Genomic DNA, 144,179 nt, shown 5'->3' with positions numbered 1-144,179 from the left:
GAGAAAAAAAAAAGAAACAAAAAAGAAAATTAAAATCAAAAATAAAAAATTAAAAAAAAATTAGAATTACGTGCCCGTCTGGGCGCATGTGAGGCGCAACTCTCACTCTTCACTATGGGTCCCACCCTTTTGCAAAATCCTCATTTTTGGAGGACAACTCCATCCCCTTTCTCTCCTCTCTCCTCTCTCCTCTCTCCTCCACTTCGCTATTTTTCCCTCAAAATCTGTGCACAATCCCCCTATTGGGGTTGCCCTAATGGCGAGTCGATTATCAATGAGCACGTAGATTTAATACATTATATATTAATTAGTATATACTGGATCAGGTGCGAAGATAACTTCCCATGCGGATACGGTTAACACAAAATGACGCACCTTAAGTGTAGAATTGACGCACCTAACCTTAAATATTAAAATGGCTCACTTAAGTACACACAAATCACGCACCTTAAACAAACAAACAAAGCACCTGAAGTTTTAAAATGGCGCACCTTAAGTTTCAACAACTTACGCACCTTAAGCATACAAATCACGCACTTTAAGAAGGAAAACAACGCACCTAAAGAAGTAAAACTACACACCTAAAGCTTTAGGTCGACGCACCTTAAGTTTCAACAACTGACGCACCTTAAGCACACAAATCATGCACCTAAAGCTTTAGACCAACGAACTTAAGTTTCAATTACTGACACACCTTAAACACACAAAACAAAAACCGCGCACCTTAAGCACAAACACCATGCACCTTCAGAAGAAAAACCACGCACATTAATTTTGACCTAGATGCAAAAAGACTAAATTATCACGCATTTTTTTTTTAAATCTTGTTAATCCTGGACATTGATCTTGACCAGATCAATGACTCTCATCTCACCCCACAACTACACCCGACACACCTAATCGCACGGGAACCCATTTCTTAATTAGTAATTAGTTAATAAATTTTTGTTGATGTAATCTTATTCTTGTAGTTTACGGGTGTTCTTGTTTGTTTGTATAGTAGTGTTGACCAACGAATTGTGTTCTATTGACTATTTGTATATATTTTTTTTTTATTGTTTCATTGCTTATTTGCTTGAATTTGTCGTTTCTTAAAATAAGAAATTATAAATATGTTCTTGTTGGTATAGACATAGTGGATTAGTGGTACTCTTAAATATGGAGCTAATTGTGACAATTTTTTATTTAAAAGATTTATTTATTTTTTAATGTAATTGCTTTGATATTATATTAGTTTGTCAATTATATATTTTTTAAATTTAATTTTTTATTTTTAGAAATTTAAAATTAGACTGGCTAACAACCTATTTCGACAAATCTAGTTTTTGTATCCAAGATGTTTTTTTTTTATTTTTTTTTTATTTTACATTATTCACCCATATATATGTAGCATCTACCTCACTAGTGGACATATATGTATCGTTTTTTTCTTTTTTTTTTTTAAACGATATTGAATATTTGACTTTATAAAATATTTTATGAGAACTTATAATAATAGTCTAAAGTGTAGAATATATTTCCCTAAAAAAAGTCATTTAAGATTGATAATACATAAAATGTATACAGTAGTTGGACACATGCTTATTGTTTTTTTTTTAAAAAAAAAAAAAAAAGTAAACAACAAGATAACAATAATCATAATTCAAAATGTCACAAATAAAAGGAGAGGAATATGATTCCCAACCCTCTAACCTGATTGTAAACCAATAGTTCTAGCAAGGGAATGAGTCGTACGATTAGTTGATCGTCTAACAAAACTAATACTAATGTTGACAAACTTAAGCATAGGACAAATGCAATCCTTAACTACAAAGCCCTTATGTCAAGTCTTTTCCATATAACAAGTGAAATACGACTAATTCTGTGAACCAAAATTTAAGTCCTGTGTCACACACAGTTTTCTTAAAATTTTATTTGTTATATCCCTTAATTGTTAGGAGTATTGTAGTTTAGATTTTTCAAGATAAAATAAATTACGATAGATTAGTCGAACATTCAAACTAAAATGTCACTGCAAATATGAACAAGGAAAAAATAGAATTTTAATTTAAGCAGAAGAGCACAAGTTTTTTAGAGAAATAGAGTTTCTGGATGAAAAGCATAATTTCGTGAATTGTGTATAAAACATTAAAACATATGTTCAACCACGGTATTTAGTGGAGATGAGGTTAAACTAGCAATCTAGAAATTCATCAAATATATAATCAGTGTAAACCTCCCAATAACAATCGGTTAATCAATTAAATATGAAAATAATAGTATACGTTACAATGATTACAACCATTATTAATAAATAAATTATGACGAGAATTTTATTATCCTGAGTTAATTTCAACTAAAAAGGTTATACTCCAGTAGAGGTACTATTTCAGAAGACCACAGCTTCGAAAGACAAATCTAAATCAATAGATTAAAAACCAATTTCGACAGGTGACACAAAGAAGTTGACGACACACTAAACTTTTTAAACAAATTTTTTGTGCATGTGCTTATATATAATGTATCTTTAGATAATTAGATTTTAATTTGTAATTTGTACTATAATTATAATGTATATAACTCATATTTAACACTAATATAATTTATATGTAATATTTTTATTTTATAACTATATATTATTGAGTTATAAAGTATAGTCTATGTAATAAATAAATTTTATATTAACTATATAATATAATTATATTAATATTTATATAAAGTTATAATTAATCGTATTAATTAATACTTGTGTGTGTATATAATCGTATTATATATATATATATATATATATATATATATATATATATATATATATATATATATATATATATATATATATATTGGATCCGATGAGGTCACTATTGGCAGGTGAGATCGTGAGACTCGATCTTGTTCGTTTATTTGTATTTTTTAATGCTCCAGATTTAGTGTATTATTAAGCAACGTGCGTTGGGTTTTTTTGAGTTAGGGGCATTGCTGTTTTTTTTTTTTTTTTTTTTTTTTTTTTTTTTTTTTAAATAAAAAATAATGCATAGATGTCAAAAAAGTCAACAAGTCATACATAGATGGCCCCAAAGTGACCACCCACATCAAAGATACTTCCTAACTCTACTTTATTTAACCTAGCTAAATATGTACAAGGATAAGCCTTCACGTAAAGGCCAAGGAGGCTCAAACCTATCAAGAACATGTTCACCAAGTAGATTCAACCTCAATCATTCCATCTACTCACCAAGCTTTCAAAAACCATAGTCAGTGTTAAGCTCCCTGTCCCACACAAAGGATGGGACAGATGCCCATTCAAGGGGATCCCTTATACCCTGCCACCCTTAGGCTAAAGTCCCATCCCCACCGACATAGCGTACTATGTTTTATCCCCGAGGACTTTAAGGGACCCAACCTAAGCAATGGTACTCACCCTCCTTCCACCCTCACACCCAAGGCCCACCCCCCTCGGCATAGCGTACTATGTTTTAGCCCGGGGGAGCTTAAAGGGCCCCGATGAGAGTAATGGCACCCTCTCCCACCATCCTTAGTCCAAGAGTACACCCCCTTGGCACAACGTACTGTGTTTGAACCCGGGGGGAGGGGGGGCTTTGGAGACTCTGGCCTAAGCAATGGTTTCCACCAACACACTCTCAACCCCAAGCTACCTTTTCTCTCTTTTCTTTTTCTCTTCTTTCATTTATCTCATTCTTCTTGTTTTTTTTTTTTTAACAGTTTTCATCATTTCCATCTCCAAACTACTTTTATCTCCTTCTTTTCAACAACTTTCCTCTCTTTTTCTCTTCTTTTTTCATTATCCTAAGGATCCACACCTTTGCCGGACACTCCCAACTCAAGGTGTATGCTATACTTGGAGCTCAACCTAACCCCATCAATCTAACACAAGCTAGACTAAGTGATTGAGTTAAGCATCTACTTAGTGAGCTTATCCTTTGATAGACAAGCCCCCCTAAGATAGAAACCTTAAGACTAGAGTTAGGGGTATCTTCATAAACTTCTTTTCCAGCTTCAAAACATCTTCAAACCGGCAATCTTCCTGACCTGCAAAATATAAGAGGGTGGCTTCATCTCTGCAGTAGCTACTGTAGATCTGCCCACAGAAATCTGCACAGCAGATCAGCCGTAGCCTCATCTCTGCTGCCAGTACCAACCAATTCTGTAACCCTCAGAAACTGCCCAGAAAAGCAATCCATCATTGGGTTGCCAATATCTAGCCACAACAAATTGTAATCTGCAGAATCTGCAGATCAACTTTGGAATTGAAGGCAGCTCAGATCTGCATTTCTGCAGATTTCCTAAGTCTGCAGATGATGGGATTCAGCTCCCATCCATAAAACACCTGCACATGAAGAAGAAAAAAGCTTCATTTCTGCAATAAGGCTGTAGATCTGCCCTTCATTAGGATACCCCTTCCTTATGCTCCCTCATGTCTCCAACTCTTTCTTTTCTGTGTCCTTATTCCTTCCTTATAACCCCCTACCTCCCTCAACATATTCCAAGGGCCAAAGAGACCAACCCACCCTCAGGTTCCTTCATTGGGTGGGTTATACTCATCTGGTCTTTCTCACCACCAGTCCTATTCAATAACCAGAGCCCAGGCTTCCACCCTCAGCTATTCTCAGCAGCCTCATCAGGTGGAGCCTGAGACCTTAATTAATCCCAGGATCCCAAATGTAATCAGCACCAGTGGAAAGCACAAAGTGGGGCAACCCCTCCAAGGCCAAGAGGTTAAGCAGAGCCCTAGGAAGACCCCCACTTTTCTGAACACAATATCTTGACCTTCACAACATTTCACCAAGCCCCTAGCCACTGAATTTATCCTCTTATCACACTCTAACTGATTCAGCTTCAGACCTCTAACATTTCCGCCACCTTAAAGCATTCCTTTTCATCATATTCAAGGATAACCTGCTTCAGTTTCCTCCCGCTGCACTAATCCCACCCATCATTCAACATTTGCTTGACATTTCTACTCAAGTCTGAGCCTGTCTCCCAAGAGTAAACCCCAGCTAAGCAAAATTGGCCAGCAGAATTCCTGATAAAATAACAACAAGAAGTTTTTTTCCACATTAATAGCACAATTCACTTTAATCCATCCTTTTGCAGGTCTACACCAGCTCATTTTGCTCACAATCTTTTGACATTTAAACCCCTCAGCTCTTTTTGCAATAAATCTCCAATTTTGGGGGAGGGGGGGGGGGGGGGGGGGGAGAGGGGTCCCAAGATGGCCATTGTTTGTGAATACAGTCAACTATATCCCTTGCCACTCTAAAAATTACCTTATTGGCCATAACTGTTTCCCCTCCATACTTGCATGGTGTGTACTGAACCCATAGTTCCCATATGATGACCATAGGAAGTCTGTCAGCAATAAATTTAAACATTCTATTCCTAAGATTTGCATTCCACCATTGCTGACATACATACCTTAAACCTCCTCTATTAATTTTTAGACCCAAAGATCCTGCAAAGAAACCCCACACCTTTTCAGCAAGTTCCCCTTCCATAAAGACATGTTGCAAATTGCAGTACCCAGGGCTAGCACAGCAAAAACACCTCGAAACATTTTGAAATCCCATTCTTCTCAAAATATCATCAGTAGGGACCTTCCATTTGAACACTCTCCAAGTTAAAAAGGACATCTTCCACATTGTTCCCTTAGCCCAGATTTTCTTATGCCACATAGGGTTGTTAGTGATTACCCCATCCCTATCCTGCTTTCTTAACCAGACTTTTGTAGATTTTAATGTAAACTCCCCTTTATTAGGCTTCTAGACAGCTCTATCCAGGGCTCCCTCCCTAATAACAACATTATAGTCCCTTTTTTGCAACTGAACACCAAATTTATCTCTGTCCCACTTTCCATTGGACCAAAAGTCTGAAAAAAGGTCCTTAGATTGTCTTCTTTCCACATTTAGCTCCCTGGCCAGTGCCCCCCTTCCCGTCCAATTATCCCACCAAGCATTAATATGCCTTTTACCAACTTTCCATTCTATTGCCGGCTCCACCTTATCTCTGATTTCCAGCATCCTTCTCCAAGTGTGAGAGTCTTTATATTGCCAAACTTTTGTCACAGGGTGTGTCCTTTTATAGTATTTGGCCACCAAAAACCTGCTCCATAGAGTTCCCCCTTTCCTGAAGTTCCACCAAAGCTTTGCCCCTGCAGCCTCTAACATGTCACTCACACTTGTAAAACCAACTCCCCCCTCCTTTACTGGCTTTGCCATATTCTTCCAAGAGCTCCAGTGGTATTTGTGCCTTCCCTCTAGAGATCCCCAAAAGAAATCAGCAAAAATTTTCTCTAATTGCTTTATTACAGTTTTAGGAGGGTTTATTGCAAAAAAAAAGATGTAAGCTGGTATAGCCTGCAACACTGTTTTAATCAACACTGCCTTCCCCCCGTGACAAAAGCCTTGTTTCCCATCCTTTGCATCTTGAAGCTAGCTTGGCCACCAAACCTGCAAACAAATCAACCCTCTCTCTCCCCCTATAGATAGGGCAACCTAAGTAAGTGAAAGGGAATTCTTTCTGTTGACACTTTGTTATCATTATGATGTTTTCCACTACCTCTCTAGAAACTTTTGAGTGCATATAAAACCCACTCTTCCACCTATTGATGAGCTGACCAAACTGACTCTCATACTTTTCCAAAATTTTCATTGTTTCCCTTACAGCCCCATCTTTGCCAGAGGTGAACACAATCATATCATCAGCAAATGCTAAATGAGTTATCATTGGTCCTCCTGCTGGCTGGGAGAGTGTAACTCTCCCCTTAGCAATTAAACTAGACAAAAGTTCAGCAGCCAGTATAAACAAACTAGGAGAAAGAGGGTCACCTTGCCTAAGACCTCTAGTAGAATGAAAGAAACCTTTTTGAGACCCATTAATAACTACAGAATACCAGACATTATTTATTGTTTTGCTCATCAACTCTACCCACTTTTCACAGAAACCCAGCTTTTTCAGAACCATGGAGATGCACCTCCAATCCATCCTATCATTGGCTTTAGTCATGTCCAATTTCAGCACAACATCTTCATTGGAAAATGTCATGCCATCACACATTTCCTGAGCTAGTAGGATGTTATCAGTGATGCTTCTCCCTTTAACAAATCCAGCCTGACAAGGGGAGATGATCCTTGCAAGGATATCTGCCAGTCTTAAGACCATCATCTTTGTTATCACCTTACTACAAAAGTTGCTTAGGCTTATAGGCCTGAAATCAGAAAAGGATGAGGGATTTACCATCTTGGGGACCAGCGCAATTGAGGTACTGGTAATTGCCTTTGTGAGAGCTTTGTCAGCAAAAAAGCTTTGGACCATTTTCAAGAGGTCCTCTTTTATTATCTCCCAGCAGATTTGATAGAACCCCCCACCAAAGCCATCAGGGTCTGATGCACTGTTGGGGTTCATCCTAAAAACACTAGCTTTAAGTTCTTCCATTGTTGGTTCAGCACACAGCTTCTCATTTTCCTCTTGCGTCACCATTGCCTGCAAACAATTAAAAATAGAATCATCATAGTTAAGAGACTCAGCAGTGTACAACTTCTCAAAGAAGTCCACTGCCAAGTCAGCAATTTGCTCCTAGTTTTCCACCCACTCTCCCCTCTCATTTTTGATCTTGTGTATAAACTGTTTTCTCCTTCTCTCCCTCACCATCCCATGGAAATACTTTGAGTTCCTTTCACCTTCAACCACCCATTGAGAATGAGCCTTCTGCTGCCAGTACTTTTCTTCAATGGCAATTTGTTTCTCCAGCAAAGCTTGAGCCAATTTATACTGTATTAGGTTGGTATCATTGGGTTCCCTCTGAATCTCCTCTTCCCATTTTCCCACTTCTTCCTCACACTCTTTCAACTTTTTGAAAATATCCCCAAAGGTTTCCCAGTTCCAGTCTTTCAGAACATATTTCAGCCTCTTCAACTTAGTCATGAAGACATACATTGCATTGCCTTCAACTCTCTCCTCCCAAGCCTTCTGAACCAAAATTAATAGCTGATCATGCTCACCCCAGGCATTTAAAAAAGAGAAAAGGCTTTTTTTTTTTTTTTTTCTTTTCTAACTGGATTTGTTCAGAAATGTCAATTAAAAGAAGAGAGTAATCAGATGATGCCTTAGCAAGATGCTGTGTATATGTTTTCAAAACAGCTTCCCATGCCTCATTGACAATGCATCTCTCAAGCCTCTCCCAAACTGCCTGGAGTCCCCTTCTTCCATTCCACCAAGTGAAGGTATTTCCATAGTAGGTGACCTCTCTCAGATCAGCCCCATCCACATAATCCTGAAATTCTTTACTTTTTGCTATGTTATAATGAGTGACTCCCCTTTTCTCTTTAGCTCTTAAGATATAATTAAAGTCTTCCATAACTGCCAACTTTTCCCTGCCTACAAAGCTTTCAGCTATGTCGCTTAAGTTATTCCACAGCTCCAATCTGATTCCTCAATTACAACTAGCATAGACCAAGGAAAGGAATACATGATTTCCTCCTTCCAGTTCAGCTTTGATAGTCACCACTTGATCTTTTATTTCATAAACCTGGACATTTGTATCTGCAGTCCAAAAAATCCAAATTTTCTCATTCCCAAAGCAATTATTTCTACTTAAACCTACAGAGCCTGCAAAGTTATTAATCTGAGCAGTGTCTCTGAAAGGCTCAAGCAAACAAACTATTTTTGGTTTGTACAATCTCACCAAGTTCCTGAGTCTGTGAGGGGAGCCTTGGGAGCCCACTCCCCTCACATTCCAACAAAGGACTTTCATCTTTTTTTTCTTAGGAGAGGCCTTGTTACCTCTCTTGCAAGATTTCAGGTTCTGGTTCTGCTCTTGTTCAACATTCTGATTTTGGCTTGGTTGGGCTCTAGTTCTAGTTCCCACTGGAGGAGAAACATGCAGCCTTTGATATTCCTTTTCATTATCAATCTCAATCTCAACAATCTTCTGGATTGTGTCTTGTTCTTCTCCTCCACTTGATCCCCTAGAGTCAGAAATATCTCTTTCCTCTGAAAATTCTCTCTCTTGACAACCAGCTTCTACATCCCTCCACCTTCATCAGGTCCTGGATCAATCTCGTTGATCCCTGATTCCCTTATTCATCAATGTGGCCTAGAGTTTGGAAAGAGCCACCCTCTACCACATTTAAGTCCTCCATCTCCTTTTCTCTACTTAGCTCATACTCAGCTGGTTCTCTAATAACAATACCTTTATTTTTCTGTTTTAAGTATCCTCTTCCTCCCCCCACACCAAGTCCTCATCTCCCACCCCTTCCTCTAAAATTGTTACCTCTTCCTCTACCCATTTCTGCCCTCATGGTGTCAAAAATATTTTCCTGATCTTCCATCTGATGGTCCCCACTTCTACGCTCATTATTCTTAACTCCTGAAATACTAGCCTTACCCTCATTTTGTTTTGCCACATTCTCAAATTATTGAGCCTCAACCTCCAGAATTCATTTTTCCTTTTTGTTATCATTGCTTGATCTCACACCTTTCTCCCTCTCCCTCACTGGCTGGGGTTGAACACCCTCTTTTCCCCTATTTTTACTTGCACATCTGGTTCTCCCTCTAGATCATTCTCCTCTCACTTCCTTCCTTCCTCTATCACAGTTTGCATTGTCAAAAGTGTTGTTATTGCTTGATACCACTCCCCACCTACAGAAATCAATAGAATGACCTTGCTTATAACAATTAGTGCAGTAATGAGGAACCCTTTCATATTCCACTTTCTGAAAGTAACCTAGGTCTTCTTGTCCAGGATCCTCAGAGAAAACTATAAATATTTCTTCGATTCTTGGTGCAGCAAATCTATTTCAACTCTAGCCCTTGCATAGCTAGGCCTAGTAAAGTTCAGAGTAGCATGATCTGGAGCTAAGAATTTCACAATTGGCTTGCAGACTTGTTTTAAAGCATTAGTATTGAAAAAGGCTCATACATAGCTAAAGGAATCTAATCCAGACTAAAGCCAAGCTTGTGCTCTCTTTCAGTATTGAACCTTGCAGACCATCTAAACACTCTCATAGGATATTTATCTTTTACCATAACCTGATCTTTCATTAGGAACCTCAAGCAATATGCCTCTTGTGCAAAAGCCATAGTTATATGCCTTTGATCCATCCATTCTATTACCAGACTGCCTTTTAGAACAAATTTTGCAGTAAAATACTTCCTTATATCATCTAAAGAAGGTCTCCCCCAAGAAAATTTTCCAACCAACAAATAATCCTCAATTTGATATTCAGCTGCTTAAATTCCTCATTGCCAAACCTAATTGCTGGCTTTCCTCTATGTGATTTAGTGATTTTTTTTTCAGAGATTGAGGGCTGTGGTAGCCCTCCAAACACATTTCCATCTCCTTTGCTAATGTCATCTGTAAATAAGCCTGCAAAGCTTCTGGGTGGCATTCTCTGATTCCAAGTTTGGTTTCCAAAGAAGTCTCCCTTTAACAAATTTGTGTTTCTAGTGTTCCCTCCCAAACGAGCTTTCTAAGGTTTCTTTGGGACATTTTCCCAAACAGGTGGTGGGGGTGCTGTGTTTGGAATCACATCTGATTGAGCCGCAAAGGACACTCCCTTCATCTCAGTATTCAAAGTTCTATTCTGATCTTTCGAAAAATTCTGCAATTCTGGATTTGGATCTACAATCGAGTTAGGGATCTTCTCCATAGCTTTCCCAGGAGCTGTAGTTGATTGATGATGAGCTCTCGGAGCTCCCATATCTCTTGCTATGTCTCTATTAACCTGCGATTCCGTGCGGTCTGGAAAATTCTCCTCAATGTCATACAAACTTTCGATTTGAACCTTCTCTCCCATTTTTGGACCATCAACCTCCAGATTAGAGGTCGCTAGAGCCTCCTTCTTGCCTCTAATCTTCAGCTCCCCAACTGTAACATCTTCCAGTCTTCGCGATTAAAGAATCGCCTCCAGATCTCCTTGCGGCTTCGCAGATTCGCACTCAGGTTCCGATGGCTTTGAGGCCATCGGACCACCCTCCGGTGGTCTAGACAGGGGCGGAGGCCCCTTAGGACCTTCGCCTACTTCCAGGCTTCACGTCGCCGGTGATAAATGGATGATCGACCGGTAGGATCCGAATCGGTGGCGGGTTTTCTATCCGGGTCGGTCCAAAAGTAGATTATCCGGGTTTGAATAACAGCGTAAGGAAATGTTCAAAAAATTGTTGCTGTCTTTTGTTGATATCTTTATTAGGCTATATTAATTTTTTAGCCGTTTTTATGGGCTTGGGCAGAGATAATTATGGTCTGAAATCACATGTCAAGATTTGAAGCAGTCTTTTTGCTGTCTCTTCGCTTCCTCTTCGGTTGCGTGTGTTGATTTCTTCTCCGTTAGGCTCGCTAGGTTCCATTCGTGCTGATCTGTTGTTCCTTTTTTCTCCGTCCAGTCACGCTAGGGAAGCCGTCCCGGCTCTGCCCATGCCGTTCAAGCAGTCATCATGGCGGGTTCTACCAATAAGCGTTCCAAGCATCAAATGGGTGGTTTTTCTGGTTCCCATCCAGGTATTCCAATTCATCGTTATGTTTTGCTTGGTTTGCTTCGTTTATCTGTTGTTTTGTACTTATTTTGCATTTTCCGGCGAGGAGAGCAATGCCCGACGTGTTTTTTTAGTGTGTTAGTTTCCAGTTTGGGGGGGTTTTAGCCTGGTCCTAGGGTTTTTTTTCGTCGCTTATTTGCAGTTTCTTTCGTCTGGTGTACTGCCGTGGTTTTTTTTTTTTTTTTTTTTTTTTTTTTTTTTTTTTCTATGTGTGTTTCCCGGTCTGGGGGTTCTCTGCATGGCTGTGTTTGGCGGTTTTTGTGTGGGGGGTAGGGTCTGGTGGTGATTCGCGGTCGGGTGGGTAGGGTTCCAGCCGAAAGTTTTTTTGTTTTTGTTTTTGTTTTTTTTTTTTTGTTTATGTTGTAATTTTTTTATTCTTTTCGGAGTGGGGTAATGCGGGGTTTTTTTTTTCCTGCGTTTGGTGTTTCCGGGTTCGATGTTGCCAGCCTGCCGAGGTTTTGTGGGGTTGGGGTGGTGCTATTGTTGTGTGGTGTTCCGGGCTGGCAGTGATGGGGCGAGGGGATGGATACGGTGAAGTTCCCACCAATCATTCCCCAGCTCAAAAGCCAGAAAACTCGATTTTTTCGCAATCACAGTTTCAGAATCTTGGCGGCTCGGACCACCGGATTTTCCCTCACAATCGCCTCCTGGCTGGCCACCTTGTAATCAAACAAACAGTTGTGGCGATCGGAGTATCTATGCTTCAGTGCTTGGAGCAGAACACCTCCCCGCACCGGCACCGGAATCCCACTAGACCAAATTTTCGCCGTCATCCCGCTCCCGAGCATCGGCAAACCGCAAACGTCCCTGGGCATCTTCAAGGATCGAATCTCCGACGCCTTGCTCGTTTTTTTTGTCTCCGATCTTTGCGGCGACCACGCCGGGTTAGATCTCAGGTCACAACCACTCCTCATTATTCGAATCTGAGCTCTTAGGTGATATGGCAGAAGCAGAAGACAGAACGCTGAATGTTCTTAGAGATAGATGCCTCAACGTTATTGTCTGCCTTCTGTTATCATACAAAACGTTGGCTGTGGAACCAATATGAAATATACACTCAGAACCTAAAAAGACACTTTTACCCCTCAAATAAACGTCTACTTAACCAAGATATAACGGAAGGACCTCAATTGGAAAGATTTTAATAATCGGATGGTTAAATTGTCCAAATTAAAAGTCCATGTCCAATTGTGGAAGATCATCATACTCGGGGGACCATTGCTGGAATTATCTTTATCTCTCTCTCTCTCTCTCTCTCTCTCTCTATATATATATATATATATATATATATATATATATATATATATATATATATATATATATATATATATATATATATATATATATATATATGTATGTATGTATGTATGTATGTATGTATATATGTATGTATGTATGTATGTATGTATGTATGTATGTATGTATGTATGTATGTATGTATGTATGTATGTATGTATACTCTTTTTTTTTCAAAGTTAATATTTTTGTTTAAGATAAAATTTAAACCATTAATTTTAAAATTAAAATTAAAAATACTTTCTACTAAATTAAAAATTTTAATCGAATTGTAATATTAATTTTTTTTAAATACTTGTAATGTTTATAATATCATTTGAACATAATTTTTTAATGTATGTATGTATGGTAGATTAATAAATTTATTAATGCATTATAAAAATTAACAACTTATTAATATTACAAAATGCATTATAAAGTTTTTTTGGGTTTTAGTCAGTTGGATTGATGAATTAAATACATTTATAAAAGATTTTTAATTTGAATTTGCTCTTAATATTTAGTAACATTAAGATGCGTGCAGTAATATGCAATAATTGACAATTAACATTTAAATATAATGTTTCAAGTAAATAATCTATAAATATAGTGTTGGAAGAAGCATTATCTAAGTAAATTGGAAACACTTTATTTATTAATTTAAACTCATCCAAGCCTAAGTAAGTCGTGCCTAGACCGGTTATTAGGTTGTTGGAGATAATGAACCAAAATCGATTTAATATTGCAAAATAGTATTTATATATATATACACACGCAAATATATAAAATACTATTCGATATATGTCCGAGATATATATATATACACACAAATATATATAAAACGGACCCAAAGGTTATATATATATATATATATATATATATATATCTACGAAAACGATATACCAATATATATCAACCAAAAATTGGAACTAATAATCCTCAAATTATAAATCCAATCCAACCACAAAAACAAATATAGAGAGAGGATTTTAGCTTAGAAGCATAATCCAAACCGAAAAAAAGAATGAATGATGGCTCGTGTTTGGGTATAGGGTTCTAAGCGCGAGTCATGAGACCACTCTTTCCTTAAAACCTTATTTGCCACCTCCAAAAAGTGCTAGGAGCGTTGTGGCCTAGGTTTCTTAGGATAAAATGTGCTACGGTTCGACGTTTGAGCACCCAAACGAGCGAACCCGGCAAACTAGAGCAAAAGCCTTGAACACAGTTAGGCAAAGAAAGGAGTAGAAGCAGAGATTTTGGAGCTGGAAAAACGTGCAAGTGTGTATCTCTCTTGTTCCACTGTGTCAACAAAATCTGCTATCCTACTACATTCATTCTTATATAGGAGGTGGAGTACTCAATAGCATTCATGATAGCATTCAACACTTGTTCTGTAACTCCTGTAACAGCAGCCATAAGTTGAGTTTTAATTTATAATTCCGTAACAATTGAATTAAAACCCAACGGTCGCAACAGGACACGAGAAGACGGAGGCCGACAGGTGCCGGTGCATACGAGCTCGGGTTTGAATCAAGAAATAAGGTTTTAAGAATGTAGGAACCGTTGGTAGGAAAACAATAATAATCAAATAAAATTGACTATTATTTTCTAGAAAGAAGGGAAGAAAAGATGAAGAAATTTGGCTAGTGTTTGGTGTTGGTTTTTGCAAGAGTCAAGTGAGCACTCTTTCCTTAAAACCTTATTTGCCACCTCCCAAAGATGCTAGGAGCGTTGTGGCCTAGGCTTCCCAGGATAAAACTTGCTAGTGATTCAATGTTTGAGCATTCAAACAAGGAATCCGGCGAGCAAGACACGGCTATGAACACAGGAGGCTAAAGAATGAGTAGAAGCAGAGAGGTTTTGAGGCTAAAAAGAAGAACTTTCATGTTCTATTTCTGTGTGTAAACTCTACTGCCTCTACCCTCTCTTATATAGGGTTGAAGGATTAAATAGCTTTTAATAGGGCACTTTAAAACGCTCCCCACTACTCCTGGTAACAGCAACCATTAACCTGAGCCTTAATTCAAAATTAAAATTAGAATTAATTCAAAAAATTAACTCCATAGCAGCTGAATTAAGACCCCAACGGTCACACCAGGAGCTTTAGTTCGGCCATGCCAAAGGCCGAACTTTCAACTAGCAGGCCGAAACTTGCAAGTTTCGGCCAAGCCCTCAGGTGGCCGAAACTTGCAAGTTTCGGCCACTAGGTGCATGTTTCGGCCAATAGGCCGAAACCTGGCTCGCATGTCTCGGCTTGGTGGCCGAGACTTCTCAAGTTTCGGCTAGTAGGCCGAAACCTCAGTGGCTCTCTGTGTTGGAAAAATAGTACCGAAGTTTGACATAACTTAGCCCGCAAGGCCAGCCAATTTCCGGACGACATTCGTGCCCGCAGGTGCTGGCGCACATGAGCTCGGGCTTGAATCAAACCTTTTTCAATCTCGTCTAGTTGGAATTTGATTTGCACACCCCCCTTCCCGCGCGAGAGAGCCTCTATGCTATACAATTCTACAAGCTTCAAAAGAGCTCTTGTATATAAGGGGGGAAAATCGTCATTCCAAAGCAATGTGGGACAAAAGCTCACTTTTTCCCTTCATTTTCGAACTCAAATGGGTCTACTTTGAGAATCAATATCTCATTCACCCATTATCCATTTTGAGCGTACAATATATCGATCTCTTCGTCTCACTACGAAGAATCCAAATCCACTTTGACCTGACCCAAATTGGAAGTGGACCCCACTGATAATTGTACCACAAAATAGCCACTTAACATGCCATTTTATGCCATTTTAAGCTATTTTTTCCAACAATCCCCCACATGAATGAAAAATTGATTTTCGGGGTATTTTGAAACTGGAAACAACTGTGTTCAAACGGTCAATCCCTGCATAGGATAGGTAGGGAGTCACTATACCCTTTGAACCTTCCCTCGTGAAGACATGTTTACTCTACTGGCTGTAAGGTAGAACGCGATGTCTTTGAACCGACTGCCATTTGTGTAGACGATGACATATCTCACACAGGAATCTCCCAACCATGCTCTTGCTCTCATTTGTGTGCCCGTTTTGGTCGTGGGTCACCGTTCCTGGTTCTGCGAGAGTTTCTAAAGAATTGTGCCCAAACAATTCTCCTTTGAAGCGACCCTCACTTCTCTCTAACATAGGTGATTCTTTCTCGAGTATCCCGCATACTCAAGAATCATTAAAGCATTAACATGCTAGCCTCTTGCGGGAGTCACTGTTTTAACGAGGAGTGGTAGGGGGTCCGAGACCACCACAGTGACGCGCTCCGTTCCATAATTTAGTTGTCCCATTGAACCTAGGTGCCAGCTAGGTTGGGTATCCACTATAGAACTTTTTAGTCCAAGGGCATTAGACTCATTCCTCATGTCAACTTCTCCACAACTTCTTTGCCTAACCCTTTGGTCAGCGGATCCTGTCTTTTGGCTTTACGTAGTCAATCGAGACAACACCAGTTGTGAGTAGTTGTCTAATGGTATTATGTCTACGACGCACGTGTCTAGACTTACCATTATACATATAACTCTGTACTCTCCCAATTGTGGCTTGACTACCGCAATGCACACATATTGGAGGTACCGGTCTTTCCCAATTAGGAATATCCTCTATAAAATGGCGTAGCCATTCAGCCTCTTCACAACCTTTGTCCAAGGCTATCAGCTCAGATTCCATCGTGGATCTAGCTATCACAGTTTGCTTAGAGGATTTCCATGCAACGGCTGCACCAGCTAGTGTAAACACGTAGCCACTCGTGGACTTAGAGTCCTTAATATCAGATATTCAATTCGCGTCGCTATACCCTTCAAGTACAGCGGGATATCTCCCGTAGTGCAGTCCAAGATCACGAGTATACCTCAAGTATCTCATAACCTTTACTATTGCCTTCCAGTGCATAGCACCGGGGTTACTCGTATATTTACTAAGTTTAATAATCGCATAGGCAATATCCGGCCTAGTACAGCTCATAAGATACATCAAACTACCAATAACCCGAGCATATTCCACTTGTGAAATACCTTCTCCGTGGTTCTTGGTCAGATGAATGTTTGTATCAAATGGTGTCCTAGCCACTTGACTATCATCCTTGTTAAATTTCTCAAGGATTTTGTCAATATAATGTGATTGGCTCAACACGAGACCATCAGGTATTCTAATGATTCTATTCCCGTGGATTAAATCAGCCAAACCCATATCCTTCATGTCAAATCTCGCATTTAACATGTTCTTGGTAGACTTGATCATCCTATCATTACTACCAACGATGAGAATATCATCGACATATAAACAAAGAATGACGTAGTCGTCTATCGTTTCCTTAACGTAGACACATTTGTCACTTTCGTTTATTTTAAACCCGTTAGTTAACATCGCATGGTCAAACTTCTCGTGCCACTGCTTAGGCGCTTGTTTCAAACCATAAAGCGATTTAACCAACTTACACACTTTCCTTTCTTGGCCCGGAACCACAAACCCTTCGGGTTGTTCCATATAGATTTCCTCATCTAATTCACCATTTAGGAAAGCGGTTTTCACATCCATTTGATGAACTTCCAAGTTCCGCAACGCGGCTATGGTAAGTATCATCCTAATGGAGTTTATTCTCGTCACGGGAGAATACGTGTCGAAGTAATCGAGGCCCTCGCGTTGCCTGTAACCCTTGATTACAAGCCTAGCCTTATACTTCTCGATGGAACCGTCCGGTTTCATCTTCCTTTTAAAGACCCACTTGGATCCTAAGGGTTTACTACCCGGAGGAAGATCAACAAGTTCCCAAGTGTGATTCTGTAGAATAGAATCCACTTCACTTTTTATAGCCTCTTTCCACATTAGTCCTTCTGTAGAAGTCACGGCTTCTACATACGTTCGAGGCTCGTTCTCTATCAAACAAGATAGAAAATCGGGTTCATTTTCTAATAAACAAGTTAGAGTACCCGAATCATACTTTAACAAGTAAGTTAGAAAATCAGGACCGAATGATTTTCCAACTCTCGCTCGCTTACTGCGTCTCGGCTCGAGCTCGGGTTCTCTCTCGGATTCCCCACTATCATTATCCATAGTTTCGTCAAACGTTCATTTTGACGTACTTGGTCCCTCATTGGATCTACAAGGAAATATATTTTCGAAGAAATATGCATTCCTTGATTCTATTATCGTGTTCTCGTGTACGTTCGGATTATGGGACTCGTGTACTAAGAACCGATAAGCACTACTATTATGTGCATAGCTAATAAAGATACAATCCACCGTTTTAGGACCTATCTTTACTTTCTTAGGTGTTGGCACCAATACTTTGGCAAGACACCCCCACACTTTCAAGTACTGGTAGGAAGGTTTCCTACCGTTCCACAGCTCATAAGGAGTCTTATTGAGCTTCTTGCGGGGTACCTTATTCAAAAGGTAATTACTTGTCAAAATCGCCTCACCCCACGCATCTTGAGGTAGGCCCGAACTTATAAGCATCGCATTCATCATATCTTTCAATGTACGATTCTTTCGTTCGGCAACACCATTCGATTGAGGTGAGTAAGGTGTCGTACGCTCGTGTATGATACCTACACTTGCACAGAATTCACCAATCGGTGCTTCGTACTCACCACCTCGATCGCTTCTAACCTTCTTAATTCTCCGATTAAGTTGGTTTTCCACTTCATTCTTATAAAGAACGAATTTATCAGCGGCTTCATCTTTGCTTTTAAGCAAATACACATAGCAGTATCGTGTGCTATCGTCGATAAATGTGATAAAATACTTATTACCACCTCTTGTTTGTATCGATCTAAAATCGCACAAATCACTATGGATTAATTCTAGTGGTTCAGTTTCCCTTTCAACCGATTCGAAAGGTACTTTCGTTAGTTTTGCCTCAACACAAATTTCACACTTGTTATTTGTGTCAATTTGAAAGTTAGGAATATGGTCCATGATAATTAATCTACGCATAGAATTAAAATTAACATGACCTAGTCTACCATGCCACAAATTGGAAGACTCAAGCAAGTAAACAGAATTAACTTTGCTTTTATTGATAACAGGAATTACATTGAGCTTAAACAGCCCATCAGTTACATATCCTTTACCAACAAACATCCCTAACTTGGACAAAACTACTTTGTCTGACTCGAACACCATGCGAAAGCCATGCTTGTTCAACAGAGAACCATACACCAGATTCTTCCTCAGCTCAGGAACATATAGCACGTTGTTCAACGTCAGTTCCTTCCCGGAAGTCATCTTCAGAACCACCTTGCTCATGCCTTCCACAACAGACTGAGCAGAGTTTCCCATCCACACCTTTTCACCCTCAACAGTCTCAAAGGTGTTGAACATCTCTCGGTTGCAACACAAGTGCCTGGTTGCACCGGTATCAATGAACCATTCACTAGGGTTTGAGCCCACGAGGTTCACTTCGGTCACCATAGCCGAAAGGCTAATCTCGACCTCCTTCTGATTGCTATCTCCAACAACGTTGGCTTCAGAACTCTTGTTCTTCTTCCTTGGAGCCTTGCATTCAGATGCTCTGTGGCCATGCTTGCCACAATTGTAGCATTCACCAGGAAACTTGTTCTTGGTAACGCCACCTTTCGGACCTAGCTTTCGCTTGTCCTTCTGGTTCCTCTTGGAGCTCTTACCGTGCTCCACAACGTTGGCCTTAGCGCCAACAACGATAGGAACTTTCCTATCAATCGTCCTGTTCCCTTCCTCAATCCTGAGTCGTTGGATCAGGTCCTCCAGATTCATCTCCTTTCGCTTATGCTTAAGGTAGTTCTTGAAGTCCTTCCAACCTGGAGGCAACAAATGGATCACAGATCCCACTTGGAAGGCTTCACTTAGCACCATGCCCTCGTCACGGATCTCATCAAAGATTAATTGTAAATCTTCTACCTGACTTAGCACGGTCTTTGAATCAACCATTTTGAAGTCGATGAATCGGCCAACCACAAATTTCTTTGAGCCGGCATCCTCACTTCGGTATTTAAGATCCAAAGCTTCCCACAATGCTTTTGATGTGCTTATCTTTCGATATACATCGTATAGCGTGTCACACAATCCATTCAGGATGTAGTTTCAGCAAAGGAAGTCCGAATCCTTCCAATAGCCAACTGCTATCACAGATTGTGCATCTTGTTCCTTCAACTCGGGAACCTTCTCGGACAAGAACCTCGCCAAGCCGAGAGTTACTAGGTAGAACAACATTTTCTGTTGCCATCTCTTGAAGTTCGAACCAACACCGGTGAACTTCTCCGGCTTTTCTGCCGAACCACTCGGTACCGAAGGTACCCGAGACATGGGAATATATCCCTCAGTGCTCCCACCATCCTGTGAACCAACGTTCATTGGTGTAGCTTGGGAATTAGCAACATTGTTGCCATTTCCTTCATTGTTGTTCTCAACAAAATTTTCTTCCCCATTGTTAACGATTGGCAACTCCGGGTTCTCCATTTCTTCAAGGAGATTCGAGAAAACAACCAACGGGAAAACAAGAAATAAGGTTTTAAGACTGTAGGAACCGTTGGTAGGAAAACAAATAATAATCAAATAAAATTGACTATTATTTTCTGGAAAGAAGGGAAGAAAAGATGAAGAAATTTGGCTAGTGTTTGGTGTTGGGTTTTTGCAAGAGTCAAGTGAGCACTCTTTCCTTAAAACCTTATTTGCCACCTCCCAAAGATGCTAGGAGCGTTGTGGCCTAGGCTTCCCAGGATAAAACTTGCTAGTGATTCAATGTTTGAGCACTCAAACAAGGAATCTGGCGAGCAAGATACGGCTATGAACACAGGAGGCTAAAGAATGAGTAGAAGCAGAGAGGTTTTGAGGCTAAAAAGAAGAACTTTCGTGTTCTATTTCTGTGTGTAAACTCTACTGCCTCTACCCTCTCTTATATAGGGTTGAAGGATTAAATAGCTTTTAATAGGGCACTTTAAAAGGCTCCCCACTACTCCTGGTAACAGCAACCATTAACCTGAGCCTTAATTCAAAATTAAAATTGGAATTAATTCAAAAAATTAACTCCATAACAGCTGAATTAAGACCCCAACGGTCACACCAGGAGCTTTAGTTCGGCCATGGCAAAGGCCGAACTTTCGACCAGCCGCAAGTTTCGGCCTGGTGGCCGAGACTTCTCAAGTTTCGGCTAGTAGGCCGAAACCTCAGTGGCTCTCTGTGTTGGAAAAATGGATGGTACCGAAGTTTGACATAACTTATGCCCGCCAGTACCGAAGTTTGACATAACTTATGCCCGCCAATTTTCGGCGCACACGAGCTCGAGCTTGAATCAAGCCTTTTTCAATCCCGTCTAGTTGGAATTTGATTTGCACCCCCCCCCCCCCCCCCCGCGCGCGGCGCGCGCGCGCGCGCACGAGAGAGAGCCTCTATGCTATACAATTCTACAAGCTTCAAAAGAGCTCTTGTATATAAGGGGGGGGAAATCTTCATTCCAAAGCAATGTGGGACAAAAGCTCACTTTTTTTCCCTTCATTTTCCAACTCAAATGGGTCTACTTTGAGAATCAATATCTCATTCACCCATTATCCGTTTTGAGTGTACAATATATCGATCTCTTCGTCTCACTACGAAGAATCCAAATCCACTTTGACCCGACCCAAATTGGAAGTGGACCCCACTGATAATTGTACCACAAAATAGCCACTTAACATGCCATTTTATGCCATTTTAAGCTATTTTTTTCCAACACATATATACTACTTATATTAACATTATACGGAGTATGTCATTTTTAAATTTATAATTTAATGATATTTATGATCATCAACTTATTTTAGATTATGTATTTAATTTTAAAAATTATAAACATAAAAGTTTCTCAATTATCAACTCTATAATACAACTAAGAAATTAACATAAAAGCTAGGGGATTTTTAACACAAAATATAAAAAGTCCTCATTCTTTTTTGAAAGGAAAGTCCTCATTCTTTACTCTAATTAAATACTTTTAAAACTTCACTAATTTGCAAAGTTGTTGTTAATGGAGCTCAAAATCCCTAACTAGCTAGGATTAAGAATATCTCACCTCATTGACATGTAATCTAAAAACATAATAAGTGTGAATGAAGGTTATATCTTTCATTTATGTCCATTTTCTGTTATGTTTTTTTTTTTTTAATACATTATGTTATAAAGGTTATACTTTACAATATTTTGGACAAACATACCCTTACCATTATAAATTCCGTTATCTTTTTCACTATTGTAACTATACATATGCATCCGCCATATTTTTTTTTATATATATAGTCTTCAATAATAATAATAATAATATATACACATTAAATATTGGAGCTATATGTTAGCTATTTCATAAATATAAATATTAAATTTACTAAAATATTTTACATTATTATTATTATTATTATTTAAATAATTTAAATATCTAAAATCTAAATAAAATTTAAAATTTTAATATAAAATACTAATATTGAACACCTATTATTTTTTCGCATCACGCATAGAAAATACTAGTGGGTCAATATGTGGCATTCTTGAGTTTAAAAAAAAAAAAAAAAACATGGAGTTTAAATTAATAAAATTAAGTAATTGAGAATAAATATCTAAAATTATTGTAATCTTGAGATAATTTATCAACCAAACATAACTTTTGAGTTTTGAGCCAAAATTAATATTATTTGTCTTCTATTTTTTGTTGCAAAGTTCTTCATTGAAATGTAAAATTTTATTTTCTATAAAAACTCTTTCTTGTAAGTTACATTAAAAACATATCATCTATTTTATAGGATTGTGGCGATTTTGGTGATCAAACAAATAGAAATGTTATATGACACGTTAAAGTTTAAATACTTCGACTACGTGTTTTAACAAAACTATTGTAATTTTGAAAAGTCAAAGATATGTTTTGTAATTTTTTACACTAAAAATATTAAACGATTAATTCCAATTCAAATTTGTAAGGAATTTTATTTTCTTGAAACAATGTGTCAATTCTTAATATTCTTTTTTAGGAGATAAGAAAACTTGTAGTCACTATTTAAGAGTGTGCATCACTTTGCTCTTGTATAATAAACTACAAGCTACAAAAGAGAGATAAAGCAATATACTAAAAAGATGGTGGCCTTGTTTGGCAAATAGCGGTTAGCAAATAGCATATTGTGTTTGCGCGTTTGACTAGCGGATTGCGTTAACAGTTTGTAAAAAGATATTTGGTAAAATTAGCTGTTTAAATTAACAATTAACATTTAAAATGACCTAAAGGGTATACATATATTTAATATTTAATAATAATGATAATAACATAATAATAATAATAATAATAATAATAATAATAATAATAATAATAATAATAATAATGTTTAAAAAAATAAAAATAAAAAATAAAAAATAAAGGAGAGCCATTGTGCGACTTCCGTTTTGTAATTTGCTTCCCCACTTATCCCATATTGGTGGATAAGTGGGGGATGGAGCCTTGAGGCTCCATTTTTTGGAATAACTATGCCCATGCATGGGGTCCAGCGGATAGACAGGCTCCTTAGTTAAATCAATGAGTATTTTAAGCATTCACGGGTTAATTTTTTTTTTTTTTTAAACTATGTTAAGGGCGTTTGGGGGAAAAACTTTCTTTTTCTAAAATGTCATTTGCAAACACTGCTATATGTAGCGTTTGCAAACTCGATGGTTTTGAGTAATTCGTTGCTCCAAACTACCATTTAACCAAACAACTTTTTTGGCATTTTAATCTTGGTCAAAATATTGAAATGGCGGATTCACCATTAACTAAACATATCCGGTGTGTGACAAGTTCAAGTGAGAGAATTTTGGTAAAAATTAATAATGATTTAGATACAAAAATTCATACTTTACCTACTCAATCACTTAGAGGGTTTATTCAATCATAATTTTCATAAATTTTTAAAAAATTTTATAAACTTTAAAAGTTTGAAGATATTTAATTCACATTTTTTAGATTCTTTAAAAGTGACGATATTCATTTTTAGCAATCTTAATTTTGGTGGTGCTGTGAGAGTTACCTAATACTACCTACCAACCACCAATGCCTAGCATGGGTGTTGTAAAGTAAGAATTGAAAGAACTTAACACTGCAGAAAGTGCAGAGATTTGACAGACACGCCTGACCTGAGGACTGAGGTGGTGGACTTTTCACTTTGCAAGTACTTTGTGGGTCCCGGTGGAAACTCTCTCTCTCTCTCTCTCTACATCCCTCACCTGATGGATGCATTGTCTCATTCTCCATTTTATTGTGTTTTATGACTATCTCATCTCGTGGATATTCATTTCTCGTTTCGCTGATAGCCTAATATTGTTAGTAATATTATTACTAACAGATCCCCAATTTAGCAACGAGCAATTGTTTTTTTTTTTTTTTTTTTTTTTTTTAATATAACAAAATAAATTTGTTCAAACAAAAAAAAAAAAAAGAACATTCGTTAATGAGATTCCCTAATGAACATTTGGTTCAGGTAATCTTAAATCTTAAATTACCTAAATAAATTGAGTTTGATAATATTATATTACTTCAAAAACTGATGTGACAATAATGTTTCAAGGTAATGTTATTATCTTTCACTTTTTAAAGGTAATTTTAGATTATTTAAAATTATTTCAATTTTGTCCTTATTAACTACTACTACTACTACTACTAATAATAATAATAATAATAATAATAATAATAATAATAATAATGTATTTAACCATATTGTCGGTGTTTCTTATTTTGTCATAAACATTTTTGAATTAAATTGAATTCTTGCCCCGACTTAGAAAAATTTGTGCATCCACCTCTGTAGTAATGGAATAAACTCTCATGTTTCTTTAAAGAAATGGAAAATTAGGAAAAAAAAAAAAAGGCATGTCTTAATATAGCTTTTTGTTTTATTATTAAATTTGAAAATAGACAATTTTTCATGTTAAAACTAATTATAATATAAATAATGTTTAATATTTTAACTGGGTTAAAACTCAAGCATCGTTTGCTACTTAATGTAGCTCACGTTTTGAAGAAGCACCATGCATGAAGCCATAAACATGTACAACTTGGATCCTAACAAGGTCCACCTAACTTATTTAGGCCTGCCAACCATGGTAGGCTCTCGACAAATTTAAAAAATTATACTCCGTAATATAATTTAAATAAAAGATATAATATAAAAAGTTAATAAATATTATATTAAAATAATTTAAACATTTCGAATATATATCAATGCATAAAATTAAATTAAACACAATAATAACTAATCTAAAAACATAATAAGTTCCAATCCAGGTTATATCCCTGATTTTTGTCCCTTTTTTCAGTTAAAATTTTTTGTACCTTATGCTATAAAAGTTGTACTACATAATTTTTTGGACAAAAATATCCCTGCCGTTAAAACTTCTGTTATCTTTCCATACTATTATTACTATGTACATGCATACACAATAATTTTTTCTTACATCCTTCAATTGTAAGTTTTGATTCATTTAGGTTTTAATTAAAACGTTACCATAGTTATATATAGTAATTTATCATTCTATAATTTTTATCTCAAAAATATTAATATGAATTATACAATTATATATATATATATATATATATATATATATATATATATATATATATACACACACACACACACACACACATACACACACTATTATTTAAAATAAAATAATATAACTAAGATTTTAATATTGGGCATATATTTTTTGGGCATCGCGCATATAAAATACTAGTAATAATGTAATATAATAAATCCTAATACATAGTCAAATAGGTAATGAATTATTAATCTTGGCAAAGAAATCAAGGAGAATTATTTCATCTGGCATAGCGGCATATAGTCCTCAAGAAGATCGAGCAAATAAGCACCATCATCTTTATTGTAGCTCAGGTCCTTAAGCTTAGGTAATGAATTACTAATCTTGGCAAAGAAATCAATGACAATTATTTCATCTATAGACCTCAAGAAGATCGAGCAAATAAGCACCATCATCTTTATTGTAGCTCAGGTCCTTAATCTGTTGATAGCATCTCTTCCCCAACTCCCCTTCAAGCCTAACATTATGACAGTGGTCTAAGTTGAGAGATTGAAGGCGAGGACAACCATCAAGGATAGCCTCCACGCCTTTATCTGTCATTCGATTTCCATAAAGTGTAAGGTGTTTCAATCCATGCATATTTTCTGCAATGGCAAAAGCCTCCTCATCATCACATGATTCGTTTAGAATCCAACTTTTCTTGATCAAGGAAAATGAGTTGAGGAAATGGCAAGACTGTCCAGCAGCTTTAATTCCTTGTTTAGAAATTAAAGTGTATTCAAGTTGTAACTCCTCCAACAGTGGAAACTCATTAACAGCTTTACTAAAACCTTCATCAGAAATAATGCTGGACCAAATACCAAGATGTCTCAGCTGTTTTGCTCTGTATAACAACAAAATTAGAGTACATACTTACTTACTAAGATTAAGGAACGCGTACAGCAAGGGATTAAAAGAAAACAATAAACATATAATTGGAGGGCACACAAATTATAGAGATCATCCAACATTCATACACGCATATGATCAAACAGATTGTGTGCACTCATGCTATTCTCACCAAAGAAAATGCTCCCATATGATCAAACAACAAAAAAGAAGCACGTACAGCATTAAACTGGAAAATATAAAACGCATATATACCTCTGAGCAATGTAGAAGAGCAGATCATCAGTAGGAAAGTCCCATAGTTTGATAGAAATAAGTTGCCCCTCACTGCGATTCACTACTTCTCTGCAAATTTTATCCCAGTCCCGTGCTTTACCAATACCTGATATATAGCCTTTATAGCGTATACTCCACAAGTCCACATAGCGCCACATGGAGGGGTCTTGCCATAGCCTCCACCAAGCAGTACACACCTGCGCGCTCCGGAAAACATCGTCCACCCTCAGCCTTTGAAGAATGTTTGCCGTTAACTCCCGCGGAAGATCCACCCACGGCGCCGCTGTATTTGCCATTGTCTGTACTGCTCACTGCTGTACTGTGGTGTTAATGGAGGATCGATTATCTATAAATTAAAGTTTATAGAGCTGAGGAATCGTGCGTGGCCTCCAAGAATTTCCGTTTATCGTAGTATCATAATGACGAGTTTTTACCTTTTTTTGAGGAAAACATAACTTCATTAATTCAAAACAAAGTACAGATCATTGACAATAAAAGATGGAGGGGCCGTAACCCACTCCTGACACACAGACATAGAACAAGCTTCCCTAGCTAGGCTATGGGCAACCCTATTCGCAGTGCGGTAAACATGAGAGATATCTACTTGAGTGAGTGAGAGTAGAATATCTTTAACATCAAGGAGGACAAGATCATAAGAAGAGTCATCAATGGTACGGTTTAGGCTTTGGACAATCTGTAATGCATCAGATTCCACTTGGATGTTCCTAAGTCCATGACTCTTGATCCATGAAAGGGCTTCTCGTAATGCAATGGCTTCTGCCTCTTTAGGTGTGAAAACTCCTTTCCCTGGTATGCTGGCAGCTGCAATAAACTGACCATGCTCGTTTCTAAGAACCCAACCAAATCCCATGAGATTTCTAGACTGATCTACCGCTGCGTCCGTGTTTAACTTAAGATGGCCTGGTTTCGGCTTCTCCCACTTCTGCTCCTGCCTTCTAACACCGGCAGAGTTGGTTTCGGCACCCCCCACAATGTTTCTCCAGTCAGCCAAATAGATTTTTGTGCCTTCAACCAAGCTCCCTGGATTTGGCATCCTTCCATTCCAAACTCTATCATTCCGGGCTAACCAGATTTTCCAACAGACCATCAGCAACAAACAGCACTTATCTTTGTCCAAGATCTGCAAGTGGAAATCTACCCATTGCGCGAAAGTGTTGAAGCCGTTCCAAGACAGATGCAGACCACTCAAATTCCACACGTTTCTAGCAAAAGCACACTCCGTGAGCAGGTGAAGAGTGGATTCATCTCTGGATTGACACAGTTGACATTGAACCAGACATTGAACCTGTTTTTTCCTCAAGCAGTCAGCAGTAGGGAGACACCCCGAACAGGCTTGCCATACAAAAGCCTTGATCTTACGAGGTATGTTGAGTTTCCACATCGCTGTCCAAGTCAGACGTTGGGACTCATCAAACTGAGTGGAGATATCTCTGTAACAAGCTTTGACGGTGAATGATCCATTCCGGTTATCATTCCAGATTAACTTGTCGTTTCTCTTCAGTGCGGGTAGAGGTATGCTTAGGATTAGATTCACATCCCTTTCCACAAAAATGTCCCGAATAACCCCTTCGTCCCAAGCAGATTGATCTTCCTTAATGAGTGATGAAACCGGCGCATCATGAAGAAGGGGGAATGGAGGGGTGATAATCTTCGCATTGTCGCTATTAGGTAGCCAATCGTCCCCCCAAATTCTGACTGAGTTGCCATCTCCGATTCTCCATCTACAATGTCTTCTGATCATCCCAAGTGTCTCGAACATGCTACTCCAAATGAAAGAGGGATTACCACCTTTGCTCGCAGACAGGATAGAGCAATCAGGAAAATATTTCGCTTTGTAGACCTTTGCAACTAGGGAGTCCGGATTTTGTAAGATCCTCCAGGTTTGCTTTGAGATCATTGCCAGGTTGAAATTTCTCAAGTTCCTAAAATTAAGCCCTCCAAAAGATTTTGGTTTAGCCATAGAGTTCCATTCCTTCCAGTTAATCCCACCTCTGCTTGCACACTTTCCTCTCCACCAAAACGAATTCATGGCTCTTTCAAGCTGGGTGATCAAAGTCTTGGGCAGCAGAAATAAGCTCATCGCATGAAGGGGGATAGCTTGGATTATGTTTTTTAGCAGAACCTCCCTCCCGGCCCTCGAGAGAAACCTGTTCGTCCAGCTGTTCATTCTGTCCATTATCCGATCCTTGATAAATCCCAAAATTCTTCTCTTATTTCTGCCAATAATAGCCGGTAAACCCAAATAGTTTCCTTCAGCTCCCTCTGTATTGATGTTGAGGATACCCATAAGTTGCTCTCGTGTTGCCCTGTTCACATTAGAACTGAAAGAAACTGCCGATTTATTATAATTTATGATCTGACCAGAAGCTCTACCATAAACCTCTAGAGTATCTTTGAGGGTTGCGCTCTCGAGTTGATTAGCCTTGATGAATATGAGACTATCGTCTGCGAAGAACAAGTGTGAGATCTGCGGAGCCCCCCTAGCAATAGCAATTCCATGAAGAGCACCCCTTGCTTCCAATTTGCTTAACATGGCACTTAGTCCTTCAGCGAGCAATATGAAGAGGTAGGGCGATAGAGGATCACCTTGCCTTAAGCCTCTCGAAGGATAGATAGGACCAACTTCTTCATTTTCCTGTAAAACAGAGTAAGAGACCGTCGAAATACAATGATATATAAGATTGATCCAGTGAGCTTCGAAACCCATCTTATGCAAAAGAGCCCGCACAAGATTCCACTCTACTCTGTCGTAAGCCTTGCTAATATCCAGCTTAATGGCCGCGAAACCCTCCTTTCCTTGTGATTTCCTCTTCAAAAAGTGTTGAGCTTCAAAAGCCAACATAATATTGTCTGTAATCAACCTTCGGGGAACAAAAGCACATTGGTTTTCAAATATTAAGTCATCGAGGAGAGGTTTGAGCCTGTTTGCGATGACCTTAGAGACAATTTTGTAAAGCACATTGCACAGCGCGATTGGTCTAAGGTCACCCAAATCAGTTGGATCCTTCTTCTTTGGTATCAAAACAAGGTGAGTATAATTAATGCCTCCCGGAAGCTGCCCAGCCATGATAATAGAATTACAGAAGAGGACAAGATCAGAACCAAGAATGTCCCAATATGCTTGGAAGAATCCTAGATTTAATCCGTCTGGCCCCGGGGATTTGTCCTGTTGCATACTGAAAACCGCATTCTTGACCTCCTGAAAAGATACCCTGCGAGTCAACATGACATTCTGAGGACGGGTAACCTTGGTACTTATACAGTCCAGAATGGGATCCATATCCCCTGGTTGACTCTCAAATAAATGCTGGAAATAATCACAGATTAATTCATTCATCTCAGGCCCCTTAGATCTCCAGACTCCATTGCTATCCTTTAAATTATCCACTCTATTAACTTGCCTTCTCCCCTTTACAACATTATGGAAAAACTTCGTGTTGGCATCCCCCTGCTTGTACCAAGAGACCTTTGCCCGCTGTCTCCAGTACTCACTCTGTTGGTTCAGGATACTGAGGTATTGTCTTTGAGCATTCCCAAAGGCTGCAATGCTATCATGGTCTGATTTATTCTTCAAAGCCTCCATTCTTCTTCGCCACATATCAATATTTTTAGTGAAATCCCTTGTTAGGCCTTTACCCCATTCCCAAAGCATGGAACTGCATCTTTCTAACCGCTTTGTGATATTGTCTCCCCGAGAATAGTCCCAAGCGGTCCAGACAAGCTCTCGGCACTTATCCTCTTTGATCCAAATATTTTCGAATTTGAATCTCTTAATTCTCTGGACTCTGGCAGTGGGAATCGGTATGATAACCAAGGGGAGATGATCACTAGAAGGGGCTATAACTGACCAAGCCCTAGCTATCTCAAATCTTTCCAACCACGCAGCAGTGACTAAAATTCTGTCAAGCTTCTCTTCGACCCAATTGGACGTCCCTCTCCATTTCTCCCAAGTGTATTGATGGCCATGGAAGGGAAAATTACTCAAGCCACTGCTCTCAACGGCTCGTTTAAAACCTCTAATCAAATAGTCAGGATGAGAGTTCGTACCTCGCTTTTCCTCACGGCTAAGTAGATCATTGAAGTCGCCCATAAGAAGCCATGGTAACTCACTGCGCATTGCCAACTCATTAATAAGTCTCCAAGATTCAGCTCGCCGCGACCTTTCCGGCATGCCATAAAATCCGGTGAAGCGCCAGGGTAAATCGCTACCATCCGAAATAATGTGGGAGTCGATATGGTTTTGGGAATAAGAAGAGATTGTGACTTGAAGATTATCTTTCCATAAGAGGGCCAGCCCCCCTCCACGGTCCACGGGATCCACTGTGAAACATCCCTGCCAACCCAACTTCCTTCTGATATCTTGCAATTTATTATCATTGACCAAAGTTTCCATAAGAAAAATAACCACGGGCTTTCTCTGGTGGACCAGGTCCACTAACACTTGAACTGTCGTTTGGTTGCCCACACCCCGACAGTTCCAAGATAAGAAACTCATTGATGTAGGCGGGCCTGAGATCCAGGTCCCGCCTCTGGTAAGTTTTTTGACTCAATGGGCTGAATAGATAAATCCAAAGCCATGTGAAAATCATTACTAGGTTCAGCTTGTGTTCGGCCCAACTTTCTCTTCCTTTGATCCACCAAAGACGACCCATAAAGAGTGTGAGACTGATGTTGTGCAACTCCTGGGTCTGTGAGAATTAATTGGTTGACCAACTCCCTCTTTTCCCCATTTAATGAAGATACCCCCTGCTCGTTGATAGCTTGAGGGTTAAAAGCTTGAAGCGTGGTGGGATAGAGCGGTTGCATGGTACGTATGGGCAAATCCGGATATATTAAATGCCCACGATTCTCTGCAAACTTTATCTGATGTGGTCCTTTATCCAGAAAAGAGGCCTGAAGCCCCACTGCCTCCCCCGTATAGCCATAATTGCTCTTGTTAAAGCCGTATAAGCCAGCGTTGTTCTGCCCTTTCCCAGTGTGGTTATTATCCGCTGGGCAAACGGTGGGATCAGAGGTTTTTTGTCCCTTCTGAACCTCGTACCTCGGACTGTGCTCCATCACCGTCTCCGGATTCCGATCATCCGTATCATCTCCGGCCACCTGTGAAGACTTGGAAGGGAACTGGTCAAGCACCCATTTGTTTCCGCTGTGTTGATTTCTACGGCCGGCCGCTCTCAACTCCGGTCCATAGGCCATCGTGGGTTCATTACTATCAACAGGGCAAAAGCTTTCGGCATGTCCTAACCTTCCACATACAAAGCAGAACGTCGGAAGCCGTTCATACTTACAATCAAGAGTCATGGCTGCTCCTCCGGGTGGCTTGATCTTAACTTTTCTTCTCAATGGTTTGGTGATATCAATGTGGACTCGTATTCTCACGAAAGCCTTCAGAGTTCCATCAAAGTTTGTAAGGTCCGCTTTAATAAACTGGCCAAAAGTAGCCCCTAAAGCTTCAATCATCTGCATGGTGGAGAGTTTCTGGGGAAGTTTGTGAATCTGAACCCAGAATTCAGCCTTGGTCAGGTCTACGTTGTATGGAGATTCTGCTTTTTCCAACTTCTGAAGAACTAGGAAACTTTGCTCGAACGACCATGGACCATTTTCCAACACTCTGCGCCTGTCCTTCTCGAGGAAGAAGTAGAAAACAAAGAGATTCGTAGATATCTCTTCTGCTACCAGCCCCTTCATAGGTCTCCAAACTGCTGCAAGAGTTTCTTTCAAGAAGTTGAACTTCACAGCCTTTTCCGTGATAAGAGTGCCTACCACCATGAAAGACTCAACCTCTTCCGCATTAGCGACGCCGTATGGGAGATCAACTTCCTCCTCATCGTCGTTGGGGATGTTTAGATTGGCATACTGCTCTTCCAAGGTTCTTTTGCCTTTGCTACTGGATGCCATGGTGGGTGGTGGGAAATGTTTTGTGGTAATGGATGGTGAACAATGTTTTGTTGTACTAGTACACAAGGAAGCAGTATAGGGTGGGAAAGCATTCTGTTGGCCAACCATCTTATACACTGGTTTGATCATAAATGCTCACCAACCTTTCCTTTCATCATAAAGGCCGGCCATTAATGCACAACAGCAAAGAGAGAGACAAAGAGATAAAACCGACCAGAAGGAAGGAGGGAACAAAAACAACAAAAATGACAGCTTGTTAACTAGAACAAGAGGGAAAGGCTTGTTAACAAGAACAAGAGGGAAAAAGCTTCTGTAATTCTTTGTGCTGTTCCTTTTTTAAAAAAATTAAAAATTGGTTAATCTTGACCGTCCAAGTGGGCTCATGACGAGTTTTTACCTATTTTGGTCATTTGACTATGGCTCATTCTCAATTTTGCATTCCGATTTTTAATTGCACTCAATGTGGTCCCTTGATTTTAAAAGATTATCCCAATTTGGTCCTCTGTTACCTTTTCCATCAATTAGGCGTTAAGTTGGGGGATATTTTGGTTCATTCAAAAGAATATGATGTTGTTGGTGATGGCGGTGTGCAGAACTCATCTTCTTCCTCGATCAACTACGTTGTCGCCTCCATGGCGATGGCTGTGTAGAACGGCGGCAACGGAGTGCATCCGTTTTCTTTCGGCGATCTCCTCCATAAACTCCATCTCCCTTTTCCCTCGGTTTTCTCTCCCTCTCCCGCTAGGCAGCAGACGAAGATGTACAGTAGAACAGAGCAGATCGACGACAGCAGGAGGTGTGGGTGGTTGGCGGTGAGCTCGGCTGGTTCACGTCCGGCAATAGCATAACTCTAGTTAAACTGGTCACAACGTTGATGAACAAAATAGTCAAATTGGGTGGAATTGACTAAAATACCCCCAACTTAACGGTTGTTTGACGCAAAATGTAACGGAAAACTAAATTGGGATAATTTTTTAAAGTCAAGGGACCACATTGGGTGCAATTAAAAGTGAAAATGCAAAATTGAGAATGAGCTATAGTCAAGGGACCAAAATGGGTAAAAACTCTATAATGACCAATGAAATGAAATGTATATACGCCGGTACAGTTCTCGATGAGTAACCCCAACTTCCCAAGTTTTTGGGAAGGGAAAAAGAAGGAAATAAATTTACTGATGTCCAATGTAAATGAGAAAAAATAGGATTATAAGTATAAATAAGTCGTGAAGTATTTGAACCATTTAAAACATTACAAAATAGGGGTGTAATCAAATCAAGTCAACAATCCAAGCTCGAAGAAATCAAAGTTCGAACTCGACTAAGCTCTAATTTTATGAACGTGGCTTGAGTTCAAGAAAATGTAGTGGCTGTATGAGAAAAAAAAGTTAGATCTATCTTCACTATGAGCTATATTAATGTATTAATTAAATTTTTTATATTATATAAAATATTAATAAGATAACGGGAAAATGTTCAGCAGAAAATTCACATGCAACCTCGACATTTGAGTTCATCTAATCATCATTTTTATTTCCATTGTCATCATGAAGTTCGATTGCATTTTCGTCCTAAACAGACAAACAAATAACAACTCCTAGTAATGATATTTGATAGTATATATAGAGATCAGATTATCCACCATGGCGTTCTGGATTCAGGTCCATGGGCTACCCACCATGTACGCCTCTGCGGAGTTCTTGGAGCGCATCGGGAATTATGTTGGTTCGTTTGTTGCCGCTGACCCGCTTAATTTTGGGGGTTCATGGCGCAGCTATATGCGCATCAGGGTGTCACTGGACATCGCTTCGCCCCTAAAAAGACGAATGAAGATCCTGCGGAAGGATGGTACTGTGCAATGGATCAATTTCAAATATGAGAGGCTCAGCACATTCTGCTTTTGCTGTGGCGTTCTTGGCCACTCCGACAAATTCTGTAAGCGGGTGTATGAAGAGGGGATCGAGCCAGATGCGTTTCCTTTCGGGCCATGGATGCGCGCAGGTAATCGACGCCAAGCGAAGTCGGTTGGCGCTAAATGGCTTCTTTCTTCGCAGTCTGCACTGGTGTCTAATTTGCCGGCTGCCGGGCCGTCCCCAGATGTTGTTTTGGCTATGGAGGACAACGGCGGTCTTCAGGGCGATCTCAAGCGTCGCCGAGAGGAGACAGAGATTCCCTCGACTATGCAGGAGGGAGATGTATTGATGGGAGACAATGCAGGAATTATGATATCGGCGAGTCTGGTGGACCAGGCTCGCCAAGACCAATGAGTGTCTTGAGCTGGAACTGCCGGGGATTGGGCGGCACCCGGTCAGTTCGAGAACTCTTGGGCGTTATGTCCAAGCAGCGGCCCTCGTTCGTTTTCTTAATGGAAACGAAGGCAACTGAGACGAAGGTGGAACAGGTACGAATAAAGCTTGGTTTTGATAGTGTTTTCCGTGTGGATCGAGTGGGTTACGGCGGTGGGCTAGCCTTGTTTTGGAGAGACGCAGACACAGTGAATTTATTGGGATATTCCAACCATTACATCGACGTGGAAATTTCGGCACCAGGCCGGTCGAATTGGAGGCTAACGGGCTTTTACGGCCATCCGGACAGAGCTAATCGGCAGTTTACTTGGGATCTCCTCAGACAACTCCGGGGAAAATCAGCACTACCCTGGCTGGTGGTTGGGGATTTCAACGACATCGGGAGCCTATCAGAAAAGAGAGGTGCCCACTCCCACCCAAGTTCGCTTATTGAAGGTTTCAATGACACTCTCAGTGACTGCATGTTGAACGACCTGGGCATGATCGGTGGTAGATTCACGTGGGAACGCGGCCACAGCACTGAGGACTGGGTCGAAGAGAGATTAGATAGGGCTGTTGCTACGGTCGAGTGGACTGAAATTTATGATGAAGTGATTGTTCGGCTCATTGATATGCAGTCATCTGATCACAATGCCATTCTGGTCGATCTGGATTCAAGATCACATCGAGCAGCTAAGCGTGCCTTCCGTTTTGAATCTGCCTGGTTACTAGAGGAAGGTTGTTTGAGAGTGGTGGATGAGGCGTGGCGACAATCTGTGGGGCAAGATTTTCAGTACCGCATTCAGAGTTGTGGACAGCGCCTAGACAGATGATTGCTGTAATTTGGGGCAAACAAATAATACCCGGAGTATTCGGGTTGTCGAACCACAGGGAGATGGTGTACTAAATACTAATTACTTGCTTACTTATAAGAGCTAGTCTGATCGAAACTTGATGGTTGATTGGTTGCATAAAATAGCGAGCAAGAAATTAAACAAATAATAAGGTTTCGTAAACAATAGAGCAAAATGGGATTCTTGGGATCACAATGTTTAATCACCTAGTGCCAATTAACGTTTGTAATGTCTGGTTCGGAATTAAGATCTGTGTGGGAATGCAAAGTGGAATCGAATTACTCCCGTAATCTCTATTCCTAGTGAATTTCCACTCCCATGGCTTGAACACCCAATAAGATCAAAGATCAGCATTCAATTATTCCTAATTACTACCATCTCCCGATTGGCAACAATCTGGAATTAACTTCCCCTAATAAGTTCCCCTTTCCCAAGGTCTAACTATTAGGTGCAATCGTGTGTGCCCTAATTTATGCCCCAATTCCCATTGGTGACACAAATTTGACTATGAAGCTAGTAATTTAGGCCTTTAATTACCAACAACAACAGGTTAAGACAAGACTGCAACACAAATCATAAAACTAAACATAAACATATTAAGAAATTGACGAACAAGGCACATAGGTTCATAAACAAATTCACCCAAAAATCCCTAAGGAATCTAGCCACTCATGGCCATAATAACAGTAAATTCAATGCTCAAAGATAAACAAATACCAACGAGGATAAGAGTAAGAGTGAAAGAGTTCTCCCGAATCTTTCTAGCTAGTTCTCTATTCCAAAGCTAGTTGTAAATCTTCAAGTTGGTCCTCTTTGTGCTTTGCTCTTGATTGCCTTCACAACACCCAAATCGCAGAAGAAGAGAGAAACTAGGGTTGATAGAAGATGGTCTCTTTATAGTAGAACCCTGATGGCTTCAATTTAGGAGTCCTTTAAGTCAATAGCTGCCCGCGATCTCGACGCGTCGAAAATCTGCTCGACGCGTCGAGCCTCCAACCCGTGTGATGTTTGAGGCTACTGGAAATTTTCAACGCGTCGAGGCATGGGCTCGACGCGTCGAATTGCTGATGCTTCGACTTCTTCCTCTTTTGATCATTTCGTGCTTGAAATTCTCCCCTTGCTCTCACGCTCACCCTGTAATGGTGAAGAAAAACACTACCGAACACCGTAAGACATTCAAAACAAGTGTAAAAACATAATCTAACGAGAAAGCAAGGAAAACAAGCAATAAATGGACATGATTCAATAACTTTGTTTCTAAAATGAATCAGAAAAGCTATAAAAACATGCACAGATGTGATAACATCAACAGATGGGGACGCGAACCTTTCCGGTATTTTGGCAATCGTATCACATCTCTACGACAGAAACTTGCTAAGTTAAGGGAGGATCGTGGGCACCAGGCAGTTGAGGATTTCCTAACTGCCGAACAGGAACTGGGGGTCCTCCTGGAGCAAGAAGAACAGTTTTGGCGTCAAAGGTCCAAGCAATTATGGTTAAAACATGGCGATGCCAACACCAAGTTTTTCCATAAATCAGCCACATCCCGCCGAGCACGTAATAATCTGCATCGCCTACAGGACCAAGATGGGAATTGGCGTGAGGGGGAGGCTATGTCTACAGAGATCATGAGGTATTTCGAAGCCATCTTTCTTTCCAGTAATAGTTCGAGTGATCTATTTCATCGGGTCCAAGCGCGAGTGACAGACGAGATGAATATCTCTCTGTTGAGACCTTTCACTATGAAAGATGTGAAATTAGCTCTTTTTGATATGGCCCCGGAAAAGGCTCCCGGACCTGATGGTATGTCCACGGCCTTCTACCAACATTTTTGGCCAGTCCTGGGACATGACTTGACGGTTTTTATTTTAAAATGTGTGTCACAGAGATTTCTACCTTCGGGACTTAACATAGCTAATATTGTGCTAATCCCGAAGAAAAAGACCCCTGTGTTGGTGTCTGATTTGAGGCCAATAGCGTTATGCAACGTTGTATATAAGGTGCTAGCCAAGATGGTGTCTAATAGGTTCAAGGAGTCTCTTGAGCTAGTTGTGTCGCACTCCCAGAGTGCTTTTGTTCCTAACAGGCTCTTAACGGACAATGTGATTATAGCCGGGGAAATCGGACATTTCCTTCGGCGGAAAACCGCCGGGAACACAGGTTGGACAGCCCTTAAACTGGACATGGCTAAAGCCTATGACAGAATGGAATGGGGCTTCCTTAAGGGTATGTTAATAGCTCTTGGGTATGCCCACGATTGGGTGGAGCTGATTATGTTATGTGTTACAACGGTTAGTTATACTATCATGGTTAATGGCACGGAAGCAGGCACAGTTGTGCCTACTAGGGGTATCCGTCAGGGGGATCCATTATCCCCGTATTTGTTCATTTTATGTGCTGAAGGCTTGTCAGTGTTGTTACAACAGGCAGAGGCTAGAGGTGACATTCATGGGGTGCGTATAGCCCGGGGAGCCCCGGCTATTACGCATTTGCTATTTGCTGATGATAGCCTTTTCTTTTTCAGAGCAAATCAGAGTGAAGCTTTAAAGATCAGAGAGTGCCTTGACTTGTACTGTGGGGCATCCGGCCAGCTGGTAAATTATGAGAAATACAACGCAATTTTCAGTTTGAATACTACCGTGCCTTTGAAGGAAGTGATTGCCGATTGTGTAGGGGTCCGGATAGCCAATGATCTCGGGCGGTATCTTGGGCTCCCTTCTGTGCTTGGCCGAAACAAGACTGCCACTTTCAAATATGTCGAGGAAAAAGTTAGGGACCGCATTGGCATGTGGCAGCACAAGCTCCTCTCTAAAGCGGGTAAGGAAATACTTCTTAAGAGTGTGGCTCAGTCCCTCCTTATTTTTACCATGTCTATGTTTCTTCTTCCACTCCGCACTTGTGACTCTATTGAAAAATGTTTCAACCGGTATTGGTGGGGTGGTGGAGGTACGGAGCGTAGAGGTATTCATTGGCTTAGTTGGAAAAGAATGTGTACTCCAAAGGAAGAGGGAGGTTTGGGGTTCAAAAGTTTACATGAATTTAATATAGCTTTGCTAGCCAAACAAGGGTGGCGGTTGCTAACTCAACCGAATTCCCTCGTATCCCGTCTTCTCAAGGCTAGATATTTCCCTCGCGGGGAGTTCATGGACGCTTCGGTAGGGAACAACCCGGGCTTCCTTTGGCGTAGCATTGTGGCTGGACAGGAAGTGCTCCGACGGGGCTTGGCTCGACGTATTGGTGATGGTTTGGACTCGAAAATTTGGGGGTGGGGCTGGCTGTCTGATAATTCCAATCCTAACCTCCTAACCCCATGTGTAGAAGAATTAAGGGATTCCCGTGTGAGCAGCCTGATGTCGGCATCCGGGGACTGGGATATGCAAATCCTCCAGGATCTCTTCGTGTCAGAGGATATTCACAGAATTTTAGCAACTCCGGCGAACAAGCTTTTCAAAGACTCTTGGCGATGGCCAAGTGATATACGCGGCACCTACTCGGTGAAACAGGGATATCAATTGCTAACAAGTAGCGAGGCGAGCCTGACTAACACTGGCCCTTTTTCTGCATGGCGTAAGTTGTGGTCTCTCCCGGTACCTCCTCGCACCAAACACTTGCTTTGGCGGTGCGCGCGTGACATCCTTCCGGTCCGCGAAAATCTGAAATTAAAGCAAGTATGGATTGGAGGTGGTTGCTCTTTATGCTCAGCCCCTTATGAATCTACTAACCATCTCTTTGGTGAATGCTGGTATGCTAAAGATCTTTGGCGTCAAACTGATATCTTACAGGGGTTCTCCATACAACATGTTATGCACTCTATTCTGAGCTTGTCGAGTGTGGTGAAAGCCATTGAAATGGCGGCTGTTTTTTATGTCATTTGGACAACACGAAATAATCTGGTGTGGCAGAATACAGCACCATCCATCTTGCATATGCGTAATCGTGTGTCTCACTTGCAGACTCTCTGGGCGGAAGCGTACAACAAACATCCGAGGAGACTGACACAAGCCCAGACAGAAGTGGTCTGGGAACCTCCGAGCGATGGCAAGCTGAAGTGCAACGTCGATGTAACACCCCAGATTTTCAAGACATTTAAAACTTATAAAATAAAGGTACTATCTCATTAAATCCCAAAACATAATACAAGTGTACGGGGTGCTATGCCACACCTGAGCTAGAGAACCCAGGTGTACAGGCTAACTAACTAATATCCTCAATAATGTAAATGCATAATATGGCACGCAGGCCGAAAAGGGAACTATCTACTTCTACGTTCCGAGTTCTAGCGCGCTCCAGTGACTTATTCTTCTGTGCCTGAAAGCCAAATATATCTGTTCAGCGAGAGATGCTGGTAACCCACTCCAACGCGTTGAAATACAATACATATATATATATATATATATATATATATATATATATATATATATATATACGAAAACCATTATGAGCATGAAGATATATCCTACGAACTCTAGCTTTTAAAATCGGGAATGACTCGACAGATAAGGCCAGACACGAGCAACAGTTGTAACGAGCATATGCAGTTCACAATAGGTAAGGCAGATAAGGCAAGCATAAACAATAATCATAACCCATCATAAATAATCCCCAATATGAGACCCATAGTCACGTCCCAAGGCACTCATAGTCACAACTCGTCCATATCACACACATAACGCACATTGTTGGCGCCACGGGACCGATCGCATGCCCATACATGAGGGTCAGCGCATATAGCTCTGACACAGCCCCGCAGCACCATGCCCCGTATCGCAACACGGGGAGGTCGATCGCAACCGACCGATGAACCGCAGCTCATCATAATGTTTGATCGCAACCAAACAGTGGACCGCAGCCCAAGAGAATGTCATCTGACCGCAGCCAGGAAAGAGGACGAACCGCAGCTCGTATAGAAACGTCTGATCGCAACCAAACGGTGGACCGCAGCCCAAGAGAGTGTCATCTGACCGCAGCCAGGAATACCAATCTGACCGCAGCCAGCTTCTGAACCGCAGCTCAGGATAACCAATCCGATCGCAACCGAATTGGGGTAGCACACACACATAACACATAGCAAGCACATGCAACCCACGTTACACATTGGGAAGGAGGGGTAAAGCGTATAACAAACCTATGCGTGATCCATCACATACTAAGAATAGTCCTAAGGGGTTCATACTTCCTTCACCTAGGTCAATAGGATACCACTTCATCTAGCATGCGATATAACAGACTCATAAACCTACGAACGGTACCCGAAACATCAAACTAGACATAGGCACGACAAACGGGGTCCATTGGGACACCACGGGGATCGGGGAAACATCAAACGGGGAAGCCGAGGTCCCGGATGGGGTGAGATTCCAGCGGGTAGCCGGTGGGTGGGGGTCCACCCGCCGGCTGCCACTGTTCCGGGCAGCGGGTGCCCGGCGGGCAGCTGCCCGCTGCCGGAGCTACCCGAGATTGCCGCGGGTAGGTGGCGGGTCCCCTACCCCCACCTACCCCCCACTGACTCTTTTCATCACTTTTCGCCCCGGGAACCGTTGTGGAACCCGAAACCATGCTTAGACACTTTTCAACGTAATTAACGACAACACATAGACAATTAACGGATCAAATACGATAGACGAACGGCACATAACCTAACATGCTTTTCTAATCATACTCAACACCCAAACATGCGATTTCCCACCCGATAATCCAAGAATAAGATCATACGATACAACCTAGGGTTCTAATCACTTTTATATCAACAAGAATACGGTTTGTCTTCTAATTGCAAGATTCGGTAAGAATAACACATAAACATCAAGAGCATCACCCAATTATCAAGAACAACACATAATCATCAAGAACTCCATATAATCATCAAGAATATCATAATTATCAAGAATCTCCCAATATCAAGATTATCAAGATCCCTCATGGGATCATCACATCAAACATCAATAATATTTCACCAATACACAATAATATGGGGGAAACCCTAAGGGGAAATCATAGCTATGAAATTAGGTTTTGTTGAGACATGGTTACCTCTTAGCCTTAATTAATTCCTTGGCTATGAAGGATCTTTCTTTAAGCTTTCTTGCTTTCTTGATTTCTTCTAAGGGAATTCTTGGAGCTCTCCTGGGGTGGTGGGGCGTCTAGGCGTGTGGGGGTTCTAGGTGCTCCCTAAGTTCCCTATTTATAGATCCAAGGGTTTATTTAGAGTTTAATCCTATTGGGGTTAGGGGTTGGGTTTATATATTTGGGCCCATGGGCTATGGTGGCCTTTTTCCCTAATTAATCATTATAATTTATTCTTTCTCCTGGGTTATTAATTAATTAATTAATCAGTTGGTTTTAGGATTCGTAACACGGGGTGTTACAGTCGATGCGGCTCTTTTCACGTCCGGGGCAGGCTTTGGAGCGGTGGTTCGCGATCACATGGGTGGTTTCGTGGCAGCTCGAGGAGGTCGTTTTGATTGCATTCAAGATCCGTTCATGGCTGGAACCATTGCAGTACGGGAAGCTTTATCTTGGTTAAAGACCCTTCATCACCAGAGTTTTCTTATCGAGTCTGATTGTCTTCAATTTTGTAACGCTTTTAATTCATGTTTTTCTGAATTTTCGTATGTTGGTACCATTGTTTCGCAATGCCGTGCGCTTGCTAGTGATATTGGAGACGTTACCGTCTGTCATGTAAGGAGATCAGCGAACCATGTAGCTCATGCATTAGCTCGGACGACTGGCTCTATGTCTGGCTCTCAAGTGTGGGAAAATGTCCCACCTGATTGTATTTCTGAACTTATTCGTCATTAATAGATTCCGTTTTGTTCAAAAAAATAACAATTCATTAACAATTCAAATAACAACTTAAAAAATCACATAATGTCGTTGACTTTGATTTTGATCATTATTGTAAGTAAGAAACTGACTATGATTTTGATCATTGTAACTAAAAAAAATTGCTTTGATTTTGATCATTGTAACTTAAAAAATCTTCTATTCAACCATCCATGACTTATAGATTGTGTTATACATATACATAACACACATATATATAGAGTCATATGAGTCTAGTTAGTATTCTCTAGTGTCCAAATTCCCAATAGTTTAATCTCACAAATATCAATGTTGACTAAGAAATTTAATTACACAAAAAAGGTATTAAAATTAGAAATATTATTTTAATAAATTTAAATTAAATAATTATTTTAAATTTAAAAATCAAAACATTAAAAAAAAAAAAAAAAAGAAGCAATCTATCACCTTGATAGTAACAAAAATAGTAGTCCGAATATTGATATTGCAACGTGTTTAGTTTCATTAATAATTTTCACATCCATTTACACATGTTCATTTTCAAGTTTATATTTTTTTAATTAATAAGAATGCATGTAATACTTGATTTTGTGTGTGTGTATATGTGTTTTTTTTTTAAATTTGTTTTATTGAATTGATATTAACCTTCAAGTTAAATAGTTTTTCACGTGCTTTGTGCATAAACTTTTTTTAAATAGTGACTACATCCTATATACCAAGTATTTTCGTTGTGAAATTTGGTGTTGATTTTGCTTGTAATCTAAGCAGTGTTGAGCCTAAAAGGTGAAATGAATCTACAGTACAGAAATTACGAATCCACAGTATAGAAATTATGGATCTATCCCGTTAACAACAAATGAAAAACACAATTATGAATCTACGTTTTCAATAGTGGGGATTTTGATGTAATTTTTGTAGGTGTGATTAGGAAAGATAAAATGGGGAAGAGAGATAAAAAAAATAAAAGGAAAAGCAAAAAAAAAAAACTGATAAAAGTAAAAAAAAAAAAAAAAAAAAAAAAAAAAAAAAAAAAAAAAAAAAAAAGAAGAAAGATAAATTTGTTCAGGGTGGTTATCAGGCGGCCACCTTGAAGCGCCCCAGGGGGCGCGAGGTGCACTCCAAACGCTTCATTTGCATTTTTATTTTATTTTATTTTTTTAATCTCTTGCAAGACCTTGGAATCTTGCAGGAGAAAAAGCTCATGAAAAGCTTTGGCTCCCATTTATCAAAAAACTTGAACTTTGGTTTTTACTATTTCAAAACCTTGTAAAAAATCCACAAATGAGGATGCCCTTAGGAGCTGCATGAACATGTACACTGTTGCCCGGAGCATATTTGTCACATTATAGCCTCAGTTCAACCATGTTGTCATTAGTTATTCCGATGAGAATATAGATTGTGTTGTATTCAATTATAATGTCTGAGAGTACAGAGAGCGACTATATAGATACTAGATAGAATCCTAGTCTAACACGAATAGTATAGTTCTAGTTTAATATGGATAACATAGTCCTAATACTCCCCCTCAAGCACAAGGTTGGCTAGCCAAAACATTGAGTTTGTCACGGAGAGAATTAAAACGAATAGATGAAAGAGACTTGGTGAAGATATCTGCTAGTTGATCTTTGGTTGAAATAAAGTGCACCTCTAACTCCTTTTTGGCTACTTTATCGCGAACAAAATGATAATCAATCTCAATGTGCTTCGTGCGGGCATGAAACACTGGATTGGCACATAAGTAAGTAGCTCCCAAGTTATCACACCATAGTCGAGGAGGAAACGCAAGTGGGATGCCGATCTCGTGTAGCAGAGAAACAAGCCATGTAACCTCAGCAGATACATCAGCCAGACCCTTGTATTATGCTTCAGTTGAAGAACGTGCCACTGTCCGTTGCTTTTGACAAACACAAGATATAAGATTACTCCCCAAGAACACAGCAAAACCACTAGTAAACTTGCGATCATTCGGATCGCCAGCCCAATCTGAATCAGAATAGGCGTGAATATCCATCGGCGCAGACCGAGAAATACGCAGACCAAAATGCAGGGTGTCTTTGACATATCACAAGACTCTTTTTAGAGAGGCCCAGTCCGTAGTAGTGGGAGCATGCATATGTTGACGCAATAGATTAACAGCATAAGACAGATCAGGACGAGTTACCGTAAGATATTGGAGAGCACCAGAAAGACTTCTGTATTGTGTTGGATCGGTATAGGGAGTGGCAACATCGTCGGCGGTTTTCGCGGTAGAGACAGGCGTGACCACTGGCTTACAGTCCACCATGCCAGCACGTTTGAGAATATCCTTCATGTACCGTTGTTGAGATAAAAGCATACCACCAGATAACGGGATAGTTTCAATTCCCAAAAAGAAAGAAGGCACACGCATATCACGAACTTTAAACTCAAGTGCAAATTTATCAATAAGAGCAGTAACACGGTCTGAGTCAGACCCCATAATCAAAATGTCATCAACATACACCAAGAAATAAAGACGAACATTATCACGAGAATAGATAAAAAGAGACACATAAGTCCTTGAATGCGCAAAGCCCACAGGGACTAGAAAATCATGTAACCTTGTGAACCATGCATGTGGAGCCTGTTTGAGACCGTAGAGAGATTTTTTAAGCAAACACACATGATCAGGTAATGACTGATCCTCATAACCAGGTAGCTGGCGCATCTAAACAGTCTCAGCTAGCTCGCCATTCAAAAAAGCATTGTGGATATCCAACTGGCTAATAGACCACCCACTTGATACGGCTAAAGATAAGAGAAGAAGTACCGTAGTAGGTTTAACGAAATTGTAGCTTATTTCGATTATATGGACGCAAAACATGAAAGCACAAACAACCAAATACCCGCAAGTAAGAGTAGGATGGGGGAGAACGATGCAAACGAAAGTGTGGTGACTTATCAGACAAAACACGAGTGGGCATTTTATTTTTAAGATAGACAGCAGTCTCAAAAGCATAGTCCCAGAACGAGAAGGAATAGATGCTTGAGCCATTAAGGACAGTCATGTCTCAACAACATGACGATGACTGCGCTCCACCCGTCCATTCTGTTCATGAGTATACGCACAAGATTGCCTGTGACAAATACCTAGAGAAGAAAGGGTTGAACCAAGCTTCTTATATTCTCTCCCTAAATCAGATTGAAAAGAAATAATCTTGCGAGAAAAAGAACGTTTAACAAGTGGCCGAAACTTATCAAATATGCCATATAATTCAGATTTGGCATGCATCGGATAATACCATATATACCGTGTGTAATCATCCACAAACAACACAAAATATTTAAAGTCATTCGCATAAAGTAACGGCGCAGGGCCCCAAATATCAGAATATATTAATTCTAAAGGATGTGTACTAGTAGTTTCAACACGAGATAATGGAAAACGAGATGATTTTTCCAATTGACAAGAGGAACAAACATTGGGAAGATCTTTCGAATTAAAAGTACTAACAGACGAATACTCTAAAATTATGTGTAAGACTCGAGAGTGCAGATGCCCCAACCGCATATGCCAAACGAAGGACGAGCGCGCAGCAACAAAGGCAGCTGGGGCAGGAGAAGACGCATGCCAGGAATAAAGACCTCTAGACGCATGCCCTTTAAAAAGGACTTTCTTGGTCAAAGTGTCTTTCACAAAGAACACAAAGAGGGTGAAACTCAAAGAAAACATTATTATCTTTGGCAAAACGCTGAACAGATAATAATGAAGTAGAGAGACCAGGGACATGCAAAACATCACGCAATGTAAAGGATCTAGATTTAGTGGCTAACGAAGCAGAACCAACATTAACAATAGGCAAACCTGTACCACTGTCGACTCGCAAAGTTTTCGGGCCATTATAACTTGTTGCGGAAGTCATCAAGGACGAATCAGGTGTAGCATGATTCGTAGCACCAGTGTCTGGGAACCACTCATGTGGACCTGTGAGATCACCATTCTCACCAGAGACAGCCACATTCGCCTGAGGAGCCGGGGAGGTTGCAAAACGCTGAGAACACGGAGCCGCTGAATATCGCTGAAAACAATTGGCTCCCGTGTGACCGAAACATTTACAAATTTGACGTGGATCAGCATAGCGCCAAAAATAATTGGCTCCCGTGTGACCGAAACCTTTACAAATTTGACACGGTTCATCATAGCACCATAAACAATTAGCTCCCGTGTGGCCGGAACCTTTACAAATTTGAACACGGTTCTCGGTAACCTTTACAAGTGCTCATTGTAATTATGGAACCACATCAACCAACAATTGTAATTAGCGACACTCTTAAGCGCTAAACCCTAGCTCCATGAGAGAAAACCTGGAAACTGATACCAGATGAGAATATATATTGTGTTGTATTCAATCATAATGTCTAAGAGTACAGAGAGCGAATATATAAATACTAAATAGAATCCTAGTCTAACACGAATAATATAGTCCTAGTCTAATATGGATAACATCATCCTAGTCTAATATAGATAACATAATCCTAATAATTACAAAGATGAAGAATGCCATATGTCGATACGATACCCAAAAAAAAAAAAAAAAACCATCCTAATAGATGAATGAATCATGAATGAACCAAAACAATTTAAGACATAGAATTAAGGTATGTGGTTCTAAATTTCATTTCCTATGAGGGTTTGATTGGCATGAATTAAAATGGTTTGAGGGAATTGCAATTCATTTATTATTTTTAATTATTTTTAATGTATTGAATGTTTATTTATATAGATATATTATTTAAAAATAAACAGATTCAGTATATGAAAAATGAATATTTATTTGTGATCTACAATATAATTTGCCCTGTTAAAGAATGACTTGATGGGCCAAATCAAGTGAACACCTTAAAAGGCTCATTAAGGAAGAGATAGTTTTACTATACGAGGAAGATCTGGTCTATATTTATGAGTGAGAATTGACTGGTAATCTGTCTTAATAGTTCAAAACCCCCAATTAACTATGCGAGATTGAATTGCACAAAATTGACAGAATCAATGTTACAAACTTGAATTGCAAAAGAATAAACCAATTAGTCATACATAACTCAAAAATTAAAGCACAATTCTTTCGATTTAAAAAGATAAAATGTTTTATTTGTAGACCAAACAATAATATGATCACTTCTAATTTAGGATAACACTTGGTTCATTTTCTACACATAAATGTAAGGGCGAAAAAACATTGAATTATGATATCATTCCATGACCTATTAGGCAATGGAAAAGATACCTCTAAATCAAAAATTTGAAATTTGTAAAAGATAAAAATAAATGAACAATTCGATTATGCATACATATATTTTTATTGGGCAGCATATGGATTTATTTGCATCTGGGCATGCATATTGTAAGTGTACAAAATAGTACACATTAGATTGGCTAATTTATTAGTTTATTTTATTAATATGTAATGCTAATTAAAATTGATTTGTAATTAGTATTATTGGACCAAGCAAAAATGTGTGGTGGAGATTTATTGTTAATGAATTGGACAAAGAAGCAAGTCTGAAGATCTCATTTAATGAATGAGTGGTTGAGAAGATTTCAAGCCACATATGAAGCTACAATCAAGGCTTGGTGAAATGGGAGTTGCGTACAGTATATAAGGAAGGGAAAACGAAAGAGGAAGTTGCCAATTCTGAAATTCTGATCTCATATGCAAGCTTCCTACATTACTGCTTTAATATTGATTATATTATTTGTGATTTAAATCTGTACTACAAATCAGTACCTGTGACAGCTGAAGTGCTACACCAAAGATGTTTATGGCATGCACGGTTCAGTCCTGAGTAGGTGTTTTAGAAGAGTTGTAGTGGTAAAGGCTGTGAGCCGTTTGTAGTTACCTCTTGTAATACTCTGTGGTGAACATCTAGTGGATTGGGCAGACGTGGGTTGCCCCGCAGACGTAGGAGAAGGAGCTCCGGACTGCGTAACAATTCTACTGTGTCTTTACTTTATTTACGCTTTCAATTTCGTTATTTATATGTTGATTGAATTGATTTAATTAAACAGCGAAATTGTCTCGTAATATAAAATCAAGTAGAATCCTTAGTGTTAAATTGATTTCAAGATACACGGGCTTTTTCACATATTTCTACATACTGAAGGTTGGATGAATCATGAGCCAAATAGTGTCTTAGATACGAGATCTTGTAGCTGAAGATGTTGAAGCAGGTGCACACTGCATTAAATGGGTTAACATTATTTTTCTTTTACATATAATAGAAACTAGTAGTTGCACCCGTGCGATGCACGACCATATATAAAAGAAATAGAATATATAGTATGATATAATAATAAAAAAAAAGTTTACATTATTATTAAAAATGCAATAAGACAACACATTTGAATTTTATTAGACATTATTGAATACTTCTTTTATATACGACATTTGTAATCGTATTTTTAGATTGTACATTTTCGTGACAAATAAGTATTTTTAATCTCTTAGGATTACTAACTCTTGACACTGCTACATACATTTGACCATGATTAAAAACCGGCCTCTTCAAAAACAAATTCACGTTGGACAGTGTTTGACCTTGGCTTTTATTTAGTGCCATGCCATATGACAACATTAGCGGGAATTGCTTTCTTTGGAACTTAAAAGGCAATCTTGGAATAGAAGAGTGTGTAAGCTATTTAAAAATTCCAGTGTGTGCAGATCAGCAAGAATATCAACATTAGAATCAGATTTACATACCGAATCACAACTGAGATATGTCCTTCCTTCAGCAGTATTATGGTCATTCATGAATTCATTGATGGTATCTACAACATCCAATATTTCTCTTAGATATTTAGGATGTATGTGACCACTACGAAACGTAGAGAATGTGCTATCAACAATTGTAGCAATAGGATCCTCAACACACGTTAGTAAAAATTGTTCAGGAATATTTATCTCACATTCTCCGTCACTTGAATCGCCAATTGTTCCATCACCTTTATTAGCAATCCACTTTGCAAATTCTTCAATCTCTTGAACTTCATTATCTGATTGCAAGGCCCTAAGCCTTAGATTCTTGGTTAGCCTAAATACTTTACAACTTCTCCAAAGATAAGATGAATTTATACTTGCTCCAACAATATCTTGCCTCGTCCCCTTTGGAATTACTGGTAGAATTTTTCTGAAATCTTCACCTAACACCGCCGTTGGGAAGCTACTGCACCTCTGGGTGTCGCAAAGTTAAATATAATAGACAAAAGGTTAACAGTACTAAAAAATAAAATAAACATGAGATAATTATTAAATAATGATTAACATTGCAGTTGTATTACACATTACTAAAAACTTCTTTGTATACGACATTTTAAGTCGTGCTTACACATTGTACATTATCCCCACATATCAAAACTTTTAATCCTTTTGGATTACTTACCCTTGAAACTGCAACGTACATTTGACCATGATAAAATCTAGTATTCTCAAAAACAATCCAATATGTGATAGTACGTTTAGCCTTGACTTTTATTTATTGTCATGGCATATGATAGCATCAAAGAAAATTGCTTTCTTGGCACAAGCTTTATTTCTTTTATTCTTTTTTATTTTCTAAATAATTTGGCCCAAAACTAACCCAGTAATGGAGCACATAACCCAAACCCAATAAAACCATTAATAAAATATTTTCTCCTAACCATAAGACCATCTTTAACCCTCTAGGAATATTTTCAGTATATTCTTACAACAAATTTTTTCTATCTTCAACCCATTACACCAAGTTTTATTTCTTTACTAAAATAATTTGTTTTTTTTTCATAAATTAAGACTTTGTATTATAACTTTAAATATAATTATATTACAAATATTATTTTATTCCAAAATAATAAATCATAGAACATCCATTACATTTAATTTTCAGATGGGGTGACCATGAAGATTAGTACCTCTTCAGTATTGGTAATCTATTAAGTTTAACAAACAGTCAAATAATTTAATTACACTTGCTTAAAACAGTTACACAATTGTTTGTTGTTGATTGTTTTTTCTATAATCAATTAAGCATCGAATGAGATCATAATTTGTTGTTTTATCTCTATATTTTTTTTTTCTCTATTTCTAACATACTTGTGAATCCAGTAATTCTATTACTCTGATTCATAAAGAAAAATCCTTTATTTGTTTACAAAATAATTTAACTTTATTGTCAAACTTAAATATTTTTTTAATATGAGCAACGGTTTTAAGAATATTAAATAATTCAACTCCATCTATGTGGTGTCATATATATAATGAAAAATATGACATCATAATGCTTTAATAATAGGATTTAAATAAAAAAAATCAAACATCACATTATTCTCTTTATTAAAGTGAAATTTTTTCCAACAACTGAACTATAAAATCAAATATTATTAAAGAATTGCTTATTATGTTTCTTGGAGTTTTTAGTTGAGTCACCAAGATTCTTCAATAACAAACCAACACGTTATAAAGTTACTATTTTAATATTAAAATCTAGCTCAATACAAAATTTGCCCAAATTTGAACTATTATGATATTAAATTATAACATTCCATTCATGAGATGCACTACATAAAACTTAAATAATTTTATTGTTGATCATATGTTAAAAAATAATTAAATCAAGCATTAATCCTTAAGGTTCATTGTGAATTAATTTTGAATAATTAAATCAAGCATTAATCCTTAAGGTTCATTGTGAATTAATCCTCAAAATTATACGTTAATTTTATAATATTAAAAATTATAAGTATAGATAATACTACATGCTAATAATAATAATAAAAAGAAAAAAAAAACATATAATAACAACATTATTAATAATGACTAATCTAATAATAATAATAATAATAAACATATAAATAAATAAAATTAAAACAACGACACATAGACCTTTGACATTGAGCTTAGCTTTATTTTTTGATGTCTGTCTCTCTCTAAAATGGTACTGCGAGTTTGCTCCCATTTCTCTCTAATATTTGCATGCCGTAAGAAACACGAACAATAAATAAAACAGAATAAGACAACAATATATCAAATTAAAACTGGTAACAATTACAAATTAATGAATAAACTTTAGTAATAATATTTTTTTTACAATTTATTGAAAACTTCCATATAAATAATTAATTATTAATTATTAATTCCTTAATTACATTTATTATTATTATTATTATTATTATTATTATTATTATTATTATTATTATTTAAAAACAAATATACTACTACTACTTATAATAACAAATTCTGGACCGATGCTTTATTTCTTTTCTTTTTTTAATAATTCGGCCCAATACTGACCCAATATTGCAGCCCATAACGTGAACCCACTAAAACCATATATATATATATATATATAATGTCGGTCGCCTAAGAGCATCTCCAAAGGAGCTGCAAAACGCCATATTTCAACGGCAATTTATATCCTACACCACGGCGTACATTGCACTATGCGCCCAGATGCAAAACGACGTCGTTTTAATTATTTTTTTTTTGAAATTTCCCGCCCCAGTGAATGGCAGTAGGCTTTTCTTTAAAAAAAAACCCCGCTGTTCAAGAATGTACATAATGTTATACTTGAATACACATAATGTTATACATGAATACACATAATGTTATAACAAAATATACATACTCTTTTTAAAAGATAATACACATAATCTAACATAATACATAATAAACATAAACTTTTAACATAATACACATCAACTCTTAACATAATACACACAAATTTTCTGATTCGGATGTACATAATTGTATAAAAACAATGTACATAGTTGTATAAAAAATACACATAACTGTATGAACCAATACACATAACGTTGTGAACGAATACACATAATCTCAGCAACTTCCTACCGCGCCTCCCAACACGACCCCAAAACGACGTCGTTTTGGGAGGCGCGCGGCGTACAGTGCTATGTGCACCGTGGTGTAGGATATAACGATTGATATTTCAACACCAAATCTCCATCCCTGCAAAATATATATACTGCTCCAATGTGTAACTGCAAAACACAATAACGCCTTTTGTTTTGGCGTTAATGAACAGTGCTGCGCCATATATGGCGCAGCACTGTTCATCAACGGCAAATTAGGGATGAAAAATAAATGTACTATTTTGTCCCTGCTTCTTTTTATAATTTCAAATTTGTCCTCTATTTGTTTATATAGAATTTTATTATTTTGTTAAATACTTATATTTAAAGTTTGTATTATTAAATATAAATTATACCATTTTAAAGATCTCATTGAGACGATCCAAACAAGACTAATATTGAATATATATTAATTAAAATAAAATTAATAATTTATGATAATTAAATGTATTAGATGTTTTATATTATATTATTATTGTGGAATAAATTAAACTTTTAAAAATATTATTACATTCGATTTTTAAATAATTAATTTTATAAAAAAAATAATGTTAATAAAAATTATTATTTACATTACAAGTTATATTTTATATTAAACTAATTAGGTTCGAACTAAATTATATTAAACTAAATAAATTTGAACTAATAATTGAAAAATAAAATATTTTAGTCTAAAAGGTTGGTGTTTTGATGTTTTGGTGTAAATGTGTTGGAGATGAATAAAATTTGGTGTGAAAATATACTGAGAATATTTCTTCTGATGTGACATTTGCTGAAAAAATTTGGTGTTTTAGAGTTGGATGAGTTGGAGATGCTCTAACCCTAATAAGCATAAACCGACCTTTCGCCTTCTCTCTGCAGTGCTGCCACTTCTCTCTAACCATTTTCGAATCACTGCATTCTCCCTCAATTTCTTAGTGAGTTTTTCCGTATTTTATTAGATATTAGATGAAATCTTCAATTTTTTATAGCTGATAACCATGGTATTGTCACCAGTTTCCGTTTCAAGAACTACGACGCTAAAAATGTTTTCATGAAAAAGACCAGATCTGCTATTTTAACAACAGATCTCGGTTTTCACTTGTTAAGTTTCAAGCTTAACGACGACATAGAAGTGAACCTTAAAAAAGGAAGGATGGTCAGTCAGCTAAGTTCGCCTCTACCTTTATTTTTTTAGCATTGATCTACATTATATTTCAACATTAGGTTGCATTTTTGTGTTTGTTATTTTAATTTTTTTTCACTCTAAGAATATGATGTTCAGTTAGGATTTCTTTCAATATAGTGTGAAAAATTGAATTACTGGGGATAATATTTTTTTTTTTTTTTTTGCAGTAGAGAAATAATAATTTTATTCTTACATATTTCGGTTACCATATATACATCCCTTAAATACTCTTAATCTGACAATTACTTAGCATAAAATAATTTCTATGCATTTTAAAATCAGATTATTGTACTTGACTATTGTTTTTTTTTTTTTTGGGAAAATGGCACTTTTCCCCACTGAGTTATATACTTATAGCATTTTTTCCCCCTAAGTTATTGAAGTGGCTGTTTTTCCCCCTGAAATGTTAAATGGACATATTTACCCTTAAACTAAATATTTAATTTATTTTTTTCTCCAACAAATTATGACCATAATTTGGTTCAAACTAAACAAACACTATAGCAACCAAACCGAAATATTCCAATTACAATTTAGAATCGAAATTCGATATTTAGAGTTTATTAAAATCGTGAACCGGAACGGACGGTTCATGTTCCGAAAAAAAAATAAAATGCATTTATTGTTGAATTTAGACTATTTTAAAATAAAAAATAAAATTTTAAAATAAAGACGGTTCAAAACCACGAATCAAATCCGGAACCGCCACCGCCGGTTCACGGTTCAAGATTCAATTTTTTGATACATAATTTTAATAAATTGACATTTAAATATTGGGTTCTAGATCTGAATTATAACCGTAAACTATTAATTCGATTGCTTTAGTATCCGGTTCAATTCAAATCGAACCGTGGTCATTCCTACGTATACGCAATAATTTGTTGGAGTAGTAAAATAAATAAAATGTTTACTTTAAGGGTATAAATGTCAATTTAATATATCAGGGGGAAAAAAGCACCACTTTTAGAATAATTGAGGGGGCTAATGTACTTACCTAAATAATTGAGGAGGAAAAAGTGCTATAAGTATATAACTCAGGGGCAAAAAGTGCCATTTTCCCTTTTTTTTTTTTTAAACAATGTTTCCCTAGCTTAGACTAAAACTGATTAGTTTTAATTTCCAACTTTATACAGAGTATAAAGTAGCAAACTTTTTTATTTCAAGATGATATCAGATGATGAAAATCACAATTCGATACCTTAAAATAATTCATTAGCCAGGAAAGCCTAGACTGTTTAATATAATATTCTATCATACTAATTATTTATTAACCTGCATGCTATTCTTTACACTAATAGATGCACTTGTAGGCTCAACAGTCATATTTTAAGATAGTACAAATGAATTAATAAGATAACCATTCAAATGAACTATTACAAAATTTTTTCCATGTTAGTAAAACCTAGCAGGAACTAAACAATTTTGAATATGAAATATTCAAGTCATATTGATTCTTATTTATAAAAATTTTTAAAAAAACAGTTTACAAAGTCATATTGTACATGGATAATAAATCTTACTGTAGTACAACTTTAGAAATAACTTTAAAAAAATACAACTTGCTTTAAGAATTCCATAGTTAATTCTTGCTTCCTTTCCATTTGATTTGCAATTGCTTCTCGGGGATTGTGGTTTTTTCAGTAACTCTGAAAATGATAACAAACTAAACACGCTGCAAAAAATATGGAAGTTAAATTTATAAAAAATAAAAAAAAAACAAATTTATAAAATAAAAAAAATATCTCTATGTATCATGAATATTCCCTGAAATTAGCAGAAAACAAAACACAAAAAATACTCCGTATACATAATATGCGGTGAATAATAAATTCTGTTTAGGGTTAAAAAATAAATGATTTACCTCTTGATCATGGAGATTTTTGATATTTCCATGAATGTATGTTCCATGAAATTAGCAGGAAACAGAACACAAAAAACATCAGGAAAAGCAAATGCCATGAAGAAAAATTCTTAGCATGGGTAAAGAATAAATGATTTTTACCTCTTGATGATCATGGAACAAACATTCCTTGCTCTTACTGATTTGGCCTCCTCTCACTTCCGGGACTTCATAAGTTCTTCGTAATCTAACTCAATTGATCTCTTTGTGTGCAGAGGTGATTTTTAACAGATACATACCGAGAAGGCATCTTTTCTTGGCAAATAGAAGTTTGTATTAACAAGTGTTTCAGAAGTGGATAGATGCAGAAATTGGCCACAAATAGTTTCTTCATGACAAAGGATTTATATAGAGGCCAGGAGGATGAAGATATTGTGGTCTGTTCTATGCCAACGAAAAAAGAAAAAAGTGTCTTGGAAGTATGAAATCCTCCAAAACGATTCAGAATCCAAGAGCAGATTCATTATTGTTATGTTCAATTAAATTCAAATTAAATCTGATTCATTAGAATGTATTAGTAGTATTGCAGGTTTACTTCTCCATGCAATTATCAATGTGTAATTAATATATTCTTTAATTTGCCGGCTAACATTGGTAATGCACAATCTAAACAAATTAAAAATTGAACAAAAAATAAAGACGGCTAAACTCCTAGATATCTGTAAAACAATGTAAACACCATTTAATGAGGATTGATCTTAAGCTCTGATGAGAAATTGAAAATGTCTTATTAACAATACATAAAATGCAATAATATTCAATTAATCATGCAACCTGATGGATTATATGAACCCGAGGGTCCGGATTATACCACCCGAATATATGATTAAATATAAAGAACGAACGATAAAATGAAAATAGGGGTACAAATATTATATTAATTGGATGTATAACGCTGTTACAGAGGTTCGGGGTGTGTAATAACGAGACAAGTGTTGTAAGAAAGTAAAAGATGCCTTGATTAGGACATCAAGAAGGGATTTTATAGCACATGTCGCCATAACAACCCCGGTAGACACGGGGGTGCCGCAACTCTTGCCGCGCGACTCGGACAACGCGGAGACCCCGTCCCCGGCCGAGCCCGCAGCTCGGCCAAGCCGACCCCGGGGCTCATGAGGTATCTTACTCTCTCGCGCTGACGACTTCTCGCAGCCCCGAGAGTGGGGGACTGATGATGGAATAATCACGGAGCGGGTCTTAAGCAGGAACAATACGGAGCGGGTCGGACCCGACATCAACGGACTACCCGCGACGCGTGGCGAACCACCCTGAGGTTGGCCCAGCATGAGGTCGGCTCGCCGTCGAGCCGACCTCCATGGACTCGGCCTCGGCCCCATGGGCTCAGCCTCGTGGGCTCGGCCGAGCCCATGGCCGGCCCCTTGGCCGAGCTCTGTGCTCGCCAAGGGCCGGATCCTCGCGTGGAGCGAGTCTCGTGGCGCGGGCCGTGGCTCCTCCCGCGTACCCGGGCCCGTAGCCGTCGGGGGTATAAAAACACCCTCCGGTGTCCTATTCAAGCATCTACTCCTTTCCTAGACAAATTGTCTTGTTATTACATGTCCTGAACCTCTGTATTAGCGTTACACATCCAATCAATATAATATTTCTACCCCAATTATAGTTCTATTATTTATTTATTATATTCCGACATATATTCGGATTGTATAATCCGGACCCCCGAGTTCATATAATCCAACAGAACCAATTAAAGCTAAATGGTGGTATATATATGGTCAGTTCTTTTACTTGTAGTTTTTCCATATTTGTATGCTTGAGTCCCGATTTCCTTTCACCTACTACTAAATTGAATTGGCATGGAAGACAGAGAATAATTCATTGACCAACAAAAAGGTGAAGAGAAGATATCAATCGGATGCCTTTCATTGCTTTCTGATCTCTTAGGCCATCCACACTTGTGGATATTGTGGGGAGAATTCAGAATTAAATCTTCCCTTCATGAGATAATAGCTAGTGTGGACATGAGATAATTGAAAAATAATCTCCCTGCAAATGTAGGGAGATTGTCAGAAAAAAAAAAAAAAAAAAAAAAAAAGAGAAAGAAGAAGAAGCAAGGCTGTGCGCGTTCGCGCACAGCCTTGGGCAAAAGCCGGGCGCGTGCACTGCACGCGCCCGGAGGCGCGTCAGGCGCGCCAGTCGGCGCGCCTGACGCGTCTAACTACTTTCTTTTTTTTTTTAATTTTTTTTTTTGTTTTGTTTTTTCTTTTTTTTTTTTCTCTCCTCTCCCACACTCTCTTTCCTAATCACTCTTACATTATCTCCCCATTCTTCCCAACCAATGTGGATGCTCTTACAAGAATCTCAATGGCTTGAAGAAGTTATCAATACAGTACGATTCTGACCACTTCTTGAGACTCATGTGGTTCTAAATAAGTCAAAAAATCCAAATAACTCACGCCGCTTGAACTGCTTCTTTTGAAACAATTACGGGCCGTTTGGTTCACGGAATGAATTTGGAGGGAATATGAATGTTATTCCATAGGGAATAGAATAGGCAAGGAATAGAATAGGAATTGTATTCTGTTGTTTGGTTCGCTAAAAGAATAGACATTGGGAACTGTATTTCAATGTTTGGTTAGTTAAGGAATAGGAATAGAATATATGTTTAAATTACATTAATAATATAATAAACTAAACTAAAAAAAAAAAAAAAAAAAAAAAAAAAAAAAAAAAAAAAAACAACAACAACATTAAACAAAACTGCTGCGGCTGCGGAACCCTCCGCGCCGCAGCAGTGTATATATATATATATATATATATATATATATATATATATATATATATATATATATAATTATGTATATATAATTAAATATTTAATTGGTAAAAAATAAAATTCTGAAAATTTACCTTTGATGTCGCAGAAAGATTTGCTTGATTTTGATGTTGATGATGCTTTAATTTGATCTGGCTGAAAAAATTGTTTGACTTTGATGTTGATGATGAAGGAATCGATGATGATGATGAAGGAATCGGGAAGGATAGAATGATACGTAGGGAGAGAACGGCGAGAAAGATAAGGTTAAAATTGAAAAAAAAATATTCTATTCCTGAGGACTCAGGAATAAGTTAATACCAGGGGGGCCCTGGTATTAGCTATTACCTCATCTGAGGTAATAGGCTATTACTAGGAACAGTATTCCTAGTAATACACATTGTTACCAAACAGAAGAATAGGTCTGTTACTGGGAATGCTATGCCATTCCCAGTCTATTCCGTGAACCAAACGGACCATTAAAGAATTGAATAGCAAACTTTAAATCTGTCATTTAAAAGTAATAACACCATCCCTCCAGGCATAAATGTTAATAACACGCCCGCATGGGTAGCTCAACTGGTCATAGAGGTGAAACTTTGGAATAATGACCAGGGATCGATCTCACCAGCAGCAGTGAGGGGGGCTCCTTGTACGCAGTGAGCACCGGTCTAGTCTCTATGGTTCATGTTCAGCTGAGTCACCATGATTTACATCCTCCCAAATGCTCTGGTTGTTTTATTTTATTTCTTTTATTTTTTGCCATTTATGAAGGTCATTTATTTTAGTTCTACGTATGGAGTATACTATATAATATAATGAATAACAAATCAATTTGCAATTAACTATCATTTCAAATTTTTAATTAGGACAGAACACATTTTGAAATCATAGTTGATGAGTTGTATATATACAAGCACTTTGGAATTCGGCCTTGGCATAATGGCATGAGTGGTTGGACACAAACCAAGTGGTCAGCTCTAGTCCAATATAGTCAGAAACTTGGGAGCCATGTTATCTCATTTGTGGGAATTAAGTATATATAATTGTACTAGGAGATCTTAAACTGATTTTAAGAGATAATTTTTCTTATTTTTGGAGATTGCTTTTATTATGTTTTATATGACCAACATGTAATTAATACCTTTGATGTGGGGATTTCATTTTTAATGTCCAGTCAAGTTCTTAATTAATGGTTGTTTGAGTTATATAAAAACCACTTGTGGGGAGTGCATAATCGTTTTCACTCTATGCAATAACAATACTCCATGTCTCCATCCGTTTTTCTATAGTGACTATTATACTTATATATGTTGCTTTATCTTTTCTAGTGATGATTAAACATTTTGGTTAGGTTGCATCTCTGTATCTACATAATGTTGCTTTATTGGCTACGTACAATAGTGACTACTTGTTTCTTGTTTATTCTATCTCAATTCTTGAAGTTGTATCTCTATCTTTGACATATTGCTTTATCAAAAGGGTGATCAAGAAAATCTAAGTGAGAAATGCCACATTATTATAATAATGTAATTATAATAATGAAATGACTAATTATTCTCTTAATTACCAATTACACATAAATGCTCATTATTTTCCTAATTACATATATAAGGTAATATACATTATTATTCTTGCTACAGGATCATTGCTAATTAATGGTGTATCACTCACCAAGACTATGTGGTTTAATGGTACCCAGGTTGGACTTTCATTTGGAAGGTTGTAAGTTTGAGCTTTAGTGGAGGCATTATTGGTTCTTTGTGTCTCAGTACGTTGAGAAAGTATGCCAATAGCATTACAAAAAAAATGGGCATTACAAAAAAAATGGTGTATCACTTGTTGCATCAGGTACAAGGCTCGACTGAACCCAAAATTCATGGTGCCTTGCAATGTGTTCTCTTGGATATAAATTGAGTTTTTTATGAGGTAGATTTCTTCTGTAGGACAAATTATATTTTGAATTTTCAAAGGGATGCTGTCAAAAATGAAATAAAAACAAAAAATAAAAGGGAAAATGACACTTTTTCTCCTGAGTTATATACTTATAACACTTTTTCCCCTTCAATTATTTAGGTAAGCACATTAGCCCCCTCAATTATTTAAAAAGTGGTGCCTTTTCCCCCCTGATATATTAAATTGACATTTCTACCCTTAAAGTAAACATTTTATTTATTTTCCTTTCTCCAACAAATTATTGCGTATACGTAGGGATGACCACGGTTCGGTTTGAACTGAACCGGACACTAAAACAATCGAATTAAAAGTTTCCGGATATGATTCAGATCTAGAACCCAATATTTAGATGTCAATTTATTAAAATTATGTATCAAAAAAATTGAATCTTGAACCGTGAACCGGCGGTTCCGGATCCGGTTCGCGATTTTGAACCGTCTTTATTTTACAATTTTATTTTTTATTTTAAAATAGTCTAAATTCAACAATAAATGTATTTTATTTTTTCAGTTCGGAACATGAACCGTCCGTTCCGGTTCACGATTTTAATAAACTCTAAATATTGAGTTTCGATTCTAAATTGTAATTGGAATATTTAAGTTTGGTTGCTATAGTGTTTGTTTGGTTTGAACCAAATTATGGTCATAATTTGTTGGAGAAAAAAAATAAATGAAATATTTATTTTAAGGGTAAATATGTCCATTTAACATTTCAGGGGGGAAAATAGCCACTTCAATAATTCAGGGGGAAAAAATGCTATAAGTATATAACTCAGGGGGAAAAATTGCCATTTTCCCAAAATAAAATATCAAAAAGATAGGAGATACTCTTACCAATAGAATCAACAAAAGAACCAATATTACGTATTGAAATTTAGTACGCAACGCAAGAAACCTTTCGAGCAGGCTTCTAGCTCCAATCCGTATTCGAGTTACAATAACTCCAAAAGTAAAAGAATATAACAAAAGAGAATTAAGAACTCTTCAATATAATTGATTTCTGCATGCCTTTAACATTACATAGAATACGTTATATATATATATATATATATATATATATATATATATATATATTAACTCACTTCTAAAATAATGTAATAATGTAATTATAATAATGAAATAACTAATTATTCTCCTAATTACCAATTACACATAAATGTTCATTATTTTTCTAATTACATATATATAAGGTAATATACATTATTCTTGCTACAGGATCATTGCCAATCAATGGTGTATCATTGTGGCAGAAGTTTGTCGATCAAATAGAAAAGTTGCGAGCTTTGTCGGCCACCCTACACTTGAAGATATATTGAAGTTTGAGGTGAAATTTTGTTTTTATATTTTTGGTCTTACGCTTTGAGACAGAAGATACTGTAAAACGCATAATGGTGCTTAAATGCAGAAGTCTTTTCATCATCATCCTTATTAGTGCTATCTAGCCTGTGTTTGCTATTATGACTTTTAGCCTGCAAATCTTGGGATATTTTCTCCTTTACAAGAAGATTTTTTGGCTCAAATTTAGAATGCTCCCAGGAAAAATTAAAACTAACAACCAGTAGTAATGAATGTACATTGTCTATGAAATGTATTAAAGGGAATAAATTTCAACAGATTTTGTAATACTCATTTAATCAAGGAAATAAATTAAAGCTACAATTATGCCCCAAATAGCTACAATTATGCCCCAAATTCCCTATTATAACTAATATTCATTGTAATAATTTTAGATATGTAATAAAGGAAACCAAATTAAATATTATAATTATTAACTCCAAATTCAATACTTTTGATCATATAAAGATATGACTATATATTAGTTTTCACTTTTTGTCTCTAACATCAGTTTATCACAATTACACAAAAACTCACAGGATCAACAATTCTAAGGGGCAGGAAGAAGCAAAAGACCACAGACAAAACTAAGAGCCAAGATTAAATCTCGAATATATAGTGTTTAAATCATTGTTTTCGTTATATATATATATATATATATATATATATATATATATATACTAGTTTTTTACGCGCATTGCGCGATTGGAATAATGTCCAATATTTTTTTAAAAAAATAAGTATTTTAAAGTATATCAATACAAGATTATATTGGAATTGTTCATGCATAAATAATTGAATGTTGAATTTCCATATTTAAATAGGTAATTCTAAGTTTACAAATGCAAAATAATATAGTCAAGATTGATTATAATTGTCAATAAAATAATTGTATATGTATTTTTGAAACCAAATATGGGACATAAGGGAGAGCAAATAAAAATTAGAGCATAAAATATTAAATATATACTAATATTGAAGAGCTAACGGCTGATTCCCAAACAAGGACATTGCGAGGTAGTTTTCCACTTCAATTTGTTGTGTGATTTGAATACTCTTTTTGTCAATAAATCTCCCAAGTAGTTAATATGATTGGTTTAATTATATTTTGTTTTTATTTTTTTAAAATAATAATAATAATAATAAGAATACTTATTATTATTATTATTAAATATATATGTATACACTTAGGTCATTTTACATGTTAATCTAAAAAGTTAATATATATATATATATATATATATATATATATATATATATATATATATATATATATATATATATATATATATAAGGGGGCGTTTGGTTCAGGTTATATAACATAACCAAGGGAATGTGACTTCTAAAGCTCAAATTCGTATATTTGGTTCATATTATCTTAGAGAATATAACATTCTCAAGGAATGTCACATTCCCTCCACATAGGATTTTGAAGGGAATGTGATTCCCTTCAATTTCTTAGGTTATGTAAGATAACCTTGGTTATGTTAGTTTATATATATATATATATATATATATATATATATATATATATATATATATATATATATATATATATATATATATTTGTAATTATATACTTTTTATTTTTATTATGTTATGTTAGCATATAAAATAATTTTGTTTCTCAAGTTCAAGATTTTAGTTAATATTCTAAAATCATGTAATTATATATGATACCGTTATCTTAATTATTTATTTTGATTTTTAAATTTATTAAAATAAATGAAAATATGTTAAGGATATTATAGTATGTGTGTATAAAAGATAACTCTAAACCAAACATGATTATATTACATACCCCAATTTTAACTAAACACGGGAATCTAATAACATTTGTAGCAATCTAATATTCCTTAAGGTAATCACACATTCCGTGAACCAAACCACCCTTAAGTGAATACATTCGTGAGAAGTGAAGACACGGTTTAAGGAATTGATAAATTAAAGAAATGGAAAATGACACTTTTTCTCCCTGAATTATATGGTTATAGCACATTTTTTTCCTGAGTTGTTCATGTAAGCACATTAGCCCCTTCAATTATTTTAAAAGTGGCGGTTTGTCCCCTAATATTAAATTGACATTTCTACCCTTAAAAGTAAACATTTTATTTATTTTTCTTCTCCAACAAATTATTATTTGTACATAAGGATGATCACAGTTTGATTTGAACTGAACCAAACACTATAGCAATCGAATTGAAAGTTTATGGTTATAATTCAGATCCAAAATCCAATATTTAAATTTCAGTTTATTAAAATTATGAATCGAAAAAATTGAATCTTGAACCGTGAACCAACATTTTCAAGTTCGGTTAGCGATTTTGAACCATATTTATTTTAAAATTTTATTTTTTATTTTTAAAATTGTCTAAATTCAACAATAAATGTATTTTATTTTTTTTTCAGTTCGGAACATGAACCGACCGTTCCGGTTCGTGATTTTAATAAACTCTAAATATCAAGTTTCAATTCTAAATTGGAATTGGAATATATATATTGAGAGTGAAGAACAGGAAACAATTGAGAGTGAAGAACAGGAAATGGAAGTATATATAGTGATCACAATAATCCGTAAAGCCGATCTTTGGATCCACGGATCATTTCATCAAAGCCACCAGGGTCTCTTAATTTAAAGTCCCAAAAGAGTTCGGTTAAATAAACACCAGGATTGTCAATGTGGTGGCTCAGGTCCTTAATCTGTTGAGAGCATCTGTCCCTCAACTCCCCTCCGAGCCAAATATAATTACAGTGGTCTAAGTTGAGAGATTGAAGGAGAGGACAAGCATCAAGGATGGCCTCCACGCCTTTATCTGTCATTCGATTTCCATCAAGTGTAAGGTGTTTCAAGCCATGCATGTTTTCTGCAATGGCAACAGCCTCCTCATCAGATGATCCGTTTAGGAATCCACTTACCTTCTTGATAAAGGAAAATGAGTTGAGGAAAGGGCAAGACTGTCCAGCAGCTTCAATTCCTTGTTTAGAAATATTGGGAGTGTATTCAAGTTGTAGCTCCTCCAACACTGGAAACTCATTAACAGCTTTTCTAAAACCTTCATCAGAAACATGGCTGCAGGACCTAATACCAAGATGCCTCAGCTGTTTTGCTCTGTATATCAACAACAAAAGTACGTACATACATACTAAGATTAAGGATCACATACAGAAAGAGCTAGCATGGGATATATTAAAAGAAAACAAGAAACATATAATTGGAGGCTATGAACCAGGAATCCAGGATTTATTCGCAAATTCTCACCTAAGGAAATTAAAATACATATAAATTTGTTACCCTAAAATATAAAACACACATATATATATATATATATATATATACCTCTGAGCAATGTAGAAGACCAGATCATCAGTAGCAAAATCCGCTAATTTGATGGAAATAAGTTGCCCATCACTACGATTCACTACTTCTCTGCAAATTTTATCCCAGTCCCGTTCTTTAGACGGCTCAGCTTCTAGATTCCCCAAGTCCACATAGCGCCACATGGAGGGGTCTTTCCATAGCCTCCACCACGCAGTACACACCTGTGCGCTCTGGAAACGATCCTCCACACTCAGCCTTTGCAGAATGTTTGCCGTTAACTTCCGCGGAAGTTGCACCCACGACGCTGCTGGATTTTCCATTGTCTGTATTGGTCACTGGTGTGGTGTTAAGGGAGGATCGATTATCTATATATACTACCACCTAAAGAAATTGTTTTCTCTCAAAAGAGCTGAGTAGTCGTAGTCTCCAAGAATTTTCGTTTATCGTAGTATTAAGACCAATGAAATGAAATGTATAAACGCCAACTCCCCAAGTTTTTGCTGAGGCCCAAGGTAAAGGAGAACAAAAAAAGGATAAAGTATAAATAAATTATGAAGTATTTGAAAAATAGTAATTAAGTCATTTCAACTATTTAAAACCTTTATCTTTATCTTTATCTTTATATTCTTTTTCTTTTTCTTTATCTTTATCTTTAGCTTTATCTTTATCTTTAGCTTTATCTTTTTATTTTCTTTATCTTTATATCTTTATCTTTACTAGTATTTTCACCAGTGCGATGCACGGAATGGAATTGTTGTTATATATTAAAAATATTTAAATCGATATATAATTATTTAAGAGTTAATTTCACTAGAGGTGGCATATCTTTTTTGACAATTCCAAATTTAATCCTAGACTATAGTTATTAATTATTACGATTTATTCTATGTTATAATTCTTACGTTAATATTCTTACTATTATTATTAACACTAAATTATTTTAAGATATTATTTTTACCACTTATATTATTATTATTGTTATTATTATTATTATTATTATTATTATTATTATTATTATTATTATTATTAGTTTCTTTTCAAGTTTTGTTAGTATATATAATGGCAGTGAGGCAAACAATAACAATATAACCATAATTAAATATTCTTGTATTGTATTTCGTGAGTCACAATAATAATATAACAATAATTAAATATTCTACAATTCTATATTCTTCTAAAATTTCTATTACCATCATTAATTATTCCCTAATTTATCAAAATTAAATAATTTGACCAATTATAAAGAGAGATTATTAAATAACGCACGGGATAATTTTTTAATTAAAAAAATTTAAAAATTAATTAATAAAACATAAGTTTCTCATAGTTTTTTCTTAGAAACTATTTAATAAAGAATTATTTTTTATAGAAATTGGTGAGCCAAACCACCTACGGCAGTTTGCGGTGCATAGATCTCGAAAAAATACGCGATTTCAAAAAAACATTTGTCCAAAACGGACAACTGAGTCAAAAGTTATGCCTTGCCGAACTTTTGACACTTCACAACTTTAACCCAGAAGTGTTGTACGAATGGGAAAGTAGAAATCAATATATTTTATTGGGAAGAGAGATTTTTTAGGAATTGGGCGTGAAGTTAAAATTTCAGGATTTTATTTTTATATATAGTATAGATGTGCAAAGGGAATTGTATTACACTATTTTATAATTTTAGAATAGAATTTTTACCTAGAATTATTGTACGAATGGAAAGTAGAAATCAATATATTTTAGGGGGAAGAGAGATTTTTTAGGAATTGAGCGGGAAGTTAAAATTTCAGGATTTTGTTTTTATATATAGGCTCTGTTTGGCAAACCTAGCTGAAAAGCTATAAGCTTGGAGCTGATAGCTGAAAAGGAGCTGATAGCTGAAAAGGAGCTGAAAGCTATAAGCTCGAAGCTGAAAATTGAAGAGCTGTTATGATTGAAAGTGTTTGGTGAAATTAGCTTTTTGATAAGCTGATAAATGTAAAAAGACTAAAAAGGACATCTTCATAAAATTTAAATTAGTTTGTTTACATATTAAAATTTAACATTTCATCTTCCAAAAAAAGTAAACACTTTTTAAAATAAAACTATTAGCATGATCATGATCTAGCTTCCCATAATGAAGTAGCAATATTGTTGCGAACCTCCTTCATCTCCATAGAGGTGTGACTTAAATTTTCGTTGATGGAGATATTACTACTTGAATCTTGAAGTTCATCGGGCGGTATGTAATCTGGATGCTGCTCAAGCACATTAAACATCATGTCATCTTGTGAATTTTTCCGAATATAATTATGTAGTGCAAATGTGGCCATAATAACATCAATTTGGGTCTCCTCACTAAACTGCGACATTTTAGCAAGTATCTTCCCTCTCTTATTCAATATTGCAAACGATCTCTCAATACAACTTCGAAGAGAAGAAGGTGCACGATTAAATGCTTCTTGAGCATTAGTTGGCTGCTCTTGTTCAAATTGGGATTGAAGCCATATTGCTAATTTAAAAATAACATTAATAATAATAGTAGTAGTAATAATAATAATAATAATAATAATAATAATAATAATAATAATAATAATAATAATAATAATAATAATAATAATAATAATAATAATAATAAATGTCATAAGGGTTTAATTCATAAGGTTAAAATATGGCATTACTTTAAAATAATAAGGGTAAAGATGAAAAAAAAGTTAGGAAGCTAGTAGCTTATTTTGAAACGCTACCTAAAGTAGCGTTCCAAAATAAGCTCTTATTTTAAGCTAGGAGCTTATTTTGGGAACATTACCAAACAGAGCTTATAGCTTATGAGTAGCTTAAAATAAGCTATAAGCTCCTAGCTTAGCGTTGCCAAACAGAGCCATAGTATAGCTAGATAGATGTGCAAAGGGAATTGTATTACACTATTTTATAATTTTAGAATAGAATTTTTATCCAGAATTATTGTACGAATGGGAAAGTAGAAATCAATATATTTTATTGGGAAGAGAGATTTTTTAGGAATTGGAGCGGGCAGTTAAAATTTCAGGATTTTGTTATTATATATAGTATAGATTATTATTATTATTATTATTATTATTATTATTATTATTATTATTATTATTATTATTATTATTATTATTAGTTTCTTTTCAAGTTTTGTTAGTATATATAATGGCCGTGAGGCAAACAATAACAATATAACCATAATTAAATATTCTTGTATTGTATTTCGTGAATCACAATAATAATATAACAATAATGAAATATTCTACAATTCTATATTCTTCTAGGATTTCTATTACCATCATTAATTATTCCCTAATTTACCAAAATTAAATAATTTGACCAATTATAAAGAGAGATTATTAAATAACGCACGGGATAATTTTTTAATTAAAAAAATTTAAAAATTAATTAATAAAACATAAGTTTCTCATAGTTTTTTCTTAGAAACTATTTAATAAAGAATTATTTTTTATAGAAATTGGTGAGCCAAACCACCTACGGCAGTTTGCGGTGCATAGATCTCGAAAAAATACGCGATTTCAAAAAAACATTTGTCCAAAACGGACAACTGAGTCAAAAGTTATGCCTTGCCGAACTTTTGACACTTCACAACTTTAACCCAGAATTGTTGTACGAATGAGAAAATAGAAATCAATATATATTATTGGGAAGAGAGATTTTTTAGGAATTGGGCGGGAAGTTAAAATTTCAAGATTTTATTTTTATATATAGTATAGATGTGCAAAGGGAATAGTATTACACTATTTTATAATTTTAGAATAGAATTTTTACCTAGAATTATTGTACGAATGAGAAAGTAGAAATCAATATATTTTATGGGGAAGAGAGATTTTTTAGGAATTGAGCGAGAAGTTAAAATTTCAGGATTTTGTTTTTATATATAGACATATAGTATAGATAGATGTGCAAAGGAAATTGTATTACACTATTTTATAATTTTAGAATAGAATTTTTATCCAGAATTATTGTACGAATGGGAAAGTAGAAATCAATATATTTTATTGGGAAGAGAGATGTTTTAGGAATTGGGGCGGGAAGTTTTTTTTTTTGAAAACAACATAAACGGTTTATATTAGAGATATGCTGAAATAGCGTCAGGTGGGATATCATCCCAGTACATAACAGTAGAGTAATCGAAAGCTAAAGATGTTAAAGTATGAGCTACTAAATTATCTGATCTAGGTACGAAGCTAATAAAGCAGTAATCAAACGAAGTAATAATAGACTTGCAACTATCTATGGCATAGCTAACATAAGAGCGAACTGGTCCACTATTGGACGATAAATAATTCTTTAGGGTCAGGCAATCTGTGTAGAGGTGTACACCCCGTTGCCCACGATCCCTGAGCCATGACAGAACCTCCTTGAACGCATAGGCTTCTGCCATTAAAGGCGAGAAACAGTCCGGCAAAGTGGTACAAAGAGCTGTAACATAACTTCCATTCTCTTCGCGTAACACCGCCCCAGCCGAGGCCTTGTTCGTTGTGGGGTGATACGCCGCATCGAGTGGCATGCCCGGATCCCCGTTGGCGCGCTATTGGCGGGATCGACATGCAGCGGCAGCGGCACTCCGGAATTGGGAAGGTGTGCGGCAGCTTGTGTAGTTCCAGCTTGGTGGACAAGTTGCCATGAGTGAATAGCATTCCTGGCCGCTATTACTAGCTTCCTTGGAGTGGGTAGATAGGCATCCCAAACTGCTCCATTCCTGGCCCTGCAGATATAGTATAGAATCGCTGTCGTGAACATAATTCCATCAATATCTAGAATACTCATCACTTCATCAAACCAAGAATGAAAAACATTTGTTACAATAATGGGGATTGGAATGTGGGATTCTTGCCATATAGAATGCAAAAACACATGTAACCAAAGCATGCATGGTATCCTCATGAGCAATACCACACATAGCACATGTTGGATCAATCTCCACTCTCTTTATATTCAGATTGGTGGTAGCTAGTAGGCAAAATATCACTCAAAGCTCTCCATAAAAATGTCTTCCATTTTGGGGGGATTTTGAGGCTCCATAATGTTCTCCATTTATCAAAGGTACCTTGTGTTGGGACATAATTACCAACAATAAGCACAACATAACGCTACGTTCTCAATCAATAACCTCAACTCCCAAGTTTTTGCTGCGGCCCAAGGTAAAGGAGAACAAAAAAAAAAAGGATAAAATATAAATAAATTATGAAGTATTTGAAAAATAGTAATTAAGTCATTTCAACTATTTAAAACCTTTATCTTTATCTTTATATTAGTATTTTTTTTATGCGGTGCAAAAAATAGGTGCCCAATATTAGTACATTATATTAAAATTTTAAATTTATTTAGATTTTAGATATTTAAATTATTCTAAATTATAATAATAATGTAAATCATTTTTATAAATTTGATATTTATATTTTAGGTAATAATTAACATATAACTCAAATATATAATGTGTATATATTATTATTAATGAAGAAGATAATAAAATGTATGGTGGATGCATGTGCATGGTAACAATAGTGGAAAAGATAACGGAAGTTATAATGGTAGGGGTATGTTTGTCCAAAATATTTTAATGTACAACTTTTATAGTATAATGTACAATAAAACTTAACGAAAAAAATGGACATAAATGAGGGGTATAACTTTCATTTACACTTATTATGTTTTTAGATTCTTTTTCTTTTTCTTTTTCTTTATATTTTATCTTCTTTATCTTTATATTTTTATCTTTATCTTTATTATATCTTTATCTTTATTATTATATATAATAAAGCAAAATCTAGCCACAAAATTATCCATCCAAAGTGTGAATGCATTTTGATAGAAACAAGATTAGCAAGTATGAATGCATTCTTCTTCCAAAAAGGCTGAATCCCAACCCTAAGTATAAATGCATTAATTGTGTGGGTGGATGTATTTATACATATTTTTTTGAAATTATTATGTGCATTTATATTTTATAAATTAAATTTTATTATTATAGTTCTATCTCTATCTATATTAAAGCATAATGAAGTATGAAAAAAAGTTTATTGTGTTCAAATTTATTGGTAAAGTTTTATATTTAATATAATTTGAGTATATATTCATTTAATTTAAACCTCAATTATAATTAATTTGACTCCACATATATAAAGAGGAGAAATTAAATATAAAATAAATATAGTTCTTACATAAATAATCTTTTTCAAATGAATAAGTTTTGTGTGGAGATTTTCGACAAATATCGCATGTTATTTTATTTACAAGTTTTATTTAAATACGTTAGTTACTCCGTATATAATTAAAGTAGTTATTTCAAATTCAAATTCCTTTCAAAAAAAAATCAAATTCAAATAATAATACAAGTAACAATAAACTTTAAAATCAACATAATAATAAAATAATTACACTTTTAAAAATATTAAATATTACATAGTATAGTTATACTTACATTTTTAATCAAACTAATTCTGAGCTCAAGAACTCCAAGTACAGTTTTCTGTTTCCACAATCATTACTTTCTTTGCTAATTGAGAGAATGTCAAATTAATAATAGTTCGTGCATCGCACAGGACAATTACTAGTATTGTATATATAATGATATTGTATGGTTTGTACTAATGTCGACTAAGGGGGGTGTATTCAATCAAGACTTTTAAAGAGTTTTAAAGACTTTTAAAGTGATGGATTTTAAATGACTTTTGTAGAGATTTTGTAGACTTTCATAGAATCTTTTAAACTTTCATCAACTTGGTAAGAGTCTTTAAAAATCCATACGACAAACATTTATAGACTTTTAAAAACATTTTCATATTAAAAAGTCTACACAAGTCATTAAAACTCTAAATTGAATACACCCTTGCAAACATTTCATAACTTTTATTAATACATTATTTATAATTTTCTTACAAAAATATATTTTTATAAACCATAAATAAACTAATGTATTGCAAAAAAAAAAAAAAAAATTGATTGTCACAAAATTAGAATATATTATACATAAAGAAAATATAATCAATTTTCACTAATATAATCAAGTTGTAACAACTCATTACTCTCCTCAGGTGCTCACAATGCATAATTTCCATTAATTTATTTTTACCTTTACTCTTTTCTTGATCCCCATTACTATAAAATAAATAAGAATCTCTCCAAAAATTCAACTTAACACAAGCACATATATATATATTAATAATTAATGAACAATAATAACATAAAATTTTGTTAATTATATAAAACGAATTTTTTAAAAATTTGAGTATATTAATTCTACTAGTTGCAACAAAAATTTATAGAAGATTTCTGCTGCGAACAGCACCAAGATGCTGCTATTCACAGCAGATTTAAGCATATTTAAAATCTGCTGCGAACAGGAGCAAGCTGCTGCTGTTCGCAGCATATTTTTGCTGCAACACATGTTCGCTGCTGTGAATAGCAAGCTTGAGCTTGCTGTTCACAGCAGCAAGAAAGAAAAGCAAAACAAAATTGTATAAATAATAAATAAATAAATAAATTATAAAGTATAGTATTATGAAAAGTTCGAAACGTACCGTAAAATTTGGTAGAAATTGATGAAGAATTTGTCTGGTTTATAGAGAGAGAGAAAAGTCTGTAAAGAAAATTGAAAAGTTTGGGGTTGGAGGGTGGGATTTCATCTATTTATATTAATGAAGAAAAAGTCTACAAAAATCCTATTCTGATAGAGTATATGAAAGTTGATAAATATTTGAATACCAGTAGACTTTTAAAGACTCTATAAAAGTCTGAAACGAATACCAGTATACTTTTAAAGACTTCTAAAAGTCTGAATCCAATACCGGTAGACTTTTAAAGAGTCTTTAAAAGTCTAAATTGAATACACCCAAACTTTGAAAGTCATTAACAGTCTTTAAAATTCTGGATTGAATACACCCCCCTAAGATATAAATTTCTTCTATAAATTCGGGCCCCCAACCCAAACTTTCTGGCTCTGCCCTGTGTATAAGCATCAACGAAGATTTGGAACTATATTACTTAATCTGCCAATTTGCATCATAAACTGCTTAACATTAAACATATGTAATTAATTAATGATGTTTTATACACATACAAAATAGGAGAGGAGGCGAGGAGACTGGCCATGATTCTTTGACAAGCATCTTCCGTTCTCTAAGACAAATCATTTCGCGTTTCAGAATTCAAAGAAGCAAGAAAAAAAAACTAGGACCGAAAAAAAAAAAATGGGTGTGAACTTATGGTTAACCTGTCAAAGGACTATTTAAGGAAAAAAAAAAAAACAGACACAAAAAAAATGGGTTTCCAGCACCGCATACAAATAGATAACACTAATAACTAATGAACCATAACGTATAATTTAAGACGTAAAATTAAGAACAATATGAGCCTGATGAGTCCACAAAAAGTAGACAATTGAGAGTGAAGAGCAGGAAATGGAAGTACATACATATAGTGCTCACAAATCGTCTAGGGAATCAATTTCGCCATAGTCCGTTATATAGTTCAAAACAAGATCGGGGAAACAAGCTCCCAAAGGATTAATGAAAATGCGGTTCAGGTCCTTAATCTGTTGATAGCATCTCTTCCTAAACTCCCGCCCTTCAAGCCAAACATAATCACAGTTTTTTAAGTTGACAGATTGAAGGCGAGGACAACCATCAAGGATGGCCTCCATTCCTTTATCTGTCATTGCATTTTCAACAAGTGTAAGGTGTTCCAACCGGTGCATGTTTTCTGCAATGGCAACAGCCTCCTCATCATATGGTACATTTACGAACCCACTTGGCTTGATAAATGAAAATGAGTTTAGGAAAGGGCAAGACTGTCCAGCAGCTTCAATTCCTTGTTTAGAAATGGCACTGCAACATTCAAGTTGTAGCTCCTCCAACACTGAAAACTCATTAACAGCTTTACTAAAACCTTCATCACAAACATGGCTATTGGAACTAATACCAAGATGTCTCAGCTGCTTTGATCTGTATAAAAACAACAGAAGTATGGACATACTCACAAAAAAGCTAGCAAGGGATATATTAAAAGAAAACAAGAAACATATAATTGGAGGCTATGAACCAAGAATCCAGGCTAGAGGCAACCAGCAGACACATCCTAATGGAGTTTATTTGCACATTCTCACCTAAGAAAATGTCCTCATATGATGTGAATATATATAAATTTATTATCCTAATTAAACAACAAAGTGCCCAAAGTACAGCATTAAACCGGAAAATATAAAAAACACATATATACCTATGAGCAATGTAGAAGAGCAGATCATCAGTAGCAAAGTGCCCTAGTTTAATGGAAATAAGTTGCCCCTCGCTGTGATTCACTATTTCTCTGCAAATTTTATCCCAGTCCCATGCTTTACCCGGCTTCGACAAGTCCACATAGCGCCACATGGAGGGGTCTTGCCATAGCCTCCGCCAGGCAGTACACACCTGTGCGCTCTGGAAAAAATCCTCCACCCTCAGCCTTTGCAGAATGTTTGCCGTTAAATCCCACGGAAGATCCACCCACGACACCGCTGGATTTGCCATTGTCTGTACGGGTCACTGGTGTGGTGTTAATGGACGATCGATTATCTATATATACTAGCACGGAAAGAAACTCGATCGACGGTACAAGAATTTCTGTTTCTCTCAAACGCCGGTACAGTTCTCGATGAGCAAGCCCAAGATTTTTGGGAAGGGGAGGAGAAGAAAATATAGATTGGTTTATTTCATTTCTCTATTTTTTTCTTTTTTGGTTTTTCATTTCTCTATTTCTCCAGTTTTTCTTCTCCATTTTTTCAATTTTTCTTTTCTCATTTTCATTCTCCATTTATCCAGTTTTTCATTTCTCTAATTTCATTAAATTTAATCATTCTATATAGAATTTGTACATTTCTACAACAAAGATAATAATAATAATAATAATAATAATAATAATAATAATAAATAATAATAATGTTTGATTACAAAACAAAATACACAAAATCTCATTAAATACATTCATTGTCTCATATAGTATTTGTATATTTTTACAATGAATAATAATAATAATAATAATAATAATAATAATAATAATCTTATATATAATAAAGCTATATGGTCTTGTGAAAATTGAATGTTGCATTTAATTTTTACAAGACCATATGACTTTAAGATGTGAAAGTCTTGTGAAAATTAAATGGGTTTTAAGATGTGAAAATCTCACATCTTAAAGCCATATGGCTTTAAGAAGCATGCATGCAACCCCAAAGTCCATAAGTTTGAAATTAATATATAGCATAGCTATGTGGCTTAATATTTAAGATTGTTGATGTGCATATTGAGGACTACGGAAACAAAGATGCGTTATTCGTGGATTCATCGGATACTATCCAACAACACTCTCCAACTTAATTGACGTGAAGTAGGCTTAGTAACATTAAGATTATATTCTCGAATTATTAGTTCTCATCTTTTATTGATTACACACTTAATTCGATAGTATTTGTAAGAAAAAAATCAATGTTCTAACTAAGATTGTGATTTTGGTCTTTAAATGTCAATTGTATGTTGCTACATCTAGAGTTATAAATCTCAAAGGTCTAAAAATTTTGATCCGTGGTGACTCTAAAATTGTAATTCAATTACTATTGTAGTTTACTAAGTTCTTAAAATTTATAATATTAAATACTATGTACTAAATTTTTAATATAGTTTAAGATTTGTAGTAATCACCCACCTTAAATATTATTTTAATTGTAAATATATTTATGTTCATAATTTTATCATAGGAATTCACACATAATAATTATTAAATAATAAAAAATTTATATATGAATAAACCTCATATAGTGTATATTTTTATAACATATTTTCCGTGCATCGCACGGGACAAATACTAGTAATAATAATAGGAAGATGTGAAGAAGAGGCACGCCCTAGTCAAAATAAATAGCAGAGACAAAGATGAGGCAGTTCACCCGCGTCCTTCCGTTTCTCCATTTTGAGAAACTTGTTTAGAACTTCTCCAAATATCTCCAAATTCCTTAAGGAATGCGGAAAATGGAGATGGAAAATAGTTTTGGAGAAATAAATTTAGTAAACAACTTCTCCAATTTTTATTTTTTCACTTCTTAATTTCACCAGTTTTTTGGAAAATCCTCCATTTTTCTAAGTTGGTAAACGGCCTCATAGGGTGGATAATAATTTTTTGGCTAAAGTGTCATTCCGCACATGATCTTTCTAAGTGCTATTTGGATCCACAAACTAAAAAAAAAAAAAAAAAAAATTCACCTAGAACTTTTCACAGGTTACCTATAGGTTGCAGGTGATAATTTGTTGACATGGATAATTTGGGGTGCAGTTAGATGTCAAGTTTGTTTTGAGGGCATAATTTTTGAAAAAGCGTCGTGAATCTTAAATGCAAGATGTTACAAATGTTCTACTTGATTTTATATTAAGTACTAGTCAAATCCATTAATTAGATTATTTAACAATAATAAATAACGGAAAAAGACTGTAGAAAATAAATCAAGTACACAAGAAAATTGTTTACGCAGTCCGGAGTTCATTCTCCTACGTCTGCGGGGCAACCCACATCTGCCCAATCCACTCTAGATGTTCACCAAGGAGTTATACAATAGGTAAGTACAAAAACGCTACCAGCCGTTACTACCACAATGTGAGCATATAGTCATTAACATGCAATCCAACTATCAGCTTAGGCTTTTAGTTGAGATGGAGCACATGCTTCAATTTGGTATTAGAGTCATGCCAAAGGTTCGGTCTACGTGTTGCTTGGAACCCACCGCACACGTGAGGGAGCGTGTGAGCATATAGCCATTAACGTCCAATCCAACTATCCTTCCTAACATGAAATTGGGCTCTCTCAATTTAGCATGTATCAATTCGTCAGTTTCCAGAATGGGTAGCCTTCCTTTTATAGTAACATATATTCCAACAGATTGATCCACATTAAAAGCCTGCTATTTGATTCAAAGAACCACAACCACCCATTTAATTTTGACATCCTCATAATAAGCATTTAATTTTGACGTCCTCATAATAAGCATCCACCAAAGAGTTCTGCCAATAGTTATGCTGTGCAACCGTGTGCACCACGCATGGTGCACACGGTTGCAAAACGACGTCGTTTTGACTAAAAACGTGCGTCTTATTTAAAAAAAAAAATCAGTTTCGATTCCCCTCAACAGCATTATTGTGGATATATATTTATGAATTATTGTGGATATATAGTTATAAATTTGTGGATATATAGTTATGAATTTATAGATATTTAGTTCATTCATTGTGGATATTTAGTTCATTCATTCTGGGTTTCGTGTTATTCATTCACTATGGATATATAGTTATGAATTTGTGAATATATAGTTATGAATTTGTGGATATATAATTCAAATTATGCACAAAAACTGCTATTGCCGGGAATCGAACCTGATTTTTTTTTTAAGTGGGAAGCGCGTTTTTACTCAAAAAGACATCGTTTTTGCAACCATGTGCACCATACATGGTGCACACGGTTGCACAACATATTTTGCGGAGTTCTGCTGACTTCCCTTTCACATGTAACCAATAATTTAGAGCCATTCAAATAAATATTATAAGATAGTAAATAGTCCAAGAACTTTGCCTAATTTAAATCTATTTATTATTATAAAATCAATTAGTCAACACAAGCTTTTAATGTGTACTAATTGTGTACACTTACAATCTCCCCCTTTGACAATTTATTTGGCAAAAACTATAACATCTTATACTTTGGGCAAAACAAGAGAAATAAATTAATTTTATTAAAAGCCCTTAGTATATATGTCAGACAATAACCTAAAAAAAAAGAAATTACCAAAAAAGCTCTTTTGGACCATGTTCTATCGAATAATCAGAAACCAAACCAGCAGAATGCCAATAACTAGTAGATAATCACTCAGATGATCCAAAATATAATAATGAACTCAGATACTTCAAGAACACAGACAAAGAGATAGAAAAGCTAAATAAAATTTATTCTTCCAAAATGATAAACTTCCATAATAGAGAGATATACTGATTAGAGATTACCAAAAGAAAATCATAGTTGTAGTAGCCCAGACATCATACCAAGCGCACCTTTGCAGTAGTCATAAACCCTGTACATCAAACTTTTCTTAATACCCTCATATTTTCAAAGTTACCAAAATTCCAAAAATCCAAAATTCCAACAGTTTTACCAATACTCCCCCTAAATCCATACTCCCCTTTAATCCAACCATACTCCCCCTTAGTATATACTCCCCATTTTTGCTAATAAATTGACAGAGGTGAACATCAATAGTGGATTGAGTCTGACGGAGTGCCCGGTTGAATTGAACCTGCACAAGAAAATTAGTAACGAAAAACATGCAGAACTTGATAACATATAATCACATAAAGACACACAAATCAAATTGGAGCAGATAAAGAAAATAAAGCATATCAAAGTAGTAAACACATTTCACACATCGGTAAAGCAAATTCAAGCACAAATTCATATAAACAGATTCATAACAGAGAGCACGGAAAACACACACAAATAATACAAACTTTAAATTGGGTCACTCAAAAAAATATTGGTAAATAAGACAGTAAGCACATTTAAGTAATGCACATTCAGGCAGAGATTCATCTGAAGCAACTTCATGCAAGAATTTATTACAGTTAGCACACTAAGCACACAAGCAAACACAAATACGGTCATGACCGGACCAACCAAAACACATTCACATCAAAACACATAGTAACACAAGAGAATACAAATTAATCAAATTGCACCAAATTTATTATTCAAGCAAACATATTTTAACACATGAAACACCAACAAAATAACTTAAGCAAAAAATAGGATTATCAGTTCAAAAGCACCCAAACACAACGTAAATAGGACATTTTAATGAACGCACATAAAACAATCAAAAATAAAACGCAAAGAATAATCCAGGGATACACGTATTAAAAAAAAAAAAAAAAAAAAAAAAAAAAACTAGAAAGGATAATTCATGTTCAAAAAGATATACGCACAATAATATATAAAAAAAATCATCCTAGGCACATTTTAAAGGAGCAGATAATGAAAACACAAATAGCATACAAGAATTACAAAAAAAAAAAAAAACAAAAAAAAAAACAAAAACAAAAACAAAAACAAAAACACAAAAAAAAAAAAACAAAAACAAAAACACAAAAAAAAAAAAACAATTGCAGGGAAAGATAGATAGAAAAAAAAAAAGAGAGAATACCTAGACTTAGGTTATTAGATAAAATAATTAATAGTAAATTGACTAACTTGTTACTCTTATTTGGAATTCTTAATTAGCAAATTGACTAATTAAATATTCTTGTATTGTATTTCGTGAGTCACAATAATAATATAACAATAATTAAATATTCTACAATTCTATATTCTTCTAGGGTTTCTATTACCATCATTAATTATTTCTTAATTTACCAAAATTAAATAATTTGACCAATTATAAAGAGAGATTATTAAATAACGCATGAGACAATTTTTTAATTAAAAAAATTTAAAAATTCATTAATAAAACATAAGTTTCTCAAAGTTTTTTCTTAGAAACTATTTAATAAAGAATTTTTTTTAGAAATTGGTGAGCCAAACCACCTACGGCAGTTTGCGGTGCATAGATCTCGAAAAAATACGCGATTTCAAAAAAACATTTGTCCAAAACGGACAATTAAGTCAAAAGTTATGTCTTGCCGAACTTTTGACACTTCTAGGTTACCAGATGAGAAAGTGATCGTTCATTCAAGAGGAAAGAAGTTACAACTGAAACACTAAAATTGAGTAATAATTGTAAACTACTCCTATACAATAGGCTAGTCAATTATATTACCTTATTGACTAATTCTAATATAATAGGAAATAACAATAACAATAATATAAATAACAATATTAATAACATGGCTTAACAACTTTGGTATCATCAAAATCCTGTAGGAACCGTTGGTAGAAAACAAATAATAATCAAATAAAAATATGACTATTATTTTCTGGAAAGAAGGGAAGAAAAATTGAAGAAATTTAGGAGTATGGGTAAGAAGAGGAGTAGAGGCTGGCAGGTGCCGACGCACACAAGCTCGGGCTTGAAGCAAGCCTTTTTTTTATCTCGTGTTGTTGGAATGTGATTTGCAACGCCCCCCACCCCCCCGCACGAGAGAGCATCTATGCTATATAATTCAACAAACTTCAAAAGAGCTCTTGTATATAAGGGGGGGGGGGGGGGGGGGGGGGGAATTTTCATTCCAAAGCAATGTGGGACAAAAGCTCTCTTTTTCCCTTCATTTTCCAACTCAAATGGGTCTACTTTGAGGATCAATATCTCATTCACCCATTATCCGTTTTGAACGTACAATATATCAATCTCTTCGTCTCACTACGAAGTATTCAAATCAACTTTGACCCGACCCAAATCGAAAGTGGAGTTCACTGATAATTGTACCACAAAATAGCCACTTAACATGTCATTTCATGCCATTTTAAGCTATTTTTTCCAAGAAATCCTAATACAAGTGTTCCTAACAATTTCTCCCTTTTTGATGATGCCAAAACTTGTACAGGTCAACTGTGTGGTGTTAATAGGGGATCGATTATCTGTATATAATAGCACGGAAAGAATCTCGATCCACGGGAAATTGGCTTCAAACTAAAGTTTTCTCTCAAAACAGCTGAGGAAACCAAGTATTATGACCAATGAAATTAAATGTATAAACGACGGTACAGTTCCCGATGTGCAACCCCAAGGTTTTGGGGAGGTGAAGAGAAGAAAATAAATTTGTTGAGGCCCACGGTAAAGGATAAAGTATAAATTAAGTAATTGAGTGTTTGAAAAACACAATTAACTTATTTGAACCATTTAAAACATTACGAAATAGGGTGTAACCAAATCAAGTCAACAACCAAAGCTTGAAGTAAAGTTGATTTAAAAAATCAAAGTTTGAAATCTACTACGTTCTAATTTTTTGAACGGGGTTTGAGTTCAAGAAAATGTAGTGGTGGTATAAGGAAAAAAAAGTTACTTCTTCATTATTAGTTATAATTTTTTGGCATAATAGTAAACGTTTGATCTTAATAAGTGATATCAAAGTTAGGTCACGAGTTTGACTTCCAACAAGAACAGTTAAGACTAAGAATTAGTGTTAAAGGTTTGATCCTAATTGATCCACTTTTATTTTATTTTTTACACAAAATTACAATAATAAATATTTAACACAAAATTACCCATCAAAGCTGTTTTATTTGATCCCCTATATATATATATATATATATATATATATATATATATATATATATATATATATGATCAGTTCTTTTACTTGTAGTTTTTTCATATTTGTATGCTTGAGTCCCGATTTCCTTTCACCTACTACTAAATTGAATTAGCATGGAAGAAGAGAATAATTCAATCACCAACAAAAAGGTGAAGATCAGAGAGAAGTTACCAATGGGATGCCTTTCAGTGCTTTCTCATCTCTTCTAAGAATCGATCTCGAGACTCATGTATATGTGCATGACACCAACAGTGGATACACGTTTTATTGCCATGTCGATCGGTGGATACAAATTTTGGTGATTGAGTTGTATGCATGGCTATTTAAGCCTTCTTAATCTGTTGATGAAATGCATTCTTCATTTCTTCATTCTATCTTTATATTTCTAGACTGCTCTTCAAGTGGAAGAACTGAAGGATCAGGTTTTGGTTTACTTTTTTTTTTTTTTTTTTTTTTTTTTTTTTTTTTTTTTAACATGTGTTACAACTTATATTTATTATAATGTATGTTAATTTGTGATATTTATAGTATGTTATATGTGATAATAATTATTTTAATTGATAAATTATATTAATTGATATAAAATATAGTTTGTGATCTAGTAATCACAAATGTTTCTTTTAGGGTCCGTTTGGAAAGCAGGAAAATGACTTCTGGAAAATGTTTTCTAAAACATTTTCCTTTTCCAGTGTTTGGTTGCATTCTGAAAAACTGTTTTTATGTGTTTGGTTCATTTTCTGGAAAATGAATAGAATTGTATAATTAAACATTTTAATTATTTTATTTAGAATATTACAACATGTATAATAATATATAATAATATAATAATAATTTTAAATATAATAAAAAAAATAACTAATAATATATCAAAAATATTATGGTTGTGGTGGTGTAGTGGTAGTGGTGTTATTTGTTATATAATAATAATAATAATAATAATAATAATAATAATAATAATAATAATAATAATAATAGCTGGTGGTGGTATGACGGTGGTGGAAGTGGTGGTGGTGGTGGTGTGGTGGCGGTGGTTGCGGTGGTATGGTGGTGTTAGTGGTGGTGGCGCGACGGTGGTTGTGGTGGTTGCGGCGATGGTTGCGGTGGTATGGTGGTGGTGGCGGCGGCGGTGGTATGGTGGTGGTGGTGGCGGCAACGGTGGTTGCGGTAGTGGCGGCGACGGTGGTGGTGGTGTGATGGTGGTGGTGGCGGTGGCGGCGACGGTGGTTGCGGTGGTATGGTGGTGGTGTGGTGGCAGTGGTATGGTGGTGGCGGTGGTATGGTGGTGGTGGTGGTGGCGGCGACGGTGGTGGTGGCGGTAGCGGCGGTGGTTGCGGTGGTATGGTCATGGTGGTGGTGGCGGTGGTATGGTGGTGGCAGCGGTGGCGGTGGTATGGCGGTGGCGGTGGCGGTGGCGGTGGTGGTAGTGGTGGTAGTAGCAGTGGTTGCAGTGGTATGGTGGTGATGGTGGCGGCGACGGTGGTTGCGGTGGTATGGTGGTGGTGGTGGCGGCGGCGGCAGTGGTGGTGGTGTGATGGTGGTGGTGGCGGCGACGGTGGTTGCGGTGGTATGGTGGTGGCGGCGGCGGTGGCAGTGGTGGTGGTGGCGACGGCAGTGGTATGGTGGTGGTGGTGGCGGCGACGATGGTTACGGTGGTATGCTGGTGGTGGTGGTGGCAACGGTGGTGGTAGTGGTTGCGGTGGTATGGTGTTGGTGGTGGTGTGGTGGCGGTGGTATAGTGGTGGTGGCGGCAGCAGTAGTGGTGGTGATGGTGGTAGTGAGGTGGTGGTGGTACGGTGTTGATGATGTTGGTGTAAAGTTGGAAAATGACTTCCCCCCAAAAAAAGGGGAAGTCATTTTCCTCCAAAACAAGCCTATTTTCCAAAGTCAACGGAAAATGGTTTCCGTTGACTTGATTTTTCAGGCACATCCAAACAATGGAAACTTGGAAAATGATTTTCAGAACTCATTTTCCAGGTTTCCAAACACACCCTTAAAGCTACTTTTTAAGGCACATCCAAACAATGGAAACTTGGAAAATGATTTCCAGAACTCATTTTCCAGGTTTCCAAACACACCCTTAAAGCTACTTTTTATGAATCATTTAATCAATGTAGTCTACATGTTTACATTATATTTTATGTAAAATATATTAAATATAATATATTTAATATAATATATATTAAATATAATATATCTATATATTATATTTATATATTGAGAAGAGAGTGAGAGAGGAATAGAAGTAAATGTTTATTACTTTACTTGATGATTAATGAATGAACAATAGCAACCTATTTATACTAAAGGATAAGCTAACAAATTAAAGCTAGCTAAAAATTAGGCAATAACCACTTAATGCTCCATGCATAGCTACAATCAATGCCACACCTGCATTACCCACGTAAAACACCCATTACTCCCATTAATTATTCCAAAGGTTGAACCCCAACCCTAAGGGCCCCCCACACCCCAGCCCGACAGAGTAATGGGTGTACTTCCATTAATTAACAAACTAATTATTTAATTAACAAACTAATTAATTCTTGGTTAACAATTATAATAATAATATTATTATAACATTGCCTCCTTTAAACCAAGTTGAATATATTGGTCATCCCAATATCTCCTTCTTCAATTTAAGAAATATCTTCGTCTTCAAGTTGGATATACGGACTTGTATTTCGTTTTGTAAACTCACTTGACTCCAATTGACTTTTTTAGGAGGTAATTTTGTTAATTCACATGTACCATTCTTTTGAGCATATGCATATAAACACGAAGATGCTGATCAATGCGGTGGTTCAGGTGCTTAATCTGTTGACTCTTCCCCAACTCCCCTTCAAGCCTAACATGATTACAGTCATTTAAGGTGAGAGATTGAAGGCGAGGACAAGCATCAAGGATGGCCTCCACACCTTTATCTGTCATTCTATTTCCATCAAGTGTAAGGTGTTTCAACCCATGCATGTTTTCTGCAATGGCAACAGCCTCCTCATCAGATGGTTCGTTTAGATCCCAATTTACCCCATTGATAAAGGAAAATGAGTTGAGGAAAGGGCAAGACTGTCCAGCAGCTTCAATTCCTTGTTTAGAAATATTGGGAGTGTATTCAAGTTGTAGCTCCTCCAACACTGGAAACTCATTAACAGCTTTACTAAAACCTTCATCAGAAACATCGATGGACCTAATACCAAGATGTCTCAGCTTTTTTGCTCTGTATATCAACAACAAAAGTACGTACATACGAACTAAGATTAAGGAACCCGTACCGAAAGAGCTAGCAAGGGATATATTAAAAGAAAACAAGAAACATATATATACCTCTGAGCAATGTAGAAGAGCAGATGATGAGTAGCAAAGTGGCCTAGTTTGATGGAAATAAGTTGCCCCTCACTACGATTCACTACTTCTCTGCAAATTTTATCCCAGTCCCGTGCTTTACCCGGCTCAGCTGTGAGCAAATTATCAGCAGCTGATAGATTCCACAAGTCCACATAGCGCCACATGGAGGGGTCTTGACATAGCCTCCACCACGCAGTACACACCTGTGCGCTCTGGAAAATTTCGACCACACTCAGCCTTCGGAGAATGTTTGCCGTTAACTCCCGCGGAAGATCCACCCACGGCGCCGCTGGATTTGCCATTGTCTGTACTGATCACTGGTGTGCTGTAGTGTTAATGGAGGATCGATTATCTATATATACTAGCACAGAAACAAACTCGATCCACGAGAAATTGGCTTCAAATTAAAGTTTTCTCTCAAAAGAGCTGAGAAATCGTGCCCTCCAAGAATTTCTGTTTATCCTAGTATTATGACCAATGAAAGGAAATGTATAAACACCGCCGGTACAGTTCACGATGCCCCAAGGTTTTGGGGAGGGAAGAGAAGAAAATAAATTTGTTGAGGCCCACGGTAAAGGATAAGGCAAATTATTCCATGGACCATGGTCCGTACAATTCTGTGTACCATGAATATCAGGTACATTTTTAATATATTAAGAGTACATTATTTTTTTAAAGAAAACTTAGAGTTTATTAAAATCGCGAATTGGAACGACCGGTTCATGTTCCGAACTGAAAAAATAAAATACATTTATTGTTGAATTTAGACTATTTAAAAATAAATAATAAAATTTTAAAATAATGACGGTTCAAAATCGCGAACCGAATCCGGAACTGTCGGTTCACGGTTCAGGATCCAGTTTTTTTTATTCATAATTCTAATAAGTTGAAATCCAAATATTAGGTTCTAGATCTTAATCATAATCGGAAACTTTTAATTCGATTGCTATAGTGTCGGGTTCAGTTCGAACCGAACCGCGGTCATCCCTACGTATACACAATAATTTGTTGGAGAAGTAAAATAAATAAAATGTTTACTTTAAAGATAGAAATATCAATTTAATATATCATGGGAAAATATCACCACTTTTTTGAATAATTGAAGAGACTAATGTGATTACATAAATAATTCAGCAGGAAAAAGTGCTATAAGTATATAACTCAGGGGAAAAAGTACTATTTTCTCAATAAGTAATAAACTTTTTGAAAAACAGCAATTAACTTATTTGAACCATTTAAAACATTACGAAATAGGGTGTAATCAAATCAAGTCAACAACCGAAGCTTGAAGTAAACTTGATTCAAAAAATCAAAGTTCGAAATCGACTGAGTTCTAATTTTTTGAACGCGACTTGAGTTCAAGAATATGTAGTCGCAGTATAAGGAAAAAAAAGTTACTTCTGCATTATTAGTTATAATTTTTTGGTATAGTAGTAAACGTTTGAACTTGATAAGTGGTATCAAAGTTAGGTCACGAGTTTGACTTCCAACAAGAACAATTAAGACGAAGAATTAGTGGTAAACATTTTACATGATTATAACATAAATTCTATAATATATATATATATATATATATATATATATATATATATATATATATATATATATATATATATATATATATATATAAAGTAAAATCCTCCTATAGTCTTTTCCCGCCTAAACTTATTTTATTTTATTGGTCAAATTAATAATATATTTTATTTGGTAAGCAAATATTTAATGGAATTTAAGTAAAATGTATTAAATGATAATATTGCATAATTATGGTATCTTTATATTTCCAAACAGATGAGTATAGAATTCATAATATAATTCATTATGGTAATATTGCAATTCATAATTACATTATGGTATCTACACTCATACATCCAAACATAAATACATACAAATCGTAGCAGAAGATGTAATAATTAATTATGGTAATATTGCAATTCATAATCGTGTAAATAATATATTATGGTATCTCCATATTTCTAGTCAAATTAGAACATAACAATTTGCTATTTAAACAAATCATTATGCAAAACCTAAAGTTGTAAGCACCTCTATACTCTCCTATTTAAACCGAATAGCAATGGCTTCAACTCAGCTCCGTGTTGTTCGTCTTCCAGAGACAAGAGGTTCTGAAACAATAAACTCTATAGAGTGTGTAGTCCATGATGTAGACTGTAGAAGTTTTTTTTTTCTTTTTTTTTTTTTTAAACTATAATCTAATATTTTGTATTTCAAAACGTTTAGTTTATGCATTAACATATATATGCTTATAATAATTTTGATGAAAATAGTTCAAAACATAATTGTTTACCTCTAGATCTATGTTCATTTGCATAGGAGACACCGTACCATTGAATGAGTTTGGAGTCTAATCAATCAGATCTGCAGTTGCATCTGAATCAGAGTGGACACCATTGAATGAGTTTGGACTATTAATAAAAGGTATTTATCAGTGGACTATCAAAATTTATTTTTGGAATAAGGTTCAAATTAGTCACTGAACGTAACCTGAAAATGCAATTAGGTCACTGAACGAAAAAAGTACAATTAGGCCACTGAACACTCCAAATGTATGCAATTTCACCTGATAGCAGCCATCAATTTTAGCAGGTTACCTGCTTACGTGGCAGCTGAGTTGGCATTTTTAAATAAATTTTAATAATAATTTTTTTAAAAAAATCAAAACAAAACAATGGTAAGCAAGTAAAATTTAAAATTTATTATTAAAATTTATTTAAAAAATTAAAATTTATTATTAAATTTACTTTAAAATTTATTAAAGATTATTAAAAATGCCAACTCAGCTGCCACGTAAGCAGGTAACCTGTTAAAATTAATGATAACCTGCTATCCGGTAAAATTGCATACATTTGGAGTGTTCAGTGACCTAATTGGACGTTTTTGGTGTGTTTAGTGGCCTAATTACACTTTTTTTTTTCAGTGGCCTAATTGCATTTTCAGGTTACATTCAGTGGCCAATTTGAACCTTATTCCTTTATTTTTTATGACCAACCAGAATTGCAGGATCATTTGGTGTGGTCCAAGCAATGACTTAAGAACAATGCACAATTAAGGTAGGCAATAAATCAAATGGTCAGAAACAATCAACCCATAAAATTGACTGCATAGATTGAGCAATATGTAAGATTGAGTGATGAACTCACTCGAATTACAATGGAAGAAAGAAAGAGAAAGCTCTATTTATCTCAAAACAAGAAATGTGGCGTGTATTGTTCATTAGAACAGTTCTGCAAAGATAATTGGAAAAAGAACTCTTACAACAAGAAGGGAAAGCTGAGGTTTATATATGAGATGTAAACAAAAGCTAACTAACTAACAGCTCATTAACTAACTAAGGGAAATTACAAAAAAGCCCTTGCTAGGAAAATAACTGCTAGTGAACTACAACTGCTGAGTTTTCTTACAGCACGTTTGGTTCACAGAATTAATTTTGAGGTAATAGGAATGCTATTCCATAAGGAATGGAATAGGCAAGGAATAGAATAAGAATTGTATTCTATTGTTTGGTTCGCGAAAGGAATAGACTTTAGGAATTATATTACAGTGTTTGGTTGATTTAAGGAATAGAAATGAAATATGTTTTAAAAGACATAAATACCCTTATAAAAATATGTGATGGTGGCGATGGTGGTGGTGGTGGTGGCGGTGGTGGCGATGGTGGTGGTGGTAGTGGCGGTGGTGGCGATGGTGGTGGTGGTGGTGATGGTGGTGGTGGCGGTGGCAGTGGTGGGGGTGACGGTGGTGGTGGTGACGGTGACGGTTGTGGCAGTGGTGCTGGGGGCAGCGACGGTTGTGGCGGTGGTGGTGGTGGTGGTGGCGGTGCTGCTGCTGGATGGTGGTTCTGGTGGCGGTGGTGGTGGTGGTGGCGGCGGCGGCGATGGTGGCGGTGGTGGTGGTGGTGGCGGTGGCGGCGGTGGTGGTGATGGTGGTGGTGGCGATGGTGGTGCTGGGGTGGTAGTGGTGGTGGTGGCGGTGGCAGTGGTAGTGGTGGGGGCGCGCGGTGGTGGTGAGGCGACGACGGTTGTGGCGATGGTGGTGGTGGTGGCGACGGCGGCGATGGTGGTGGTGGTGGTGGTGGTGGCGGCGGCGGCGGTGATGGTGGTGGTGGCGACGACGGTGGTGAAATAGGATAAATTTATATATAGGTTAAAAAAAATTAAGTTAAAGAAAGGGGTAAAAAAGAAAATACATTCTAAAATCTATTCTTGAGCGTTCAGTAATAGGCTAATACCAGGGGGGGCCCTAGTAATAGCTATTACCTTATTTGAGGTAATAGGCTATTACCAGGAATATTATTCCTGGTAATAGAAATGGTTACCAAACAAAGGAATATGCCTATTACTGGGAATGCTATGCCATTCCCGGCCTATTCCGTGAACCAAACGGGCCATTAGTGAACTAGCTTCATCATCTACTATGCTTCATCACCCCCCCCCCCCCCCCCCCCCCCCCCCCCCTTAGCTGGAGAGTGAAGGTCCTGAAGTCCCAACTTAGAATGGAACACCTCAAATAGGGTAATAGGTAGAGCCTTAGTGAGGCCATCTGCAATCTGTTTGTGAGAAGGAATATGCATCAATTTAATCACTCCTTCATGTACCTTTTGTCTTACAACATCGCAACCAATTTCAATATGTTTAGTACGCTCATGGAAAACATGATTTTCTCCAATAGCCACTGCAGACTTATTATCACAGAATAGAGGTATGGCTGTGTTCTTATTGACTTTCAAATTTGCTAAGAGATAAAGGAGCCATTGAATTTCACAGACAGTGGAGGCCAAGGCCCTGTACTCTGCTTCAGAAGATGACCTGGAAATGGTAGCTTGTTTCTTTGTCTTCCAAGATATGAGAGAGTCCCCAAGGAAAACACAGAAACCTGTTATGGACTTCCTTGTTTCAGCACAAGTGGTCCAGTCTGAGTCACAAAAACTTTGCAATTTCAACTCAGAGTTAGAAGAGTAATACAAACCCTTTCCAGGTGAACCCTTAAGGTATCTTAGCACTCTATGTGCTGCAACAAGATGAGTGTCTCTTGGTTTATCAACATATTGACTGAGCTGGTGATGCGTAGTATATTTGCAAACAAATAATTCTCGGAGTACGAGTTATCGATCCACAGGGAAGTGGTTGTATCAAGCACTAGTTACTAACTTATTCATTAGAGCTAATCCTAACAATTACTTAGATGATTGATTGGCATAAAATAAATAAAATAAAACAGAGGTTCAGGATTTTGAAAACAATTAAAGAGAAGTTGAGATTCATGGGATTCAAGTATTTAATCACCTAGTGCCAATTATCGTTTGCAATATTTAGTTTGGAATTAAGATTTGTGTGGGAATGCAAAGTGGAATTGAATTACTCCCGTAATCTCTATTCCTAGTGAATTTCCACTCCCATGGCTTAAACACCCAATAAGATCAAAGATCAGCATTCAATTATTCCTAATTACTACCATCTCCCGATTGGCAACAATCTAGAATAAACTTCCCCTAATAAGTTCCCCTTTCCCAAGGACCAACCATTAGGTGCAATCGTGTGTGCCCTAATTTATGCCCCAACTCCCATTGGTGACACAAACATGGCTATGAAGCTAGTAACTATGGCCATTAATTACAAGCATCAAACAATATTATCACGATTGCAACACAAGTATTAAACCCAAATAATAATATATTAAAGAAACTGAGAGCTCATGCACATAGGTTCATAAACACTTTTACCCAAGAATCTCTAAAGAATTTAGCCAAGCATGACTAAATTATACATAGCAAATATAAATAAAGAATTACAAATCATCAAAAGAGTACAAGAATTAACCAGACGATTTTCTCAAATCTCCATAGTCTTCTTCTTGCTTTCCAAGACAACTTGTGGCTCTTGATTTCTCTCCTTCTTGTCTCCAAGAATCTCTGAATTCTCTCCCGGTCTCCCCTCTTAGGGTTGAGGAAGGAGGGATTTTATAGTGGGTACAAAGTTGAGATGAAATAGGAATCTTGTACCAAATTGGACTCAAATTCTAATTCCTATATTTAAATAAAGAAATTGTCGTCTTTAATGATATTTAGAATTTGGAAGATTCCTTGAATTGCTAACTTTTAATATGGAGATATGAGCCTTGAAATTCACACAATTGATATTAGGAAAAGAGATCTCGCGCTTGTATTGAATTTTGCCCAGCTGCGCCACTTTAAGCGTCTGTTTTTTTATCCGTGCCACTTTAGGCGTCTGTTTTTATCCCAGAAACAGACGCATATTCGACGCGTCGAGACTTCCTGTGCGCGAATTAATTAGCTACTGGAAAATTTCGACGTGTCGAGCCCTTGGCTCGACGCGTCGAGTCCACTGGGCCCCGAACTCATCCAAAATTGCTCCAAACTCATCCTTGAACTCCCCTTGGTCATATCTTTGACCTAAAATGGTTCAAAAACACTAACAAACACCGTAAAATATTCAAAACAAGTGCGAACCATAATTAAATGATAATAGCAAGGAAAACATGTATTAAATAAGCAAAATTAAAGAGCTTAATTACTGTGATGATTCAAAATAACCATAAAAACAAGCACAGATGTGATAACATCACCCCCTCACACTTAAGCTTTTGCTTGTCCTCAAGCAAAACTAAGGAATAAAATCACAAGTCAAAACATACAAATTACTCATGCTCTCTCTTGCACAACCTTTCAAACCACCAACCAACTTGCTACAAAACAACAAGCTTCAAGAATCAAATTAGTTTGGCACATAAGAGACCCATTTCCAAGCCAATAACCAAGCACCAAGAATTTAAAGTATGTGAGGATCAAGTGTGGACAAATACTCAGTTGAGATTATGCAAGACACGGCTCATGAATGAGATCCCATAGGCTTGCCCTTCATACTCCCCTAGATCAAATCTAAGAATTCATGCTAAGATCAAATAGGACTTTATTTAGCTTGTAATGGGGCTACGGGTGATGGCTAACAAAGAAGTGGTATGAAAAAATTAATCAAAAAGAGAGAATGTCACAATTTATCTAAACTTTTCAAAATTTGGAAGAGATGAGATAATCATAATTCCAAGGATCGGAGCAAATTTATTTTAAGAACTTAGCATCTCTTTGGTAAAGTGGGGATCCAAACTCAAAAACTTTCAATCTTTTTTTTTTTTCTCATTCTTTTCTTTGTCTTTGGACTTCTTTTGGATATAGCAAGATAATTTTAATCCAAACTTTCATGACCTCCACACTTGAACATTTGTAACACTAGCTGTTTTTTTTTTTTTTTTTTTTTAGCACAACTACATAAAACTCTTCTTACGGAAAAGATAAAGATAAAAGTTTCATTCTCTCAATGGTGGAAGGGAAATATTTGGCCACGGGTTAAGGGTTATAATAATGGGGTAAATCAAAGAAAAACAATCACAAAGAGGGGATAAGTGCTTAACACTTATTTGAACAAACAAAAGACACAATGGGGATACGAAGGATAAAATATATATAGGGACAGGTTTAAAGGGTATGGCTAAACAAAAATGGCCTAAATCACTTCAAAACATGCAAAACTTAGACATCACTTAGGGAGTAATGAGGCAAGTTCTAGCAAAACACCCATGACCGGAATCTCACATAAGCCTTCACTAGCAATGCAAAACACAAGATCAAGAATTAATCCAATTATTAAGTGGTTAACAAAGCTATTGGCAAGAGAATAGATCAAATATGTGTTACACCTCAAATCATCCATCACAAATTGAGATGCAGCAAGCACCACTAAAACAAACCACAAACCAACAAGAGAGAGTAATTGTAACTGCATGTTAAGACAAGTAACTTATTCACCAAAAATAGCATCTGAGTCATCCAAGCAAAAGCAAAAATTTTAAAAATTTTAGAAATATCCCCAAATTAATGATTCCTCCCCCTCACACTTAAAACTTTGCATCATCCCTGATGCAAAATAAAAGAAAAGGAGAACAAGAGAAAAGAGAAAACTAAAAAGCAATAAAATAATCACGAACTAGAAAATAATAAAACTAAATAAGACGAAACTAGAAAGCAATAAATAAATAGGGAAAGTAATAAAAGATAACATGGGGTGCCTCCCATGAAGCGCTAAATTTAACGTCGTTAGCTCGACGTTACCTCTCTAGCCATCAGGTGATTGGAGAAGAAAAATCCCCTTCTTTCCATCAACTTTCTCTTCCAAGTATTTCTTCAAGTGGTGTCCATTTATAAACTTTCTTAAGCTCGAACCCTTCACGTCATCATGTAAGGAACCACATTTGCCCGAATCAAGAATTATGCCTCCATTCTCTTCTCCTTCTTTTTCATCACTCTTTTGTTCAACAAGTAATGAGAGTCTCGGATCATTCACATGAACCAGCAAGTATTGGGAATCATTGGATATATAGATAGGCAAATGTGTGCCATTATCCTTAAGAACTCCAATGCCTCCCAAATTCAAAATTTCTCTGAAGTTCTCTCCAAGGGAAGTGTTCTCCATTGGTGAGACATCCTCATTCAAATCATGTGCTCCATTAAGAACTTCCTCATCTAATGGGCAACTCTCTATATGTTCCTTGCCATCATTACTTTGCAACTCTACATTTTCCTCCCCGCTTGGTGTCTTCATCTCAATGCATTTATCAAATAATTCTTCATCTTCCTCTCTAAGATCCTCATTATCCTTTTTATTTCTCTCAACTTCATGACCTTCATTTGGCAAGAGCAACTCTTCTAGAACCTCTCCATTAAATGAATCTTGAAGTGGCTCTTGAATTGTCAAATCTTGCTGTCGAGCTATCATGTGATCGAGTCGAGCATTCATGCGATCAAGTTGAGCATTCATGTGATCTTGTAACTCCAGATATTTCGAGCACAATTGCATTATCTTGGTCTCTTTGGACTTCATCTCAATTATTTGGTCAAGTGATTGACAATCTTGTTGAAACTCTTGGTACGGCAACTCTTGAGCTCGCCCTTGATACTTGTAATTGGGATCCATGATAAAGCAATTTTCCGCCTCATGAGATCCACCACATATCATGCACCGTGAGGGTTGTGGAGTAGGTGGTGTGCATCTTTGATAAGTAGCTTGACTCATGTTGGCACAAAATCCTTGAGTAGATTGTTGAGGGATATGGTTGGTGGGATTGAGCATGTAACAATTTTCCACAAAGTGATTCCCACCACAAAATGCGCACCATTGGGGTTGTGATGTTTGATATGAACTTTCTTGATAATATCCTTGACTAGAGTTGACAAAATTTGAGAAAGGGAATTGTTGTTTCATTCCTCCATATTCTCGATTCATATTCCAATTCATCTCATAACCTTGAGAAGGAGGGTAAAACAGTGGCATGGTTCCTTGGAATGCATATCTATCCATAAACTAAATCACACTCAAAACAATGAACTTGTTATGGGTTAGCAAAATAAAATAAAATAAAATAAATAAAAATGGACTAGTCTCCTAGAATAAAGATTTCACTAATGTTAATACTGGAAACGCCACTTCCCCGGCAACGGCGCCAATTTGATGCGTAGTATATTTGCAAACAAATAATTCTCGGAGTACGAGTTATCGATCCACAGGGAAGTGGTTGTATCAAGCACTAGTTACTAACTTATTCATTAGAGCTAATCCTAACAATTACTTAGATGATTGATTGGCATAAAATAAATAAAATAAAACAGAGGTTCAGGATTTTAAAAACAATTAGAGAGAAGTTGAGATTCATGGGATTCAAGTATTTAATCACCTAGTGCCAGTTATCGTTTGCAATATTTAGTTTGGAATTAAGATTTGTGTGGGAATGCAAAGTGGAATCGAATTACTCCCGTAATCTCTATTCCTAGTGAATTTCCACTCCCATGGCTTAAACACCCAATAAGATCAAAGATCAGCATTCAATTATTCCTAATTACTACCATCTCCCGATTGGCAACAATCTAGAATAAACTTTCCCTAATAAGTTCTCCTTTCCCAAGGACCAACCATTAGGTGCAATCGTGTGTGCCCTAATTTATGCCCCAACTCCCATTGGTGACACAAACATGGCTATGAAGCTAGTAACTATGGCCATGAATTACAAGCATCAAACAATATTATCACGATTGCAACACAAGTATTAAACCCAAATAATAATATATTAAAGAAACTGAGAGCTCAGACACATAGGTTCATAAACACTTTTACCCAAGAATCTCTAAAGAATTTAGCCAAGCATGACTAAATTATACATAGCAAATATAAATAAAGAATTACAAATCATCAAAAGAGTACAAGAATTAACCAGACGATTTTCCCAAATCTCCCTAGTCTTTTTCTTGCTTTCCAAGACAACTTGTGGCTCTTGATTTCTCTCCTTCTTGTCTCCAAGAATCTCTGAATTCTCTCCCGGTCTCCCCTCTTAGGGTTGAGGAAGGAGGGATTTTATAGTGGGTACAAAGTTGAGATGAAATAGGAATCTTGTACCAAATTGGACTCAAATTCTAATTCCTATATTTAAATAAAGAAATTGTCGTCTTTAATGATATTTAGAATTTGGAAGATTCCTTGAATTGCTAACTTTTAATATGGAGATATGAGCCTTGAAATCCGCGCAATTGATATTAGGAAAAGAGATCTCGCGCTTGTATTGAATTTTGCCCAGCTGCGCCACTTTAAGCGTCTGTTTTTTTATCCGCGCCACTTTAGGCGTCTGTTTTTATCCCAGAAACAGACGCATATTCGACGTGTCGAGACTTCCTGTGTGCGAATTAATTAGCTACTGGAAAATTTCGACGTGTCGAGTCCTTGGCTCGACGCGTCGAGTCCACTGGCCCCCGAACTCATCCAAAATTGCTCCAAACTCATCCTTGAACTCCCCTTGGTCATATCTTTGACCTAAAATGGTTCAAAAACACTAACAAACACCGTAAAATATTCAAAACAAATGCGAACCATAATTAAATGATAATAGCAAGGAAAACATGTATTAAATAAGCAAAATTAAAGAGCTTAATTACTGTGATGATTCAAAATAACCATAAAAACAAGCACAGATGTGATAACATCAGCTGGTGCACAGAATAAGATATGACAGGCCTTGTATTTGTTAGGTATAGCAGTTTTCCAACTAACATCCTATAGGACTCTGGATTGTGAATCAAAATTCCTTCAGAACTGGTGAGTTTTGATCCTGGTGTGCAAGGTGTCTTTGCTGGTTTGGCATCTAGAAAGCCATTTTCTTGCAGTATTTCTAGAGTGTACTTTCTTTGGCATAGGTTAATACCACTGGGGGTTCTAAGGGCTTCAATCCCCAAGAAGTAGTTGAGCTATCCAAGATCCTTTATTTTGTAGAGAGTATTTAGCATGCCTTTGATCCTTCTTATCTCAGCAGAATTTGTGCCTGCTACAAGTATGTTATCTACATACACAAGTAGGGCAGTGAAGGAATTATCGTAGGACTTAGTAAATAAGGAAGGATCAGCTAAGGATTGCTGAAAACCATCTGCTTGTAAGGACTTTGTGAGCTTGGAATTCCACTGTCTACTGGCTTGCCTCAAACCATACAGAGATTTTAACAACTTACAGACCTGATTAGGCTTACCACCCTTAAACCCTGGGGGTAGATCCATATAGACCTCCTCATCCAAATCACCATGCAAGAAAGCATTGTTGATGTCAAGCTGTTGGACATCCCATCCCTTGGCAACTGCTATGGCTAGAAAGGTCTTGATGGTGGTCATTCTGGCCACTGGGGAGTTTCCATGTAATCCACCCCCATTTGTTGAGTATAGCCTTTTGCAACTAGCCTAGCCTTATATCTCTCTACTGTCCCATCTGCCCTATGCTTTACTTTATATACCCATCTGCAACCTATAACTGTCTTTCTTTTGGGCAAATCAGTCAAGATCCAAGTGTTAGTCTGGTTTAAAGCATTTATTTCAGACTGCATAGCTTTCTTCCATTCATCATACTGGACAGCTTCATGATAGGATTGTGGCTCACTGACAGATGTAACAGATAAAACACATGCCCTATGTTTAGGGGACAAATTTTCATGAGAGATGAAATTCTCTATAGGATGGGGAGACCACTTTTTACCAGTCCATTTTCCTACCATCAGTTGGCAGTAATAGTCATTGAGCATGTGGGGAACAACCCTTGACCTTGTGGACCTTCTAGGCTGCTGCTGATTCTCATGATCCTCTGAGGAGTGAGTGTTATCAGTGGAAACTGAGGCTTCCTCACCATTTGATTTAGCCACATCACTGGAAGGCAAGGTATTTGAGCCAGTATTTCTTTCAGTGCTCCTTTGAGGACTATTTCTACTTCTGGAGTCAGTAGAATGAGTATTTTCTGTCATGCATCCATCATTTATGGGGCTCCTTATGTGTTCTAGAGGAGTGGACATGGCTTGTTCCTCAATTGAGACTGGAATAAGAGGCAATGTAGGATTGCAAAACTCACTTGCAGGAGTGGATGCATGTGGAATATCTTGACTTTTGAAGGGGAAAGCCTGCTCATAGAATTTTACATCTCTGGAAACAAAAATAAGTTTGTCAGTAAGATCATACAACATATTCCCCTTTTTATCAGTTGGAAAGCCTAAAAAATGGCCTTTCTAGCCCTAGACTCCATCTTATTCCTTCCTTGAGAAATGGTAGCAGCAAAACACAAACAGCCAAATGTTCTGAGCTATGTGTAGTCCATTTCATTCCCAGTCAACAATTTCAAATGACAGCTTCCATTAAGAACATATGTAGGGAGTTTATTTATGAGGTAGGAGGTATGCAACACACAATGCCCCCAAAACTCGAAAGGCAGACTAGAATGGAATCTCAGGGACCTGGCTATGTTCTATATATGCTGATGTTTTCTCTCCATAACCCCATTCTGTTGGGGAGTATAAACACAAGATTTTTGATGCACCATCCCCTTTTCATCATAGAAGGCATCCATTATGAACTTAGTTCCATTGTCAGTCCTTACTGTCTTGATCTTAGCAGAAAATTGTGTAAAGACATAGTTATAGAATCTCTGAAAGGCAGACTTAACTTGTGACTTATTTCTCAACATGTATAACCAGGTGAACCTGCTATAGTCATCAACAATGCTCAGAAAATAGTGTTCCCCTTCAAGAGTAGCAACAGAAAAGGGCCCCACACATCCATATGAATTAGTTCAAAACATTGCTGAGCTCTAGTTGTACTAATAGGGAATGTAGACCTTTTGTGTTTGGCCAGGTGACAAACATCACATATAAAACCACATTGTTTCTGCAACTGTAAAGAATCAGATTTTATTCCATTCAAAAGAGGAATTTTATTAATGGGATAGTGTCCCAATCTATTGTGCCACAACTGAATTGCCAAACTATTACATTGAGAATTACTCCTATCTAAGGTCTGAATCTGCTTCTTCACAGGGGGGAGTCTGAACCAGGTACAATCCATTTCTTTCCTTAGCAAAACCAACCATGGTTCCAAGAGGCCCCTGAATAACACAATAATCAGCATCCATCACAAGCCTACATCCTGACTGTTTGGCCAATTTATTGACAGATATGATATTGAAGGTAAAGGAGGGAATATATAGAACATTTTCCAACAGCAGCCCCTTATCAAATTTAACCTGCCCCATATGTGTGACACTCACAACTTCACCATTTGGCAATTTAATAGAAATTCCATCAATCTTGCAGCACTTATCAAAAAACTGTAAAGAACATGTAATATGGTTTATAGCCCCTGAGTCTAATATCCAAACTACATGAGTGTTTAGAGCAGCATTAACAAATACATCAAGAATAAAGGTACCTTCAGTGTGGACTTCCATAGTCTCTCCAAAATCATGTGTGACTCCAGATTGAGTAACTGCTATAGCTGCATTGGTTGAACCATGACTTTGGCTCTGCAAAAATGGTGAGCAATTTTTGAAATTGGTCAGTAGACAATCCAGTATCAGATATCTGATTCATAGAGGAGCCTGGTGGTTGTTGTAGGTCTTGATGCTGCTTATTCTTGGACTTAAAACCTGGTACCCACCCAAGGAGGTAACCATTCTTCTTGTAACATTTCTGTATAGTGTGCCCACTCATCCCACAGTAAGTACACTTGGGGATACTCTTTCCACTATTGTTAGAGAATTTCTTCTTGTTGTTAAAAGCTACTGCTGCCATTAGGGACTGGTCTTCATCCAACTGTGCTTGAGTGCCTTGAATGGCATTGGACTGGACAAAATCATTGGCCCTTTGGATAATTGCTCCTTTGATTTTCTTCTCAGCTTTCAATGTCATATTAGAACATTTTCCATATTTGGAATTGGATCCATGACAAGGACTCCAGACTTAATTGTCTCATACTCTTCATTTAAGCCCTCCAAGAATCGGATTATTTGATCCTCTTCTCTCTGCTTTTGCATCCTATTCATCAAAGTACAAGAACAACTAGGAATGCACTCACAGAGCAATAAGGGCCTTAGGGCATTCATTTGTTGCCATATGGCATTACTCCTAGTGAAATATCCGTTCACAGTCATCTTTCCTTGGACATTCTTGAAAATTTCATTTTGAATCTCAGAAATTTTATGAGGGTCGGATTGGAAATACCTCTTTTGCAATGCAATCCAGATGTCTGTGGCTTTATCGAAATACATAATGCTTTCTGCAATGCTAGGGCTAACGGATCTCAGGATCCACGAGCAGACTATTTGATTGCATCTCCTCCAGGTTCTAATTCTTGGATCGGTTTCGTCTGGAATTGGAGCTGCGCCGCTGACAAAAACGAACTTGTTCTTGACCTCCAACGCGATTCTCATCGCTCTACTCCAAGATGCATAATTGATTTCAGTGAGAGGGGGGAAACAAGGCTGAGATTGGGATTTTCCGTAACATGTAGGTAAAAGGGGTCATCGAACTCATCGACGCGCTGGCTCTGAGGATTCTGAATCGGAATTTGATTAGAAGTGGCTCCGGCATGTGCTATCTGTCCGGGATTGCCATTATCATCTGGTTCCATCACCACTGCCGCAGCGTAGATCCTCGACCGCTCTGATACCATGATGAACTCACTCGAATTACAATGGAAGAAAGAAAGAGAAAGCTCTATTCATCTCAAAACAAGAAATGTGGCTTGTATTGTTCATTATAACAGTTCTGCAAAGATAATTGGAAAAAGAACTATTACAACAAGAAGGGAAAGCTGAGGTTTATATATGAGATTTAAACAAAATCTAACTAACTAACAGCTCATTAACTAAGGGAAATTACAAAAATGCCCTTGCTAGGAAAATAACTGCTAGTGAACTGGCTTCATCATCTGCTATGCTTCACCATTGAGCAATATGGTTTAAGTTGTGCCAGAGCACAACTTAAACCAAGTTATACAGTTAAGGCCATATGAGCAGAAACACAATAAAAAGTAAACCAAAACTGATGCTTATAGAAAACTACAATTACCCATGGTTCAATACTGAAAGTTAATCAACTCTATTACTGATATGAGAAGAAAAAAGTTAGAAGATTTTTTGATTTCTAAAGGGTAAATTAAATTGCAACGCTACTGAGTGCACCAAGAAAAATGTGAGTCTCAATTCTACACCAAAGTCTTTTTTTTTTTTTTTTGATTTTTTTTTCTGTAATTAAGGACATTAGCCACTTAGGAAAACTTAATATGCAAAGGTACTTTACAGATGGTCCAAAATCAAATTGGAGATTTCCTATAAAATTGAGAAAACATTGATCAATATTGATACTCACCTTATACCGGAAGATACCCATGAATACGAACATTAGAAATTTGAGCAACTTGTAATTAATAGAGCATTTGCGGGGTAAATTTTATAACAATGAAATACGTGGCAGGAGTTTTGGTAAAGATTAAAGAAAGATATTAGCTCTTTCCCTTATGAACTGGAAAAATGGTGTAGGAATATGGAAAAAATGGTTTTTTTTTTTTTTTTTTTTTTTTTTTTTTTTTTTTTTTTGCAGCTGGGTAGAGGAAACAAGGGACACTTGGTCTTCTGCATTTTCACTATGTTGCACCGCCATTCTGGGTGTGGAAAGGCGGTGAGGCAAGACTGGGAGGACTTCCTGAAGTTGTGGATCATGTCTTATGTATCCTTCCTTTTGAGGCACAAGTTTGTCGATCAAATGGAGAAGCTGCAAGCTTTGTCGGCCACCCTACACTTAGAAGATATATTGAAGTTTGAGGTGAAAATTAGTTTTTATACTTTTGGTCTTACGCTTTGAGACAGAGGATACTGTAAAACGCATAATGGTGCTTAAATGCAGAAGTCTTTTCATCATCATCATCCTTATTAGTGCTATCTAGCATGGGTTTGCTATTATGACTTTTAGCCTGCAAATCTTGGTCATAATTTGTTGGCGAAGAAAAATAAATAAAATATTTATTTTAAGGGTAAAAATGTCCATTTAACATAGAGGGGGGAATATTTAACTTGAATAATTCAAGAGGGAAAAAGTGCTATAAGTATATAACTCAAGGGGAAAAAGTGTTATTTTCCCTTAAAGAAATTAAATCTAGGTTTACGTTTCTTTGCAATTTGCATCCCGTATTTAAAAAAAAAAAAAACATCTTAAATTAATATATTGTATGGATTTGTAAATTGTTTTTAAAAATAATAATAATAAGTATATATATATATATATATATATATATATATATATATATATATATATATATATATATATATATATAATATAATATAATTATTTATACAAAAATATAATACATATATCACACGGGTGGAAATATGAGCTGAATTAATAAAGATGGCCTAATGTTCTTTTTTCCTTTTAAATTTTTTGAGACTGTTGCACTACATTATGCCATTTTTAATATAATATGTAATTTAAAATTGAAAAATATAAATGAATAAGCAATAAATATATAAATAACTTATAATATTAAATTTTTTGTACTAAAAAGTTTTATTCTTTATTGTCATCATGAGACATTACTTCACAATCATTTTAACTCTGTCATTTTATTTCTTTTTTATTTTTAAAAACGAGTCGTCGTGTAATCAGAATAATACAAAAGTATCATTATTGTAATCAAATATGTCATTCGATAATGCTCAGCCATCGTTACAATCAGCTGTTGATGCACCATCATTTAGACCCGTTAATCCCACAATGAATGATAAATATAGTTTTATATCAAAACGCTATCTAACTATTTTACTGCACCATTTTTAAATTTCCTCATTTGATATAAATAATTGCAGTGGTAGGTAGTGAACCATTGTACGGTGAATTTATGATTTCCTCTCCAAGAACAACTATTAATATGCCGATCAATGGAATTAAAACTAACATTCAAATTATTTGTAATAACCTTTTTACATTTTAGTATATACACATTTTGTTTTATTTGTTGTTACAAATTATTGATTTATTCCAATTAATGTGTTAATTATTATGTATTTATTTGTTTTATTATTTCCATAATTATTACCGTTCAGAGACGCATTCATAATTGTGTCTTTGAAGTAGAAGCTATTCTATGAGAATAATTTAAACACTTATATTTTTCCGATTCTTTTTTTTTTTTAAAATGAATCACACTCAACTATTGGTTCTTCACCATTTTATGCAGTTAATCCAAGATTGATTGGTTCTCAAAATAGATTGCAGACATCGGAGATGAGATTACAGGGTTTGTAAACAATGGTTTGTTTGAGATTGATATTCCGCCAAGGTTTCTGTTGAAGTGTGGACCTGATCCAATCGCAACTATAGTTGAAAGCACCTTCCCAAGCACGAAATATGAAATGCTTGAAGAGTCGCACCTAGAAGGACGAGCAGTTCTTTCACCGACTTTAGATGTTATTGATCAAATTAATCAATATATGTGTGACACAAACACATCAGAAGGTCGAACATATTTAAGTTGTGACTCTTTGTGTAAGACAAAATCAGGTTGTGATAAATGATAATCTATCACAAGTACACACTCCTGAATTTTAAAATAGTTTGAGATTGTTTGGGCTTCCTAATCATTCGTTGACAATAAAGGTTGGTGCACCTGTTATGTTATTGCAGAACAGAGACCACTTTCTTGGTCATTGCAACGGTACGCGCCTCATCGTCACAAGATTGGTGGATCATATTGTCGAAGCAAGAATAGTTAGTGGGACACATCAAGGAACCAAATTAAAGTTCTTATACCACGAATGTCTCTCACCCCTTCTGATACGAGATTGCCCTTCAAGTTCCAGCGTAAACAATTCCCGTGATGCTAGCATATGCCATGACTATCAACAAAAGCCAAGGTCAAACACTAACTCACGTTGACTTATTGTTGAAAAATTGATCTTTAATCACGGTCAATTGTACGTGGCTTTTTCCCGAGTCACTCATCCTGATGACCTAAAGGTTTTAGCTATAGCCGATGATGAAAAAATTATGTTACTACTACTAATGTCGTCTACAAAGAGGTATTCAACAATGTATAATTCAAAGCAATTATATGATGTATTTTTCTTATTTTTATACCTGAGTTACTACACAACAAGATAATGAGACCAATTAATACAAATTCGAAACATTGATATATAAATTGTCTAAACTTTCAGTACCATATGCGTATATCTACATGTTCGCTATCATGAAACATAATCGATTAAACTAAAATATCAATTGTACTATATAATATTCACTGGTATAATTTACGGTTTTACACTATTAAATATCCATGTAATTATTATTAATATATTATAACAAATACAGTCCGTACATCGCACGAGTGTAAATACTAGTATTAATAAAATAAAAACTCAATTACGTTGGCTCACGATTTGCCAAAACCGAACTTTAAGATATTCAAATTTCAATTCAATTCGTTACTCACACTACTCGAGCTTAAGTTTGATAGCTCATTTACACTTCTAAATTCATTGAGTCGAGTTCAAGTAGTTCATTTAACATAGTTAATTATGTTTAAAGTTAATATGTGTCCTCTCACTATTGAATTAGTACTTCGTCATACATTTTTGTATATACTAACACTAATATTAGTATGCCGTCAATCTGCCTCTATGTTATACTAGTGCAAGCCTTGAACATTGCCTTCTCTAGTGCAGTTGCATTTCAGTGGGATTTTTGGCTTATCTTTGAACAATGTTAATTCCGTGCGTGCTGCTTGCCATGCGTGGTGGCTCCTTGCTACTCCGGGTTTTCTGTTGGAAACTTTGTATGCTTAAGACCGTGTTCGGTTCAATGGTATATATGGGTCTCATATAATGAATGCCTCAATGAGGGTTCCAAATTCTCCTCTTCCGGAACAATTAAAAGAATCAAGTGCGAATCAGTCCTCATCTCTCTCTCTCAGCCTTATGGTCGAATGGATGCGTCAGGTACCTCTCTTCTTTCAGAAGGTCTGGTTGCCAGGCTCAAAGCTCCACTATGGAAAAAGATAATTTGGATCAAATGGCTAGCGCTGCCAACGAGGAGATTAAAACTCAACACGAATGCTCCTTTCTCGGCAAGTGGTGTAGCGGGCAGGGCCGGCCTCAGGGATAGATTGTAGCAGGGCTATGCTTTCGCCTCAAGGCTTCCTCTGCTGATGCCGAATCTTTAGCTTTGCGCTATGCCCTCCAGTGGTGTGAAACAATGGTTATGCGCCCTTCCGTCGTTGAAGTAGACTCCCTCACTCTTGCTAGTATGGTCTGTTGGGAAATAATCGCAACGTCAATGCGCGATTTGGAAGCCTTTTAAGGAGCACGGACACTACGGGTGTATGGTTGAAAGAAAATTTGTGTCGTGTTATAATAACACTATCTTAAAAACGTTATTTGCCCGGTAACGGTGCAATTAGAACTCTGGCACGCTTTTGACAGGCTACACAAACTAACAAAGCTTAGTTCGCACTAACTATAGCGTAGGCGAACCTGACTTTGCTTAGACCCAGGGAGATAAACCTCATATAGAAGTGAAGACTTTTTTGGAAACCGTGTTTTATAAAAGAGGAAGGAAGGCTGCTTATATACTTATTAGTATAACAGCCTCCCTCCTTCTAGCCACAACTCATAGCTAAAAAAGGGGGAACGTGTGGTTATGTAATTACATGACCACAATTAATAAACAAAACATGGGCCACAATTCTAGCTTTAGAAAGAACGTGTGGTGAAGCTCTAATACATTGAATGTATTTCCAACAATCCCTCACACATTCAAAGTAGAAGACTAGAAAGAAAGGATAATGTCTGAGCAATACAAATGAGCTGATCTTAATGTCACTGTTTTGAGAACTTGAACTGACACGTAGTGTCACTGAGTAATTTTCTTCCCGAGAGTGATATGAATCTTGAACTCACCGGTTAAATAAATTTTGAACTCGAATGCACACACCAACTCAAAAAGCAGGTTCTACAAAAGTCAAACTCTTTGACTTCTTATGAGCACCCTTAGTATTAAAGAATGTTATGTCTGTCTCTAAAATGGACTTCTACCCTATCAAAGTCTATCACAACATAGACTTTTAACTCTGACAAGTCTTACCGCATTACAGATTTTTATGTCTTATCAAGTCTATCTCAATATAGACTTTTGACTCTATCAAGTCTAACTTAGTATAGACTACCAATAAAGGCTTATAGAGTAGTTAAAGACATAAATCAGTTGTAAGTCTTTCCTCTCTATCATAGACACTGTTATTTGCAATGCAAATGAAAATTTGTGTATCATAGTGTGGTGGAGGTGTTAGACACCCCCACCATTGCACGGTTATCACCATGTTTCTTAGCTACTAGGCTTCTTGGGATAACCCCAGGCCATTATCTTTCATAAGAGGCGGTTAGCCCTTTTCCACTCAAGTTAGGGATCTCTTTAGGTCTATCTCAACATAGACCATCCCAATTGAGTATAAGTCACCAAGAGCACTTAGCACTCATGTCATTATGCGGTGAATTCATTAGGTTTGTCTCAACAAAACCACAATTTCTCAAAGAGTTATGAATTCATTAAGAGCTGTAGCTCAATCTCACAAGTACACACACTGTCAGAATGACCAACTAGTGTACTATTTTGTAACTCTTTTCATGGCTTCGTTTGACCACAGAAGTGGGATCCACCACGAATTCATTACCACTTGGACTTTAAGTCCTTCTAATGAGTCGTCGACTAATCCTCATAATTAGCCCTCAAGTAAGTTGATTCTCTTGACCAACCTTACATGCACTTTGACGAGTACTTCGTTTATTCGTAAATAATCCCTTGAGATTGTCATGTTCAACATGAGACACTCTCTTTAATTTCATCATTATTCTCAATACTGCAGAGAAACTTTTGATGAAAGTATAAGGAGTTTATTACCCCCACAATGCAACACTTACAAATATTTTTGTCAAACGTATTTGATCTCTTACCCAAACTGATCTTTGGTGCCCAACCTTATCTCCTTTGTAGACTGAGTTTTGCCGATTTGCTTTGTGGAGCATTATAGAAGCTTCGCACTCTGCCTGATACATACTCAACAGTTGAATATATTTCAACAAACTTGGTTATCTCAACTCATCATAATTACCCTTTAAATAGGAATTAGAAGTGTTTCAAGATGACTCAACCAAGAATTTAAATAATATATATACAAATGTTCATTGTTAGTAAGCCATAGAAATAATGTTGTCCACATGCTACTTCTAGTTGAACAACATAATCACAAATTTCACATTATATTCTTAAAAGAAATTAATCTCATACGCAAAGAATATGTTCAAACAAACATTTATTAGGGAATATATCTCAACAATGTGAATTTAACAAGTATAACTTTAACACTCAAAGTTATTCCATCTGCACAACTTTTCCTTCACTTGAGAAAAATAAACTCATATAAAGCATTCATATGATGCCGATCAAAATTACTATTGCACTACTTCAACAATTTCTATTGCAAGACTTTGATTGTTTAACAACATACGAAAGTCAACCTCATTTCAGGTGAAGATCAAGTGGCGCTCTAACTAGCCTACATGACCAACACCTTACTTCTTAAAAACTCCCAGGTTGAGTGGTGAAACCGAAGTTTACTTAAAAACCATCTTCCTAGACAGAGTATTCGAGAATGATGACTTTCCCATGTTATCACCACAATGTGAGTAAAGCCTTGAAATTTAGTCTCGGTACATAATTCAGATATTTGAGATTATGTTACTGTAAAGCATATATGTATCTCATCAAATGGTGCAATGTTTGTAACATACCCACAATATAACACATAATGTTATAAATTCGATATGTGCATAAGTACACAATTTATAAACTTTAAATCAGTTTGTCAATTTAATCACTTAGTAGTAGTGTTAAATCAACACTTCTAACACAACAAAATCATAAAGCTCATACATGCGAATAATAACAATTCACTTGTCCTTGTGTACACCGCTGTTAATTTTCTATATAATATTCAAAGCACTCACCATATAAAATATGAAATGGTGATTTCTAAAAAGCTTGTCACAATATATATTTCACGTTTCAAATGCTCTCAAAACATAATAATAAAATGGATGCAGGGATAATATATGCAAACCATCTTCTAAATTATGTCATTATGACAATTTTAAGGGAATATGATCAATGCCCAATAATATATGACTACTTGTGCTCAAAATAATCATTTGCATATAATAGTCTGTTATCATATAAATATGCATGTATCATATTAAAATATGAGGAGACAATTAGACAAACCTCATCGGAGTATGGTCAAAGCTCCGATATGAACCCAATAATTATTTATGTTGTACTCCCTTGCTTAAAGGTTACACATAAGTCGAAGCAGTGTGCTTCACCAGTATTGTTCTGCATGAAGCTGCTGTCGTCCACTGCTGATCTTTGTTGTTGCTACACCATCGTGTCGCCATAAAATTATTATAATATGCTCCATGATTCGAGTAGTTGACTGTTGCTAAAATAACGCTTTTAACTGTTGGGAAATAGTCGCAACATCAATGCGCGATTTGGAAGTCTTTTAAGGAGCACGGACATTACGGGTGTATGGTTGAAAGGAAATTTGTGCCGTGTTATAATAACACTACCTTAAAAGCGTTATTTGCCCGGTAACAGTGCAATTAGAACTCTGGCACGCTTTCGACAGGCTACACAAACTAACTACGCTTAGTTCGCACCAACTATAGCGTAGGCGAACCTGACTTTGCTCAGACCCAGGGAGATAAACCTCATATAGAAGTGAAGGCTTTTTTGAAAACCGTGTTTTATAAAAGAGGAAGGAAGGCTGCTTATATACTTATTAGTATAACAGCCTCCCTCCTTCTAGCCACAACTCATAGCTAAAAAAGGGGGAACATGTGGTTATGTAATTACATGACCACAATTAATAAACAAAACATGGGCCACAATTCTAGCTTTAGAAAGAACGTGTGGTGAAGCTCTAATACATTGAATGTATTTCCAACATGGTCTCCTCTACGGGAGCGAGGATCCTGTGGAAGATAAAAGACGATGTTCTCTTCATCCGTTATTGTCTCTCGTCATGGGGCTCCTCGATAGGGCATATCTATTGGGAGGCCAACATGTCTCCCCTGCAATTTTTTGCTCTATCAATGCTTTGCCTGTAAAAGTCAATTTGGCTCTCTTGTATGATTATGGGGGTTTTGCTACCCACCGAGCTGTTGGCCATTAATAAAATGCATTTTTGCCTAAAAAAGAAAAACACTAATATTAGTAATATACATATACTAGGCAAGACAACATAGTAAATTCACGGATTAAGGCTCTGTTTGGCAAACCTAGCTGATAAGCTAAGAGCTGAAAGCTAAAAAGCTATAAGCTCGAAGCTGAAAACTGAAGAGCTGTTAAGCTAGCTGTTATGATTGAAAGTGTTTGGTAAAATTAACTTTTTGATAAGCTGATAAATGTAAAAAGACTAAACAGAACATCTTTATAAAATTTAAATTAGTTTGTTTACATATTAAAATTTAACATTTTGTCTTTAAAAAAATTAACATTTTGAAATAAAATTATTAGTATAATCATGATCTTGCATCTCATAATGAAGTAGCAATATTGTTGTAAATCTCATAATAATAATAATAATAATAATAATAATAATAATAATAATAATAATAATAATAATATTTGCAGATAAAGGAGAAGAGAAAAGAATTTTAATTGGGAAGGGTAAATTATGTCATTTCTTTAAAATAATAACGATAAAGATGGAAAAAAAAGTTAGGAAGCTAGGAGCTTATTTTGAAAGCTACCTAAAGTAGCGTTTCAAAATAAGCTCTTATTTTAAGCTAGGAGCTTATTTTAGGAACATTACCAAACAGAGCTTATAGCTTATTAGTAGTTTAATATAAGCTATAAGCTCCTAAATAAGCTCGGCCAAACAGAGCCTAGTGTTTTTTTTTTCTTTGTTTGGGTTATAAAAATTGGAATACTTTTTGTTGGGATACAAGCATAGAAAAAACAACACTAATGGATGCATGTTTACTTTTTTCAACATGCATCTCAGGAATGCATTGTTGTCTTTTATATATTTTTCTTACCCCACTGAGTACGGTATGTAAGAATGGACAGAGGTTTTGTCTGGGATGAACTTAGTAGGGGATTTTTCAAAGGAATTCGGGAGGAGATTTCATAAAGGAATTTGGGAAGAGGTTTCCTAAGGGACTTGGGTGAAGGTATGCGTAAGGGGAAAATGGCTAGTTATGGGCATATGTTTTGGAGAAAACTTGTAGGGAAAGAATAGCATTTAATGCTTGGAATCCCTAGGCACATGGGTTCTAGCTTGAAAAATTCTAGACACATGGTTGCTATAAATAAGGCAACATCCTTCATTCATCAGATTATCCCATCTCATTCGAAATTTACAGAGAATATAGCAAAATTTTGTAGAGAAAAAATAGAGAGTTATATTTGTAATTCCTATTGTATTATCCTTTTGTGAATACAGAACAAAAAAAATTGTTGAAATTGTCTTGTTCTGTGTATGATTTATTTTTAATCTTACACTAGAATTTATTCTCAATATTTTCCAGTTCAAGTTGCTATTGTAAATTTGGTGTTGTGAACCCGTTTCGATCCTAACACGGTACATTACATGAGGATAATACGGTAAATAAATACAGAACTTACCTATTATAAATATCTTAAACTCAAATTTTATCCCACTTGTAATTACGTCCAACCTAATCGTTCTCCCTTCCATCAGCCAGGCGAAAGCACCCTCCATCTTATTCGTTCATCCAACCAGCCATCATAATTATATTAAACAATTATTTTTCATTATTATTAAACACTAATTACAAATAATTGTTAATTACATTTAACTTTTTAAATTATTATGTAATAATTATTACATATTAATTAACTAATCAAATATCATGTCAAAAAAAAAAATAATTAACTACCTATTATGCTTTATAAATAATAAAATAATTAAGGAATCAATAAAGGTAACAGCAAGTATACGTATATTACTACATTTTTCCATTATTACAACAATACTATACATATACACATATACCTATATTTTTACCTTTCAACTAATTTTTCCTTAAAAAAACTAACATGCACTTTGGGAGTCCATTTTTTCTTCATCAAACATGCATTTCATGAATTCTCTTTTCCTATCTTTACACACTTTCTAAAAATGTCCTATTTTTATATCCCAAAAATGAATTACATCAAACCGTGTTTATGATTCCACTAGCAATTTATATCCTACACCATAGCGCGCGTTGCATTGTACGCCCAGATACAAAATGACATCGTTTCAAACTTTTTATTATTTTTTAAAATTTCTCGTCCCAGTGTTTGGCAGTTAATTTTTCTTTTAAAAAACTCATGTTAAAAAATGTACATAATGTTATACATGAATGTACATAATTGTATAACAAAATATACATACTGTCTTTTAAAAGATAATACAAATAATCTAACATAATACATAATAAACATAAACTTTTAACATAATACACATCAACTCTTAACATAATACACAAATTTCCTGATTTGGATGTACATGATTGTATAAAAAAATGTACATAATTGTATAAAAAATGTACATAATTATATGAACAAATATACATACTCACAGCAACCTCCTACCGCGCCTCCCAAAACGACATTGTTTTGGGAGACGCGCAGTGCACAGTGCTACGCGCACCGTGGTGTAGGGTATAACGATTGGATTCCACTAGGCAAGCCTTTGCCAAACTAAAGTCCGCCATTTGATAAGACGGGCTAAAAAGCCCACTATTTTGAAAAGCCTTAAAATTCAAAACTCAACCCATCTTTCTTTGCATGGTGAGATGTTATGCTAAGTCTGTTTTGAGAGATTTATGTACAAGTATGAGTTGCCCAAAGCATATATATTTTTGACATATACTAGTTCATCAGGCTCTGACATGAATATTGATACACTAATAAATAATGAACCAAAACGTATAATTTAAGACATAAAATTAAGAACGATCCTGATGAGTCCACAAAAAGAAGACAACTGAGAGTAAAAAACAGGAAATGGAAGTATACATAGTGCTCACAATTCGCTAAACATAGCGATGGATTTATTGAGCATTTCATTAAATTTACCTGGGTTGCGTATAACGAAGTCCATAAAAAGATCGGTCAAATAAACACCAGGATTGTCAATGTGGTGGTTCAGGTGCTTAATCTGTTGAGAGCATCTGTCCCTCAACTCCCCTCCGAGCCAAACATAATTACAGTGGTCTAAGTTGAGAGATTGAAGGAGAGGACAAGCATCAAGGATGGCCTCCACGCCTTTATCTGTCATAGGATTTCCATCAAGTGTAAGGTGTTTCAAGCCATGCATGTTTTCTGCAATGGCAACAGCCTCCTCATCAGATGATCCGTTTAGGAATCCACTTACCTTCTTGATAAAGGAAAATGAGTTGAGGAAAGGGCAAGACTGTCCAGCAGCTTCAATTCCTTGTTTAGAAATGTTAGTGTATTCAAGTTGTAGCTCCTCCAACACTGGAAACTCATTAACAGCTTTACTAAAACCTTCATCACAAACATGGCTGGACCTAATAACAAGATGTCTCAGCTGTTTTGCTCTGTATAACAACAAAACTAAGATTAAGGAACACATACAGCAAGGGATTAAAAGAAAACAAGAAACATATATATACCTCTGAGCAATGTAGAAGAGCAGATCATCAGTAGCAAAGTTGCCTAGTTTGATAGAAATAAGTTGCCCCTCACTGCGATTCACTACTTCTCTGCAAATTTTATCCCAGTCCCGTGCTTTACCCGCCGGCTCAGCTTCTAGATTCCACAAGTCCACATAGCGCCACATGGAAGGGTCTTTCCACAGCCTCCACCACGCAGTACACACCTGTGCGCTCTGGAAAATATCCTCCACACTCAGCCTTTGCAGAATGTTTGCCGTTAACTCCCGCGGAAGTTGCAACCACGACGCTGCTGGATTAGCCATTGTCTGTATTGGTCACTGGTGTGGTGCTAATGGAGGATCGATTATCTATATATAATAGCACGGAAACAAACTCGATCCACGGGAAATTGGCTTTAAATTAATGTTTTCTCTCAAAAGAGCTGAGGAATCGTGGCCTCCAAGAATTTTTGTTTATCGTAGTATTATGACCAATGAAATGAAATGTATAAACGCCGGTACAATTCTCGATGAGCAACCCCAAGTTTTTTGGGAAAGGGAAGAGAAGAAAATAAGAATGTGTTTGGTTCATAGATTTACACATTGTGTGGTTTATTAATGAATACATGGAAAATGTATAAATAGGCGACTGAACTATTTGGGGGTTAGCAATTAAGCCACCGAACTCGAATAAGTTTCAAATTGATCCATGAACCTGCAAAAGAAGTGCAATTAACATTTTTAGTAGGTTTACCAACAAGTTTGTGATTATTAGGATGCCATGTGTATTTTTTATTTTTTAGTTTATTATTATTATTATCCTACTAAGCATTTGACTAAAAAAAAAATTAAATTAGTGTAATTTTTAATTTAAAAAATTAAAAATTTTAGTTTTAATTTAAATATTACACACACACACACACACACACACACACACACACACACATATATATATATATATATATATATATATATATATATATATATATATATTTATTTATTTATTTATTTAATGGGATGATATCGGTGCCAAATAGGAATGACAATTTGTCCCGTCCCCGATCCCCACCCGACGAGAACGGGGATGGAAAAAATTTTCAGGGAACGGGAACGGGGATACCTCTCCCCGCCCCGTCCCCGAATAATTACTATAATTAAAAATAAATAAATAATTTTTTCCCATATATATATATATATATATATATATATATATATATATATATATATATATATATATATATATATATATATATATATATTAAATTAAAATTTAAGTTTTTAATTTTTCAAATTATAATAATTACACTAATTTTTTTTTTTGTTGGGTCAAATGCTTAGTAGGATAATAATAATAATAATAAATTAAAAAATAAAAAAGATACACATGGCATCTTAATCATCACAAACTTGTTAGTAACCTTCTAAAAATGCTAATTGCACTTTTTTTGCAGGTTCATTGATCAATTTGGAGCTTATTCGAGTTCGGTGGCTTAATTGCTAACCCTCAAATAGTTGAGTGGCCTATTTGTACCTTTTCCCATGAATATAATATTAATAGATATATGTGGTTTATAATTCATTTTCTATTCCAACTTTTTTAATCTACTTGATTATGTCTCATATTTTATTATAAATATTTTTATAACATTTTAAAGTGTTTTAAAATTTTGTCTTAGTTAAAATATATTTCTGGCCGCGGTAATTGGAAATTTTATTTTTTAATGTTTTTCTAAAGAAATGGAAAATTAAAAGAAAAAGAAAAAGAGGAAAAAAAAGCCATGTCTTTGTATAGCTTTTTTTAATTGAAAATAGAGAATTTTTCATATTTTCTTAGTAATACTGATTCAGTTACAATGTAATATCCACAAAGAATTATTACCATTTCCTATGACAACTCATGACCTCCCATTTGAAAAAATCACTTCATGTCACTTAACTACACGCACAAAGAATTTTTCATATTAAAACTAACAATAATATATGTAATTTTTTTTTATTGGGTCAAAACCCAAGCATCATTTACTACTTAATGTATCCCGCGTTTGAAGAAGCACCAAGCATGAAGTTATGAACATGTACAACTTGGCTCGTAACAAGGTCCACCCTACCTTAGGCGGCAATTTATATCCTACACCACGGCGTACATTGCACTATGCGCCCAGATGCAAAATGACGTTGTTTTAATTATTTTTTTTTTTGAAATTTCCTGCCCCATTGAATGGCAGTAGGCTTTTCTTTAAAAAAAAACTCGCTGTTCAAGAATGTACATAATGTTATACTTGAATACACATAATGTTATACATGAATACACATAATGTTATAACAAAATATACATACTCTTTTTAAAAGATAATACACATAATCTAACATAATACATAATAAACATAAACTTTTAACATAATACACATCAACTCTTAACATAATACACACAAATTTTCTGATTCGGATGTACATAATTGTATAAAAACAATGTACATAATTGTATAAAAAATACACATAACTGTATGAACCAATACACATAACGTTGTGAACGAATACACATAATCTCAGCAACTTCCTACCGCGCCTCCCAACACGACCCCAAAACGACGTCGTTTTGGGAGGCGCGCGGCGCACAGTGCTATGTGCGCCGTGGTGTAGGATATAACGATTGACCTTAGGCCTGTCGGCCATGGTGGGGGATGAATACTTAGCATGGGTACCCAATCAGCACTACTAGTCAACTAGTCGGGCCTTGCACTTGGCACTCCGCACTCGAATCATGACTAGCTAGTCTTGGCAGCTCCAATCATCCTTGGTAATCAATCATTCTTACAGGTGAAAAAAATGAATTATATGACAATCACGTGATTAGGCAAGTTAACGTACCCATATAAACTAGCTTCTTTTCTAAATATAATTTTCCACTTTATATCATTCCCATTACCTAAATATCTTTATATCCATGAAATCTCTTTTTATTTAATTTCCTAAATTCCTCTATTTCCTATTAAATATTCCACTCAACCATAAATATCCGATTACCATAAACATATCATATTACCATATGTCTTATATTTCTTCTACTATAAAAGGCCCTAGTCAGACACAAGAAGAGAGAGCTCAACCCACACGCCATCTTTATCCCTCTACATCTCTCTACATCTACATCTCTCAAGAAAACACAAATTGTACATGTACTGACTACTTATAAAATATAGTCAAATTTTGGTTTAGCACCGCCCAAAAAAGCCTGTGGTTTTTACCTTTCGATTTCCACGTTAAAAATATTGTGTCTCCTTTATTTTTCCCTTTCAATTATTTATTTTCCTCCTCTGTCAAATTCCTCTCTCACTTTTTACTTGGTATTTTACGGTCATGTTGGCCCGCCGCTCAGTTACTCTGTGGCCGTAAAACCAACTGTGGGCTCTCATCAAATTTTAAAATTTTTAATTTAAATAAAATATAAAAAATAATAAATATTACGGAGTATATATAGAAATAATTTAAACCGTTTAAATATATACATTACTGTTAGGAATATATTGTAAATTTTGATGAGCCGAATGTATTTTTGAAAAAATCAAGTAGTCCCCATTTTTATTCTATTTGAGTCAGTTTGAGTCTACAAAGTATGGTGCACCCACATCATGCAACCCATGTACAAGTCTGGAAGATCATAATTTATTTGAAGAAGTTAAGCGGGATTATAGCTTAACACAATTATGATGTGGATAAGTTACCAAAAACCATGTTAGAGGAGTTGGATGATACGTGTGTGAGTTATGCCAAATGATCCTAAGTTCAAATCTCAAGAGAAACATTTTTACCTTGCTTGGGAGACTAGCTTGGAGACTGGCCAAACTGGAGACTAATCAAGGTGAATGCACAAGTCTCACAAGAGCCATGCACCAGATGAAGAAACACACAAAGAATGGTGGACCAAGCATAAAATCGAAATAGAGCATCTCACCATGAACAAACTATGAAGTTTTTACAGAGGTTCCAATATATTGTTTTACAAGGATCATGAAGGAGAAAATATCTGATATATTTTCATATGAACATCAACTTTTTACGGTGGAACCGGAGACGCTTGAAGAAGGCTGATTCACGGAGAAATTATTTTATACTCAAGCAAGAATCAGCAGATAAATTATTTGATCAACTTGACATGTCAGAGCATTTATGAAGGACAAGAAATATCAATATTGCCGCGCCGAACTTATTCAAATTTTGGAGGCTACAAAATTCAAGACACGGCAACGGGCAAATTATTCAAATCATCTGACAAAAGGAGAAATGACATCTACCTAATATTTCAGATCAAGTTGACAATATCTTTTGATCAACTACAATTCAAAATGGACGATCGAGATCGAAAGTTGATTAACGGGCAAATGGCTTTCATTGGCTATAAATTGCCCAAGCAGACTTGAAGACAAATAGACACTTGAAAAAAAAGCTGAATACGAAGAAAATCCAATCAATCATCAAGTGATATATTGAGCTATATACAAAAGAATTCAAGTCTGAGTGAGAGAAAATTTTTATCTCTTTGTAGATTTCTCTACTGAGTGTAGAAAGAGGGCGGAGTAACTAGAGAGAGTGAAAAACCCTGGTTGAGTGTAGCTTTGTGCGTAGCACTCGGTGTAAAGGGCAGAGTAACAAGAGGAGCTTGTGAAAACCCTGTGAGAGCGTAGCTTTGTGCGTAGTTCTCGTGGTGTAGGAGTACAGATTGGTGCGAAGTACTCGGGAAGGCGGAGTAACAAGAGGAGCTTGTGAAAAACCTTGGAGGAGTGTAGCTTTGTGCGAAGCACTTGGAGAAGTGTCGGTGGACACTTATTCACTATTGTATCTGGGTGATCGAAGAATAGTGAATTTCCTCCTTGAAGTGAAAGGAGAAGAGTGGACTAGGAGGATTACACCACGTCTGAACCACTATAAATCTCTCTCTCTATTTACTTACTGCTCATATATTTTGTGCATGCTTATTCTAACTGTGAACTAACCCGATTACGATTTGTCGCATATCTTTATCTGTCTGGGTTTGATAGTTCCCACGTTTGCATGCAAACCAAACTTTGCGTACATCATCCTTGAACCATATCAAGTGTTTCTAACGTGTTGCATGTTTAGAATCTATCTTTGAGCACCGCACTATTAAGCATAACACTTTACCGCTACCTATTCCGCTGCACACTCTAAGTTGTTTATCTTGTTGATGCTTGTTACTTAGAGTTGAAATTACCAAAGTGTTATTTGCCTTGTTTGTTTTCGAAAAAAGTTTGAAAAGTTAGAGAAGTCTATTCACCCCCCCTCTAGACTTCTCACCACCCTTTCGGACCAACAAGTGGTATCAGAGCAGTTGTCTATTTGAGTCAATTTTGACGGCTAGATAGATCTCAAAATCTTCAAGATGAAGAGAGATATGGTTCTTGCTCAAAATCTTCTTTTCTCACTTAACAAATTTGATGATTGAAAAATTCGGATGCAGGTGCACTTATCTGCTCTAAATGATGAAATCTGGGAAGTCATCACAAATGGTCATATCCAAATCATGGAAGTTAACACCGCCGCCGCACTAAATCCAGTTGCTCCAAAATATATTTCAAAGCCAAAAATGGAGTGGACAAGTGAAGATAGAGGACGAAATAATTTGGACAACATTGCCAAAGATATTTTGTTCAAAGCGGTCGATGACACCATATTCCCAAAGATACGAAAGTGCACCACAGCAAAAGAAATATGGGATACACTTATCGATATCGGTGAAGGCGATGAACAAGAAAAGGATAACAAACTAACCATTTCCATGAAGAGGTTCGAAGATTTCAAAATGCTACCGAACGAAAGCATCACCGACATGGAAGCTCAATTGATCAAAATCCTTGGAGAAATCACGGATCTGGGAAAGACAATTACCCAGAAGGAAATATCGCTCAAAGTGTTACACGGACTACCTACAAATTGGGATATGAAGGTGACCGCTATGCGCGATCATAGAGATCTAAGGACATTATCTACGGATAAACTCTTTAGTGATCTTAAGGCGTATGAGTTTAAAATGAAGACACGAGTCGAAGAAGAACGTGATGAACGAACATCCGCACTGATGGCCGAACAACCTTCCTCATCAAGGTCAGTAGTAAATAATGATTTTTTATCTGACGAACAATTTTCCTTGTTTGTTAGGAAATTCAAGAAGTTCATGCGAAAGAACAAAGGATCACCACAAGGAAATTCTTTTCGAGAGAATAGAAGATCAAGAAGGGAACCGGTCGAAGATAACACAAATGTGTGTTACAATTGTAGAAAGCCTGGACATTTTATGACCGAATGTCCACACCCCAAGGTGGACAAAAATTCAAATACTTCTCCACAGGTGGAATACAAATCCAAAGAGAAGAAATTCAAAAAGGGCAAACGGAAGGCACTAATAAGCGATCCGTTAGAAGCAAGTGAATCCGAAGTATCATCTAGCGACGAGAGTGATTCATCACAAGAAGATACGGCGCTACTATGCCTAGTGGGCAAGACATCCGAACATGAGGAATGCTATATGGCGCGTGAAACTGACGAAGAGGTATCTTCTAGCTCTTTTAGTTCAGTTGACACTTTTTTCGAGACTTAAGAATCATTTCAAAGTCTTATGGAAGATTGTCAAAAAGTCATGGCCACTCATACTCAAATCAAAGAGCGCAATAATATGTTAATCCTTGAAAAGGAAGAAATGTCACAAACATTGCAAAATGCTCTAAATGAAATGAGTAACTTGAAATCCGAAAATGTTCGACTTCAAGAAGAGTTTAAAGCTAGAGAGGTTCGAGAACATAACCTTCGGGAAGTAATCGCATCATTTACAAATTCATCCAAAATAATGGATAAAATGGTAAACATGCAAAAATCCGCTGGAGATAAAGCCGGACTAGGCTACGATCCATCATGTTCTCAAACCCCTATGAAACTGACTAATTCTACTACTACTTTAATTAATAAAGTTCCAGTGATAAAATTTGTGAAAAGTCAGTATAGCACAATGAGACAAGGAATTGGTAATCAAATAAATGCCCAGAAAAATGTTGCAAGGCCGAATTCAAAAATTAATATCTCGGATAGGCAACAAAATTTTAAAAGGCAAAAATTTGTATCTCAAAAGAGAGCCAATGAGTCTAGTGCAATAAAACCTCATAGGAATATGGGAAGAATTCCGAGTATTGGGGCTGGGAGATTATATCCCTCAGAACAAGATTGGTCGCTTGAAGACAAACCATAGACCAAGTCCAAATTTGCTCTTTTTCACAGGATCAAGCAACCATCTGCTTCCCAACCCGCACCAAAGCATTATTCACAAGTGCGTTATGATTATAGAGTCTTTAATGGTTACAAATCACCTACTCTTGGATCAGTGGGATCTAGGTGGATTTGGATGCCAAAAATTACTAACACAAAAGGACCCAAACAAGTATGGGTACCTAAAAGTAATTAATCTTTCTTGCAGGAAGTTTGGTATTTCGATAGCGGATGCTCTCGACACATGACCGGCAATAAAGCTAGTCTTGTTGAGCTCAAAAGTATCGAAGGACCAAAAGTAGTTTTCGATGGAAACGATGGATATAGAATGACAAAAGGAACCGGCGCAATTGTGAAAAATGGTCTACGAATTGATGATGTATCTTATGTCGAAGGATTAAAATTCAACTTGTTTAGTACAAGCCAATTTTGCGACAAAGGATATCTCGTAGAATTTTACAAAGGCAAATGTCAAGTCAAGGACGAATCTACGAATGAAGTCGTACTCGCTGGATCAAGAAAGAAAAATATGTATGTTGTAGATTGGAGTACAACAAAAGATTCTGTATGCTTGATGGTAAACAATTCGAATGAAGCTAGTTGGGAATGACACAGAAGGCTAAATCATTTGAATTTCAAAACTATCAACAAGCTTGCCAGAAATAAGCTAGTCGAAGGACTACCCAATATTGTGTTCAAGAAGGATCAAATATGTGACGCATGCCAGAAAGGAAAACAAATCAAAACATCATTTAAAGCCAAAGCTCAAGAGTCAACATCAAGACCTTTAAGTCTACTGCACATGGATTTATTTGGTCCAGTAGACCCAGTAAGTATAAGTTGTAAGAAATATACTTTAGTTGTTGTTGATGACTTTTCCAGGTACACATGGACAATATTCATCAAGAAAAAGGATGAAGTCTTATCAAAGTTGTCAGAGCTATTGAAGCTACTACAAGTCGAAAAAGACATGAAGATTGCAACAATACGAACCGATCAAGGAACAGAGTTCGTGAACAGAGTGATTCAATCGTACTGCAATTCACAAGGAATTTTACATCAATTATTTGCCGCACGAACGCCGCAACAAAATGGCGTAGCTGAAAGAAGAAATAGAACACTCAAAGAAGCCGCACGAGTCATGATATCAGCCGCCGGACTATCAAAAAGATTTTGGGCAGAAGCGATTAACACGGCGTGCTATACTCAAAATCGCAGTCTAATCCACAAGTCTTATAACAAAACACCATATGAATTATGGAAAGGGAGAAAACCCAATCTCACCTATTTTCATACATTTGGTTGTAAATGTTTTGTACTTGTTAATGGAAAGTCTCAATTAAAGACTTTTGACGAGCGAGCGGACGAAGGAACATTCTTGCGATATTCATCCACCAGCAAGGCGTATAAAATATTCAACAAATCAACAATGGTGGTAGAAGAATCGATTCACGTTGTGTTCGATGAAAATCACGACAATAATGGCAAAAATAGTGAAGGTAATCGTGATTTAATTATTTCTAACGATATGTTGGAAGATAATATGTTGCAGGAAGTAGAAGAATCAAGTGATATGAGTACTCACCAAATTGAGGCAATATCCAATATGATACCCGAAATATCACGCACACCTACAACCGAAATTGCAACCGGAATTCCAACGGAAGAAATTCCAGTAGATGAACCCGAAGATGCACCCGTCAACAATTCACAACAAGTGGAATCACAACAAATATTCCAACAAGAAGGAAACTCTGAGAATCCAACAAGTTTCCAACCAAATCGAAAATGGCCAAGAAGTCACACACATGACTTAGCCATCGGAAATCCGAGGGACGGAGTAAAGACACGGTCATCTACTAGGAACCAACAACAAGATGTATCAACAAGAGATGCAATGTTCTCATGCTTTCTATCACAACTGGAGCCAAAAGATATTGACGAAGCTTTAGCCGATCCAAGTTGGATAGATGCCATGCAAGAGGAACTAGATCAATTCAAGCGCAACGACGTATGTAAACTTGTTCCAAGACCAACGCACCAAAATGTAATTGGCACTAAATGGGTCTTTAGGAACAAAGCAAACGAAGACGGCGTCATTGTTAGGAATAAAGCAAGATTAGTTGCGAAGGGATACTCACAAGAAGAAGGCATTGATTTTGATGAGACATTCGCCCCCGTCGCACGACTCGAAGCAATCCGAATATTCCTAGCATATGCAGCGCACAAGAATTTCATCGTATATCAAATGGACGTAAAGAGCGCATTTCTTAATGGCTTACTTGAAGAAGAAGTTTACGTCGAACAACCACCCGGTTTTGAGGTAAAAGACGTTGGTGATCAAGTCTACAAATTAAAGAAGGCATTGTATGGGTTAAAACATGCTCCGCGAGCTTGGTACGACACCTTGTCAATGTTCTTAATTAGTTGTGGATTCACCAAAGGTCTAGTCGATAAAACCCTCTTTAGAATTCAAGAAAATAATCACATTTTATTAATACAAATTTATGTTGATGATATTATCTTTGGAAGTACTGATAAATCTTTATGTGAGAAATTTTCTAAGCTCATGCAGAATAGGTTCGAGATGAGTATGATGGGAGAATTAAACTACTTTTTGGGACTGCAAGTCAAGCAACTTGAAGAAGGAATTTTCATAAATCAAGCCAAGTACACAAGAGATCTTATCAAGAAATTTGACAAATAGACACTTGAAAAAAAAGCTGAATACGAAGAAAATCCAATCAATCATCAAGTGATATATTGAGCTATATACGAAAGAATTCAAGTCTGAGTGAGAGAAATTTTTTATCTCTTTGTAGATTTCTCTACTGAGTGTAGAAAGATGGCGGAGTAACTAGAGAGAGTGAAAAACCCTGGTTGAGTGTAGCTTTGTGCGTAGCACTCGGTGTAAAGGGCAGAGTAACAAGAGGAGCTTGTGAAAACCCTGTGAGAGCGTAGCTTTGTGCGTAGTTCTCGTGGTGTAGGTGTACAGCCTGGTGCGAAGTACTCGGGAAGGCGGAGTAACAAGAGGAGCTTTCGAAAAACCTTGGAGGAGTGTAGCTTTGTGCGAAGCACTCGGAGAAGTGTCGGTGGACACTTATTCACTATTGTATCTGGGTGATCGAAGAATAGTGAATTTCCTCCTTGAAGTGAAAGGAGAAGAGTGGACTAGGAGGATTACACCATCTCTGAACCACTATAAATCTCTCTCTCTCTCTCTCTCTATTTACTTACTGCTCATATATTTTGTGCATGATTATTCTAACTGTGAACTAACCCGATTACGATTTGTCGCATATCTTTATCTGGTCTGGGTTTGATAGTTCCCACGTTTGCATGCAAGCCAAACTTTGCGTACATCATCCTTGAACCATATCAAGTGTTTCTAACGTGTTGCATGTTTAGAATCTATCTTTGAGCACCGCACTATTAAGCATAACACTTTACCGCTACCTATTCCGCTGCACACTCTAAGTTGTTTATCTTGTTGATGCTTGTTACTTAGAGTTGAAATTACCAAAGTGTTATTTGCTTTGTGTGTTTTCGAAGAAAGTTTGAAAAGTTAGAGAAGTCTATTCACCCCCCCTCTAGACTTCTCACCACCCTTTCGGGACCAACAATTACATTAATACATTTGTAAATTGTTAAACACAATAATAAGTTAATAACTAATAATGTAATAAGCCCTAATCCATAATGAATTAATCCATAAATAAATAACAAATTATTTATATAATGTTCTAATTACTAGTACATTTTTAATATAATATACATAAATAACTTAACATACATTTTTTTTTTATATAGACATGAATATTAGTAAAAAATACACACACTAGGTAGGCCTCGGCCAAGCTAAAGCCTGTCATTTGATAAGACTAGGAGCGGAGCTAGGGCTGTGCAAAATCGACCCTACCCGAAAAAACCGCCCGACCCGATACCCGTTGCAACTTGCAACCCATCCGAACCCGAGCCGAATCCGACATCACAAGTCCGATCCGCCAAGTGAAACGACGCCGGATTACGTGGTTCGGATAGGGTAGGCAAAAAACGCATCCGACCCGCCCGAACTATCCGATCTTTCCTAGGGTTTGCTGAGACCCTTCACCCTAATTCTCTCAATCTCTCATTCTCTCTGACTTCTCTCTACTCCGAATCTCCGATTCTCTCTGTGAGAGTGTGAGACTGTGACTCATACTCTCAATCTCTCATACTCTCAGAATCTCAGTCTCTCAGAGTCCTCTCTTCTTCTCTAATCTTAGTGACTCACTTACTCGTTGAGTCGTTGAGACTTGTGCACTGTCTGGCTGTGTCTGATTCTCCGGTGGCCGTTGGAGACTTAGAGTGGTGGAAGCCCTTCTCTCTGGTGATTACTGGTTAGAGACCCTTGTTCTCCGGGGAGTATTTGGGGAAAACAAGTAAATCGCTAACCCTAGTTTTTATATTTATGATTATTCACTGTATTTTGATCTATTTGTGTTATATGATGATATATGTGTTATAGTGTGATCTATTTTGGTGAAAGCTGTTTTAAACCCAAACCCTAGTTCTATATTTGTGATTTATGTGTTATATTCTGATGTATTTTGGTGAAAGCTGTTTTAAACCCAAACCCTAGTTCTATATTTGTGATTTATGTGTTATATTCTAATGTATTTTGGTGGAAGCTGTTTTAAACCCAAACCCTAGTTCTATATTTGTGATTTTTGTGTTATATTCTGATGTATTTTGGTGGAAGCTGTTTTAAACCCAAACCCTAGTTCTATATTTGTGATTTATGTGTTATATTCTGATATATTATGGTTGAATCTGAATTGTGATGTCCCTTAAATAGTTAAAGGCTTAAATGTGAAATGGTGGAAGCCCTTAACTGAAATCCAGATAATGATGAACTGGATAAAGTTTCTGAATCTGGATTTCTTTGTGAATATGTTTATGGATGTATGACCCTTAAATGTTCTTTAACTATTTGTGCATAATGTAAATATGTAAATGTAATATTATGAAATCTTGATAGATGATGACACAAAGAAGTGTCTGAATCTGGATTTCTTTCAATTGTTTGTATGCTTGAATGCTTGATCTGTTATTCTGTATGACAAACAATTGTTTGAAATCTGAATGTTGATGACTTGATGCCCATCTTTTTAGATGGAGAGCATCCGTCAACCTAGTTCTGGACCACAACCTTCAACTCAGGAGGGACAAGGACAACCTCAAGGTACTGAGATACCTCAGCAGCCTCAGGTGACTCCTGTTGTTCCAAAGAAAAAGAGAAAAGAGGTTGAGTCCAGATCCAGGGTGTGGGAGCACTTTGTAAAGATACATGATAAAGAGGACAATCTGATTGAGGGGAGGTGCATATATTGTTCTAAGATCTTTTGTTGTCAGCCAAAAAAACATGGCACTTCATCTTTAAGAAATCATATGGTGGCCTGTCTTAAAAATCCTCACTCGAAGGATACAAGGCAGTCACTTCTGACTTTCAATGTTGTCTAATCCTCTGCACCAGGGGGTTCTGAAGGGGTAATGGGGGGAATTAGGCACATGGGTGTTTAATCAGGAAGCCATTAGGAGGGCTTTGTGTGAGATGATTATAATAGATGAGTTGCCCTTTAGGTTTGTTGATGGGATAGGGTTTAGGAGATTTATTCTAGTTGCCTGCCCAAGGTTCCAAATCCCTTCTAGGTGGACAATTTCAAGGGATATTTTCCAAAGATACCTAGATGAGAGATCAGTCCTTAAACAAAATTTTAAGGGTTGCTCCCAAAGAGTCAGCTTAACCACTGACACATGGACCTCTGTACAGAGGATAAACTACATGTGCATTACTGCACATTTCATTGATGATCAGTGGAAGCTCAACAAAAAAATCATAGCCTTTGTCCCTGTTTCATCTCATAGGGGAGAGTATATAGCCAAGGCCTTGGAGACTTGTCTGGTTGAGTGGGGTATTAAGAATGTTTTTACTGTCACAGTTGACAATGCCTCTTCCAATGATACTGCCATGGGATTTTTTAAGAGTAAGTTGATGTCTTGGGGTACCACTTCTGTAAGGTCTAAGTACATGCACATGAGGTGTATAGCCCACATTCTGAATCTGGTGGTGCAAGATGGGTTGAAGTTTTTTGATACTTCAGTTTAGAGGGTTAGGGAAGCAGTTAGATGGGTTAGGAACTCCCCTGCAAGGCTAAAAAAATTTAGAGATCTTGCTGAACTTATTGAGGTGGAAGCCAAATCAGCTTTGCAGTTGGATGTTCCTACAAGATGGAATAACACATATATGATGTTGAACACTGCAATCCAGTACCAGGCAGTCTTTGATGCCTATTTGGGAAATGATCCCTCATTTTCTGATGACCTTGGTACCTCTGTGCCTACTTTTATGGATTGGTTTGATGTGAATAGTTTGGTAACTCTGCTAAAAACTTTCTATGACATGACTGTGAGAATTTCTGGTTCTCTTTATGTTAGATGACATGACTGGTGGTGAATCTGGATCTGAAAAGGTAAATTCCATTCCTTAACTGAAATGTTTACTGTTTAACAAATCTGTATATTAACTAATGTTAATTATTTGCTTTTTTACAGGTAATGGACACCCAAATGAAAACTAAGTTTCTGAAATATTGGGGGGACCCTGAAAAAATGAACTGTGTGATCTTCTTTGGCACTATTTTGGATCCTAGAGATAAGGTTGAGTACATGCCTGCCCAGTTAACTCAACTTTATGGTGATGATAAAGGCAAAGCCTGTTTTGAGAAAGTCCAATCTGCACTTCTTGAGCTGTACAATGATTATGCTGCCACTTACTCTGTGGATGTGAACACTGAACCAACTGCTGTTGCCCAACCTTCTCAAACTGTCTCTGTGAGTGTGCAGCCTAGTGCTGTAACTGTTGGTAGGCCACAAGGTAAGTTGAAATCTCAATTGAAAAGGCAAAGGATGGAGAGTGGTGGAAGCCTTAAACAGACTGACCTGCAAATATATTTGAGTGAGGCCATTGTGGAAGATAAGGTTGATTTTGATATTCTAAAATGGTGGAAGGTGAACTCTGAAAGACTGCCAATTTTCTCTAAAATGGCAAGGGATATTCTTGCAGTTCAAATATCCACTGTGGCTTCTGAAAGTGCTTTTTCAACCAGTGGTAGAGTGTTGGATCCATTTAGGAGTTCCTTAACTCCTAAGATTGTGGAAGCTTTAATTTGTACACATGATTGGTTGAGATTACCAAATCAACCTATTCAAATTGAAGAAAATATTGATGATTGTGAAAGGCTTGAGAAATGTAATAGTAGTTTACTTAAATACTTTCATTATTATGTATTTATTTTATGATACTTATTATTATGTATTTTTTTTTGTATGATAATTAATATGTGTTTTTTATTTGCAGAGTTGCCAACTGGAGTTAGGACTGCTGGAACTTCCCTACCAACCATTGCAGTAATGTTCATTCATTCTGCTCTCAGTTTTATATTTAGTTGTTATTGTGTTCTCTTAGAAAATTAGATTACCATTCTGTTTTTATTTATGGCTTATGAATTCAATTATGTAAGTGCATTTTAGTGCCTCAGCCCCTGCCACAGTTCCACTTGATTGAACATTTGAACATCAGGTTACAGCTTGACAAGTATGTGCAGTAGTATGGGCTATGATTATGCTTCCACCTTTGTCTGAATCAAAGGACTTGGGGTTGGTATGTTGCTCAAATTTTGGATTTAGTTCCAAAACTTTAGAAGCAATTTCCCTCAAATCTTAATGATATGAAACAACAGCAATCTGAGCCTATTTTGGATTTTTGAGCATAAAATGTTAAACTGTTATTCTTTTCAGTTTTTTTCTTTTTGTTATTTTCTATTTAAATTTGCACCTTAAGCAGGAAGATGAGGAATGCTGAGTGCCTGAGTTGCTGTTGCTGCATTTGGTTTTTGAATGGTGCCTTAACAGCTTATTTTTTGAGAATTTGAATCTATAAACTGTTTTTTATTTTTGAATTGTAACTTGTAAGTTGTAAGCTGTAAAGTTGTTAGCTTCATTAACTTGTAACAAGTTACTTGTTAGCTGTTAGCCTTATAGGGGCATTAGGCATGGCCGAATAGGGCTAACTTTTTAGTTGTGATTTGTGAACTTGTGATTTTGAAGTTGTAAATTGTTAACTACTAGTAGTAGTTAATACTTACTACTTAGAAGTTAACAAGTTACAACTTATTTAGTGTTGATTTACTTATTCAGTAGTTAATTTGTAGTTTTTAAGAATTTTTAATACATATCCGATTTAGTCCGTAATCCGATGCAAACCGTTCGAAATCCGAGATTTATATATCCGATAAGTTTACACTTAGAAAATACACGGATAGGGTTTAATAGCTGTAATCCGAAAACCGATCCGATTCCCATTCCCGAAAACCGAACCCGCCCGAACCGTCTGATGCACAACCCTAGGCGGAGCCACCTGCATGGTGCAGGGGCCCCTTCCCCCTCCAATTTTTTTTTTTTTTTTTTTTTTTTTTTTTTTTTTTTAGTATAATACTTAATTTTTGGCCCCTCCTAATCAATCTTGCAGACTAAGTTTCCAATTTTCTAGGCTTTCACAATATCAATTCTTATCTTTTTGGAATAAGGGTCAAATAGGTCATCGAACCGCACACAATAATGCAATTAGGCCACTGAACTCAAAAAAAGCTACAATTGAGTACCTAAACTAACCTATTTCGAGCAATTTGTCCAATTTACAGATTTTCCCCCTTTCTAACAAGTCACCCAATTTAAAATATTTTTTTTAAAAATTAATTAAAATAAACTAAAATTATTTATTTAAAAAAAAAAACATGCCTCCACCGGAGACGAAGAAGGTATCTTCGTCTCCATAGCCAGAGACGAAGAGACTCTTCGTTTCCGACCATGGAGACAAAGAGACTCTTCGTCTCTGGCCATGGAGACAAAGAGACTCTTCGTCTCTGGCCATGGAGACGAAGGTATCGGCCAGAGACGAAGAAGGGACCTTCATCTCCGGTGAAGACGATTATTTTTTTTCTTAAATTTTAGTTTATTTTAATTAATTTTTTTTTTAAAAAAACAATTTTAAAAAATTTTTAAATTGGGTGACCTGTTAGAAAGGGGAAAACCTGCAAATTGAACAAATTGCTTGAAATGGGTTAGTTTAGGGACTCAATTGTAACTTTTTTGAGTTCAGTGGCCTATTTCCATTATCGTGTGTGGTTTGATGGCCTATTTGACCCTTATTCCTATCTTTTTCAATGAGTAATCTGGTCATTATATTTTTTCATATATCTTTGAAGTTTTGAATCTTTTGGGACTCGTTTGGTTCACGGAAAATATTTGAAAGGAAATAAAATTGAAATTCCACGGGAAAAGTAGTTACTAGGAATATAAATTCCATTGTTTGGTTGGTGAAAAAGAAGTTACTGAAAATATTGATTCCATTGTTTAGTTGGATTTGTGATTGTAAGGAATAATGTGTATAAAGACCCATATGTCCATTGTTTGCTATTTATATGTATGTAATCAAAAAAGAAGCATGAGGGTAATCTAGTCCGGCCAGCTCAATCTTTTTTCTCACCTCCCTGGAAAACAAAATAGCAGGTCCAAGCTCAAATTTTGTTTTCCTCAAATATGATGAATTAGTTTTCCATTGAAAAATAATTTCCATTAACTAAACATAGAAAACTCTTGTTTTCCTCAAATTTCAGGAATACATTTTCCTTGAAAGTTATTTTCCGTGAACCAAACATACCCTTGATGAATTATTGTATTGTGTATTTTCATTTCTCGTCAAGCGGCATTCTATGAATAACTGCATTAATTGTGGCTTCAATCTCCCACGTCAAAGAATGAGGTGATTATATAAACAATGAAAAAGATATATAAGATAGATATCAATTTGAAACAGAGAATTAATAAAGATTAGCTAAAGCATACGGTGATTATATATATATATATATATATATATGTATGTATGTATGTATGCATGTATGTATATATCATGATGAACATGCACAGTACTGAGAATAAAATATTAGTCTGCTACACCAAACATAGAAAACTCTTGTTTTCCTCAAATTTCAGGAAAACATTTTCCTTGGAAGTTATTTTCCGTGAACCATGCCTTGATGAATTATTGTATTGTGTATTTTCATTTCTCGTCAAACAGCATTCTATGAATAACTGCATTAATTGTGGCTTCAATCTCCGTCAAAGAAGGAGGTGATTATATAAACAATGAAAAAGATATATAAGATAGATATTAATTTGAAACAGGCACAGTACTGAGAATAAAATATTAGTCTGCTACTCAGTTTTAGTAGATTTGTAATAAAATAATGTAATCTAAGTTAAAATATGTTAAACGAGTATTAATGTATTTAAATTTAATTATTTACTCTTAAATCATAATTGCCCCTCGCACTATTTAATCCTGGCACCGACCCTAGATAAGACAGGCTGAAAAGACCACAATGTTAACAGGTCATAAAATTCAAAGCTCGACTCGTCTTTTTTTTTTTCTTCAGGGTGAAATGTTATGCTAAGCTTATTTTGAGGGCTTTATGTACAAGTATGTGTTGCTCAAAGCATGTATATATGGTGGAATGAAGAGGAGAAATACGTTTAGTAAGTAAAAGTACCCATTTGCCCCTGAAATTGACGCTCACTTAACCAACAATTGACGGAAGGACCTCAATTGGAAAAAATTTAATAGACGGGGGTTAAATTGTCCAAATTAAAAGTCTAGGACCAAATCGGGAAAATCATCATACTCGGGAGACCATTGCTGGAATTAACTCACTTAAAAAATCTTCTATCCAACCATTCATGACTTATAGATTATGTGATACATATGTGATGTGTAGCAAAAATAAGATGTGAGCTCGGGTATGTTATGTCGTCCTCAGGGGATTGGGGTTATGACACGCAATATGCAATCGTAATAAACTAGGCACTAGCATAAGGAAATCAACAAGAAGCTAAGGAAATAAGAAGTTTCAAGGATACGGTAACTAAACAAAATAACACGAACACAAATTAACAATATATAAACACAAAATAAAGAAATCGGACTCAAGCTAGGGAGCATTATCGTCTAGATGCATAGCACAACCTAAGGATTGAGGAAAATCACACAACCAAGGGTTTGAGAGGATGCACGTAGGAATCCTAATCTATAAGTCACTCATGTGAGCAAATTAACAAGGATTAGAACAAGGAATTGCCCCACTCTCGTGGTGAATCAACTCTAAGTTCTTCAAGAACACAAAGCATCTAAAATCCCCAATTTCCTCCTTTCATAGGAAAAATCAGGTTTATGCAAGGAGTGGCTTGGAATCTTAACCCAACTCTCATTGAGGCCAAGAATCCTCCAAAACATGCTAATGAATGTGTACACCAAGCATTAACAATATACAAACACAAATCCTTCCAATTCATCAACTCAAGAACCCCTAGGTTAGAGTTCTTCCCTTTTTGCAATAATCACAAATCAAGTATCAAGATAGAAAATACAACCCTAACTCAAGTCCATAAACTAACTACTCATGATTAAATAGCATAAAGAACACAAAAACACAAGTGTAAAGCATAAACATTGCAAGATAAAGAGATAAAAGGGAAAAAAAAGATTATCTATTGAAATGATGGTAGAATCTTGAAATCCAAGTGTAGATCATTCAATACAAGCTTGAAATATGATAAAGAACCTAAATCTACACCTAATCTTAACACTAAAATATGAAATGAAAGGGTAGAAAATAGTTAGGGTTTGAATGGAGTTAAAAAACGAGTAAAAACGAGTGAAAAATCAGCTAAAAAGGAGCAAAGGCGGGGGGCTCGACGTGTCGAGAGTAATTCTCGACGTGTCGAGCATTTACAGACTGTAATTGTGACCTCACTGCCAATTCTCGACGCGTCGAGTGGCTCTCTGCAACATAATATCAGTTTGTAGGCTGATTTTGACCCTGTTTCCTTTAGAACTAGGCTTTGATGTCTTCATGAAAGTTGTAGCCTTTCGAGTCTTATTTCAAATGGCGTAAGAATCACTTCATTTGGACATTCTTAGGCCGATATATGGTCAAATTACCAAACAGTGGACAGTTTTGGGCGAAATCTGTAAGTTTGGAACTTCAACTTCAAGGATGATTTTGACCATTGGGGCTTCCTTTTTAGGCTTTGATGTCTGAATATGAGTTGTAGACCTTTGAGTCTTCTTTCCAATGGGATACGAATAACATAATTTGGATATTTGTAGCTCACGATATGGTCCAAAGACTATGACGTTGACATGCAGGTTGGAAATTGCAATTGCATGATCGCTTGCTCCTCTTTTGCTTTGGTTTGCCCAAATGACCAAGACCATTGAAAGCACCACTTTTAGGCTCACTTGGAAGTGTTTTTTCCATCCTCTTAGCTTCTCCTTGAATCCCATTGACTCCCAATCCATCCAAAACGCTTCTTTTGACTCCAATGACCACCAAAGTGCATGAAACTACTCATTTTTGCTTCCAAAGCTTTTCAAACCAAACTCCTTGCAAAATAACACAATTTAGACCTAATCTCATTGAATTTGAAATGATCTATATGCAAAATAGCTTAGTGAAAAGGGTGAAAAATATAGACAAATAAGCACTTATCAATATGCATAACACACATATATATAGAGTCATATGAGTCCAGTTAGTATTCTCTGCCGTCCAAATTACCAATAGTTAATCTCACAAATATATATCAATGTTGAATAACAAACTTAGTTACACAAAAAATTAGGTATTAAAATTAGAAATATTATTTTAATAAATTTAAATTAGGTAAAATTATAAAAATGCCCCTCTATAATATGCCAATTATCAATTGTTGGATCTCAGCGCTGCACTATGCTTACTTCCCAGGGGGCCACCCACCCGGGATTGCCGGAAGTCAAGCACGCTTAACCACAGAGTTCTATGGTACCTGGTTGCCATATCCTACTTAAAACCAATTGGTGATAAGTAGGTGGACATTAACCATTTAACCCCAGCGCCACGTCTCGAATCGAGCAGGGGCTGAACTCGGCCAACCCGGCCGACGCCCAACAATCCCCCTCCCAGCACCTGCCGCAACCTTTGATCACCAAGCCCAGTCGCGCAGCATGCTTGACTCGGGCTTGGCCCGACCTACGCCCACATCCCACCTGGGATTGGGCTCGGCTTTCGCCTCGCCATCGATCCGAACCCGTGACCTCGGCTCTGATACCAATTGTTGGATCTCAGCGCTGCACTATGCTTACTTCCCAGGGGGTCACCCATCCCGGGATTGCCGGAAGTCAAGCATGCTTGACCACAGAGTTCTATGGTACCTGGTTTCCGTATCCTACTTAAAACCAATTGGTGATAAGTAGGTGGACATTAACCATTTAACCACATCTCTCCATGGTAAGCCACAGCGCCACGTCTCGAATCGAGCAGGGGCTGAACTCGGCCAACCCGGCCGACGCCCAACATCAATGTCACCCCTGAATTATGAGTGGTGTAAATGTTGCCCCTTAATTATCAAAACGGTGCACATATAGTCCCTCCCGTAACGGATCGTTAGTATACACTGTTAAGTCGGGTAAATATGTAATTTAGTTGTTTTTTCCTTTTTCTTTTTATATTTTCCCTTTGTCGTGCACTCGTGCTGCCTCGTCTTGTTCACGCTAGAAGAAGACGAACCAAGGTCCGAGTTTGGTGTCGTCGTAGCTGTCGTTCACGCTAGAAACAGAGAACGTCGCTGGACTTGTTTTCGATGTCCATCGCTAGTACTTCGAATCGAGGGAGGGTCTCGCCGGAGCTCGTCCGTCGCCGCCGTTACTGGACGCCACCAATCGAGTCCACCTTCATCGCTGCTCGCTGCCAGACTATTGTTTGTTGAGGCCGAGAAAGAAAAAGGAAAAAACAAAGGGAAAATATATATATAAAAAAAAAAAAGGAAAAGGAAAAAACAACTAAATTGCATATTTACCCCGACTTAACGGTGTACACTAACGGTCCGTTACGGGAGGAGTTATATGTGCACTGTTTTGATAATTGCAGGGCAATATTTACACCACTCATAATTCAGGAGTGACATTGATAATTGCCATATTATAGAGGGACATTTTTTACAATTTTCCCTTTAAATTAAATAATTATTTAAAATTTTAAAAATCAAAACATTAAAAAAAAAAAAAAAAACAATCCATCACCTTGATAGTAACAAAAATAACTCTGCAGGTAGTCCGGATATTGATATTGTAACGTGTTTAGTTTCATTAATAATTTCCACATCCATTTTACACATGTTCATTTTCAAGTTTATATTTTTTGAATTAGTAAGAATGAGTGTAGTACTTGATTCTGTGTGTGTTTTTTTTTTTTAATTTGTTTTATTGAATTGATATTAACCTTCGAGTTAAATTATTTCTCACGTATTTTGTGCATACACTTTTTTAAATAGTGACTACATTCTATATACCAAGTATTTTTGTTGTGAAGTTTGGTGTTGATTTTGCTTGTAATCTAAGTAGTATTGAGTCTAAAAGGTGAAATGAATTAGACAAGCCTTGGCAAGCTAAAGTCCGCCATTTGATAAGACGGGCTAAAAAGCCCACCATTCTAACAGACCTTAAAATTTAAAGCTCGACCTTTTTTTTTTCGCAGGGTGAGATGTTAGGCAATTTATATCGTGCGCCACGACGCACATAGTAATGTGAGCCCAGGCACAAAACGCGTGCGTTTCATGCTGATGTCATATTAACATCACTCCGTCCCTCCGAACAGACCAAACCTCATTATGTGTATTCAGTTAAAATTTTATGTGTATTGTGTTATGAGTTTATCTGTATTCAGTTAAGAGTTTGTGTATTATGTTAACCAAACCCATGCGTATTCAATTAAAAGTTTATGTATATTGTGTTATGAGTTTATGTGTATTATGTATTATGTTAGATTATGTGTATTCTGTTATGAATTTATGTGCATTCGGAACAGATGATTTTTTTTAACAACTTAACAAAACGATGTCGTTTTGGGAGGCGCGGATCACACAGTGCTATGTGCGCCTTGGTGCACGGTATAACGATTGGAGATGTTATGCTAAGCTTGTTTTGAGGGCTTTATGTACTAAGTATTTGTTGCACAAAGCGTATATATTTTTGACATACTAGTTCAGGTTCAGCCATTCATTATGCATATTGGTATTGATATTGTAATCAGTTAAGACAGATGAGGAATATAATGTGAAATGTGGGTAAGATGCAAACAACACTCCATATCTTAATAAATAATGTACCAAGACGCACAATTTAAGACGTAAAATTAAGAACAATAAATCCTGATGATGAGTCCAAAAAAGAAGACAAATTGAGATTGTAGAGCAGGAAATTGAAGTATATATAGTGCTCACAGTCCGAGTATACAAGCTAGCACAGTGCTCCAATAAGGATCGTGAAAAAAAGCACAAGGATTTTGAAGGTGGTTCAGGTCCTTAATCTGTTGAGAGCATATCTTCCCCAATTCCCCTTCAAGGCTAACATGATCACAGTGGTCTAAGTTGAGAGATTGAAGGAGAGTACAAGCATCAAGGATGGCCTCCACGCCTTTATCTGTCATTTGATTTCCATAAAGTGTAAGGTGTTTCAACCCATGCATGTTTTCTGCAATGGCAACAGCCTCCTCATCATATGGTTCGTTTAGGAATCCACTTACCTTCTTGATAAAGGAAAATGAGTTGAGGAAAGGGCAAGACTGTCCAGCAGCTTCAATTCCTTGTTTAGAAATGAAAGTGTATTCAAGTTGTAGCTCTTCCAACAGTGGAGACTCATTAACGGCTTTACTAAAACCTTCATCAGAAACATGTCTGGACCAAATACCAAGATGTCTCAGCTGTTTTGCTCTGTATAACAACAACAAAAGCACATACGTACTAAGATTAAGGAATACGTACTAATTAAGAGCAAGGGATTAAAAGAAACAAGAAAGATATAATAATTTGTTTCCCACAAGTGATAATTTTCCATGGACCAGCTTCCATATAGGAAATGTTCTCATATGATGTTAATATATATAAATTTATTACCCTAATCAAACAACCAAAAGAAGAACGTACAGCATAAAACTGGAAAATATAAAACGCATATATATATATATATATATATATATATATATATATATATATATATATATATATATATACCTCTGAGCAATGTAGAAGAGCAGATCATCAGTAGCAAAGTAGCCTAGTTTGATGGAAATAAGTTGCCCCTCACTGCGGTTCACAACTTCTCTGCAAATTTTATCCCAGTCCTGTTCTTTAGCAATAACTATATTCCAGAAGTCCACATAGCGCCACATGGATGGGTCTTGCCATAGCCTCCACCAAGCAGTACACACCTGTGCGCTCTGGAAAATATCCTCCACACTCAGCCTCTGCAGAATGTTTGCCGTTAACTCCCGCGGAAGATCCACCCACGGCGCCGCTGCATTTGCCATTGTCTGTATTGCTCAGTGGTGTGGTGTTAATGGAGGATCGACTATCTATACTTGCACGGAAAGAAACTCGATCGACGGGAAATTGGCTTCAAAGTTTTCTGATCTCTCTCAAGTGACCAGGTCTCAAAAGAGCTGAGGAATCGTGGCCTCTAAGAATTTCTGGTTATCGTAGGCCCTGTTTGGTAAAATGGCTGTTAGCTAATAACTGTTTGCTGTTAGCTGATTGTGTTAATTAAAGGGTATAAATAGTTGATAACATTAGACAATTGTAGAAAAGTGTTTGGTAAATTAACTGTTAACTGATAGCTGTTTGGTATAATTTCTTTTTCTCAAAAAGCTAATTGAAAAAGTTGCTTGGAGTAGCTTTTTGAATTTTAGCCTTTTGGAGTTGCAAAAAGCTAATTAACCAAACATTTCTATTGATATTTTAATAAATCAAACAATTAATAGTGGTCAAATAAGCCAAAATTGGCCTATAGGCCAATTTTTTACCAAACACGGCCATAGTGTTATGACCAATGAAATGAAATGTAAAACGCCGGTACAGTTCTCGATGAGTAACCCCAACTTCCCTAGTTTTTGGGAGGGGGAAGAGGAGAAAATATATTTGCTCAGGTCCAAGGTAAATGAGAAAAAAAAAAAAGGATTAAAAGTATAAATAAGTCTTGAAATAGTATTTATAAAACAGCAATTAAGGGGTTCAGGTCATCTTCGATTACCTAGGTAATCTGAGTCTTGATAATATTATATTACTTTGTTTGGTTTAAGTTATGAGATTAACTGTTACGTGAAAGTTGATGTGGCCGTAATGTTTCAAGGTAATGTGATTATCCTCATGCAATCTTAGATTACCTTGAATTATTCCAACTTTGTCCTTATTAACTAATCCTTTAATAATAATAATAATAATAATAATAATAATAATAATAATAATAATAATAATAATAATAACAATAATAATAATAATAATAATAATAATAATAAATTATTATTATTATTATTATTATTATAATGAAATAAATATATGTCTAGTATTGTAACAGGATCCATCAATAATTCTCTCTCTAGGTTTTCTTTCTAGAGTTTTCTCTCTTTTCCTACTAGGGTTTGCCTAGGGTTTTGCCGATTTCAACATCTGTTTCCGGCGTATTCGTGCACGTTACCAGTGTGTGTCAGTGAGGAATAGCTATGGAACGACAGCTGTGTTCGAATACTGATGTGCGCAGCTCTGTTCGGCGAGAAAGGAGTTTGGAGCATCAGGTGCATGCGAGCGTGAATGGGCACGGGACTGTTCGGCGAGAGGGGAGTATGGAGCGTCAGGTGCATGCGAACGTGAATGAAGGGGGGTGCGTTTCGACGGGAAGGGGCTGTGGGGCATAAGGTGCAGTCGGAAGTTGAGGAGGAATTGGTGGAGGGGTATACGGGCATCTCTTTGCTCGACGAGGAGGATATGTTGGTACCGGTGGGGGAGAATGTTGCGCCGGCGACGGGGGTAGAGGATCGCACGTGGGTATTGGTTGGTAGGTTTCTGACGCGTAAGATGGTGAAGCTTGAGTTTATGCGGGAGGTGTTGGCGTCCGTGTGGCAGCCCGTGTGTGGTGTACAGATCTCAGAGTTGCAACCGAATCTTTTCATGTTTGTTTTCTATCACCAGACGGATTTGCAGCGAGTGATAGATGAGGGACCATGGTCTTTTGATAACCATACCTTGGTGTGCCGGCTAGTGGAGGATGGGATGATGCCGAACGATGTGTTGCTTGATTCGGTTGATATGTGGGTCCAGGTCTACAGTCTCCCGATGGGCTATACATCCATGGCCATACAGGAGCAGGTTGGTAATTTTTTGGGTGGTTTTCTGAGGGGTGATGAAAGATTTGATGATCGCCCGTGGAAGGCGTTTTATCGGATTCGTGTTAGTATTCCGGTGGGTAAGCCTTTGCGCCGAAGAATGAAATTTGCGAAGCGGGATAAGTCTTGGTGTTGGGTGACCTTCAAGTATGAAAGATTGCACACTTTTTGCTTCTTTTGTGGTTTGCTTGGCCACTCGTATAAGTTCTGTTTACAGGCACGTAATTCGACTCTCACTTTGGATCAGTATCCGTTTGGGGCAGAGATGAAGGCGGGCTTACCGCGGGGTCCTAGGCCGGTGGGAAGTTCGTGGCTGATTCCAGTTGGGGGAAGAGGGAGGAGGTGGCCGAGAAAGGGGGAAGGGCGGGTGATACGGGTGGGGTGGTTTTGACGGGGCCTCCGGTGGAAGGGCAGCCGGCGGATGGGGAAGGGGTGGTTTGTGGGCCAAAGAGGCGCAGGGAGGAGGGGGGTAGTGAGGATCTCATGGGAAGGGATGATGAGGGAGTCGTGGGGAGAGTTGGGGAGGATGTGGCAATGACGGATATTTCAAAAAACTTGTTCATGGCAGGTTCTGGTTCCCAGACCCGCCCATCATTATGAGTACCTTGAGTTGGAACTGTCGTGGCTTGGGTGATCCACGAACAGTTCGGGAGGTGTTGGATATGGCATCCAGAAAGAAACCCGATTTTATTTTTTTTAATGGAAACGAAGGTTGCTAGAGATCATGCTGAGCGATTGCGTGTGAAGTTAGGGTTCCAGGGGTTGTTCTATGTGGATAATAGGGGACGCAGTGGAGGTTTGGCTCTGTTATGGAAAACGAATGATACGGTGAGTCTGCTAGGTTACTCTCATAACCATGTGGATGTGGAGGTACATATAGATGGTTTTGCGCCCTGGAGGATGACGGGTTTCTACGGTTTCCCGGATCGTGGTGATAGAGTGGAGTCATGGAATCTTTTGAGACACTTAAGTTCCCGGTCGACACTGCCTTGGGTGGTCTTGGGGGATTTCAATGACTTGCTTTTCCAGTATGAGAAGAGGGGACGTTGCAGACATCCTGAATCGTTGTTGAGGGGCTTTGGTGAAACACTAGAGGACTGTGGTTTGATACAGATCCCCATGATTGGATATCAGTATACATGGGAAAAGAGGGAGGGGGCGGAAGATTGGATAGAGGAAAAGTTGGATAGAGTGGTAGCGACTGATGAGTGGCGAGGGGTGGTGGAAGGAGCCCGGGTCTATAATGTGCTGACCAGGAGATCAGACCATCCGGCTCTCTTCCTGGACGTACGGCCAGGGGGGGGGGATTTCGTGTTGGTCCACGGCATTTTCGTTTTGAGATGGCTTGGCTGTTGGATGAAGGGTGTAGGGAGGTGGTGGAGGAGGCATGGGGATATGGGGTGGAGGATCTACAGGCCAGGGTAGAGAGATGTGGTATGAAGCTTCAGAAGTGGGATGGTGATCGTTTCCATAAGTTTGGGAAAAGGATTGCTAGTCTCAAGAAACAGCAGTTGGTTTGCCGTGGTCGTGTGAGCCCCGAGGCATTAGCAGATTTCCGCCGCCTGGAATCTGAGTTAGTGAGACTGGAGAAGCAGGAGGATGTGTTCTGGAGGCAGAGGGCGAAGCAGCATTGGCTTCGTGGGGCGGATGCAAACACTCGTTTCTATCACAGGTATGCTTCTGCCCGAAAACGAAAGAATACTATATTACGTCTTAAAGATGAGTTGGGAGGATGGGTAGATGGTGATGCTATGAAGGCAGTTATAATGAATTATTTTAATAATATTTTTGCTGCTAACCCCGATGTGTGTAATTGAGCAGACTTTTTCGCCTCTATCCCTACTCGTGTTACCCACACCCATAATGAATGGCTGAGCCGGCCATATGACTCGGGGGAAGTGAAAGATGCGTTGTTTGCTATGTTTCCAGACAAAGCTCCGGGACCGGATGGAATGAATCCGGGTTTTTATCAGAAGTTTTGGGACATAGTAGGTCCAGATGTGACTAGTTGTGTGCTGCAGTGTTTGAATACAGGGTCCTTGCCAACCGGGCTTAATGAGTCGAATATTGTGCTTATCCCGAAAACGCAGTCCCCTGAGATGGTCACGGATTTGCGCCCGATTGCCTTGAGTAATGTTGTTTATAAGATTATTGCAAAGGTAATCGCTAATCGTATGAAGCCCCTATTAGGCGATATTATTTCAGTATCGCAGAGTGCTTTTATTCCTGGCAGGTTGATTACTGATAACATCTTAATAGCTGCCGAGGTTGGACATTTTCTTAATAGGAAGCAGTTGGGTAAGGTGGGGTGGGGAGCTCTGAAGTTAGATATGGCAAAAACCAATGATAAGATGGAATGGGCATTTCTGAGGAATATGTTATTGGCGTTGGGCTTCCAGGCGGGTTGGGTTAATCTCATTATGGAATGTGTCACTACTGTTTCATATAATATTATGATTAATGGTGTGTCTGGAGGACAATTGACCCCATCTCGTGGACTCCGCCAGGGGGATCCTTTGTCACCATATCTGTTTCTTATCTGTGCGGAGGGGTTATCATTGTTGTTACAGCAGGCTCAGGATAGGGGTGATGTCCATAGTCTGAGGGTGGCGAGAGGAGCACCTGCTCTCTCACATCTTTTGTTTGCGGATGACAGCCTCCTGTTCTTTAAGGCAAATGTTGATGAGGCCCAGGCAGTTAAACGGTGTCTAACTGATTATGAGAAGCTATCTGGCCAGACGATTAATTATAATAAGTCAAATATATGCTTTAGTAGGAACACTCAGCAAGCTGATAGAAATTTGGTGGCAGCAGAATTTGGGGTTCATCAAGCACAAAACTTTGGAAAGTATTTGGGGTTGCCAGCGTTTATAGGGAGGAATAAACGGGCGGTGTTTGCTTATGTGGAGGATAAGGTGAGACAGAGAATTGGCTCCTGGAATAAGAAACTTTTATCTAAAGCAGGTAAAGAAGTTTTACTCAAATCGGTGGCGCAGGCAATGCCCACGTTTACTATGAGTGTATTTTTGTTGCCTGACTCACTATGTAAGAACCTGGAGCGTGTTATGAATAGATTCTGGTGGCGTAATGGAAGGGATGGAGGAGGAATCCATTGGCTGGCCTGGGATAAAATGAGTGTACCAAAGAAATATGGGGGCCTAGGTTTCAAGGATTTGAGAGCTTTTAATATGGCTATGTTGGGTAAGCAGGGTTGGAGATTTCTGACAGATCCCCAGTCTCTAGTGGCGAGAATATATAAGGCCAGATATTACCCAAATACGGATTTTTTGAATGCCTCAGTTGGGAATAATCCAAGTTTTCCGTGGAGAAGTATAATGGCTGCCCAGGGACTCATTAAACGGAATATCAGACGGAGAATAGGAAATGGAAAATCCACTCTGGTTTGGGGTGACCCGTGGTTGCCATGCGAATCTGAGCCAAGAATTATGACAGAAAAGCCTCCTCACCTGGGGGAAGTAAAAGTTTCAGGATTAATTGATCCGACGTTAGAAACCTGGGATATACCTTTGCTTAATGAATTTTTTTGTGCGGAGGAAGTGGAGCAGATTTCGGCCATTCCAATTAGCCCTGCCTATGATGATATGTGGTATTGGCATGGGGACCCCAAAGGAATTTATACAGTAAAAGCTACTTATCGTAATTTAATGGGAACCATTACTACACCCCCTGGTTTCACATCTTGGAATAAAATTTGGAATCTGAAAGTACCCCCGAAGTGGAAAGTTTTCTTATGGAGAGCTGTGAGAGGAGTATTACCCACCACCATGAACTTATATAATAGGAGGGTAGATGAACCATTAGCATGCCCTTTGTGTGCTCTAAGCTCTGAAAATATTTTGCACTCTTTAGTACAATGTGAATTCTCTAAATGTGTGTGGAATATTTCGGGTTTTGTTGTACAGAGTACAGTGGACGATGACTTTGGTGTGTGGCTTGAGTTATTGCTCCAAAATATTGATGAGAAACAATTTATTTCTATGGTGGCCATTATGTACAATATTTGGATGCAACGGAACACGGCGGTATGGGAGCATAAGGTGGGTAGACCACGGCTTGTGTACGAACGGGCAATGGCTACTTTGGCGGCATGGTGCACCGCGGCAGGCCGCATGGAGTCACGGCAGCAGCTTGGCGCTGCTACTGCCACTGTTGGACAGCCCCAATCTCGGCAGTTTGCTGCCGGCGCAGGGCACCCTCGGGCACAGCTTTGTTGCTCTTTTGACGCATCCTATTCGGCCACAATGCGACACGGGGCGTACGGCATATTACTACAGGACACAGATGGGAATTTTTTGGCAGCTAAAAATGGTCCCTTGCCGTTTTGTCGGGGACCCTTCATGGCAGAGGCATACGCATGTAAAGAGGCCCTATCCTGGCTTAGGGATCGTGGAGTCACGGAGGTGGAGCTACGGTCAGATTGTTCGAACCTATGCCACGCACTTGGCAATTCAGCGACTGAGTTTCGCACTTACGATGGTTTAGCTGTTTCAGCATGTCGGGATTTGATGAATCTTTTAGTTTCCTACTCTATTGTTTATATTCCTCGTACTTTAAATATTTTAGCTCATTCGTTAGCTCAGTCAGCCTATACACAGGCAAACTCGATGTTGTGGGAGGATAATCCCCCTGCTTTTATTTCGACTTTGATTGATTAATATATCCAGCAGTTTACTTTCAAAAAAAAAAAAGAAATAAATATATGTCTAGTATATTTAATGATTTAGTTTTTTTTTTATTAATATTTAAACATTGATATACATTCATACAATCATACATATATACATATATATATATATATATATATATATATATATATATATATATATATATATATATATATATATATATATATATATATATATATTATTGAGGACATTATAGTAAATTGATCCATATAATCTAAAATATAACCCTTAACCAAACAATGTAATATTATATTACACAATTCAAATTAAACACTAAGGTAATCTTACATTCCCAAAATCTTACATTACCTTCCTGAAGGTAATCCTATTACCTAGGGTAATCTAAGATTCCGTGAACCAAACGCCCCCTAAAAGTCATTTGAACCTTTGAAAATTATTAAACTACTAGTATTTTTTATGCGCGATGCGCAAAACATAGGTGCCCAATATTAAAATTTATATTAAAATTTTAAATTTATTTAAAATTTAGATGTTTAAATAATAATAATAATAATAATAATAATAATAATAATAATAATTTGTATATTATTATTATTATTATTATTATTATTATTATTATTGTTATTATTATTATTATTATTATTATTATTATTATTATTGAAGAAGATAAGAAAATATATGGTAGATGCATGTGCATAGTAACAATAGTGGAAAAGATAACGGAAGTTATAACGGTAGGGGTATATTTGTCCAAAATATTGTATGGTACAACTTTTATAGCGTAATGTATCAAAAAACTTAATGGAAAAATTGGACATAAATGAAGGGTATAACATTCATTCACACTTATTATGTTTTTAGATTAGATATTATGATTAGATATTGAATTATTAATACACATCTTAAGAAAATATATACTAATTTAATGCAGCGAAATATGAAGTGCAAAATGTTTCAAAACAATACTAAATTTACCAAAGTCGTAAACATGGGTAAGTAGACATAAACATAAATTGAAATAATTATATATATCCGATTACAAATTTTTAAAAACTTCTTGATACACAATATTTACTGTTGAAAAAGTATAGTCCCTATTCTCACCTAAAACCACCACTTTAAGATCATTTGGGTTGTTAACTCTAGACAAAGCAACATACAACTATCCAAGCACAAAAACAGATTTTTTCAAAAGTAATCAACTTTTGTAAGACTTTGTCATTGACTCTTATTTATTGTCATCATTAATAATGTGACTGAGACACTTCATGCATAAAACAAATAAATATGGCGAGATAGCGTCCCCCCGGAGAATACTCGGCCCCTAGATGGAGTGATTGTAAGATTTTCCCTAATAATATATATTGTATATTATATATTAGGTTCTTAATTAAGTGGTGTAAGTTAACTAGACTTATTAAGTGGTCTAGTTGGACTGAATAACTAGAAGTTATTATTCAACCAAACTCTGTGTCTAATATAAACCTAGATCGATGGGCTTCAGGATATTCATTATATAGCACATTCAGTTACGGTACTCATACTGCTCAGTAGACACCAATACGTCATCTAGGGTTCTGAGTCAAGTATGAGACAAATATGGCTGACGGTCTACCGTTCAAAAGGCAACACAACTAGTATATCAACTGTGGCTGGAGATCAACTCGATTATCGCTTCCGCTTATACGAGGTTAGTTTTCTCGTATTATTATTCAAATATTCAGTATAGTTAGATTATTTATATTCTAACATTTGGTATCAGAGCCCACATGCAAGTTTTATGCCACTAGATTCTTCTGTATATTTAGTAATTGTGAAAAATATTATCATAAGGGATTAATTGGATTTAATAGAATTAAAACTTTAGCCCACATGCAAGTTTTATGTCAATAAATCCCTCAACCCGTTAGATAATAACTTTATCACAATTCTTAGAATTTATAAATTTAGTTCAATTATAATTCTAAGTTTCATGGTTTGCATTGGCAAAACATGTATTCAGTCACTTCCCCAAAATTTAGCCTCTTTTATTAATTGATCTACGAATCTTGCTCGGTTCTTCGGACTAACTGTAGTAAGTTACGTGATTTGACATACATCTTTTGGATTCCATTAATAATAAAATGTATCTTTTGAGCCAAATTCTAACTTGGTTTTAGAAGGTGTATTTTGTTCTATTTTTTTTTTTTTTTTTAGTATGCCCAACTATGGTGGGGAATTATATCTTCATTATTTAGTTGGACTTTAATTGGAACCAAAATTATTTATTTAGTATGCCCAACTAATGGTGGAGAATTATATCTTCATTTATTAGTTGGTCAAATCAATTATGAGTATGTATATTCATTTTATTAAGTTTCGCTGAAGAATATTTTAATCAGTGGGAATGATCATTTAGAATCAGATCATTAAGATGCTCAATTAAAGATTATGGATTTAATTATTGTCTTCATACATTTATCCCAAATTGGATTGTATGTCAAACAATAAGTCCAAATAATTCCGCAAGTATTTATCTTGCATTT

General features: G+C 36.5%; 2 protein-coding genes and 1 long non-coding RNA gene across 5 annotated transcripts; 1 reads left to right on the top strand and 2 right to left on the bottom strand.

Annotated features, from left to right (window-relative positions):
* Nucleotides 1-12,116: 12,116 nt before the first annotated feature.
* LOC109175402 (AN1-type zinc finger protein 5-like) lies at nucleotides 12,117-12,440 on the bottom strand. The gene has a single exon (XM_019324669.1). The coding sequence runs from the start codon at nucleotides 12,438-12,440 to the stop codon at nucleotides 12,117-12,119; it is 324 nt and encodes a 107-aa protein (XP_019180214.1).
* A 13,143-nt stretch (nucleotides 12,441-25,583) lies between these two features.
* LOC109174858 (putative F-box/LRR-repeat protein 23) lies at nucleotides 25,584-135,297 on the bottom strand. 3 transcript variants are annotated; one of them, XM_019324105.1, is made up of 3 exons: nucleotides 26,468-26,808; nucleotides 25,748-26,207; nucleotides 25,584-25,629 (listed from the first exon to the last, which is right to left on the bottom strand). In XM_019324105.1, the coding sequence occupies exons 1-3, from the start codon at nucleotides 26,782-26,784 to the stop codon at nucleotides 25,600-25,602; spliced, it is 807 nt and encodes a 268-aa protein (XP_019179650.1). In that variant the 5' UTR covers nucleotides 26,785-26,808; the 3' UTR covers nucleotides 25,584-25,599. The 3 variants fall into 3 exon arrangements, with proteins under 3 accessions (XP_019179650.1, XP_019179635.1, XP_019179641.1); XM_019324090.1 differs by lacking the exons at nucleotides 25,584-25,629; nucleotides 25,748-26,207; nucleotides 26,468-26,808 and adding exons at nucleotides 63,806-64,439; nucleotides 111,388-111,857; XM_019324096.1 differs by lacking the exons at nucleotides 25,584-25,629; nucleotides 25,748-26,207; nucleotides 26,468-26,808 and adding exons at nucleotides 63,861-64,439; nucleotides 134,844-135,297.
* Nucleotides 111,033-129,987, top strand: LOC109174874. Its single transcript, XR_002053190.1, has 3 exons — nucleotides 111,033-111,107; nucleotides 124,603-124,614; nucleotides 129,977-129,987. It is a non-coding gene; the product is annotated as an uncharacterized LOC109174874 (long non-coding RNA).
* Nucleotides 135,298-144,179: the final 8,882 nt, after the last annotated feature.

This window comes from Ipomoea nil, unplaced genomic scaffold, assembly GCF_001879475.1.
Source record: "Ipomoea nil cultivar Tokyo-kokei standard unplaced genomic scaffold, Asagao_1.1 scaffold0164, whole genome shotgun sequence".
In the NCBI taxonomy this organism is placed as follows: Eukaryota; Viridiplantae; Streptophyta; class Magnoliopsida; order Solanales; family Convolvulaceae; genus Ipomoea; species Ipomoea nil.
Note: the sequence above shows the minus strand (reverse complement) of the source record. Positions and strands in the feature narration are given on the sequence as shown.

What these genes read in the sequence shown, in the direction of transcription:
- LOC109175402 (XM_019324669.1), bottom strand. Translation starts at nt 12,440, where the DNA reads ATGAGGAGTGGTTGTGACCTGAGATCTAACCCGGCGTGGTCGCCGCAA.
- LOC109174858 (XM_019324090.1), bottom strand. Translation starts at nt 111,692, where the DNA reads ATGGCTAATCCAGCAGCGTCGTGGTTGCAACTTCCGCGGGAGTTAACG. An exon ending in CTCTTCTACATTGCTCAGAG is followed by an intron (nt 64,440 to 111,387) that starts GTATATATATGT and finishes GTTGATATACAG; the next exon opens with AGCAAAACAGCTGAGGCATC.